General features: G+C 43.9%; 4 protein-coding genes across 9 annotated transcripts in view; 1 reads left to right on the forward strand and 3 right to left on the reverse strand.

Moving 5' to 3' along the window:
• Window positions 1-26405, reverse strand: part of shroom2a (shroom family member 2a) — a 95689-nt gene extending 69284 nt beyond the window's left edge. For 3 of the 4 annotated variants that reach the window (XM_036979029.1, XM_036979031.1, XM_036979027.1), the window contains exons 1-2: window positions 26142-26385; window positions 25031-25252 (exon numbers count right to left, since the gene is read on the reverse strand). In XM_036979029.1, coding sequence (XP_036834924.1) covers window positions 25031-25231 — 201 coding nt within the window. In that variant the 5' untranslated portion in view covers window positions 25232-25252; window positions 26142-26385. Of the gene's footprint in view, window positions 1-25030; window positions 25253-26141 lie in introns of all 4 variants that reach the window. The other variant, XM_036979028.1, reaches the window with a different exon arrangement.
• Window positions 26406-42272: 15867 nt separating this feature from the next.
• On the reverse strand, window positions 42273-110884 carry traf3ip2l (TRAF3 interacting protein 2-like). Of its 2 annotated transcripts, none has more exons than XM_036979033.1 (10): window positions 107059-110884; window positions 100018-100112; window positions 87592-88184; window positions 76367-76403; window positions 76165-76250; window positions 68188-68285; window positions 65818-65886; window positions 57285-57401; window positions 55410-55484; window positions 42273-43421 (listed from the first exon to the last, which is right to left on the reverse strand). In XM_036979033.1, the coding sequence occupies exons 2-10, from the start codon at window positions 100059-100061 to the stop codon at window positions 43275-43277; spliced, it is 1266 nt and encodes a 421-aa protein (XP_036834928.1). In that variant the 5' UTR covers window positions 100062-100112; window positions 107059-110884; the 3' UTR covers window positions 42273-43274. The 2 variants fall into 2 exon arrangements, with proteins under 2 accessions (XP_036834928.1, XP_036834927.1); XM_036979032.1 differs by having other exon boundaries at window positions 87592-88187.
• On the forward strand, window positions 110858-112031 carry LOC118964711. Its single transcript, XM_036979034.1, has 2 exons — window positions 110858-111725; window positions 111847-112031. The coding sequence occupies exons 1-2, from the start codon at window positions 110897-110899 to the stop codon at window positions 111969-111971; spliced, it is 954 nt and encodes a 317-aa protein (XP_036834929.1). The 5' UTR covers window positions 110858-110896; the 3' UTR covers window positions 111972-112031.
• Window positions 112032-116660: 4629 nt separating this feature from the next.
• The window catches only part of chd1l (chromodomain helicase DNA binding protein 1-like), a 50566-nt gene continuing 23047 nt past the window's right edge, over window positions 116661-144179 (reverse strand). The window contains exons 16-24 of one of the 2 annotated variants that reach the window (XM_036979035.1): window positions 143169-143305; window positions 139618-139769; window positions 139209-139399; window positions 138974-139072; window positions 134416-134486; window positions 131936-132050; window positions 131642-131750; window positions 124599-125094; window positions 116661-117631 (exon numbers count right to left, since the gene is read on the reverse strand). In XM_036979035.1, the coding sequence (XP_036834930.1) occupies window positions 117509-117631; window positions 124599-125094; window positions 131642-131750; window positions 131936-132050; window positions 134416-134486; window positions 138974-139072; window positions 139209-139399; window positions 139618-139769; window positions 143169-143305 (1493 nt within the window). In that variant the 3' untranslated portion in view covers window positions 116661-117508. Of the gene's footprint in view, window positions 117632-124598; window positions 125095-131641; window positions 131751-131935; window positions 132051-134415; window positions 134487-138973; window positions 139073-139208; window positions 139400-139617; window positions 139770-143168; window positions 143306-144179 lie in introns of those variants that run through there. The other variant, XM_036979036.1, reaches the window with a different exon arrangement.

Genomic DNA, 144179 nt, shown 5'->3' on the forward strand with positions numbered 1-144179 from the left:
TTTGAAGGGTGATCTTCGAAGAACACCCGAGAGGACCCTCTGGAGAGGAAGGTGGACTAGGAACACAAGTAGCCGGAGAACACTCGATTGAATGACACCTACAGTTAGTAAACAAGGAAAGACAAAGTTTTTGTAGAAGAAAAGACCAGGAATAACGCTAGCTGAGCGAGAGAGGGTTGGAGGTCGGAAATAGCGGTGAGGAGTGAGGACTAAATTGAGAAAAAGTTGAAGAAACAGCTGTACAGGAATGCGAACAATATGGGTGTCAGTTCTGATGGTATGGAGCGGGAGGATGAGGGTCAAGGACCGAAGAAGAGCGATCAGGATACAGAAAGCAGTGGAGGGTCTAGCAAAGAAAGCATAAAGGAGAGCCAAGGTAGAACGTAAGAGTAGTGATGTGTTGGAGTGGAAAGTGGTGATGGTGTTTGATGAGACCACAGGGCCTCATTTACACCCTATCCCATGAACTTTCAATGTTAGAGAATTTGGCATTTAAAACACTGCAATGCATATGGGACAAAGAATTGGATATGAATGGGATATTTGGCGGCAGGGTAGCCTAGTGGTTAGAGCGTTGGACTAGTAGCCGAAAGGTTGCAAGATCGAATCCCCGAGCTGACAAGGTACAAATCTGTGGTTCTGCTAGCTAGGTAAGTCAGTTTAAATTATACCCAATATAACAACGTGAGCAACTAGTGCTAGCAATTCAAATAAGAACTATCCCAGAATGGTAATATTTAAACAGGAATAAGTAGTAAACAAGAACAGAATCAATTTTCTCAGTACCCGTTAGTGAATTAAAGCTGACATGGACCAGAATCCTTTTACGTGGATTGCTTGGTCTGTTGCTACATCCGTGCAGACATTTGACAGGTAAGCTTTTATGCATTGCACAGAGGCTGAATCAACAAAAAAAAAATGAAACTGAAAAGCTATTTTGCTTCCTGTTTAAGAATGATAAATAACCAGAATAGTGGTGTTTCGCTGTGAAGCTAGTATTGCAATGCATTAGGATTGCTGGTGTTATGTCATCTACAAGACCCTGCTAGGTAAAGTCCCCCCTTACCTCAGCTCGCTGGTCACCATTGCATCTCCCACCTGCAGCACACGCTCCAGCAGGTATATCTCTCTAGTCACCCCCAAAACCAATTCTTTCTTTGGCCACCTCTCCTTCCAGTTCTCTGCTGCCAATGACTGGAACAAACTACAAAAATCTCTGAAACTGGAAACACATCTCCCTCACTAGCTTCAAGCACCAACTGTCAGAGCAGCTCACAGATTACTGCACCTGTACATAGTCCACCTATAATTTAGCCCAAACAACTACCTCTTTCCTTACTGTATTTTATTTATTTATTTATTTTGCTCCTTTGCACCCCATTATTTTTATTTCTACTTTGCACATTCTTCCATTGCAAATGTACCATTCCAGTGTTTTACTTGCTATATTGTATTTACTTTGCCACCATGGCCTTTTTGCCTTTACCTCCCTTATCTCACCTCATTTGCTCACATCGTATATAGACTTGTTTATACTGTATTATTGACTGTATGTTTGTTTTACTTCATGTGTAACTCTGTGTCGTTGTATGTGTCGAACTGCTTTGCTTTATCTTGGCCAGGTCGCAATTGTAAATGAGAACTTGTTCTCAACTTGCCTACCTGGTTAAATAAAGGTGAAATAAAAATAAATAAATAAATGTTTCCAATGACCAGGTTTGCATTGTGATAAATTCAGACAGCTATAACGCCCATGACTATTATTAAATGACAGTGAGGTTCCTGATAGCTTGTTTTTATATTCACCTTATGCATTGATAAATAATAAATAATTGATAGACGATATGATGCAATACTAGGTTAGAAGGCCTAGACTACTTCATCCTAATGTGAGCTAAATGCATTGGATACAAAACCAACACTAGCATATTTTAAAGAAGAATATGTCCTTTAAACATATTCTCTGCAGTCCCCAGATGATGCACGTCTCGTAAATGGCTCAGTAGAATAACATTATAGCATCCCCAAGTGAGGGGTATGAATGAAATTAACATTCAACAGCTTGTTCAGTACAAGGAAAACATTTTGGCATGACAGCCACAGGGTTTCTTTTATACACAGGTGGGCAGGAATTAAAACTTGCACAGTGCAGTACCCTGGGGCAGGAATCCCCCAGGTCTAGATTCTAGAATGAGCGTAATGTTCCAATGAGCTGAGCATTCTGCTTTTTAGAGAATAAGGTGTGGATCCACTTCCAACATAGTGATGTTGCACACTGCTGAATAAACTCCTGAAAAGGGGGATTTTCCTGGTGGACAGGAGGTTCCCAAGTTTATCGGTCTGGGTGAGGGGGTGGGATGTGCTTCACCTGGAGGAGAACACAGCAGAAACCAAGGGAGGTGAAGTTAACCTCACTGCTCTAATGCCAGTGCTGGTTCAAGCCGCTGAGAACAACTACTTTTGTTAATGTGCAATGGTTTTGTAAACAGTTTTACATATTCATAGGCTGAATCAAGTTGTCAGACTTAATTGATAATTTCATTATTCAAAACATATTCTTTATGTGCAATGGTAAAACATGAGGGGAGGGGAAGTGACAAGAAGAAAGTTAGATAACGTTAGGTAAACAGACATGTATTGACTGATCGTGTATGAACGTACACACAACTTGGCTGCCCGAACAAGCCTAGATTTAACAACACAGCTAGCTGCATTTCCTACCTTTTAAAAATCAGATCTTAAAATGTTTGCCTCCGGGGCCTCCCGGGTGGAGGCACATTAGTGCGACACATTAGTGCGACACATTAGTGCGACACATTAGTGCGGCTGGCTTCCGGGTTGGATGTGCGCTGTGTTTAGAGCAGTGCGGCTTGGTTGGGTTGTGTTTCGGAGGACGCATGGCTTTCGACCTTCGTCTCTCCCGAGCCCGTACGGGAGTTGTAGCGATGAGACAAGATAGTAAATACTAACAATTGGATACCACAAAATTGGGGAGAAAAAGGGGGTAAAATTTAAATAAATAAATAAAAATGTTTGCCTCCAAATCAGTCCAGCACGATAATTGTCCTATCAAGCCAATGCCATGGAGTGAAATGAACGCATCAGTTGCTATCTGTCCCGGAAAACAAACTATTTGCTACAGTGCCTTGCGAAAGTAATCGGCCCCCTTGAACTTTGCGACCTTTTGCCACATTTTAGGCTTCAAACATGAAGATATAAAACTGTATTTTTTTTGTGAAGAATCAACAACAAGTGGGACACAATCATGAAGTGGAACGACATTTATTGGATATTTCAAACTTTTTTAACAAATCAAAAACTGAAAAATTGGGCGTGCAAAATTATTCAGCCCCCTTAAGTTAATACTTTGTAGCGCCACCTTTTGCTGCGATTACAGCTGTAAGTCGCTTGGGGTATGTCTCTATCAGTTTTGCACATCGAGAGACTGAATTTTTTTCCCATTCCTCCTTGCAAAACAGCTCGAGCTCAGTGAGGTTGGATGGAGAGCATTTGTGAACAGCAGTTTTCAGTTCTTTCCACAGATTCTCGATTGGATTCAGGTCTGGACTTTGACTTGGCCATTCTAACACCTGGATATGTTTATTTTTGAACCATTCCATTGTAGATTTTGCTTTATGTTTTGGATCATTGTCTTGTTGGAAGACAAATCTCCGTCCCAGTCTCAGGTCTTTTGCAGACTCCATCAGGTCTCTCCATCCATTCTTCCAGAATGGTCCTGTATTTGGCTCCATCCATCTTCCCATCAATTTGAACCATCTTCCCTGTCCCTGCTGAAGAAAAGCAGGCCCAAACCATGATGCTGCCACCACCATGTTTGACAGTGGGGATGGTGTGTTCAGGGTGATGAGCTGTGTTGCTTTTACGCCAAACATAACGTCTTGCATTGTTGCCAAAAAGTTCAATTTTGGTTTCATCTGACCAGAGCACCTTCTTCCACATGTTTGGTGTGTCTCCCAGGTGGCTTGTGGCAAACTTTAAACAACACTTTTTATGGATATCTTTAAGAAATGGCTTTCTTCTTGCCACTCTTCCATAAAGGCCAGATTTGTGCAATATACGACTGATTGTTGTCCTATGGACAGAGTCTCCCACCTCAGCTGTAGATCTCTGCAGTTCATCCAGAGTGATCATGGGCCTCTTGGCTGCATCTCTGATCAGTCTTCTCCTTGTATGAGCTGAAAGTTTAGAGGGACGGCCAGATCTTGGTAGATTTGCAGTGGTCTGATACTCCTTCCATTTCAATATTATCGCTTGCACAGTGCTCCTTGGGATGTTTAAAGCTTGGGAAATATTTTTGTATCCAAATCCGGCTTTAAACTTCTTCACAACAGTATCTCGGACCTGCCTGGTGTGTTCCTTGTTCTTCATGATGCTCTCTGCGCTTTTAACGGACCTCTGAGACTATCACAGTGCAGGTGCATTTATACGGAGACTTGATTACACACAGGTGGATTGTATTTATCATCATTAGTCATTTAGGTCAACATTGGATCATTCAGAGATCCTCACTGAACTTCTGGAGAGAGTTTGCTGCACTGAAAGTAAAGGGGCTGAATAATTTTGCACACCCAATTTTTCAGTTTTTGATTTGTTAAAAAAGTTTGAAATATCCAATAAATGTCGTTCCACTTCATGATTGTGTCCCACTTGTTGTTGATTCTTCACAAAAAAATACAGTTTTATATCTTTATGTTTGAAGCCTGAAATGTGGCAGAAGGTCGCAAAGTTCAAGGGGGCCGAATACTTTCGCAAGGCACTGTACATTTGTCATTAGCTGGCAAGCAAATTCAGGATATATATTTTAAACTGTCCAGGTCTTCAGAATTGACTTTTACTATTAGTTCCTTTAGTTGTTCATCCTTAAAACAGCCGATAACCAGGAAGAGATCGCCAGCCATTGTGTTCAATGAGCTAACTTAGCTTGGCTAGCGGGCTGATACCCAGGACGAGATCGCCTGCTAGCTAGCCATCGTGTTCAATTAGCTAACTTAGCTTGGCTAGCAGGCTGATAAACAGCAGTGACTCAACATTGGAATTCAGAATTCTTATGAAACTAAATGTTAAAAATTAAAATTGTTGACTTCCGTACTCGCTATACGCTCCAGATAGAACATCAGTATGCATTTTGGAACACACCCAGTGTCTCGGTTTAGGTATGAGAATCTCTGTGTGCCTTCACTAGCAGCAGACAGTTGTAGCAAACTAACTTTACTGAACAAAAAAACAAAAACGCAACATTCAACCATTTCAAAGATTCTACAGAGTTACAGTTCATAAGGAAATCAGTCAATTTAAATAAACTCATTAGTCGCCAATTATGGACTGGGCAGGAGCGCAGCCATGGATGGGCCATGGAGGACATAGGCCCACCCACTTGTTAGCCATGCCCAGCCAATCAGAATGAGTTTTTCTCCACAAAAAGGGGTTTATGACAGACAGAAATACTCCTCAGTTTCATCAGCTGTCCGGGTGCCTGGTCTCAGACGATCCCGCAGGTGAAGAAGCCGGAAATGTGGCAGTCCTGAGCTGGCATGGTTACACCTGGTCTGCGGTTGAGGCCGGTTGGACATATTGCCAAATTCTCTAAAATGACATAGCAGGTGGCTTATGGTAGAGAAATGAACATTCAATTCTCTGGCAACAGCTCAGGTGGGCATTCCTACAGTCAGTATGCCAATTGCACGCTCCCTCAACTTGAGACAGTGGCATTGTGTTGTGTGACAAAACTGCACATTTTAGAGTGGCCTTTTATTGTCCCCAGCAGGTGGATGGATTATCTTGGCAAATGAGAAACGCTCACTTACAGGGAAGTACACAAATTTGTGCACAAAATTTGAAAGAAATGCGCTTTTTGGAACATTCCTGGGATCTTTTATTTCAGCTCATGAAACCAATGTTGCATTTATATTCTAGTTTGATAGTCAGAGTCCCATTAACATCCTCTCACCAGGCAGTTAGTCGTTGAGGTGTGACGGCCAGGTTCTCTGCTGGTCCCCTGGAGCGCTGGCTGGCTGTTCAAGAACCCTAGAGTAGGATTGGGCAATCTCCAGCTTTCCATACCTTCATTCCATTCCTCTACAATACTGGGGTATACAGTATTACCGGCAGTGCACACAAGGGGCGCCATTTCATTCCAAACAAAATATTTTTGATGCACAAAACAAATTTAGGCATCAGGGATCTTTATCCAGGAAGGGATTGATTGTCTCTTCTGTAACCAAGAAGATTGGTTTGTTAACTGGCTAGATGTCAAGATCAAATGCATAGCTGGATCCCTGCGCTGGAGATAATATAGTTGTGGCGTAGCATGCACCCCTGCAAACTTTAGGGTGCACCACACACAAATAAAAAGAGGCATTTAAAATCATGGGCATTTCAAAATACCCTGTTATACACGGTATACTGCCCAAGCATACACTAGGGCACTGCTGGCTGTTCTAGAACTCTGTGACAAAGCCACTGAACTCCTGCCAAGACAACTAGAGCCAACTTCAGTCCAGAACGCTACGCTTGGTTGGTGGCTTAAACTAATCATTCAGCAGCCGGACCCACCTGACCATAAGCTTCTCAGGAATTCTGCTGGTGTGGATCACGTCCCTAACCTTAGGGAGTGAAGAAAGGTGCTTTGAGCTACTGTGGTGTGTTGGGACTGAGCCCACTGTGCAGCACTAAGCACTGTGAGCTCTGCATGCTGAGGTGAGCTGCTGAACTTTACACCTGTTTGGGTCAACACAGAATGCTACAAAAGTAGAAGAGATTCACAGCAACCAGACTACAGGAGCTGCCTGCTGTCATACCCCCTGGAACTAACTGTCCAGTGAAGACCTTGCTGGTTAATCATTAACCTGCAGCTTGAGCTAACAAACAAGTTAGTGGGATTTTTAGAATGATTCTGTATGATTGTCTATGGCCAGATGGACTTAGTTTAAAATCGCCCTTGGTACTATGATGGCGCATCTCCCAATTAAACTAACCTTCCACACAGTTCCGTCAGGAAGTATTCACAACCCTTTACTTTTGAGACATTTTGTTTTGTTGTGTTACAGCCTGAATGTTTAATTGAGATTGTGTCACTTGTTATGGCACACCTAAATAAATTCAGGAGCAGGGCCTCCACCTGTCAAACGGGTAACAATGTCTGATTCACCAGCCACGTTGGTGCGTGGTAACACTCCGGGCTCTACAGTGTGGGCATTTAACACAAATAGTCAAGTATGGGCACAAGTGAGAGTTGTGATTTTATAGCTAAATAAATGCTGTAGTAGCGGTTTTCAAAGTATTTCTGCTATTTTGTTTCATATCTGGTAACGCATAAACGGAATCCTAACGTTATAGCTATCCCACCTCGCATAGCAACACTGCCTTTCTGGGGGGCTGTGAGCACTGAAAGATTTGTATTTAGAAGCAATGGGAACAGGGAAAAAAAGTTATTTATTCTAAAGTCTGCTAAAGTGAGACTTTGTCCTCTTTTCTTGGCTAGTTATACTTGTTCACAAGCTAGGTTTACAATGTTTGAGTTAACTCCCACTGCAAGCAAGAGACATGGGCCTTTATGTACTGTGATGACTCCAGTGGCCCTGTTACCAAGGTAACCTTAAAGGGGCAGCTAAAAATTCTGATTATTTAAAATACTAAGGTCACAGAATATTAAAATGAGCAATATACCACATTACTTCTTACTAGTCATACATTTCTTGTTTTAGAAACCAGCACGCACATCTTTTTTTGTTTGTTGCTTATTTGTGTAATTAGTGTATATTCAGAAAGTATTCAGACCCCTTGACTTTTTCCACATTTTGTTACGTTACAGCCTTCTACTAACATGTATTTCCTCAATCTTCACACAATACCCCATAATGACAAAGCAAAAACAGGCTTAGTAAAATCACTTCTAGGCAAGTCAGTTAAGAACAAATTCTTATTTACAAGATTCTCTGGTCTGATGAAACAAATATTGATCTCTTTGGCCTGAATGCCAAGTATCACATCTGGAGGATACCTGGCACAATCACTACAGTGAATCATGGTGGTGGCAGCATCATGCTGTGGGGATGTTTTTCAGTGGCAGGGACTGGGAGACTAGTTAGGATTGAGAGAAAGATGAACGGAGCAAAGTACAGAGATCCTGGATGAAAACCTGTTCCTGAGTGCCCAGGACCTCAGACTGGGGCGAAGGTTCACCTTCCAACAGGACAACGACCCTAAGGACACAGCCAAGACAACACAGGAGTGGCTTTGGGACAAGTTTCTGAATGTCCTTGAGAGGCCCGGCCAGAGCCCGGTCTTGAACCTGATCTAACATCTCTGGAGAGACTTGAAAATAGCTGTGCAGCGAAGCTCCCCATCTAACCTGACAGAGCTTGAGAGGATCTGCAGAGAAGAATGGGAGAAACTCCCTAAATACAGGTGTGCCAAGTTATCTTCATACCTAAGGAGTTTTTTTTGCATAAAAATAAACAATCCTGGTTCTGCTTTCCAACAAACACTGGGAAACAAATTCACCTTTCAGCAGGACGATAACCTAAACCACACGGCCAAATATACACTGGAGTTACTTACCAGGACAACATTGAATGTTCCCGAGTGGCTCAGGTACAGTTCACTTAAATCTACGGCAAGACTTGAAAATGTCTGTCTGGCAATGATCAACAACCAACTTTACGAGATTGAAGAAGTGGAAATATTGTACAAGCCAGGTGTGGAAAGCTTTTAGAGACTTTTAGAGACTTACCCAGAAAGACCCACAGTGGTGGGTAGCTGTAGTGGCTGATTCTAACATGTATCGACTCCGGGGTGTGGATACTTAAGTAAATTAGACCTGTATTTCATTTTAAATACATTTTCTAAAAATGTATAAGAACATGCTTTGACTTTGTCATTATGGGGTATTGTGTGTCGATGGGTGAGAAATAATCTATTTCATCAGTTTAAAAAAAATCAGACTAACAAAATGTTGAATAAGTCAAAGGGTATGAATATTTTCTGAAGGCTTTGTAGGTCGTAGCCACCGAATGTCATTTCCATACCTTAAGGGAACATTTTGACATTTGCCGTATGGTTAGTGAGAAAGTCCATATTGCAAATGTACGGTCCCTTACTAGACGTCCGAAAACGTTTCTAAAATTTGCGGACGTCGTCGGGCCGAGCGGCAGGGCCGGACCTACCGGGAAGTCATCAAACGAACTTTCTCGGACATTCGGTTTCCGTTTTATAAAATAATCACATTTTGGTCATTTTTTCGCTGTCCCGGTAAATCCCACAAGAGGGCATAAGCAATCATATTGCAAATGTACAAAACATCACGAATCACGACGGGGCCTTATCTCCAAAACGGAAAATATTTTGAAGCCGAAACTTGGTGAGCGTAGGTTTGGCATAATGGGCAGTTGGCCCCGAACAAGATGGCGTCTAGGCCTCAACGGTTTTTGAGTTATGGCCATTTTTCTGGGATTAAAGGTCCAAAATGAAAATAGAGAAATTATTTTTCCGCTTCACGTCAAAGTCAAGGAGCCTCCGGTGTCAATAAAAAAAAGAACCAGCCATTTATCTATCGTCATTTAAGAGAAATCGTACAATGACAAATTGGTGATGTTCAAAAATAGGTGTTTTTAAAAAAAAAAAAACAGTTACAGATCCAGTTGCAGGGTGTTCATACGAATCTTTTTAAAGTGTGCTGCGGAGCTCTGCGAGATTTCTGTGATTTTCTATGATTTTCTGAAATAACACACACTCACTAAACCCTCCGTAAATAACTCAGTTCTTAACTTAAAGACTTATAACTCATAATTCTGTAAAGGCATACCCCAATCAGGATATGAGTTTATTTATAGCTTCCTGTGCCAACCGGAAGTGCCTTAAATGGTGTCATAGTGGCTGTTTCCAAGGGTTAAAAAGGTCAGATATTTTCAAAACTTCATATGTGTGATTAGGCAACCCCCATGAACTGTAAGTCAGTCATTTCTCCCAACAGATGTCAAAGAAAAGCTCTCTCTCACACACACACACACACACAGCAAGGATGGAGTGACAAAGTGCGGTGCTTAAGACACACAGAGCCTGCAATGGCATTTCCATATTCTCTAGGCCGTGTCGAGTTCAACGAGATGACCCGCTTGACCGTAGCTCGCTCTGATGGACACTGACTTGCTAGTTGACTTTTGTACATTTGCAATATGTTTAAACGGAGAGGGACCATCACCAAAATGGCATTCTGAAATCAACACAAAAAATGGCATCACCATAGTCTCCAGACTGTGCCGAGTTCAACGAGACGCCCCGCTTGACCGTAGCTCGCTCTGAGTGCAGCGACCGTGAAAAAAAGTAGGCCCAAAATGAAGCCTGGCCCTAAATGTCATTTGCTTTTGGGTGACAGTGAGAGAACCGTTAGGGTGAGAAGCACAATTCGACCTCCGGTACAATCCTGAGGTCCTCCCGATCTGTGCAAGCCTAACCTTCAACCTGAAGCCTATGTGGGTTATGAATGCCTTATGAACCTGTCTTCTATGACAGTCCATCAGACCACTATGAGGTCTACCTGTGTCAATTCTAAGCTTCCTGAAGCAACCGGAAGTGGTTCAAATCACCCTAAAAGCGTTTTGAAACACATAACCTGTCATTATGAAAATCACTGCTTTCAACCTTGTGTAGATCAGTCAATTCTTAACATAAAGACTTAAAACTCAGGATTCTGTAAGAGGCTACCTCAGTCAAGACATGTGTTTACCTATAGCTTCCTGTGCCAACCGGAAGTGCCTTTAATTGGGTCACACTGTCTGTTTTGAAGGGTTAAAAAAGTCACATCTTTCCAAAACTTCATATGTGTGACTAGGTAACCCTCCTGAACTGTAAATCAGTAATTTCTCACAACAGATGTCAAAGAAAAGCTCTCACACACACACACAGCAAGGATGGAGTGACAAAGTGCGGTGCTTAACCTTTCTGATCTCCCCATCCCGGATCCGGGTTCGTGAATACAGACTCAAGCTCATTACCATAACGCAACGTTAACTATTCATGAAAATCGCAAATGAAATGAAATAAATATGCTAGCTCTCAAGCTTAGCCTTTTGTTAACAACACTGTCATCTCAGATTTTCAAAATATGCTTCTCAACCATTGCAAAACAAGCATTTGTGTAACAGTATTGATGGCTAACGTAGCATTTAGCATTAGCATTCAGCTGGCAACATTTACACAAAAAAACAGAAAAGCATTCAAAAAAATCATTTACCTTTGAAGAACTTCAGATGTTTTCAATGAGGAGACTCTCAGATAGCAAATGTTCAGTTTTTCCTGAAAGATTATTTGTTTAGGACAAATCGCTCCGTTTTCTGCGTCACGTTTAGCTTTTAGCTACGTCACGTTTACGTCACGCTTTTAGCTGCGTCACGTTTAGCTTTAGTTGAGTTCCAAGATGGCGTAGCAGTAGGACGTGTTGTCGTGTTCCTTGTATATATCGTTTGTTTTCGTTTCGTTTTCTTCACATATCTTTAAAACTTTTTGCTGAACCTCAACTTCTTCTAAATACTCTCCTGCAACCCGCCTCACCCAACGTAGCTTTTTTTCCTAAAGTATTTATATTTACTTCGGATCTGGAACCCCTCAACTGAAGCTAGCCAACTAGCAAACTAACTACCAGCTTCAGCAAAACATTGCTAGCGGTCTTCAGCTAACCGGTCAGCTAACCGGTCATCAGCTAACCTTTAGCTCGGAAAGCTCTCGCCAGTTCGAACAACGCGACTCTAACCAGAGCATAACGGACCTATCTATTATTTTATTTTTATTTTTCACCCCCGGATTCCCATCGCAAACGGAACATTTTGAGCTCCTGGGCTACAATATCCAGACCCACGACCGGTCCATTGATGTCACCGCATGAAGAGGAATAAACAGACTCCCCCCATCGCGACGTCCCCAAAGGCTAACTCTCTAGCCCTTGCTATCTCCTTGCTTGCAAATTCGGCCTGCTAACTGCTAGCTTGTTTAGCCCGGTCCGCTAACTGCTACCGTGTTTAGCACCGTCTACTAACTGTTAGCTTGTTAGCACAGGCCTGCTAACCATCTGAATCGCCGCGTCCCAAACACTCACTGAACCCATATTTACTTTCTATCCCTTTTCGATTTTTTATTTGTTTATACCTTCCGGTAACCTGCCTCACCCAATGTGATACGGAACCGCTATTATCTTTACACTTTTAGAACACACTCAAGAACCTTCAGAAGCTAACCAGCTAACTGGCTACAAGCTATTTAGTCATTGTTAGTTTTCTAACCTGGATAACACTCGCCAGTCCAGCTTCCCTGCCCCATCCACCGCTGCCCCTTGGACACTGATCACTTGGCTACATAGCTGATGCATGCTGGACTGTCCATTAATTCACGGTAATCCATTCTGCTTGTTTATGTTTTATCTGTCGGCCCCAGCCGCATTTAGGCTCTGTGTGTAGTTAATCCGACCCTCTCTGCCTAATCAATCGCCATTCTACCTGCTGTTGTTGTGCTAGCTGATTAGCTGTTGTTGTCTCACCTACTGTTTTAGCTAGCTCTCCCAATTCAACACCTGTGATTACTGTATGCCTTGCTGTATGTCTCTCTCAAATGTCAATATGCCTTGTATACTGTTGTGCAGGTTAGTTATCATTGTTTTAGTTTACAATGGAGCCCCTAGTTCCACTCTTTATACCCCTGATACCTCCTTTGTCCCACCCCCCACACATGCGGTGACCTCACCCATTACAACCAGCATGTCCAGAGATACAACCTCTCTCATCATCACCCAGTGCCTGGGCTTACCTCCGCTGTACCCGCACCCCACCATACCCCTGTCTGCGCATTATGCCCTGAATATATTCTACCATGCCCAGAAACCTGCTCCTCTTATTCTCTGTCCCCAACGCCCTAGGCGACCAGTTTTGATAGCCTTCAGCCGCACCCTCATACTACTCCTTCTCTGTTCCGCGGGTGATGTGGAGGTAAACCCAGGCCCTGCATGTCCCCAGGCACCCTCATTTGTTGACTTCTGTGATCGAAAAAGCCTTGGTTTCATGCATGTCAACATCAGAAGCCTCCTCCCTAAGTGTGTCTTACTCACTGCTCTAGCACACTCTGCTAACCCTGATGTCCTTGCCGTGTCTGAATCCTGGCTCAGGAAGGCCACCAAAAATTCTGAGATTTCCATACCCAACTATAACATCTTCCGTCAAGATAGAACTGCCAAAGGGGGAGGAGTTGCAGTCTACTGCAGAGATAGCCTGCAAAGTTCTGTCATACTCTCCAGGTCCATACCCAAACAGTTCGAACTACTAATTTTGAAAATTACTCTCTCCAGAAATAAGTCTCTCACTGTTGCCGCCTGCTACCGACCCCCCTCAGCTCCCAGCTGTGCCCTGGACACCATTTGTGAATTGATCGCCCCCCATCTAGCTTCAGAGTTTGTTCTGTTAGGTGACCTAAACTGGGATATGCTTAACACCCCGGCAGTCCTACAATCTAAGCTAGATGCCCTCAATCTCACTCAAATCATCAAGGAACCCACCAGGTACAACCCTAACTCTGTAAACAAGGGCACCCTCATTGACGTCATCCTGACCAACTGGCCCTCCAAATACACCTCCGCTGTCTACAACCAGGATCTCAGCGATCACTGCCTCATTGCCTGTATCCGCTACGGAGCCGCAGTCAAACGACCACCCCTCATCACTGTCAAACGCTCCCTAAAACACTTCTGTGAGCAGGCCTTTCTAATCGACCTGGCCCGGGTATCCTGGAAGGACATTGACCTCATCCCGTCAGTTGAGGATGCCTGGTCTTTCTTTAAAAGTAACTTCCTCACCATTTTAGATAAGCATGCTCCGTTCAAAAAATGCAGAACTAAGAACAGATATAGCCCCTGGTTCACTCCAGACCTGACTGCCCTCGACCAGCACAAAAACATCCTGTGGCGGACTGCGCTAACATCGAATAGTCCCCGCGATATGCAACTGTTCAGGGAAGTCAGGAACCAATACACACAGTCAGTCAGGAAAGCTAAAGCCAACTTCTTCAGGCAGAAGTTTGCATCCTGTAGCTCCAACTCCAAAAAGTTCTGGGACACTGTGAAGTCCATGGAGAACAAGAGCACCTCCTCCCAGCTGCCCACTGCACTGAGACTAGGTAACATGGTCACCACCGATAAATCCATGATTATCGAAAACTTCAACAAGCATTTCTCAACGGCTGGCCATGCCTTCCGCCTGGCTACTCCAACCTCGGACAACAGCTCCCCCCCCCCCGCAGCTACTCGCCCAAGCCTCTCCAGGTTCTCCTTTACCCAAATCCAGATAGCAGATGTCCTGAAAGAGCTGCAAAACCTGGACCCGTACAAATCAGCTGGGCTGGACAATCTGGACCCTCTATTCCTGAAACTATCCGCCGCCATTGTCGCAACCCCTATTACCAGCCTGTTCAACCTCTCTTTCATATCGTCTGAGATCCCCAAGGATTGGAAAGCTGCCGCAGTCATCCCCCTCTTCAAAGGGGGCGACACCCTGGACCCAAACTGTTACAGACCTATATCCATCCTGCCCTGCCTATCTAAGGTCTTCGAAAGCCAAGTCAACAAACAGGTCACTGACCATCTTGAATCCCACCGTACCTTCTCCGCTGTGCAATCTGGTTTCCGAGCCGGTCACGGGTGTACCTCAGCCACGCTCAAGGTACTAAACGATATCATAACCGCCATCGATAAAAGACAGTACTGTGCAGCCGTCTTCATAGACCTTGCCAAGGCTTTCGACTCTGTCAATCACCGTATTCTTATCGGCAGACTCAGTAGCCTCGGTTTTTCGGATGACTGCCTTGCCTGGTTCACCAATTACTTTGCAGACAGAGTTCAGTGTGTCAAATCGGAGGGCATGCTGTCCGGTCCCCTGGCAGTCTCTATGGGGGTGCCACAGGGTTCAATTCTCGGGCCGACTCTTTTCTCTGTATATATCAATGATGTTTCTCATGCTGCGGGCGATTCCCTGATCCACCTCTACGCAGACGACACCATTCTATATACTTCCGGCCCGTCCTTGGACACTGTGCTATCTAACCTCCAAACGAGCTTCAATGCCATACAGCACTCCTTCCGTGGCCTCCAACTGCTCTTAAACGCTAGTAAAACCAAATGCATGCTTTTCAACCGTTCGCTGCCTGCACCCGCACGCCTGACCAGCATCACCACCCTGGATGGTTCCGACCTTGAATATGTGGACATCTATAAGTACCTAGGTGTCTGGCTAGACTCTAAACTCTCCTTCCAGACCCATATCAAACATCTCCAATCGAAAATCAAATCAAGAGTCGGCTTTCTATTCCGCAACAAAGCCTCCTTCACTCACGCCGCCAAACTTACCCTAGTAAAACTGACTATCCTACCGATCCTCGACTTCGGCGACGTCATCTACAAAATTGCTTCCAACACTCTACTCAGCAAACTGGATGCAGTCTATCACAGTGCCATCCGTTTTGTCACTAAAGCACCTTATACCACCCACCACTGCGACTTGTATGCTCTAGTCGGCTGGCCCTCGCTACATATTCGTCGCCAGACCCACTGGCTCCAGGTCATCTACAAGTCCATGCTAGGTAAAGCTCCGCCTTATCTCAGTTCACTGGTTACGATGGCAACACCCATCCGTAGCACGCGCTCCAGCAGGTGTATCTCACTGATCATTCCTAAAGCCAACACCTCATTTGGCCGCCTTTCGTTCCAGTTCTCTGCTGCCTGTGACTGGAACGAATTGCAAAAATCGCTGAAGTTGGAGACTTTTATCTCCCTCACCAACTTCAAACATCTGCTATCTGAGCAGCTAACCGATCGCTGCAGCTGTACATAGTCTATTGGTAAATAGCCCACCCATTTTCACCTACCTCATCCCCATACTGTTTTTATTTATTTATTTTTATTTTTCTGCTCTTTTGCACACCAATATCTCTACCTGTACATAACCATCTGATCATTTATCACTCCAGTGTTAATCTGCATAATTGTAATTATTTGCCTACCTCATGCCTTTTGCACACAATGTATATATAGACTCCCCTTTTTTTCTACTGTGTTATTGACTTGTTAATTGTTTACTCCATGTGTAACTCTGTGTTGTCTGTTCACACTGCTATGCCTTATCTTGGCCAGGTCGCAGTTGCAAATGAGAACTTGTTCTCAACTAGCCTACCTGGTTAAATAAAGGTGAAATAAAATTTAAAAAAAATGAAAAAACCCCTGTATCCAGGATTGTGTAAATCTATCAGCAAGCTCATTAGCATAACACAACGTTAACTATTTATGAAAATCGCAAATGAAATGAAATAAATATGCCATCTCTCAAGCTTAGCCTTTTGTAAACAACACTGTCATCTCAGATTTTCAAAATATGCTTCTCAACCATAGGAAAACAATAATTTGTGTAAAAGTAGCTAGCTAGAGTTAGCATTTCGCGTTAGCATTTAGCGTTAGCATTAGCGTTAGCATCCAGCACGCAACATTAACAAAAACATAAAAGCCTTCAAATAAAATCATTTACCTTTGAAGAACTTCTGATGTTTTCAATGAGGATACTCTCAGTTAGATAGCAGATGCTCAGTTTTTCCAAAAAGATTCCTTGTGTATTAGAAATAGCTCCGTTTTATACATCACATTTGGCTACCAAAAAAAATCCATAAATTCAGTCCTCAAAACGCAAACTTTTTTCCAAATTAACTCCATAATATCGACTGAAAACATGGCAAACGTTGTTTAGAATCAATCATCAAGGTGTTTTTCACATATCTCTTCATTGATACATCGTTCTTGGACACATGCTTTCTCCCCTGAATCAAATGGTAAAGTAGAAGCAGCTGGCAATTGCGCACCGAATTCGACGCAGGACACCAGGCGGACACTTGGAAAATGTAGTCTCTTATGGTCAATCTTCCAATGATATGCCTACAAATACGTCACAATGCTGCTAAGACCTTGGGCGAACGACAGAAAGTGTAGGCTCATTCCTTGCGCAATCACAGCCATATAAGGAGACAATGGAAAACAGAGCTTCAGAAATTCTGCTAATTCCTGGGTGATGCATCATCTTGGTTTCGCCTGTAGAATGAGTTCTGGGGCACTTACAGACAAAATCTTTGCAGATTCTGAAACTTCAGAGTGTTTTCTTTCCAAAACTGTCAAGAATATGCATAGTCGAGCATCTTTTCGTGACAAAATATCGCGCTTAAAACGGGAACGTTTTTTATCCAAAAATGAAATAGCGCCCCTAGAGCTCTAACTGGTTAAAGACACAGAGAGCAGGCAATGGCATTACCATAATCCCTATGCCGTGCCGAGTTCAACGAGATATCCCGCTTGACTGTAGCTCGATCGGTCTAAGCACAGCGACCATTAGAAAAGTAGGCCCAAAATGAAGCCTGCCCCACAACGTCATTTGCTTTTGGGTGACAGTGAGAGAACCGTTAGGGTGAGAAGCACAATTCGACCTCAGGTACGTTCCTATGGTCCTCCCGATCCGTGCAAGCCTTGACAGTGTGGCATTAACCCTTAACAGAAAAACAGGGTTTTTTGATCTCACAGATTACATTGACTTCTCTCCCCATAGGAATACATTGCCTGCACCCCTAATTTCAACCTGAGGCCTATGTGGGTTATGAATGCCTTATGAACCTGTCTTCGATGACAGTCCATCAGGCCACTATGAGGTCTACCTGTGTCGATTCTAAGCTTCCTGGACCAACCGGAAGTGGTTAAAATCACCCTAAAAGTGTATATCCATACCCTGCCTGCAGTTTGATAGACATAGTGCATTCAACCTTGTGTAAATCAGTCAGTTCTTAACGTAAAGACTTCAAACTCAGGATTCTGTAAAAGCATACCCCAATGAGGATATGTGTTGACTTATAGCTTCCTGTGCCAACCGTCTCAGGGGCTGTTTCGAGGGGTTAAAAAAGTCAGATCTTTCCAAAACTTCATGTGTGTGATTAGGCAACCCCCATGAACTGTAAATCAGTCATTTTTCCCATAAAATTTCAAAGGAAAACTAAATCACACACACAACTTGGAAGGAGGGACACATTGGGGTGCGTAGAGACATACACTGCCTGCATTAGTTAACCTTGTTGGAAATTTTAAAGAACCGTCAGACCTAGAGTTCCGAAACTTTAGAATCCTGTTCTAGACCTCAGGTCGATAGTGCGTGGTGAGTTACGTGGCTCTAGAAGGTTCTCGGACCGAGAAACAGCCTCGTACATTTGCAATGACTTCAATTCATTTTTGCATCACGAAAATTACGACATTTAGAAATGTCCCAGAGTCGCTAGACTAGGTGCATTACGACCACCTTGGCCCATATAGACGGACCCCAACGTTTCTGTCCGATAGCTCATTCAAGGACCCCGTAGCAAGTCATGGAAAAAAGTGGATTTTCAGCACCAATTAGGGTCTTGCTCGGACACCAAATGACCTATCGAGCCGAAACTTGGGATTCAGGGACGCCTCAGCTAGGCCTACACATGACATCTGAACTGGACCCGCAGCTGGAACGTAACTACGTGTTTTACGTTTTTATTATGATTTGAACAGAAGGCGTTGTGAATTTTGGGCCAGCTCTGAAGTATGTGATAGTTGGCTACTAAACGAGTTGGAAAAAGTGGGTTTGGTGTCAGTTTGTATCAGTTTGGTGTCAGAATGATATCTAATTGACTGATGGACGGTGACTTGCTGGTGACTCTTGTCCATTTGCAATATGTTTAAACAGTGAGGTACCATCACCAAAGTGACATTCTGAAATCAACCCTAACGAGCGATTGAGAGGAACCAGAATCACTGCCCAGCCATCCCGGGCCAATCAATTTCGCATTCCTGCAGGATTTTTATAGCATGACAAATTCGTGATGGTACATGCCCATTGAACCATATTGCAAATGCACAGTGACTTTGCAAAAGTGAGAAAACATAAACAAATGGACATGATGAAATCAACACAACGAGTGATGGAAAGGAACAACTATCACTGCTCTGCAGTATTTTTGAGCATGTCAAATTTCTTATGGCATTTGGCCCCAAAAAGAGTGACTTTTGACTTCCTATGAAATCATATTGCAAATGGACAAAACATATGCCTTATGCACAAGTAAAAAAAAAAAATATGATAATAAAATATGACTAAAGTATGTTGATACAGTTCTTATACGTGTGTAATTGACACAAAAATCGAAAGAATTTCGAAAAACGGTCCAGAAAGCACTTTAAGGGGTTGTGGTTATGGAGAAAAAAAATCACTTTTTCAAAATTTTGCTTTTGGATGTTGACTTGGGTTGCATTTGCAATATGAAAAACCACGGTGGAGCGCACTCGCCACCTGTTGGATTTTCAAAGTGTTACACCTGGCATTTGCCATTTGGCATTTGCAATCAACTTTACACGAATCAACGCCGAATTGGGTGGTATTGGACACCGTGTATATGGTTTGTCCAATGCCAATGACTTCCCATTCATGTTTGTCAATTTCAGTGGGGAGTTCCCTTACATACCAGGGAGTTTGGACATTAACTTGTTAATGTGAACGAGAGACATCGTGCAAATGAACAAGGATGTAAAACATGCTTCTCTGATGGAAGAAGAGCCAGGGCCTGCTCTGCTCAGAGACGAACAGCTAGGGCCTGCTCTGCTCAGAGAAGAGGAAGTCAAGATATCTATACAGCCAACACTGCTGCTAACTCATCCAAAGCGCTTTGACTTCTCAAACATGGCAGAAAGCTAACACTATATGATGCCCCATCTCCTTATTAGTTCAGCCACTTACTGAGATAACTAGCATGTTAAACTTAATACACAGCTAGACTCATCTCCTCCCTCTTTCTCCTGTTGTGTAATTTACAAACAAACACGTGACTGGCACAACTTTCCTGATGAACTATGGTAAGCTTCAGAATGCATTATAATGTGACAGGTTAAATGAAGAAAGCAATCTGCTTTATCTCCTAACATATTCCACAAGTTGATATAAATATATAAATATATTAATATAGTCTACACCATCACAATAAATCCATGTAATATAGTCTACCTACACCATCACAACAAATCCATGTAATAGTCTACACCATCACAATAAATCCATGTAATATAGTCTACCTACACCATCACAATAAATCCATGTAATATAGTCTACCTACACCATCACAACAAATCCATGTAATAGTCTACACCATCACAATAAATGCATGTAATATAGTCTACCTACACCATCACAATAAATCCATGTAATATAGTCTACTTACACCATCACAATAAATCCATGTAATAGTCTATACCATCACAATAAATCCATATAATATAGTCTACTTACACCATCACAATAAATCCATGTAATAGTCTACACCATCACAATAAATCCATGTAATAGTCTACACCATCACAATAAATCCATGTAATATAGTCTACCTACACCATCACAATAAATCCATGTAATATAGTCTACACCATCACAATAAATCCATGTAATATAGTCTACCTACACCATCACAATAAATCCATGTAATATAGTCTACACCATCACAATAAATCCATGTAATATAGTCTACCTACACCATCACAATAAATCCATGTAATATAGTCTACACCATCACAATAAATCCATGTAATATAGTCTACCTACACCATCACAATAAATCCATGTAATATAGTCTACCTACACCATCACAATAAATCCATGTAATATAGTCTACACCATCACAATAAATCCATGTAATATAGTTTACCTACACCATCACAATAAATCCATGTAATATAGTCTACCTACACCATCACAATAAATCCATGTAATATAGTCTACCTACACCATCACAATAAATCCATGTAATATAGTCTACACCATAACAATAAATCCATGTAATATAGTCTACACCATCACAATAAATCCATGTAATATAGTCTACCTACACCATCACAATAAATCCATGTAATATAGTCTACACCATCACAATAAATCCATGTAATATAGTCTACCTACACCATCACAATAAATCCATGTAATGTGGTCTACCTACACCATCACAATAAATCCATTATTTATTTTAGACCGGTCTAAAGAAACATGAGATGAAGAAAATGTAGTTTATTTCAGAAGAACAGAATAGCATACTCTGAGTTGTCCTCATGTTAGGTCCTGATCTGGTTATGCCATATGGCTGTGGGCAACACTAGTTCATTTAGCAGACAAGATTTGATTAGAATTCAGTGGCAATATTTTATAGTATGAAGAATATAGTTGATCAAAGCTGAATAAAATAGAAATTATATTTTCTCCAAAAGATTTGAGGGAGTGCGCACATCACGGCCGGTTGTGATACAGCCTGGAATCAAACTAGGGTGTCTGTAGTGACGCCTCTAGCACTGAGATGCCTTAGACCGCTGCGCCACTCGGGAGCCCCAATAACCGTTACAGTAAAACAGCCCCGAGTTACAGTACAACAGTCCTGAGTTACAGTACCCGTTACAGTACAACAGCCCCGAGTTACAGTACCCGTTACAGTACAACAGCCGAGTTACAGTACCCGTTACAGTACAACAGCCCTGAGGTACAGTACCCGTTACAGTACAACAGCCCTGAGGTACAGTACCCGTTACAGTACAACAGCCCCGAGTTACAGTACAACAGCCCCGAGTTACAGTACCCATTACGGTACAACAGCCCCGAGTTACAGTACCCGTTACAGTACAACAGCCCCGAGTTACAGTACAACAGCCCCGAGTTACAGTACAACAGCCCCGAGTTACAGTACAACAGCCACGAGTTACAGTACCCGTAACAGTACAACAGCCCCGAGTTACAGCACAATAGCCCCGAGTTACAGCACAACAGCCCCGAGTAACAGCACAACAGCCCCGAGTAACAGCACAACAGCCCCGAGTTACAGCACAACAGCCCCGCGTTACAGCACAACAGCCCCGAGTTACAGCACAACAGCCCCGAGTTACAGCACAACAGCCCCGAGTTACAGCACAACAGCCCCGAGTTACAGCACAACAGCCCCAAGTTACAGTACAACAGCCCCGAGTTACAGTACCCGTTACAGTACAACAGCCCCGAGTTACAGTACCCGTTACAGTAAAACAGCCCCGAGTTACAGTACCCGTTACAGTAAAACAGCCCCGAGTTACAGCACGACAGCCCCGAGTTACAGCACAACAGCCCCGAGTTACAGCACAACAGCCCCGAGTTACAGCACAACAGCCCCGAATTACAGCACAACAGCCCTGAGTTACAGTACAACAGCCCCGAATTACAGTACAACAGCCCCGAGTTACAGTACCGTTACAGTACAACAGCCCCGAGTTACAGTACAACAGCCCCCAGTTACAGTACAACAGCCCCCAGTTACAGTACAACAGCCCCCAGTTACAGTACAACAGCCCCGAGTTACAGTACAACAGCCCCGAGTTAAAGCACAACAGCCCCGAGTTACAGCACAACAGCCCCGAGTTACAGCACAACAGCCCCGAGTTACAGCACAACAGCCCCGAGTTACAGCACAACAGCCCCGAGTTACAGTACAACAGCCCCGAGTTACAGTATCGTTACAGTACAACAGCCCCGAGTTACAGTACCGTTACAGTACAACAGCCCCGAGTTACAGTACAACAGCCCCGAGTTACAGCACAACAGCCCCGAGTTACAGCACAACAGCCCCGAGTTACAGCACAACAGCCCCGAGTTACAGCACAACAGCCCCGAGTTACAGCACAACAGCCCCGAGTTACAGTACCGTTACAGTACAACAGCCCCGAGTTACAGTACCGTTACAGTACAACAGCCCCGAGTTACAGTACCGTTACAGTACAACAGCCCCGAGTTACAGTACCGTTACAGTACAACAGCCCCGAGTTACAGTACCCGTTACAGTACAACAGCCCCGAGTTAAAGTACCCGTTACAGTACAACAGCCCCGAGTTACAGTACCGTTACAGTACAACAGCCCCGAGTTACAGTACAACAGCCCCGAGTTACAGTACCGTTACAGTACAACAGCCCCGAGTTACAGTACCGTTACAGTACAACAGCCCCAAGTTACAGTACAACAGCCCCGAGTTACAGTACCCGTTACAGTAAAACAGCCCCGAGTTACAGTACCCGTTACAGTAAAACAGCCCCGAGTTACAGTACCGTTACAGTACAACAGCCCCGAATTACAGTACAACAGCCCCGAGTTACAGTACAACAGCCCCGAGTTACAGTACCGTTACAGTACAACAGCCCCGAATTACACTACAACAGCCCCGAGTTACAGTACCCGTTACAGTAAAACAGCCCCGAGTTACAGTACCGTTACAGTACAACAGCCCCGAGTTACAGTACAACAGCCCCGAGTTACAGTACCCGTTACAGTAAAACAGCCCCGAGTTACAGTACCCGTTACAGTACAACAGCCCCGAGTTACAGTACCCGTTACAGTAAAACAGCCCCGAGTTACAGTACCCGTTACAGTACAACAGCCTCGAGTTACAGTACCCGTTACAGTACAACAGCCCCGAGTTACAGTACCCGTTACAGTAAAACAGCCCTGAGTTACAGTACCCGTTACAGTAAAACAGCCCTGAGTTACAGTACCGGGCCTCTCTGGTTGGAACGTGGAATGTGTAACATCTGTGAGAGGGAGGGTGGTGGGGGTGATGATTCAGGAAGGGCGAGGGGCAGGTTCCAGTGAGGGACAACTGAGGGTACGTCCCAAATAGTAAAAAAGTTGTGCACTATAAAGGGAATAAGGTACAGTATCATTTGGGACTTATCCACAGGGGGAAGGGTTCCAGTTAGAGGAACATGTGTGAGAGGTCAAGCCTCCACTAGTCTTTCTGCTGTGTGAGAGGTCAAGCCTACACTAGTCTTTCTGCTGTGTGAGAGGTCAAGCCTCCACTAGCCTTTCTGCTGTGTGAGGGGTCAAGCCTCCACTAGCCTTTCTGCTGTGTGAGAGGTCAAGCCTCCACTAGTCTTTCTGCTGTGTGAGAGGTCAAGCCTCCACTAGTCTTTCTGCTGTGTGAGAGGTCAAGCCTCCACTAGTCTTTCTGCTGTGTGAGAGGTCAAACCTCCACTAGTGTCTTTCTGCTGTGTGAGAGGTCAAACCTCCACTAGTGTCTTTCTGCTGTGTAAGAGGTCAAACCTCCACTAGTGTCTTTCTGCTGTGTGAGAGGTCAAACCTCCACTAGTCTTTCTGCTGTGAGAGGTCAAACCTCCACTAGTATCTTTGCTCCAGGAGACCTGTACTTGGTCTGTCGCAGCTGAAGGTGACATCCCGTACTCCAACAACATATTTAACAGCCCTCTGTTTGACCCTTTTCTGAGAAACCTCCCGTCACCAAAGCCAAATCTATAAACCGGAATGTCTTACCAGTCAGTACGGGCCATACAATGTGTGAAAATAAATGTTTAAATACAACTTCTCCAGAGTTTACCGAATTCTAACCATATCTTCCTAAAGGTGCTCTGCCATCTGGGATCACGCAGTAATCTCACGAGGGCGTATGGGAACTAAGTGGTGAGCTTAGAAAAATGTAGATTTAAACATGTATTTTTACCATAGTTCACACATTGTATGGCCCCTAACGACTGGTAAGACATTCCGGTTTATAGATTTGGCTTTGGTGACAGGAAGTTTCTCAGAAATGGGTCAAACAGAGGGCTGTTAAATATGTTTTTGGAGTACGGGATGTCACCTTCAGCTGCGACAGACCAAGTACAGGTCTCCTGGGGCAAAGAGGCTCGTGTACACATGACCTACTGAATATACTCCTTCAGACTGACAGGCAAATCCATCAACCCTGTTAAGACAAGCACACTTTCTTCTACAACAGGAAACATTTGTCAAAGTTATCAGGAACATAAAACAGTAAAGAGTGTACCATATTAATGTCCTCTGATATTTCACAACTCAGACTTGGAAGAGGGCCTTTCTTGCATGGTAGTAAATATGTATTTTTATTAGAGCAGACTGTCTCCTGAATTACCTTTGTGATGAGCAGTGGTTCTCGGTGCTCTCTGCCTCCTTTGAGTGTGAATCCCCATGGAGCACCCCCGGAGAGCAGGACATCTACCAGCCGCCACCCCTCCCGGCTCCTCTGATCCATGTCTTCCGGTCTCTCCATCAGCCAATGGTTGTGATCGCCATCAGAATACCGGGGCTCACTCCTACTATCCATGGTGTCCATGGAGCTTAGAAAAACACCTCACTTGATAAAAGACAGAGGTCAGTTTTCAATAAGAGAAAAAAATAAAGCTTTTTCTTGATAACTGAAAAAAACAAACATTTTTACTACATCACTATGCCTTCTCCTGATCACACTCCAGACTGTAACGCCCGATGTCCACCAGATACATCTGCGATTTATTTGGCCATATGTCTAGCTCACATTTTTGTAGTTGATGCACCTGCGTCGCTTTTAAACTTGTTGGAGTATGTGTGTGTACTTCCGTTTGTACCACCGTTCTATAAAGCAAAGCAGGAGTGGAAAATATTTGACTCATGCGGCACGCAGAATGCACCGAAACCTAATGCGGCATCCCCAGCGTAGCGTTTCGGACTGATCCATTGACAACGAAGGACTTCCGCCGGAACGCAAACAGTTTGATGAATCTGGTGGGCATGAGGCGTAATGCTCTTAGTTGAGACTTAAAACATGTTGTCAGCATACAGGGTTGAACTAACATTAGCTAAATAACTCATCCAAATAGAGTAGGACCCCTGCTTTGTGAGTCACTCTAATAAGTTATCACATGAACAGGCAAAGTTGTATCTAGTTAGTTATCTAAAAATACGTTAATGTAATATTTAACTAGTCAGCTAAGATCATATTGTTCACAAACAACAAACTCGTGAAGTCTCACGCACGTCAAGCTAGTTAATGTTTGCTAGGCTAGCTCCAAACTAGCAGTCGATTAGATATTTTTCCAAACACATGGAAATTACCTGGGACTTTCTGGAAACCGGTATATAAATTCAATAAAGCATTACACTTGACTTAAATAAATTAAACATTCAGGCATGAACTGTTTGCTAGAGTAATTAATCGCAGAGGTTTAAACTCGATAGTGTTAAATTTAGTTTCCAACGTTAGCTACCTGGGAATTCAATGTGTTGAAAATGACCCGATCTTGCCTGGTTTGCTTTTGTCGATGAGCACAGCTTTCAAAGTTATGCATTCTTCATAATATTCGTCACTTGTCTTCTGCCAATTAATGGACATACGTGTAATTATCTAGTTAACAAATCGTTTTCAAGCGACCCACCTTTTCCAAGAGACTAGCTAGCATGCTAGTTTATTAACCTGTGGATGCAATGGATTACACAGCAACCTGGGATTTGGACAGCTGCAGCCTGCTGTCATAGACTAGACATAACATCGTAAACGTAAATCCAAGGCACGTCAATGAGTATGATACGTTGAAGGCATACTTCAGGATTTTGGCAATGAGGCCTTTATCTACGTCCCCAGGAAAGATGCATTTATGGATACCATTTTAAGTCTCTGTCCAGTATGAAGGAAGTTAGAGATAGTATTGGCTCGCAAAACTAACTAGCATTAGCGCAATAGCTGGAAGTCTATGGATATCTGCTAGCATGCTTGCAAATATAATTTAAATTGTAATTCGCAACATATCATACGAAATGTCTGATGGACAACCACAAATTAATACATACAATACGAAACGTAACTTAGTAAATAATTTGGGAAAATGTACTTTTACTAAGTTACGTCTACCAGTGACTCTAGGTTGATCTTCCAAATTGCCAACGAGCCTCTGACATATACTACAACAGCACCACCTGGTGTTGTAGACATGTAACTTTACCTCGAAAAGGATGACAGTAGTTTATGCACATAGAGTTTACGTGCTATCGAGTAGATACTATAGACTTTAGTCTATAGAGCTCGCCAGCTTGAAGTGGGCAGGGCAAACCCGTTTTGGTGATTTTTGGTATATCATCAAAATCAATCACATCACGTTTTTGGACTCATTTAGACTTTACAGTGAAATGCTACTAGCCCTTTCCCAACATTGGAGACTTAAAAAGTAAGGAAATAGAAACACAATAGATAATAATGAGGGTATAATCAAGGAGTAGCGGTACCGAGTCAATGTGCTGGGGTACCACGTCGTAATATGTACGTGTAGGTAGGGGTAATAGTCACAAGGTTATCAGGACAGATAATCAATATAGCAGTAGCAGCAGCGTATGTGTGTGTGTGTTGGAGTGTCAGTGTAAGTATATGTGAGTGTGTAGGTAGAGTCTAGTGAGTGTGCATAGACCAGTGGCGACCCATCATTCAGGGCGACACGTCATTTGAGCCCCACCTGTTTAGCATGTTATTTTGCCATTAATATGTGCATCAAAGCTGGGACCGAGAGACTGAAAAACAGCTTCTATCTCAAGGCCATCAGACTGTTAAACAGCCATCACTAATATTGAGTGGCTGCTGCCAACATACTGACTCATCTCTAGCCACTTTAATAATGAAAAATAAATGAATGTATCACTAGCCACTTTAAACAATGCCACTTTATATAATGTTTACATACCCTACATTTCTCATCTCATATGTATATACTGGACTCTATACCATCTACTGCATCTTGCCTATGCCGTTCTGTACCATCACTCATTCAGATATCTTTATGTACATATTCTTATTCATTCCTTTACACTTGTGTGTATAGGGTAGTTGTTGTGAAATTGTTGGGTTAGATTACTTGTTGGTTATTACTGCATGGTCAGAACTAGAAGCACAAGCATTTCGCTACACTCGCATTAACATCTGCTAACCATGTGTATGTGACAAATAACATTTCATTTGTGATTTCATTTGTGTCACATATCAGTTTTCAAACAATGTAAAAACATATATATACAAACATGGTCTCTTTGCTTTCTTGAGTAAGGCAGCTCCAAAATGCAGGTGTTTCAGCCTAGCTCAGTGCTTTCTCTGGTGGTGGGGCAGCCAGAGGAAAATACAGAGCGTAGGGGCTGGTAATGTTCCCTAGTTGCGCCGTGATTGGCTCAGTGTTCTGCCACTCATGAGGACACATGAGTGTTCTGCCACTCATGAGATTTAGAAGTGCCCATCCAAGAAGGCCCAAGGTCATTGGCCACATATAAAATGTTATCACGTTATATCTACTGTAGCTTTGATGGGACTGATCATGTCAACATCATACATTCAAAATCTTAGTTAGCAAGCTAGACAATCAGTCATCATCATGAATCACATCTACAATCTACTGGCAAATCCTTTTCAATCCTTGTCATATGAAGAGAAATTATAGATAAAACGTATCGGTGCTCATCGGCCATTGGATATAAATATTACACAACAAGTTGGAAATCGCAAATTCAACAATTTGTGGTTTGGAAGGACTCAGTGGCTAACTGCAAGTGTTGCAAAGCAATCACTAGCCTGCTATCAAATCCAACTGTATTTGTCACGTGCCGAATACGACAAGTGTACGCCTTTACCGTGAAATGCTTACTTACAAGCCCTTAACCGACAGTGCAGTTCAAGAAGAGTTAAGAGTTAAGTTATTTACCAAATAAACTTAAGTATAAAATAATAAAAAGTAACACAATAACATAACAATAACGAGGCTACATACAGGGGGTACTGGTACCGAGTGGGGGGGTACAGGTTAGTCGAGGTAATTTGTGCATGTAGGGGTGAAGTGACTATACATAGATAATAAACAGTGAGTAGCAGCAGTATACAAAACAAATGTAGGGGGGGGGGGGGGGGCGTCTGTGTAAATAGTCCGGAGGCCATTTGATTAATTGTTTAGCAGTCTTATGGCTTGGGGGTAGAAGCTGTTAAGGAGCCTTTTGGTCCTAGACTTGGCTCATCGGTACCGCTTGCCGTGCGTATCAGAGAAAACAGTCTATGACCAGGGTGACAGGAGTATCTGACAATTTTTGTGGCTTTCCTCTGACACGCCTATTATAAAGGTACTGGATGGCAGGATGCTTGGCTCCAGTGATGCACTGGGCCATACGCACTACCCTCTGTAGCGCCTCACGGTCAGATGCCGAGCAGCTGCCATATCAGGCGATGATGCAACCGGTCAGGATCCTCTCGATGGTGCAGCTGTAGGATCTGATGATTTTGAGGATCTGGGGACCCATGCCAAATCTTTTCAGTCTTCTGAGGGGAAAAGGTGTTGTGGTGCCCTCTTCACAACTGTCTTGTTGTGTTTGGACCATGATAGTTTGTTGGTGATGTGGACACCAAGGAACTTGAAACTCTCGACCCGGTCCATTACAGCCCCGTCGAAGTTAATGGGGGCCTGTTCGGCCCGCCTTTTCCTGTAGTCCACGATCAGCTCCTTTGTCTTGAAAGCTTAAAAGGATGAATATTCACATGCCATGGGCCAGAAAAGGTTGAATACATTGGCCATGCTGTCAATCCAGCATGACTTCTGCCACATTCAAAACAACTGGAAAATCTCAGACTTCAGTGAGTTCAAGAAAAATGGGAACTCTGAAAATAACTAGCTCCGACTGGGAAAATACGTTTAGAAAAGCCATCCAACTCGGCATTCCAAGTCGGGAACACAGGCCTCTTTCTAGAACTCCGACCTGAAGATCACTGACGCCATGATTCAACCTTGTTTTTTTTCAAAGTTCCCAGTTGTCTTGAAAGCACCATAAATCCAGAGAATGCCAGACTTTGATGACAAAGTTTTATGACAAAATTTGCCCACAAGAAGGATCACAGCGCCACCTTCCTGTTCAAGTGAGCACAGCACAATAAGGTGAGTCCAAAAATGTCTTGTATGCTGCTACATAAATTACGTAATATGCCAGGGAGATATGCATACTGTAGCTAAGTAACTCTAAGTGTATGTTGTGTAGTAAGCTGTTAGTAGCCCTTGTGCCTCACAGTAATAATTTGCTCGCTATCCCCCTCATAACTTAGCCTACTGTTCTGACTTGGTGGTGCACATATAGCCTATAGCCTGTTTTAGAGAAATGTAATCATTGAATAGTGTAAGAGCTTTCATTGTCTGCTTATATGCCCCCTTTATTTATCCTACGGTTCTGACTTGGTGTACAGGCAGAATACCGTAAGAAAGGCCCATGTTCTGAATTCTGTCACTGTACATTTCAAAAGTGCTGAACAAATAATCATATTGACTACGTCCGTCCTAGCTTGCTTATTAATGTCTTAATCGAAATTACAGATTTTTTATTTTTACCCCCTTTTTCTCCCCAATTTCGTGATTACGATCTTGTTTCATCACTGCAACAGGCTCGGGAGAGGCAAAGGTCAAGTCATGCATCCTCCGAAACATGACCCGCTAAACCGCGCTTCTTAACACCCACTCGCTTAACCCGGAAGCCAGATGCACCAATGTGTCAGAGGAAACACTATTCAACTGACGACCGAAGTCAGCCTGCATGCGCCAGGACCGCCACAAGGAGTCGCTAGAGCGCGATGAGTCAAGTTAAGGCCCTCCGGCCAAACCCTCCCATAACCCTCCCTAACCCGGACGACACTTGGCCAATTGTGCGCTGCCCTATGGGACTCCCGGTCATGGCCGGTAATGACACAGCCTGGGATCAAAAGCCCAGGCTATAGATGCTGTGCCTTAGACCACTGCACCACTTCGGAGGCCACGGATTGCCTCTTATAAGCTCGTCGTTCCCTTATGCCATAGTTTGTACATCTCACTTGTCAGTAGAAACCACATTTGTTTAAGCAAGTCAACCATATCAGCTATGTTTTTTTTAAAGAGGCAGTAAATGAGGCTGAATTAGCTGTTTTGCAGCCAGACAAGGCTCCGCTGATAACCAGGTGTAGCAGTGGTAAGGATTCACTCCATGGTGCTGAAAAGAAAGTTCTGCTGTTGGGACAGCTTTATGCCTCTAACCCTATTACGGGGGCTGAGTCACTGGCTTACTGGTGCTCTTCCATGCTGTCCCTAGGAGGGGTGCGTCACTGAGTGGGTTGAGTCACTGACGTGATCTTCCTGTCCGGGTTGGCGCCCCCCTCGGGTTCGTGCAGTGGGGTAGATCTTCGTGGGCTATACTCGGGCTGTGCTTTGGCAAAGTGGGTGGGGTTATATCCTGCCTGGTTGGCCCTGTCTGGGGCATCATCGGATGGGGCCACAGTGTCTCCTGACCCCTCCTGTTTCAGCCTCCAGTATTTATGCTGCAGTAGTTTATGTGTCGGGGGGCCAGGGTCAGTTTGTTATATCTGGAGTACTTCTCCTGCCTTATCCGGTGTCCTGTGTGAATTTGAGTATGCTCTCTCTAATTCTCTCTCTCTTTCTCTCTCTCGGAGGACCTGAGCCCTAGGACCATGCCTCAAGATTACCTGGCATGATGACTCCTTGCTGTCCCCAGTCCACCTGGTCGTGCTGCTGCTCCAGTTTCAACCGTTCTGCCTACGGCTATGGAACACTGACCTGTTCACCGGACGTGTTACCTGTCCCAAACCTGCTGTTTTCAACTCTCTAAAGACAGAAGGAGTGGTAGAGATACTCTCAATGATCGGCTATGAAAAGCTAACTGACATTTACTCCTGAGGTGCTGACTTGTTGCACCCTCTTCAACCATTGCAATTATTATTATTTGACCCTGCTGGTCATCTATGAACATCTTGGCCATGTTCTGTTATACTCTCCACCCGGCACAGCCAGAAGAGGACCGGCCACCCCTCAGAGCGTGGTTCCTCTCTAGGTTTCTTCCTGGGTTCCTGCCTTTCTAGGGAGTTTTTCCTAGCCACCGTGCTTCTACATCTGCATTGCTTGCTGTTTGGGGTTTTAGGCTGGGTTTCTGTATAGCTCTGTGACATCTACTGATGTAAGAAATGCTTTATAAATACATTTGATTGATTGATGTTATTATTCAACAACACATACCTCAGTGACTTTCTCCACAGAACAAAGTAACCGGGGGTAATTTATAACCCCCACACTAGCCTGTGGTTGACCAATTAGAAGTCCTTGCAGTTAAATTGGGCCAATGGCCAAATAACAAGTATCCTATTTCAGGCTCAATGTACAGATGATTCAGACCAATGACAATGTGGCACACGTAGCCATGAGTCCAGGACTGACATTCCTACACATATTCTAAACAGATGTTGAACTGAAAACCAACTATTTCCATTGATCGTTAATTCCCTATTGACCGTTAGTACTCTGCGTTGTGTATTATCTTAAAATATTCTTACACAAGGAATAAGTTAGTCATTCACTAAACCCTAAACCTCCACTAAATATTGTAATAAATAACGTGGAAATTGAGCAAGTTGATGTGACTAACCTGCGTGGAGTAACCCTGGATTGTAAACTGTCATGGTCAAAACATATTGATACAACAGTAGCTAAGATGGGGAGAAGTCTGTCCATAATAAAGCACTGCTCTGCCTTAACTCTATCAACAAGGCAGGTCCTACAGCCTCTAGTTTGGTCACAACTGGACTGCTGTCGTGGCAACTGACCAGTCGTGTGGTCAGGTGCCACAAAAAGGGACAAAAAAGGGCTCAGAACTGGGCAGCACGGCTGGCCCTTGGATGTACACAGAGAGCTAACATTAATAATATGTAAATCTCTCCTGGCTCAAAGAGGAGGAGAGATTTACTTCATCACTACTTTTATTTATGAGAGGTATGGACATGTTGAACGCACCAAGCTGTCTGTTTGAACTACTGGCGCACAGCCCATGCATACCCCACAAGACATGCCACAAGAGGTCTCTTCACAGTCCCCAAGTCCGAAACAGACTATGGGAGGCACACAGTACTACATAGAGCCATGACTACATGGAAATCTATTCCACATCAAGTAACTGATGCAAACAGTAAAATTAGATTTTAAAAAACATAAAAATTCACCTTATGGAACAGCGGGGACTGTGAAGAGAGACAAACATAGGCACAGACATGCATACACATGATATCATACGCACTATACACACACATACACATGGATTTAGTACTGTAGATACTGCCCCTGAACAGGCAGTTAACCCACTGTTCCTAGGCCGTCATTGAAAATAAGAATTTGTTCTTAACTGACTTGCCTGGTTAAATAAAGGTAAAATAAAAAAATAAAATATGTGGTATTGGTGGAGTAGGGGCCTGAGGGCAGACAGTGTGTTGTGAAATCTGTGAATGTATTGTAATGTTTTTAAAATTGTATAAAATGCCTTAATTATGTTGGACCCCAAGAACATTAGCTGCTGCCTTGACAGGAACTAATGGGGATCCATAATAAACCCCAGGAAGAGTAGCTGCTGCCTTGACAGAACTAATGGGGATCCATAATAAACCCCAGGAAGAGTAGCTGCTGCCTTGTCAGGAACTAATGGGGATCCATAATAAACCCCAGGAAGAGTAGCTGCTGACTTGACAGGAACTAATGGGGATCCATAATAAACCCCAGGAAGAGTAGCTGCTGACTTGACAGGAACTAATGGGGATCCATAATAAACCCCAGGAAGAGTAGCTGCTGACTTGACAGGAACTAATGGGGATCCATAATAAACCCCAGGAAGAGTAGCTGCTGCCTTGACAGGAACTAATGGGGATCCATAATAAACCCAAGGAAGAGTAGCTGCTGACTTGACAGGAACTAATGGGGATCCATAATAAACCCCAGGAAGAGTAGCTGCTGCCTTGACAGGAACTAATGGGGATCCATAATAAACCCAAGGAAGAGTAGCTGCTGACTTGACAGGAACTAATGGGGATCCATAATAAACCCCAGGAAGAATAGCTGCTGCCTTGACAGGAACTAATGGGGATCCATAATAAACCCAAGGAAGAGTAGCTGCTGCCTTGACAGGAACTAATGGGTATCCATAATAAACCCTAGGAAGAGTAGCTGCTGCCTTGACAGGAACTAATGGGGATCCATAATAAACCCCAGGAAGAGTAGCTGCTGCCTTGACAGGAACTAATGGGGATCCATAATAAACCCCAGGAAGAGTAGCTGCTGCCTTGACAGGAACTAATAAATATATAATAATACATAATACATAATAAATACAAATACCTCAACCCATTCGAAAACTTTGGGATGAATTGGATCGCCAACTGCGAGCCAGCCCTAATCACCCAGCATCAATGCCCGACCTCACTAATGCTCTTGTGGCTGAATGGAAGCAAGTCCCCACAGCAATGTTCCAACATCTAGTGGAAAGCCTTCCCCAGAAGAATGGAGGCTGTTATAGCAGCAAAATGGGGGACCAACTCCATATTAATGCCCATGATTTTGGAATAAGATTTTGATGAGCAGGTGTCCACATACATTCTTTGGCAACAGCTCTGGAGGACATTTCTGCAGTCAGCATGCCAATTGTACACTCCCTCAACTTGAGACATCTGTGGCATTGTGTTGTGAGACAAAACTGCACATTTTAGAGTGGCTGTTTATTGTCCCCAGCACAAGGTGCACCTGTGTAATGATCATGCTGTTAAATCATCTTATTGATATGCCACACCTGTCAGGTGGATGGATTATCTTGGCAAAGGAGAAATGTTCACTAACAGGGATGTCAACAAATTTTACAGAGAAATACGCTTTTTGTGCGTATGGAACATTTCTGTAATTTTTAATTTCTGAGTCTGTAATACCAACATGTTTTAAGCAGACCACCATAGTGCCTGTGCCCAAGAACACTAAGGTAACCTGCCTAAATGACTACCGACCCATAGCACTCACGTCTGTAGCCATGACGTGCTTTGAAAGGCTGGTCATGGCTCACATCAACACCATCATCCCAGAAACCCTAGACCCACTCAAATTTGCATACCGCCCCAACAGATGCACAGATGCAAAATCTATTGTACTCCACACTGCCTGTTCCCACCTGGACAAAAGGAACACCTATGTGAGAATGCTATTCATTGACAACAGCTCAGCGTTCAACACCATAGTGCCCTCAAAGCTCATCAAAAAGCTAAGAACCCTGGGACTAATTACCTCCCTCTGAAACTGGATCTTGGACTTCTGACGGGCCGCCCCCAGGTGGTGAGGGTAGGTAGCAACACATCCGCCACGCTGATCCTCAACACAGGGGCCCCTCAGGGGTGCGTGCTCAGTCCCCTCCTGTACTCCCTGTTCACTCATGACTGCCACGGCCAGGCACGACTCCAACACCATCACTAAATTAGCCGATGACACAACAGTGGTAGGCCTAATCACCGACAACGATTAGACAGCCTATAGGGAGGAGGTCAGAGACCTGGCCGTGTGGTGCCAGGATAACAACCTCTCCCTCAATGTGATCAAGAAAAAGGAGATGATTGTGGACTATTAGGAAAAAGAGGACCGAGCACGCCCCCATTCTCATCGACGGGCTGCAGTGGAGCAGCCTGAGAGCTTCAAGTTCCTTGGTGTCCACATCACAAACAAACTAAGACCGAGACAGTCGTGAAGAGGGCACGACATAACCTATTCCCCCTCAGGAGACTGAAAAGATTTGGCATGGGTCCTCAGATCCTCAAAAGGTTTTAACAGCTTCTACCCCCAAGCCATGAGACTCCTGAACATCTAGTCAAATGTCTACCCAGACTATTTGCATTGCCCCCCCCCCTTTTTTTACACTGCTGCTACTCTCTGTTGTCATCTATGCATAGTCACTTTAATAACTCTACCTACACGTGCATACTACCTCAACTAACCGGTGCCCCCGCAAATTGACTCTGTTTTGGTAACCCCCTGTATATTGCCTCACTATTGTTATTTTACTGCTGCTCTTTAATTACTTGTTACTGTTATCTCTTATTCTTATCTGTATTTTTTTTAAACTGCATTGTTCATTAGGGCTCATAAATAAGCATTTCAATGTAAGGTACACCTGTTGTATTCGGCACATGTGACGAATAAAATGTAGTTTGATTTTGATTTGAAACACACGGGAAGCACTGTCTTGTTTGAGAGCCGAGTCGCAGCCTTGCAGCGTCACCGGAAGCATCACATACATGGATGTCTATGAGGACTTGTGTCTGTATTCTGCAGGTAAATGTTGGCGCAGAGTGGAACAAATCAGCTCACATTCCTGCTGAGTACAGAGAGAGCAGGACTCCGCGTCTGTCTGAACTCACTGGTACAGATCAATAGACTGTCTGACGGAACTCACTACTACAGATCAATAGACTGTCTGAACTCACTACTACAGATCAATAGACTGTCTGACTGAACTCACTGCTACAGATCAATAGACTGTCTGACTAAACTCACTACTACAGATCAATAGTGTCTGAACTCACTGCTACAGATCAATAAACTGTCTGACGGAACTCACTACTACAGATCAATAGACTGTCTGAACTCACTACTACAGATCAATAGACTGTCTGAACTCACTACTACAGATCAATAGACTGTCTGACTGAACTCACTGCTACAGATCAATAGACTGTCTGACTGAACTCACTACTACAGATCAATAGAGTGTCTGAACTCACTGCTACAGATCAATAAACTGTCTGACGGAACTCACTACTACAGATCAATAGACTGTCTGAACTCACTGCTACAGATCAATAGACTGTCTGACTGAACTCACTACTACAGATCAATAGACTGCCAGTCCTCTCTACTACAGATCAATAGACTGTCTGACTGAACTCACTGCTACAGATCAATAGACTGCCAGTCCTCTCTACTACAGATCAATAGACTGTCTGACTGAACTCACTGCTACAGATCAATAGACTGTCTGAACTCACTACGATAGATCAATAGACTGAGTGAACTCACTGCTACACAGACTATAGACTGTCCGTCTGACTGAACTCAATGCTACAGATCAACACTGTCTCTCTGACTGAACTTAATGCTACAGATCAATAGACTGTCTGAACTCACTGCTACAGATCAATACTGTCTGACTAAACTCACTACTACAGATCAAGACTGTCTGAACTCACTACTACAGATCAATAGACTGTCTGACTGAACTCACTGCTACAGATTAATAGATTGTCTGAACTCTCTACTACAGATCAATAGACTGTCTGAACTCACTGCTACAGATCAATAGACTGTCTGAACTCACTACTACAGATCAATAGACTGTCTGAACTCACTGCTACAGATCAATAGACTGTCTGACTGAACTCACTGCTACAGATCAATAGACTGTCTGAACTCAATGCTACAGATCAATAGACTGTCTGACTGAACTCACTGCTACAGATCAATAGACTGTCTGACTGAACTCAATGCTACAGATCAATAGACTGTCTGAACTCACTGCTACAGATCAATAGACTGTCTGACTGAACTCACTGCTACAGATCAATAGACTGTCTGAACTCACTGCTACAGATCAATAAACTGTCTGACGGAACTCACTACTACAGATCAATAGACTGTCTGAACTCACTACGATAGATCAATAGACTGAGTGAACTCACTGCTAAACAGACTATAGACTGTCCGTCTGACTGAACTCAATGCTACAGATCAATACTGTCTCTCTGACTTAACTCAATGCTACAGATCAATAGACTGTCTGACTGAACTCACTGCTACAGATCAATAGACTGTCTGACTGAACTCAATGCTACAGATCAATACTGTCTCTCTGACTTAACTCAATGCTACAGATCAATAGACTGTCTGACTGAACTCACTGCTACAGATCAATAGACTGTCTGACTGAACTCAATGCTACAGATCAATAGACTGCCAGTCCTCTCTACTACAGATCAATAGACTGTCTGACTGAACTCACTGCTACAGATCAATAGACTGTCTGAACTCACTACGATAGATCAATAGACTGAGTGAACTCACTGCTAAACAGACTATAGACTGTCCGTCTGACTGAACTCAATGCTACAGATCAATACTGTCTCTCTGACTTAACTCAATGCTACAGATCAATAGACTGTCTGACTGAACTCACTGCTACAGATCAATAGACTGTCTGACTGAACTCAATGCTACAGATCAATACTGTCTCTCTGACTTAACTCAATGCTACAGATCAATAGACTGTCTGACTGAACTCACTGCTACAGATCAATAGACTGTCTGACTGAACTCAATGCTACAGATCAATAGACTGTCTGAACTCAATGCTACAGATCAATAGACTAGTTGAGTCTATTGAAACAGGGCCAGTCTGTTTGTTCAATCTTGCCAACTCATTGTCATGCAAAATTGTTTGGCTTGACAATAAGCAATGTAATCTACATGGAAATGATTATTGAAGTAAGAACATTGTAGGAAGTATAATTTTATTAAAGCTTATGCTGACAGTTCTGACCACTAAGTAGCTGATATTACAAACATTCTGTTTACTGTCGGTCATCATCGTATGTTATTGTATTTTATTTTGATGACAGTCACATGAATGAATGATGACACTGACATACAGTACAATCTATCATAAACATTTTCCAAACTCCCCAATGCAACTGCATCGTTGACATATTCACAATTATTAATTACAAGGAAAGAGAGTGGGCAAACATAAAATGTAAATGTAACATTAACACAATTAAAATGTGTGTTTGTTTTGTTTCTATTTCTATGGTTGGATCACACACGTGCAGCGCAGTCCTGAAAGACAACATGGGGAAAGGCATTAAGGTTGCTACAATTTGTACCTACAGTACAGTTAAGAGGCGCTTCCTTTGAAACTGGAACACTTCATTGAAGGGAAGGTAACTTTGGAGTGTCAGTCATGTGAGGTTGGATGTTCTGGTTCAGTCTGTCATCACACAGTTCAATATACACCTCAACTTGTTTAACACACAGTACAGGTGAGTACAGTATAACGCGGGCTACGTCCCAAATGGCACCCTAATCTGTTTATAGTGCACTACAGTAGGACCCAAATAAAATGACCCGCGGGGCGCTAGTTGGGGAACCTTGCTTTAGAATCATGGAGGGAAGAAGCCTCTGGCATATGTCCTCTCATCATGATAAACAATAACAATATGCATCCCAAATGGCACCCTATTCACCATATAGTGCACTACTGTTGACCAGGGCCCATAGGGAACATAGGGATCAGGGCCCATAGGGAACATAGGGATCAGGGCCCATAGGGAATATAGGGAACAGGGCCCATAGGGAATATAGGGAACAGGGCCCATATGGAATATAGGGAACAGGGCCCATAGGGAATATAGGGAACAGGGCACATAAGGAACATAGGGATCAGGGCCCATAGGGAATATAGGAATCAGGGCCCATAGGGAAAATAGGGATCAGGGCCCATATGGAATATAGGGATCAGGGCCCATAGGGAACAGGGCCCATAGGGAATATAGGGAACAGGGCCCATAGGGAATACAGGGAACAGGGCCCATAGGGAATATAGGGATCAAAGCCCATAGGGAACATAGGGATCAGGGCCCATAGGGAATATAGGGATCAGGGCCAATAGGGAATATAGGGATCAAAGCCCAAAGGGAATAAAGCGATCAGGGTCCATAGGGAATATAGGGATCAGGGCCCATAGGGAACAGGGCCCATAGGGAATATAGGGAACAGGGCCCATGGGGAATATAGGGATCATGGCCCATAGGGAATATAGGGATCATGGCCCATAGGGAATATAGGGATCAGGGCCCATATGAAACAGGGCCCATAGGGAATATAGGGATCAGGGCCCATAGAGAATATAGGGATCAGGGCCCATAGGGAACATAGGGATCAGAGCCCATAGGGAACATAGGGATCATGGCCCATAGGGATCAGGGCCCATAGGGAACATAGGGACCAGGGGGCGTAGGGATCAGGGCCCATAGGGGACGTAGGGATCAGGGCCCATAGGGAACATAGGAATCAGAGCCAATAGGGAACAGGGCCCATAGGGAACAGGGCCCATAGGGAATATAGGGAACAGGGCCCATAGGGAATATAGGGATCAGGGCCCATAGGGAATATAGGGAACAGGGCCCATAGGGAATATAGGGAACAGGGCCCATAGGGAATATAGGGATCAAAGCCCATAGGGAACATAGGGATCAGAGCCCATAGGGAAAATAGGGATCAGGGCCCATAGGGAACATCGGGATCAGGGCCCATAGGGAATATAGGGATCAGGGCCCATAGGGAACAGGGCCCATAGGGAATATAGGGAACAGGGCCCATAGGGAATATAGGGATCATGGCCCATAGGGAATATAGGGATCAGGGCCCATAGGGAGCAGGGCCCATAGTGAACATAGGGATCAGGGCCCATAGGGAACAGAGGGATCAGGGCCCATAGGGAACAGGGCCCATAGGGAATATAGGGATCAAAGCCCATAGTGAACATAGGGATCAGGGCCCATAGGGAACATAGGGATCAGGGCCCATAGGGAATATAGGGATCAGGGCCCATAGGGAAAATAGGGATCAGAGCCCATAGGGAACATAGGGATCATGGCCCATAGGGATCAGGGCCCATAGGGAACATAGGGACCAGGGGGCGTAGGGATCAGGGCCCATAGGGGACGTAGGGATCAGGGCCCATAGGGAACATAGGAATCAGAGCCAATAGGGAACAGGGCCCATAGGGAATATAGGGATCAGGGCCCATAGGGAACAGGGCCCATAGGGAATATAGGGATCAGGGCCCATAGGGAACAGGGCCCATAGAGAACATAGGAATCAGAGCCCATAGGAAACATAGGGATCAGGGCCCATAGGGAACATAGGGACCAGGGCCCATAGGGAATATATGGATCAGAGCCCATAGGGAACATAGGGATCAGGGCCCATAGGGAATATAGGGATCAGAGCCCATAGGGAATAAAGGGATCAGAGCCCATAGGGAACAGGGCCCATAGGGGACGTAGGGATCAGGGCCCATAGGGAATGTAGGGATCAGGGCCCCACTATATAGGGAATAGGGTGCCATAGGGTGCCATCAGGCAATACTTATACAGAGGTATAAACATGTCACAAGGCTCTTTGTTTGTGTTCAGTGCTGCTAGGGACAGACATTTAGGTTGACTGACAGTTGAAGTCGGAAGTTTACATACACTTAGGTTGACTGTGCCTTTAAACATCTTGGAAAATTCAAGAAAATGATTTAATGGCTTTAGAAGCTTCTGATAGGCTAATTGACATCATTTGAGTCAATTGGAGGTGTATCTGTGGATGTATTTCAAGGCCTACCTTCAAACTCAGTGACTCTATGCTTGACATCATGTGAAAATCAAAAGACCTCAGAATTTTGTTTTTGTAGACCTCCATAAGTCTGGTTCATCCTTGGGAGCAATTTCCAAACGCCTGAAGGTACCACGTTCATCTGTACAAGCGATAGTACGCAAGTATAAACACCATGGGACCATGCAGGCGTCATCGTTCTGTCTCCTAGAGATGAACGTACTTTGGTGCAAAAAGTGCAAATCAATCCCAGAACAACAGCAAAGGACCTTGTGAAGATGCTGGAGGAAACAGGTACAAAAGTATCTATATCCACAGTAAAACAAGTTCTATATCGACATAACCTGAAAGGCCGCTCAGCAAGGAAGAAGCTATTGCTCTAAAACCGCCATAAAAAAGCCAGACTACGGTTTGCAACTGCACATAGGGACAAAGATCATACTTTTTGGAGAAATGTCCTCTGGTCTGATGAAACAAAAATAGAACTTTTAGGCCATAATGACCATTGTTATGTTTGGAGGAAAAGGGGGGAGGCTTGCAAGCCGAAGAACACCATCCCATCCGTGAAGCACGGGGGCGGCAGCATTATGTTGTGGGGGTGCTTTGCTGCAGGAGGGACTGGTGCACTTCACAAAATGGATGGCATCATGAGGCAGGAAAATTATGTGGATATATTGAAGCAACATCTCAAGACATCAGTCAGGAAATAAAAGCTTGGTCGCAAATGGGTCTCCCAAATGGACAATGACCCCAAGCATACATCCAAAGCTGTGGCAAAATGGCTTAAGGACAACAGAGTCATGGTATTGGAGTGGCCATCACAAAGCCCTGACCTCAATCCTATAGAAAATCTGTGGGCAGAACTGAAAAAGCGTGTGCGAGTAAGGAGGCCTACAAACCTGATTCAGTTACACCAGCTCTGTCAGGAGGAATGGACCAAAATTCACCCAAAATTCACCCAACAAAACATTTGACCCAAGTTAAAAAATGTAAAGGCATAGCTACCAGATACTAATTGAGTGTATGTAAACTTCTGACCCACTGGGAATGTGATGAAATAAATAAAAGCTGAAATAAATCCTTCTCTTTACTATTATTCTGACATTTTACATTCTTAAAATAAAGTGGTGATCCTAACTGACCTAAGACAGGGAATATTTATGAGGATTTAATGTCAGGAATTGTGAAAAACGGAGTATAAATGTATTTGGCTATAATGTATGGAAACGTCCGACTTCAACTGTAAGTTATCACACAGTGTTCCAGGACAACAGTCAGTTCACAGAACAGTTAAAACACATCCAGCTGAAAAGGCAGAGACAGTCACAAGCTGCCGTGACTGAAGCAGAGACGATTGAGGTCTGTGCCTCATATGTTCAGTCCTTCTGTGTATTCTAGGACTGTAGATCAACACAGCAAATAAAACAGTAGGACTGTAGATCAACACAGCAGATAAAACAGTAGGACTGTAGATCAACACAGCAGATAAAACAGTAGGACTGTAGATCAACACAGCAGATAAAACAGTAGGACTGTAGATCAACACAGCAGATAAAACAGTAGGACTGTAGATCAACACAGCAGATAAAACAGTAGGACTGTAGATCAACACAGCAGATAAAACAGTAGGACTGTAGATCAACACAGCAAATAAAACAGCAGATAAAACAGTTGTTAACAGATCATAGCAGAAAAAACAGTTGTTAACAGATCATAGCAGATAAAACAGTTGTTTACAACAAATCATAGAAGATCTGTCTCCGGTTGAATCCTATAAAGATCCAGGTAAAGTATTTCACTGGTCCCAGATCAGCAACAGGTTATAATCTGGAGGGTGAGGATTTCTTCAGAGCAGAGGTCCATTCTGAATGTTAGGTCACTGCCAAACAGAGATTTTGTGTCTGAAAATTACAGATTGACTGAAGGACCACAGAGATGGTCTCAAAGAACATCTACAACTTGTCTGTCTTTTTATGGATGCAACTTGTCCGAAAATAGTTGACTTGAGTTTAATTTACGACAAGACAAAAACAGACACTATGATTTAATCCATATTTATGGGTCTTTGTGTGGCTGAAGCCTTATGGTTTAAATCGGCTGTCGGTCCTCCAGTCCAGCGGGGGCGCTGTGCTGTTAGATGGGGATAGAGACGATGGTCGGTAACTTCCCAATAGGAGGAGGGTTGTATTTCTCTATTCTCATTAGGCGACGTAGGACGTCATCTCTGTCCCTAGGCCAGCTGTAGACATGAGTGTTCTGGAGCCATGTAGGGACGTGACACTGAGGGAGAGAGAGAGGAGTGAGCTTCACAAGAAACACTACTACAGATGAATGAGACAGATATTTCACCGGATGTATAAATGTGAGACATCCGGTTGGCGTTTCCTCTCACTACCAAATATGGTGATGAGAGGAAGCCCGTTTGCCGGCAGTGGGAGAAGGTTGAGATGGATTTTGGCCGAAATTCTGCTAATTTCCTCATCAATGAAACATTTGATCTCCATACAGTTTTCTGTTTCCAAAACTAGAATCTATAAGACACAGAGTGCACTACGTTTGGTAGATTTGACTTACCTAAGTGTGTATAGAGATGACATTGTTTAGGACGAGTGCACTAAATAGTGGCCGTTTTCCTAATGAACGTCATGCATATTTATAAGGCACAAATGGTCTTCATCTTACAGGTGGTAGCTAGCTAGCTAGTTTGTCCCAAGTAGATAGTAACAAATAGTTACTTAAAGTTAGCTACATCAACTCAAGTGTCGAAGTCCCTCTTCTCCAACAATCCAATCCAACGTCTGCATCTCATTTTGAACTAAATTTGAATATGATGGACATGTATTTTATTGACGTCACTAAGTCATCTGATTGACATCTGATAGACCAATAAACGCGGCTTTGAAAAACCCATCTCAACACTTGATCCAATCTACTCGGCACACTCCCACCTACTCGGCACACTCCCATTGGAAACGACAAGATGTGGTCTATCTTAGTAGAACATCTTTGACACAACTGTAGACCAAGTATGGGTAGCTGCAGGCCAGTATGGTGACTGGAGTATGGGTAGCTGCAGCCCAATATGGTGACTGGAGTATGGGTAGATGCAGGACAATATGGTGACTGGAGTATGGGTAGCTGCAGCCCAATATGGTGACTGGAGTATGGGTAGCTGCAGGACAATATGGTGACTGGAGTATGGGTAGCTGCAGCCCGACATGGTGACTGGAGTATGGGTAGCTGCAGGACAATATGGTGACTGGAGTATGGGTAGCTGCAGGACAATATGGTGACTTGAGCATGGGTAGCTGCAGGACAATACGGTGACTTGAGTATGGGTAGCTAAAGGACAATATGGTGACTTGAGTATGGGTAGCTGCAGCCCTGTATGGTGATTGGAGTATGGGTAGCTGTCCCCCAGTATGGTGACTGGAGTATGGGTAGATGCAGCCCAAAATGGTGACTGGAGTATGGGTAGCTGCGGGACAATATGGTGACAGGATTATTTGTAGCTGCAGGACAATATGGTGACTGGAGTATGGGTAGCTGCAGCCCAATATGGTGACTGGAGTATGGGTAGCTGCAGGACAATATGGTGACTGGAGTATGGGTAGCTGCAGCCCGATATGGTGACTGGAGTATGGGTAGCTGCAGCCCAATATGGTGACTGGAGTATGGGTAGCTGTCCCCCAGTATTGTGACTGGAGTAAGGGTAGCTGGCCCCCATTATGGTGACTGGAGTAGGGGTAGCTGCAGGACAATATGACGACTTGAGTATGGGTAGCTGCAGGACAACATGACGACTTGAGTATGGGTAGCTGCAGGACAATATGGTGACTTGAGTATGGGTAGCTGCAGCCCAATATGGTGACTGGAGTATGGGTAGCTGCAGCCCAGTATGGTGACTGGAGTATGGGTAGCTGTCCCCCAGTATGGTGACTGGAGTATGGGTAGATGCAGCCCAATATGGTGACTGGAGTATGTGTAGCTGTCCCCCAGTATGGTGACAGGAGTATGGGTAGCTGTCCCGCAGTATGGTGACTGGAGTATGGGTAGCTGCAGGACAATATGGTGACTTGAGTATGGGTAGCTGCAGGACAATATGGTGACTTGAGCATGGGTAGCTGCAGGACAATATGGTGACTTGAGTATGGGTAGCTGTCCCCCAGTATTGTGACTGGAGTATGTGTAGCTCCAGCCCAGTATGGTGACTGGAGTATGGGTAGCTGTCCCCCAGGATGGTGACTGGAGTATGGGTAGCTGCAGCCCAGTATGGTGACTGGAGTATGGGTAGCTGTCCCCCAGTATGATGAGTGGAGTATGGGTAGCTGTCCCGCAGTATGGTGACTGGAGTATGGGTAGCTGCAGGACAATATGGTGACTGGAGTATGGGTAGCTGCAGGACAATATGGTGACTTGAGTATGGGTAGCTGCAGGACAATATGGTGACTTGAGTATGGGTAGCTGTCCCCCAGTATGGTGACTGGAGTATGGGTAGCTGTCCCCCAGTATGGTGACTGGAGTATGGGTAGCTGTCCCCCAGTATGGTGACTGGAGTATGGGTAGCTGCAGGACAATATGGTGACTTGAGTATGGGTAGCTGCAGGACAATAATGGTGACTTGAGTATGGGTAGCTGTCCCCCAGTATGGTGACTGGAGTATGGGTAGCTGTCCCCCAGTATGGTGACTGGAGTATGGGTAGCTGTCCCCCAGTATGGTGACTGGAGTATGGGTAGCTGCAGGACAATATGGTGACTTGAGTATGGGTAGCTGCAGGACAATAATGGTGACTGGAGTATGTGTAGCTGCAGGACAATATGATGACTTGAGTATGGGTAGCTGTCCCCCAGTATGGTGACTGGAGTATGGGTAGCTGCAGCCCAGTATGGTGACTGGAGTATGGGTAGCTGTCCCCCAGTATGGTGACTGGAGTATGGGTAGCTGCAGGACAATATGGTGACTTGAGTATGGGTAGCTGCAGGACAATAATGGTGACTTGAGTATGGGTAGCTGTCCCCCAGTATGGTGACTGGAGTATGGGTAGCTGTCCCCCAGTATGGTGACTGGAGTATGGGTAGCTGTCCCCCAGTATGGTGACTGGAGTATGGGTAGCTGCAGGACAATATGGTGACTTGAGTATGGGTAGCTGCAGGACAATAATGGTGACTTGAGTATGGGTAGCTGTCCCCCAGTATGGTGACTGGAGTATGGGTAGCTGTCCCCCAGTATGGTGACTGGAGTATGGGTAGCTGTCCCCCAGTATGGTGACTGGAGTATGGGTAGCTGCAGGACAATATGGTGACTTGAGTATGGGTAGCTGCAGGACAATAATGGTGACTGGAGTATGTGTAGCTGCAGGACAATATGATGACTTGAGTATGGGTAGCTGTCCCCCAGTATGGTGACTGGAGTATGGGTAGCTGCAGCCCAGTATGGTGACTGGAGTATGGGTAGCTGTCCCCCAGGATGGTGACTGGAGTATGGGTAGCTGTCCCGCAGTATGGTGACTGGAGGATGGGTAGCTGCAGGACAATATGGTGACTTGAATATGGGTAGCTGCAGGACAATATGATCACTTGAGTATGGGTAGCTGCAGGACAATATGGTGATTTGATTATGGGTAGCTGTCCCCCAGTATGGTGACTGGAGTATGGGTAGCTGTACCCCAGTATAGTGACTGGAGTATTGGTAGCTGTCTCCCAGTATGGTGACTGGAGTATGGGTAGCTGTCCCCAAGTATAGTGACTGGAGTATGGGTAGCTGTCCCTCAGTATGGTGACTGGAGTATGGGTAGCTGGAGGACAATATGGTGACTTGAGTATGGGTAGCTGCAGGACAATATGGTGACTTGAGTATGGGTAGCTGTCCCCCAATATGGTGACTGGAGTATGGGTAGCTGCAGGACAATATGACGACTTGAGTATGGGTAAGTGCAGGACAATATGGTGACTGGAGTATGGGTAGCTGCAGGACAATATGACGACTTGAGTATGGGTAGCTGCAGGACAATATGACGACTCTAGTATGGGTAGCTGCAGTCCAACATGGTGACTTGATTATGGGTAGCTGCAGGACAATATGGTGACTTGAGTATGGGTAGCTGCAGCCCAATATGGTGACTGGAGTATGGGTAGCTGCAGGACAATATGGTGACTGGAGTATGGGTAGCTGCAGCCCAGTATGGTGACTGAAGTATGGGTAGCTGTCCCCAAGTATAGTGACTGGAGTATGGGTAGCTGTCCCTCAGTATGGTGACTGGAGTATGGGTAGCTGGAGGACAATATGGTGACTTGAGTATGGGTAGCTGCAGGACAATATGATGACTTGAGTATGGGTAGCTGTCCCCCAATATGGTGACTGGAGTATGGGTAGCTGCAGGACAATATGACGACTTGAGTATGGGTAAGTGCAGGACAATATGGTGACTGGAGTATGGGTAGCTGCAGGACAATATGACGACTTGAGTATGGGTAGCTGCAGGACAATATGACGACTCTAGTATGGGTAGCTGCAGTCCAATATGGTGACTTGATTATGGGTAGCTGCAGGACAATATGGTGACTTGAGTATGGGTAGCTGCAGCCCAATATGGTGACTGGAGTATGGGTAGCTGCAGGACAATATGGTGACTGGAGTATGGGTAGCTGCAGGCCAATATGGTGACTGAAGTATGGGTAGCTGCAGGCCAATATGGTGACTGGAGTATGGTTAGCTGCAGAACAATATGGTTACTTGAGTATGCGTAGCTGCAGCCCAATACGGTGACTGGAGTATGGGTAGCTGCAGGACAATATGGTGACTGGAGTATGGGTAGCTGCAGCCCAATATGGTGACTGGAGTATGGGTAGCTGTCCCCCAATATGGTGACTGGACTATGGTTAGCTGCAGAACAATATGGTTACTTGAGTATGGGTAGCTGCAGGACAATATGACGACTGGAGTATGGGTAGCTGCAGGACAATATGGTGACTGGAATATGGGTAGATGCAGGACAATATGGTGACTGGAGTATGGGTAGCTGCAGGACAATGTGGTGACTGGAGTATGGGTAGCTGCAGGACAATATGGTGACTTGAGTATGGGTAGCTGCAGCCCAATATGGTGACTGGAGTATGGGTAGCTGCAGGACAATATGGTGACTGGAGTATGGGTAGCTGCAGCCCAATATGGTGACTGGAGTATGGGTAGCTGCAGGACATTATGGTGACTGGAGTATGGGAAGCTGCAGGACAAAATGGTGACTGGATTATGGGTAGCTGTCCCCCAGTATGGTGACTGGAGTATTGGTAGATGCAGGACAATATGGTGACTGGAGTATGGGTAGCTGCAGGACAATATGGTGACTGGAGAATGGGTAGCTGCAGGATAATATGGTGACTGGAGTATGGGTAGATGCAGGACAATATGGTGACTGGAGTATGGGTAGCTGCAGCCCAATATGGTGACTGGAGTATGGGTAGCTGCAGAACATTATGGTGACTGGAGTATGGGTAGCTGCAGGACAAAATGGTGACTGGATTATGGGTAGCTGTCCCCCAGTATGGTGACTGGAGTATGGGTAGCTGCAGGACAATATGGTGACTGGAGTATGGGTAGCTGCAGGACAATATGGTGACTGGAGAATGGGTAGCTGCAGGATAATATGGTGACTGGAGTATGGGTAGCTGCAGGACAATATGGTGACTGGAGTATGGGTAGCTGCAGGACAATATGGTGACTAGATATGGGTAGCTGCAGGACAATATGGTGACTGGAGTATGGGTAGCTGCAGGACAATATGGTGACTGGAGTATGGGTAGCTGCAGGACAATATGGTGACTTCAGTATGGGTAGCTGCAGGACAATATGGTGACTGGAGTATGGGTAGCTGCATGACAATATGGTGACTGGGGTATGGGTAGCTGCAGGACAATATGGTGACTTGAGTATGGGTAGCTGCAGGACAATATGGTGACTGGAGTATGGGTAGCTGCAGGACAATATGGTGACTGGAGTATGGGTAGCTGCAGGACAATATGGTGACTTGAGTATGGGTAGCTGCAGGACAATATGACAACTTGAGTATGGGTAGCTGCAGGACAATATGGTGACTGGAGTATGGGAAGCTGCAGGACAATATGGTGACTGGAGTATGGGTAGCTGCAGCCCAGTATGGTGACTGGAGTATGGGTAGCTGTCCCCCAGTATGGTGACTGGAGTATGGGTAGCTGCAGCCCAGTATGGTGACTGGAGTATGGGTAGCTGTCCCCCAGGATGGTGACTGGAGTATGGGTAGCTGTCCCGCAGTATGGTGACTGGAGGATGGGTAGCTGCAGGACAATATGGTGACTTGAATATGGGTAGCTGCAGGACAATATGATCACTTGAGTATGGGTAGCTGCAGGACAATATGGTGATTTGATTATGGGTAGCTGTCCCCCAGTATGGTGACTGGAGTATGGGTAGCTGTACCCCAGTATAGTGACTGGAGTATGGGTAGCTGTCTCCCAGTATGGTGACTGGAGTATGGGTAGCTGTCCCCAAGTATAGTGACTGGAGTATGGGTAGCTGTCCCTCAGTATGGTGACTGGAGTATGGGTAGCTGGAGGACAATATGGTGACTTGAGTATGGGTAGCTGCAGGACAATATGGTGACTTGAGTATGGGTAGCTGTCCCCCAATATGGTGACTGGAGTATGGGTAGCTGCAGGACAATATGACGACTTGAGTATGGGTAAGTGCAGGACAATATGGTGACTGGAGTATGGGTAGCTGCAGGACAATATGACGACTTGAGTATGGGTAGCTGCAGGACAATATGACGACTCTAGTATGGGTAGCTGCAGTCCAACATGGTGACTTGATTATGGGTAGCTGCAGGACAATATGGTGACTTGAGTATGGGTAGCTGCAGCCCAATATGGTGACTGGAGTATGGGTAGCTGCAGGACAATATGGTGACTGGAGTATGGGTAGCTGCAGCCCAGTATGGTGACTGAAGTATGGGTAGCTGTCCCCAAGTATAGTGACTGGAGTATGGGTAGCTGTCCCTCAGTATGGTGACTGGAGTATGGGTAGCTGGAGGACAATATGGTGACTTGAGTATGGGTAGCTGCAGGACAATATGATGACTTGAGTATGGGTAGCTGTCCCCCAATATGGTGACTGGAGTATGGGTAGCTGCAGGACAATATGACGACTTGAGTATGGGTAAGTGCAGGACAATATGGTGACTGGAGTATGGGTAGCTGCAGGACAATATGACGACTTGAGTATGGGTAGCTGCAGGACAATATGACGACTCTAGTATGGGTAGCTGCAGTCCAATATGGTGACTTGATTATGGGTAGCTGCAGGACAATATGGTGACTTGAGTATGGGTAGCTGCAGCCCAATATGGTGACTGGAGTATGGGTAGCTGCAGGACAATATGGTGACTGGAGTATGGGTAGCTGCAGCCCAGTATGGTGACTGAAGTATGGGTAGCTGCAGGCCAATATGGTGACTGGAGTATGGTTAGCTGCAGAACAATATGGTTACTTGAGTATGCGTAGCTGCAGCCCAATACGGTGACTGGAGTATGGGTAGCTGCAGGACAATATGGTGACTGGAGTATGGGTAGCTGCAGCCCAATATGGTGACTGGAGTATGGGTAGCTGTCCCCCAATATGGTGACTGGAGTATGGTTAGCTGCAGAACAATATGGTTACTTGAGTATGGGTAGCTGCAGGACAATATGACGACTGGAGTATGGGTAGCTGCAGGACAATATGGTGACTGGAATATGGGTAGATGCAGGACAATATGGTGACTGGAGTATGGGTAGCTGCAGGACAATGTGGTGACTGGAGTATGGGTAGCTGTCCCCCAGTATGGTGACTGGAGTATTGGTAGATGCAGGACAATATGGTGACTGGAGTATGGGTAGCTGCAGGACAATATGGTGACTGGAGAATGGGTAGCTGCAGGATAATATGGTGACTGGAGTATGGGTAGATGCAGGACAATATGGTGACTGGAGTATGGGTAGCTGCAGCCCAATATGGTGACTGGAGTATGGGTAGCTGCAGAACATTATGGTGACTGGAGTATGGGTAGCTGCAGGACAAAATGGTGACTGGATTATGGGTAGCTGTCCCCCAGTATGGTGACTGGAGTATGGGTAGCTGCAGGACAATATGGTGACTGGAGAATGGGTAGCTGCAGGATAATATGGTGACTGGAGTATGGGTAGCTGCAGGACAATATGGTGACTGGAGTATGGGTAGCTGCAGGACAATATGGTGACTAGATATGGGTAGCTGCAGGACAATATGGTGACTGGAGTATGGGTAGCTGCAGGACAATATGGTGACTGGAGTATGGGTAGCTGCAGGACAATATGGTGACTTCAGTATGGGTAGCTGCAGGACAATATGGTGACTGGAGTATGGGTAGCTGCATGACAATATGGTGACTGGGGTATGGGTAGCTGCAGGACAATATGGTGACTGGAGTATGGGTAGCTGCAGGACAATATGGTGACTTGAGTATGGGTAGCTGCAGGACAATATGGTGACTGGAGTATGGGTAGCTGCAGGACAATATGGTGACTGGAGTATGGGTAGCTGCAGGACAATATGGTGACTTGAGTATGGGTAGCTGCAGGACAATATGACAACTTGAGTATGGGTAGCTGCAGGACAATATGGTGACTGGAGTATGGGTAGCTGCAGGACAATATGGTGACTGGAGTATGGGTAGCTGCAGCCCAGTATGGTGACTGGAGTATGGGTAGCTGTCCCCCAGTATGGTGACTGGAGTATGGGTAGATGCAGCCCAATATGGTGACTGGAGTAAGTGTAGCTGTCCCCCAGTATGGTGACAGGAGTATGGGTAGCTGTCCCGCAGTATGGTGACTGGAGTATGGGTAGCTGCAGGACAATATGGTGACTTGAGTATGGGTAGCTGCAGCCCAATATGGTGACTGGAGTATGGGTAGCTGCAGGACAATATGGTGACTGGAGTATGCGTAGCTGCAGCCCAGTATGGTGACTGAAGTATGGGTAGCTGCAGGCCAATATGGTGACTGGAGTATGGTTAGCTGCAGAACAATATGGTTACTTGAGTATGCGTAGCTGCAGCCCAATACGGTGACTGGAGTATGGGTAGCTGCAGGACAATATGGTGACTGGAGTATGGGTAGCTGCAGCCCAGTATGGTGACTGAAGTATGGGTAGCTGCAGGCCAATATGGTGACTGGAGTATGGTTAGCTACAGAACAATATGGTTACTTGAGTATGCGTAGCTGCAGCCCAATACGGTGACTGGAGTATGGGTAGCTGCAGGACAATATGGTGACTGGAGTATGGGTAGCTGCAGCCCAATATGGTGACTGGAGTATGGGTAGCTGCAGGACATTATGGTGACTGGAGTATGGGAAGCTGCAGGACAAAATGGTGACTGGATTATGGGTAGCTGTCCCCCAGTATGGTGACTGGAGTATGGGTAGATGCAGGACAATATGGTGACTGGAGTATGGGTAGCTGCAGGACAATATGGTGACTGGAGAATGGGTAGCTGCAGGATAATATGGTGACTGGAGTATGGGTAGATGCAGGACAATATGGTGACTGGAGTATGGGTAGCTGCAGCCCAATATGGTGACTTGAGTATGGGTAAGTGCAGGACAATATGGTGACTGGAGTATGGGTAGCTGCAGGACAATATGACGACTTGAGTATGGGTAGCTGCAGGACAATATGACGACTCTAGTATGGGTAGCTGCAGTCCAATATGGTGACTTGATTATGGGTAGCTGCAGGACAATATGGTGACTTGAGTATGGGTAGCTGCAGCCCAATATGGTGACTGGAGTATGGGTAGCTGCAGGACAATGTGGTGACTGGAGTATGGGTAGCTGCAGCCCAGTATGGTGACTGAAGTATGGGTAGCTGCAGGCCAATATGGTGACTGGAGTATGGTTAGCTGCAGAACAATATGGTTACTTGAGTATGCGTAGCTGCAGCCCAATACGGTGACTGGAGTATGGGTAGCTGCAGGACAATATGGTGACTGGAGTATGGGTAGCTGCAGCCCAGTTTGGTGACTGAAGTATGGGTAGCTGCAGGCCAATATGGTGACTGGAGTATGGTTAGCTGCAGAACAATATGGTTACTTGAGTATGCATAGCTGCAGCCCAATACGGTGACTGGAGTATGGGTAGCTGCAGGACAATATGGTGACTGGAGTATGGGTAGCTGCAGCCCAATATGGTGACTGGAGTATGGGTAGCTGTCCCCCAATATGGTGACTGGAGTATGGTTAGCTGCAGAACAATATGGTTACTTGAGTATGGGTAGCTGCAGGACAATATGACGACTGGAGTATGGGTAGCTGCAGGACAATATGGTGACTTGAGTTTGGGTAGCTGCAGGACAATATGGTGACTGGAATATGGGTAGATGCAGGACAATATGGTGACTGGAGTATGGGTAGCTGCAGGACAATGTGGTGACTGGAGTATGGGTAGCTGCAGGACAATATGGTGACTGGAGTATGGGTAGCTGCAGGACGATATGGTGACTGGAGTATGGGTAGCTGCAGGACAATATGAGAACTTGAGTATGGGTAGATGCAGGACAATATGGTGACTGGAGTATGGGTAGCTGCAGGACAATATGATGACTGGAGTATGGGTAGCTGCAGGACAATATGAGAACTTGAGTATGGGTAGCTGCAGGACAATGTGGTGACTGGAATATGGGTAGCTGCAGGACAATATGGTGACTGGAGTATGGGTAGATGCAGGACAATATGGTGACTGGAGTATGGGTAGCTGCAGCCCAATATGGTGACTGGAGTATGGTTAGCTGCAGGACATTATGGTGACTGGAGTATGGGTAGGACAAAATGTTGACTGGAGTATGGGTAGCTGTCCCCCAGTATGGTGACTGAGTATGGGTAGCTGCAGGACAATATGGTGACTGGAGTATGGGTAGCTGCAGGACAATATGGTGACTGGAGAATGGGTAGCTGCAGGATAATATGGTGACTGGAGTATGGGTAGCTGAAGGACAATGTGGTGACTGGAGTATGGGTAGCTGCAGGACAATGTGGTGACTGGAGTATGGGTAGCTGCAAGACAATATGGTGACTGGAGTATGGGTAGCTGCAGGACAATATGGTGACTTCAGTATGGGTAGCTGCAGGACAATATGGTGACTGGAGTATGGGTAGCTGCAGGACAATATGGTGACTGGGGTATGGGTAGCTGCAGGACAATATGGTGACTGGAGTATGGGTAGCTGCAGGACAATATGGTGACTGGAGTATGGTAGCTGCAGGACAATATGGTGACTGGAGTATGGGTAGCTGCAGGACAATATGGTGACTGGAGTATGGGTAGCTGCAGGACAATATGGTGACTTGAGTATGGGTAGCTGCAGGACAATATGACAACTTGAGTATGGGTAGCTGCAGGACAATATGGTGACTGGAGTATGGGTAGCTGCAGGACAATATGGTGACTGGAGTATGGGTAGCTGCAGGACAATATGGTGACTGGAGTATGGGTAGCTGCAGGACAATATGGTGACTGGAGTATGGGTAGCTGCAGGACAATATGGTGACTGGAGTATGGGTAGCTGCAGGACAATATGGTGACTGGAGTATGGGTAGCTGCAGGACAATATGGTGACTGGAGTATGGGTAGCTGCAGGACAATATGGTGACCGGAGTATGGATAGCTGCAGGACAATATGGTGACCGGAGTATGGGTAGCTGCAGGACAATATGAGAACTTGAGTATGGGTAAATGAGTGTGTTGAAAGGAATGGGTGCATGGAAAGCGAATCAGCTAATTTGTTGTCACAAGACCGTTTTACGTGGCTGTTTGGGATTCACAATGAGTCGATAAGCCGGCGACCATTGCACCATCAACATACTCCCTACTGGGCACCTGTATGACGGGCATGTGGCCATCAACATGCTCCCTACTGGGCACCTGTATGACGGGCATGTGGCCATCAACATTCTCCCTACTGGGCACCTGTATCAAGGGCATGTGGCCATCAACATGCTCCCTACTGGGCACCTGTATGACGGGCATGTGGCCATCAACATGCTCCCTACTGGGCACCTGTATCAAGGGCATGTGGCCATCAACATGCTCCCTACTGGGCACCTGTATCACGGGCATGTCACCGGCGCTAGCTAACTTATCATAATTAAAAAAATTGACAGCAGTGTAATGTTGTGTTGACTATAAAGCAGCTACAGCAGCAGAGAGACAGATGTATATATTTTACCTTTCTAGCCCCAGGGAACAGGATAGGGATGAACCGGAAGTTCTTACTGCCGTTCTGAATGAACTCATTCTGCAGCTGCAGCACAAACACACAGAACATGTGACCCAGCGTTATGACACGGTCAGAGCCACATCATGATGACATAACATGTCATAAGCTGTTTTAATGACACTGTCATGGCATATTCAGACCTGTTGTGACACCTGTTGTGACCGTTATTCTATGGCTGGTTATGACACCTACATGAGAATGTCAAAAGCCACCAAACCTACCACACAAGGCAAAACATTTAATTACACCATAATCTACATGTCAACAGTGTGTTTGTTATAGAAAAAAGAAAATTGATATGGTCAATTAAATTATCATTGTAATTGCGCACACATTGATGACAGACAGCTGTTATGACATGGTTATAACCGTGTCATAATGTGTTATGACACCTGGTGTCAAGTGTTACCAAAATGTTTGATTTCACCTCATTTTAACATCGGTCATAAAAAAACGAGTTTTCCCATCTCAAGGTAAAAAAAAAAGAAAAGACTACTGTAAGTGTCAATTAAGTGCCAAATAAAGTAACAGGGTTGATTGTAATAGGGTTGACCGTAACAGGGTTGACTGTAATAGGGTTGACCGTAACAGGGTTGACCGTAACAGGGTTGACTGTAACAGGATGGACAATTTCATCTTAAATCACCCATAAATCCCCTTGTGACAGGGGACAGAGACATTGTAGCCAAAATACAACAGACTCAGTTTAAAGGTTGCATGAAGGCCTGGGGTGTTTTCACTAAGGACCAAACAGAACCAAACAGGGAGGGACCTACCTGAATTTGTCCAATAAAAACTTGTTTTCGTTGCAAAGCTTTTTCTGTTTGGAGTAAACTGTTTTTGCTGCAATATTTTGCAACAGTGACCGACTAAAGAATATACCTCTGACCTGTTTGTGTATGTAGACAGTGTTGAGGTCTGACAGTGTTGAGGTCTGACAGTGTTGAGGTCTGACTGTGTTGAGGTCTGACAGTGTTGAGGTCTGACTGTGTTGAGGTCTGACAGTGTTGAGGACTGACAGTGTTGAGGTCTGACTGTGTTGAGGTCTGACTGTGTTGAGGCACCTGTTTGTGTATGTAGACAGTGTTGAGGTCTGACAGTGTTGAGGTCTGACTGTGTTGAGGTCTGACTGTGTTGAGGTCTGACTGTGTTGAGGTACCTGTTTGTGTATGTAGACTGTGTTGAGGTCTGACAGTGTTGAGGTCTGACAGTGTTGAGGTCTGACTGTGTTGAGGTCTGACAGTGTTGAGGTCTGACAGTGTTGAGGTCTGACAGTGTTGAGGTACCTGTTTGTGTATGTAGACAGTGTTGAGGTCTGATAGTGTTGAGGTCTGACTGTGTTGAGGTCTGACAGTGTTGAGGTACCTGTTTGTGTATGTAGACAGTGTTGAGGTCTGACAGTGTTGAGGTCTGACAGTGTAGAGGTCTGACAGTGTTGAGGCACCTGTTTGTGTATGTAGACAGTGTTGAGGTCTGACAGTGTTGAGGTCTGACTGTGTTGAGGTACCTGTTTGTGTATGTAGACAGTGTTGAGATCTGACTGTGTTGAGGTCTGACAGTGTTGAGGTCTGACTGTGTTGAGGTACCTGTTTGTGTATGTAGACAGTGTTGAGGTCTGACTGTGTTGAGGTCTGACAGTGTTGAGGTCTGACAGTGTTGAAGTCTGACTGTGTTGAGGTCTGACTGTGTTGAGGTCTGACAGTGTTGAGGTCTGACAGTGTTGAGGTACCTGTTTGTGTATGTAGACAGTGTTGAGGTCTGACTGTGTTGAGGTCTGACTGTGTTGAGGTATGACTGTGTTGAGGTCTGACTGTGTTGAGGTACCTGTTTGTGTATGTAGACTGTGTTGAGGATCCTCTCGTCGTTCTCTAAGCTGACCGGTGATGAGGTCACAGTCTCATGGTACTTTGGACTGATGATGATGATAATGAGGTATTCCTTCTGTAAGGGTGAGGCACGGAGGAGTTAGACACCTGTCTGTCTGTCCCTTACACTGGCCTGTTACTAACCTGTCTGTCTGACTGTCCCTTACACTGGCCTGTTACTAACCTGTCTGACTGTCCCTTACTGACCTGTTACTAATCTGTCTGACTGTCCCTTACACTGGCCTGTTACTAACCTGTCTGACTGTCCCTTACACTGGCCTGTTACTAACCTGTCTGACTGTCTGTCCCTTACACTGGCCTGTTAAAAACCTGTCTGTCTGTCTGTCCCTTACACTGGCCTGTTACTAACCTGACTGTCTGACTGTCCCTTACTGGCCTGTTACTAACCTGTCTGACTGTTCCTTACACTGGCCTGTTACTAACCTATCTGTCCCTTACACTGGCCTGCTACTAACCTGTCTGTCTGACTGTCTCTTACACTGGCCTGTGACTAACCTGTCTGACTGTCCCTTACACTGGCCTGTTACTAACCTGTCTGTCCCTTACACTGGCCTGTTACTAACCTGTCTGTCCCTTACACTGGCCTGTTAAAAACCTGTCTGTCTGTCTGTCCCTTACACTGGCATGTTACTAACCTGACTGTCTGACTGTCTCTTACACTGGCCTGTTACTAACCTGTCTGACTGTCCCTGACACAGGCCTGTTACTAACCTGTCTGTCTGTCCCTTACACTGGCCTGTTACTAACCTGTCTGTCTGACTGTCCCTTACACTGGCCTGTTACTAACCTGTCTGACTGTTTGTCCCTTACACTGGCCTGTTACTAACCTGTCTGACTGTCTGTCCCTTACACTGGCCTGTTACTAACCTGTCTGTCTGTCTGACTGTCCCTTACACTGGCCTGTTACTAACCTGACTGTCTGACTGTCCCTTACTGAACTGTTACTAATCTGTCTGACTGTCCCTTACACTGGCCTGTTACTAACCTGTCTGACTGTCCCTTACACTGGCCTGTTACTAACCTGACTGTCTGACTGTCCCTTACTGGCCTGTTACTAACCTGTCTGACTGTCCCTTACACTGGCCTGCTACTAACCTGTCTGTCTGACTGTCTCTTACACTGGCCTGTGACTAACCTGTCTGACTGTCCCTTACACTGGCCTGTTACTAACCTGTCTGTCCCTTACACTGGCCTGTTACTAACCTGTCTGTCTGTCCCTTACACTGGCCTGTTACTAACCTGTCTCACTGTCCCTTACACTGGCCTGTTAAAAACCTGTCTGTCTGTCTGTCCCTTACACTGGCATGTTACTAACCTGTCTGTCTGACTGTCTCTTACACTGGCATGTTACTAACCTGTCTGACTGTCCCTTACACTGGATTGTTACTAACCTGTCTGACTGACTGTCTTTTACACTGGCCTGTTACTAACCTGTCTCACTGTCCCTTACACTGGCCTGTTAAAAACCTGTCTGTCTGTCTGTCCCTTACACTGGCCTGTCACTAACCTGTCTCACTGTCCCTTACACTGGCCTGTTAAAAACCTGTCTGTCTGTCTGTCCCTTACACTGGCATGTTACTAACCTGTCTGTCTGACTGTCTCTTACACTGGCCTGTTACTAACCTGTCTGTCTGTCTGCCTGTTACTAACCTGTCTGTCTGACTGTCCCTTACACTGGCATGTTACTACCCTGTCTGACTGTCCCTTAAACAGACCTGTTACTAACCTGTCTGACTGTCCCTTACACTGGACTGTTACTAACCTGTCTGTCTGACTGTCCCTTACTGGCCTGTTACTAACCTGTCTGACTGTGCCTAACTGTCCTGTTACTAACCTGTCTGTCTGACTGTCCCTTACTGGCCTGTTACTAACCTGTCTGTCTGTCCCTTACTGGCCTGTTACTAACCTGTCTGACTGTCCCTTACACTGGCCTGTTACTAACCTATCTGTCCCTTACACTGGCCTGTTAAAAACCTGTCTGTCTATCTGTCCTTTACACTGGCATGTTACTAACCTGTCTGTCTGACTGTCTCTTACACTGGCCTGTTAAAAACCTGCCTGTCTGTCTGCCTGTTACTAACCTGTCTGTCTGACTGTCCCTTACACTGGCCTGTTACTAACCTGTCTGTCTGTCCCTTACACTGGCCTGTCACTAACCTGTCTCACTGTCCCTTACACTGGCCTGTTAAAAACCTGTCTGTCTGTTGTCTGTCCCTTAAACTGGCATGTTACTAACCTGTCTGTCTGACTGTCTCTTACACTGGCCTGTTACTAACCTGTCTGTCTGTCTGCCTGTTACTAACCTGTCTGTCTAACTGTCCCTTACACTGGCATGTTACTAACCTGTCTGACTGTCCCTTAAACAGGCCTGTTACTAACCTGTCTGACTGTCCCTTACACTGGCCTGTTATTAACCTGTCTGTCTGTCTGTCCCTTACACTGGCCTGTTACTAACCTGTCTGTCTGACTGTCCCTTACTGGCCTGTTACTAACCTGTCTGACTGTCCCTTACCGGCCTGTTACTAACCTAGCTGACTGTCCCTTACTGGCCTGTTACTAATCTGTCTGTCTGTCCCTTACACTGGCCTGTTAAAAACCTGTCTGACTGTCTGTCCCTTACACTGGCCTGTTAAAAACCTGTCTGTCTGTCTGTCCCTTACACTGGCCTGTAACTAACCTGTCTGTCTGACTGTCCCTTACTGGCCTGTTACTAACCTGTCTGACTGTCCCTTACTGGCCTGTTACTAACCTAGCTGACTGTCCCTTACTGGCCTGTTACTAATCTGTCTGTCTGTCCCTTACACTGGCCTGTTACTAACCTGACTGTCTGACTGTCCCTGACACAGGCCTGTTACTAACCTGTCTGTCTGTCCCTTACACTGGCCTGTTACTAACCTGTCTGTCTGACTGTCCCTTACACTGGCCTGTTACTAACCTGTCTGACTGTCTGTCCCTTACACTGGCCTGTTACTAACCTGTCTGACTGTCTGTCCCTTACACTGGCCTGTTACTAACCTGTCTGTCTGTCAGACTGTCCCTTACACTGGCCTGTTACTAACCTGACTGTCTGACTGTCCCTTACTGAACTGTTACTAATCTGTCTGACTGTCCCTTACACTGGCCTGTTACTAACCTGTCTGACTGTCCCTTACACTGGCCTGTTACTAACCTGACTGTCTGACTGTCCCTTACTGGCCTGTTACTAACCTGTCTGACTGTCCCTTACACTGGCCTGCTACTAACCTGTCTGTCTGACTGTCTCTTACACTGGCCTGTGACTAACCTGTCTGACTGTCCCTTACACTGGCCTGTTACTAACCTGTCTGTCCCTTACACTGGCCTGTTACTAACCTGTCTGTCTGTCCCTTACACTGGCCTGTTACTAACCTGTCTCACTGTCCCTTACACTGGCCTGTTAAAAACCTGTCTGTCTGTCTGTCCCTTACACTGGCATGTTACTAACCTGTCTGTCTGACTGTCTCTTACACTGGCATGTTACTAACCTGTCTGACTGTCCCTTACACTGGCTTGTTACTAACCTGTCTGACTGACTGTCCCTTACTGGCCTGTTACTAACCTGTCTGACTGTCCCTTACCGGCCTGTTACTAACCTAGCTGACTGTCCCTTACTGGCCTGTTACTAATCTGTCTGTCTGTCCCTTACACTGGCCTGTTAAAAACCTGTCTGACTGTCTGTCCCTTACACTGGCCTGTTAAAAACCTGTCTGTCTGTCTGTCCCTTACACTGGCCTGTAACTAACCTGACTGTCTGACTGTCCCATACTGGCCTGTTACTAACCTGTCTGTCTGTCCCTTACACTGGCCTGTTACTAACCTGTCTCACTGTCCCTTACACTGGCATGTTAAAAACCTGTCTGTCTGTCTGTCTGTCCTTTACACTGGCATGTTACTAACCTGTCTGTCTGACTGTCTCTTACACTGGCCTGTTACTAACCTGTCTGTCTGTCTGCCTGTTACTAACCTGTCTGTCTGACTGTCCCTTACACTGGCCTGATACTAACCTGTCAGACTGTCCCTTACACTGGCCTGTTACTAACCTGTCTGACTGTCTGTCCCTTACACTGGCCTGTTACTAACCTGTCTGTCTGTCTGTCCCTTACACTGGCCTGTTACTAACCTGTCTGACTGTCCCTTACACTGGCCTGTTACTAACCTGTCTGACTGTGCCTTACTGGCCTGTTACTAACCTGTCTGTCTGACTGTCCCTTACTGGCCTGTTACTAACCTGTCTGTCTGTCCCTTACTGGCCTGTTACTAATCTGTCTGTCTGTCCCTTACACTGGCCTGTTAAAAACCTGTCTGACTGTCTGTCCCTTACACTGGCCTGTTAAAAACCTGTCTGTCTGTCTGTCTGTCCCTTACACTGGCCTGTTACTAACCTGACTGTCTGACTGTCCCTTACTGGCCTGTTACTAACCTGTCTGAATGTCCCTTACACTGGCCTGTTACTAACCTATCTGTCCCTTACACTGGCCTGTTACTAACCTGTCTGTCTGACTGTCTCTTACACTGGCCTGTTACTAACCTGTCTGACTGTCCCTTACACTGGCCTGTTACTAACCTGTCTGACTGTCCCTTACACAGGCCTGTTACTAACCTGTCTGTCTGTCCCTTACACTGGTCTGTTACTAACCAGTCTGTCTGTCCCTTACACTGGCCTGTTAATAACCTGTCTCACTGTCCCTTACACTGGCCTGTTAAACACCTGTCTGTCTGTCCCTTACACTGGCCTGTTACTAACCTGTCTGTCTGTCCCTTACACCGGCCTGTTACTAACCTGTCTGTCTGTCCCTTACACTGGCCTGTCACTAACCTGTCTCACTGTCCCTTACACTGGCCTGTTAAAAACCTGTCTGTCTGTCTGTCCCTTACACTGGCCTGTCACTAACCTGTCTCAATGTCCCTTACACTGGCCTGTTAAATTCCTATCTGTCTGTCTGTCCCTTACACTGGCCTGTTACTAACCTGTCTGTCTGTCTGCCTGTTACTAACCTGTCTGTCTGACTGTCCCTTACACTGGCCTGTTACTAACCTGTCTGTCTGTCCCTTACACTGGCCTGTCACTAACCTGTCTCACTGTCCCTTACACTGGCCTGTTAAAAACCTGTCTGTCTGTCTGTCCTTTACACTGGCCTGTCACTAACCTGTCTCACTGTCCCTTACACTGGCCTGTTAAAAACCTGTCTGTCTGTTGTCTGTCCCTTACACTGGCATGTTACTAACCTGTCTGTCTGACTGTCTCTTACACTGGCCTGTTACTAACCTGTCTGTCTGTCTGCCTGTTACTAACCTGTCTGTCTAACTGTCCCTTACACTGGCATGTTACTAACCTGTCTGACTGTCCCTTAAACAGGCCTGTTACTAACCTGTCTGACTGTCCCTTACACTGGCCTGTTACTAACCTGTCTGTCTGTCTGTCCCTTACACTGGCCTGTTACTAACCTGTCTGTCTGACTGTCCCTTACTGGCCTGTTACTAACCTGTCTGACTGTCCCTTACCGGCCTGTTACTAACCTAGCTGACTGTCCCTTACTGGCCTGTTACTAATCTGTCTGTCTGTCCCTTACACTGGCCTATTAAAAACCTGTCTGACTGTCTGTCCCTTACACTGGCCTGTTAAAAACCTGTCTGTCTGTCTGTCTGTCCCTTACACTGGCCTGTAACTAACCTGTCTGTCTGACTGTCCCTTACTGGCCTGTTACTAACCTGTCTGACTGTCCCTTACTGGCCTGTTACTAACCTAGCTGACTGTCCCTTACTGGCCTGTTACTAATCTGTCTGTCTGTCCCTTACACTGGCCTGTTACTAACCTGACTGTCTGACTGTCCCATACTGGCCTGTTACTAACCTGTCTGTCTGTCCCTTACACTGGCCTGTTACTAACCTGTCTCACTGTCCCTTACACTGGCCTGTTAAAAACCTGTCTGTCTGTCTGTCCTTTACACTGGCCTGTCACTAACCTGTCTCACTGTCCCTTACAATTGCCTGTTAAAAACCTGTCTGTCTGTTGTCTGTCCCTTACACTGGCATGTTACTAACCTGTCTGTCTGTCTGCCTGTTACTAACCTGTCTGTCTAACTGTCCCTTACACTGGCATGTTACTAACCTGTCTGACTGTCCCTTAAACAGGCCTGTTACTAACCTGTCTGTCTGTCTGTCTGTCCCTTACACTGGCCTGTTACTAACCTGACTGTCTGACTGTCCCTTACTGGCCTGTTACTAACCTGTCTGAATGTCCCTTACACTGGCCTGTTACTAACCTATCTGTCCCTTACACTGGCCTGTTACTAACCTGTCTGTCTGACTGTCTCTTACACTGGCCTGTTACTAACCTGTCTGACTGTCCCTTACACAGGCCTGTTACTAACCTGTCTGTCCCTTACACTGGTCTGTTACTAACCAGTCTGTCTGTCCCTTACACTGGCCTGTTAATAACCTGTCTCACTGTCCCTTACACTGGCCTGTTAAAAACCTGTCTGTCTGTCCCTTACACTGGCCTGTTACTAACCTGTCTGTCTGTCCCTTACACCGGCCTGTTACTAACCTGTCTGTCTGTCCCTTACACTGGCCTGTCACTAACCTGTCTCAATGTCCCTTACACTGGCCTGTTAAATTCCTATCTGTCTGTCTGTCCCTTACACTGGCATGTTACTAACCTGTCTGTCTGACTGTCTCTTACACTGGCCTGTTACTAACCTGTCTGTCTGTCTGCCTGTTACTAACCTGTCTGTCTGACTGTCCCTTACACTGGCATGTTACTAACCTGTCTGGCTGTCCCTTAAACAGGCCTGTTAGTAACCTGTCAGACTGTCCCTTACACTGGCCTGTTACTAACCTGTCTGTCTGTCTGTCCCTTACACTGGCCTGTTACTAACCTGTCTGTCTGACTGTCCCTTACTGGCCTGTTACTAATCTGTCTGACTGTCCTTTACACTGGCCTGTTACTAACCTAACTGTTTGACTGTCCCTTACTGACCTGTTACTAACCTGTCTGACTGTCCTTTACACTGGCCTGTTACTAACCTGACTGTCTGACTGTCCCTTACTGGCCTGTTACTAACCTGTCTGTCTGTCCCTTACACTGGCCTGTTAAAACCTGTCTGTCCCTTACACTGGCCTGTTACTAACGTGTCTGTCCCTTACACTGGCCTGTTACTAACCTGTCTGTCCCTTAAACTGGCCTGTTACTAACCTGTCTGTCTGTCTGCCTGTTACTAACCTGTCTGACTGTCCCTTACTGGCCTGTTACTAACCTGTCTGACTGTCCCTTACACTGGCCTGTTACTAACCTATCTGTCCCTTACACTGGCATGTTACTAACCTATCTGTCTGACTGTCTCTTACACTGGCCTGTTACTAACCTGTCTGACTATCCCTTACACTGGCCTGTTACTAACCTGTCTGTCCCTTACACTGGCCTGTTACTAACCTGTCTGTCTGTCCTTTACACTGGCCTGTTACTAACCTGTCTCACTGTCCCTTACACTGGCCTGTTAAAAACCTGTCTGTCTGTCTGTCCCTTACACTGGCATGTTACTAACCTGTCTGTCTGTCTGCCTGTTACTAACCTGTCTGTCTGACTGTCCCTTACACTGGCATGTTACTAACCTGTCTGACTGTCCCTTAAACAGGCCTGTTAGTAACCTGTCAGACTGTCCCTTACACTGGCCTGTTACTAACCTGTCTGTCTGACTGTCCCTTACTGGCCTGTTACTAACCTGTCTGACTGTGCCTTACTGGCCTGTTACTAACCTGTCTGTCTGACTGTCCCTTACTGGCCTGTTACTAACCTGTCTGTCTGTCCCTTACTGGCCTGTTACTAATCTGTCTGACTGTCCCTTACTGGCCTGTTACTAACCTGTCTGTCTCTTACACTTCCCTGTTACTAACCTGTCTGTCTGTCTATTACACTTCCCTGTTACTAACCTGTCTGTCTCTTACACTTCCCTGTTACTAACCTGTCTGTCTCTCTTACACTTCCCTGTTACTAACCTGTCTGTCTCTTATACTTCCCTGTTACTAACTTCACTATTGACATTCATGGATTTTGGTCATAGCATAAACATATCCCAAAACTAGGCAAGTCAGTAAATAACTCATTCTTATTTACAATGATGGCCTACCCCGGCCAAACCCTAACCCGGACGACACTGGGCCAATTGGGCGCCGCCCTATGGGACTCCCAATCACGGCCGGTTGTGATACAGCCTGGAATCAAACCAGGGTCTGTAGTGATGCTTCTAGCACTGAGATGCAGTGCCTTAGATCGCTGCGCCACTCAGGAGCCGTATGGGCCCAGGGCACCCTATTCCCAACATAGAGCACCCTATTCCCTAACCCTATTCCCTAACCCTATTCCCTAACCCTGAACAGGAATGTCGAGCCGAACTATCATTAAGTTGACAAGAAGAGCTGGTGAGCTGGAATGACAGGTGAGGGACGTCCTTTACCTCGCTGAGGTACCGCTCCATGAAGTCGATCTTACTGATGCTCCGGAACTGCTGCTCAAACATATCGATCTGAAACACCAGAATGTAGAGCAGACTAGTGGGGTGCAGTACTTCAGAGGAAATGGTTTGAATCACAGAGCTAACTAGGATTTTTTTTTAATCTGTCCATGTACCCTTGAGCAAGGCACTCAAACCTAATTGCTCCTTTAAGTGGCTTTGGATAAAAGCGTCTGCTGAATGACTAAAATGTAAATGTACTGCGTTAGCTAACTTTGACAAACACCCAAATTAACAGCCACATATAACTAGATTTTAAGGTTTATTAAGGAAGCTAAATGTGTATGTTGTTGTCGCCTTAATTTTGCTGGACCCCAGGAAGAGTAGCTGCTGCCAAGGCAGATCCATAATAAACACAAATTGTACCCTGTCATTAAGTTTCTCATTGATCTAGTTCTCTGGAACAGCCCCAAGTTAACTGTATGCTAAATACAGTGTTCAAGAATTCAAAAGCTCTCAAGGAAGGTGCAACTGGGTCGTTACATTTGATTTCAATCACTTTTTGAACGCACCCCTTCTGATTTGAACAAAGCTTTCTAAACATATTTGCCCATGGTAGAAGTGGTCATGAACATTTTGTGGTAGAAGTGGTCATGAACATTTTGTGGTAGAAGTGGTCATGAACATTTTGTGGTAGAAGTGGTCATAAATGAACATTTTGTGGTAGAAGTGGTCATGAACATTTTGTGGTAGAAGTGGTCATAAATGAACATTTTGTGGTAGAAGTGGTCATAAATGAACATTTTGTGGTAGAAGTGGTCATGAACATTTTGTGGTAGAAGTGGTCATGAACAATTTGTGGTAGAAGTGGTCATAAATGAACATTTTGTGGTAGAAGTGGTCATGAACATTTTGTGGTAGAAGTGGTCAATGAACATTTTGTGGTAGAAGTGGTCATGAACATTTTGTGGTAGAAGTGGTCATAAATGAACATTTTGTGGTAGAAGTGGTCATGAACATTTTGTGGTAGAAGTGGTCATGAACATTTTGTGGTAGAAGTGGTCATGAACATTTTGTGGTAGAAGTGGTCATAAATGAACATTTTGTGGTAGAAGTGGTCATGAACATTTTGTGGTAGAAGTGGTCATGAACATTTTGTGGTAGAAGTGGTCATAAATGAACATTTTGTGGTAGAAGTGGTCATGAACATTTTGTGGTAGAAGTGGTCATGAACATTTTGTGGTAGAAGTGGTCATGAACATTTTGTGGTAGAAGTGGTCATAAATGAACATTTTGTGGTAGAAGTGGTCATGAACATTTTGTGGTAGAAGTGGTCATGAACATTTTGTGGTAGAAGTGGTCATAAATGAACATTTTGTGGTAGAAGTGGTCATGAACATTTTGTGGTAGAAGTGGTCATAAATGAACATTTTGTGGTAGAAGTGGTCAGAAATGAACATTTTGTGGTAGAAGTGGTCAGAAATTAACAGGTGTTTTGCATACCCCACCCTACCATGAGGCATCCATGTCGTCATCACCGGAAATATACCGTTGAGTTTGATATAATTTAAAAGTTTACAAACAGGGTTGTCAAATTATTTTATGATTTAAAGTTAAAAAAAACTTTTTTTTCAGACTTCATTTTAGGAAAATCTTAGGTGTTTCTTGTGCAAAGATGTCATCAAGGCAAAGGCTACTTTGAAGAATCTCAAATATATTCCTAGATATTTTTTATTTATTTATAAAAAATAATAAAAAACTCCCCAATTTTGTGGTATCCAATTGGTAGTTACAGTCTTGTCCCATCGCTGCAACTCCTGTACGGACTCGGGAGAGGCAAAGGTCAAGAGCTGAAACCCAACCCAGCCAAGAATCACTGCTTCTTGACACAACGCCCGCTTAACCCGGAAGCCAGCCGCACCAATGTGTCGGAGGAAACACAGCCGGCTGCGGCAGAGCCTGGATTCGAACCAGGATCTCTAGTGGCACAGCTAGCACTGCATGCCTTAGACCACTGTGCAAGTCTGGAGGCTATTTTGATTTGTTTAACACTTTTTTGGTTACTACATGATTCCATAGCTGTTATTTCATAGTTTTGATGTCTTCACTATTATTCTACTATGAAAATAGTCTATGTAGAAAATAGTAAAAATAAAGAAAAACCCTAGAATGAGTAGGTGTGTCCAAACGTTTGACTAGTACTGTATCTATAAAAGGGGTTCGGTCAGTTATAATTCCTAAAAGTAAAAGGTCTTCATTGGTCTTCCACTGTCTCTACTAGGAGAATCCAGCCTTACGTGTGTCTGTGTGTGTACTTATGTGTGTGTGTGTGCTTACGTGTGTGTGTGTGTGTGTGTGTGCGTGTGCTCTTACGTGTGTATCGAAGCCATTGTGTCTCAGCAACGCCACAAAGTTGATGATCTGTTTGACGTGTTTATCGCTGTCGGCTTCGTACGTCACAAACACCCTTCCTACGGGGATGAAGGGTTTAAATAGAGGTTAGAGGTCACAATCACACTTCCTACGGGGATGAAGGGTTTAAATAGAGGTTAGAGGTCACAAACACCCTTCCTACGGGGATGAAGGGTTTAAATAGAGGTTAGAGGTCACAAACACTTCTCCTACGGGGATGAAGGGTTTAAATAGAGGTTAGAGGTCACAAACACTTATCCTACGGGGATGAAGGGTTTAAATAGAGGTTAGAGGTCACAAACACTTCTCCTACGGGGATGAAGGGTTTAAATAGAGGTTAGAGGTCACAAACACTTCTCCTACGGGGATGAAGGGTTTAAATAGAGGTTAGAGGTCACAAACACTTATCCTAGGGGGATGAAGGGTTTAAATAGAGGTTAGAGGTCACAAACACTTCTCCTACGGGGATGAAGGGTTTAAATAGAGGTTAGAGATCACAAACACTTCTCCTACGGGGATGAAGGGTTTAAATAGAGGTTAGAGGTCACAAGCACTTCTCCTACGGGGATGAAGGGTTTAAATATAGGTTAGAGGTCACAAACACCCTTCCTACGGGGATGAAGGGTTTAAATAGAGGTTAGAGGTCACAAACACCCTTCCTACGGGGATGAAGGGTTTAAATAGAGGTTAGAGGTCACAAACACCCTTACTACGGTGATGAAGGGTTTAAATAGAGGTTAGAGGTCACAAACACCCTCTCTACGGGGATGAAGGGTTTAAATAGAGGTTAGAGGTCACAAACACTTCTCCTACGGTGATGAAGGGTTTAAATAGAGGTTAGAGGTCACAAACACTTCTCCTACGGTGATGAAGGGTTTAAATAGAGGTTAGAGGTCACAAACACCCTTCCTACGGTGATGAAAGGTTTAAATAGAGGTTAGAGTTCACAAACACTTATCCTACGGGGATGAAGGGTTTAAATAGAGGTTAGAGGTCACAAACACTTCTCCTACGGGGATGAAGGGTTTAAATAGAGGTTAGAGGTCACAAACACTTCTCCTACGGGGATGAAGGGTTTAAATAGAGGTTAGAGGTCACAAACACTTCTCCTACAGGGATGAAGAGTTTAAATATAGGTTAGAGGTCATAAACACCCTTCCTACGGGGATGAATGGGTTTAAATAGAGGTTAGAGCTCACAAACACCCTTCCTACGGGGATGAAGGGTTTAAATAGAGGTTAGAGGTCACAAACACTTCTCCTACGGGGATGAAGGGTTTAAATAGAGGTTAGAGGTCACAAACACTTCTCCTACGGGGATGAAGGGTTTAAATAGAGGTTAGAGGTCACAAACACTTCTCCTACGGGGATGAAGGGTTTAAATAGAGGTTAGAGGTCACAAACACTTCTCCTACGGGGATGAAGGGTTTAAATAGAGGTTAGAGGTCACAAACACTTCTCCTACGGGGATGAAGGGTTTAAATAGAGGTTAGAGGTCACAAGCACTTATCCTACAGCGATGAATGGGTTTAAATAGAGGTTAGAGCTCACAAACACCCTTCCTACGGGGATGAAGGGTTTAAATAGAGGTTAGAGGTCACAAACACTTCTCCTACGGGGATGAAGGGTTTAAATAGAGGTTAGAGGTCACAAACACTTATCCTACGGGGATGAAGGGTTTAAATAGAGGTTAGAGGTCACAAACACTTCTCCTACGGGGATGAAGGGTTTAAATAGAGGTTAGAGGTCACAAACACTTCTCCTACGGGGATGAAGGGTTTAAATAGAGGTTAGAGGTCACAAACACTTATCCTAGGGGGATGAAGGGTTTAAATAGAGGTTAGAGGTCACAAACACTTCTCCTACGGGGATGAAGGGTTTAAATAGAGGTTAGAGATCACAAACACTTCTCCTACGGGGATGAAGGGTTTAAATAGAGGTTAGAGGTCACAAGCACTTCTCCTACGGGGATGAAGGGTTTAAATATAGGTTAGAGGTCACAAACACCCTTCCTACGGGGATGAAGGGTTTAAATAGAGGTTAGAGGTCACAAACACCCTTCCTACGGGGATGAAGGGTTTAAATAGAGGTTAGAGGTCACAAACACCCTTACTACGGTGATGAAGGGTTTAAATAGAGGTTAGAGGTCACAAACACCCTCTCTACGGGGATGAAGGGTTTAAATAGAGGTTAGAGGTCACAAACACTTCTCCTACGGTGATGAAGGGTTTAAATAGAGGTTAGAGGTCACAAACACTTCTCCTACGGTGATGAAGGGTTTAAATAGAGGTCAGAGGTCACAAACACCCTTCCTACGGTGATGAAAGGTTTAAATAGAGGTTAGAGTTCACAAACACTTATCCTACGGGGATGAAGGGTTTAAATAGAGGTTAGAGGTCACAAACACTTCTCCTACGGGGATGAAGGGTTTAAATAGAGGTTAGAGGTCACAAACACTTCTCCTACGGGGATGAAGGGTTTAAATAGAGGTTAGAGGTCACAAACACTTCTCCTACAGGGATGAAGAGTTTAAATATAGGTTAGAGGTCATAAACACCCTTCCTACGGGGATGAAGGGTTTAAATAGAGGTTAGAGGTCACAAACACTTTTCCTACGGGGATGAAGGGTTTAAATAGAGGTTAGAGGTCACAAACACCCTTCCTACGGGGATGAAGGGTTTAAATAGAGGTTAGAGGTCACAAACACCCTTCCTATGGGGATGAAGGGTTTAAATAGAGATTAGAGGTCACAAACACCCTTCCTACGGGGATGAAGGGTTTAAATAGAGGTTAGAGGTCACAAACACCCTTCCTACGGGGATGAAGGGTTTAAATAGAGGTTAGAGGTCACAAACACTTCTCCTACGGTGATGAAGGGTTTAAATAGAGGTTAGAGGTCACAAACACTTCTCCTACGGGGATGAAGGGTTTAAATAGAGGTTAGAGGTCACAAACACCCTTCCTACGGTGATGAAGGGTTTAAATAGAGGTTAGAGGTCACAAACACTTCTCCTACGGGGATGAAGGGTTTAAATAGAGGTTAGAGGTCACAAACACTTCTCCTACGGGGATCAAGGGTTTAAATAGAGGTTAGAGGTCACAAACACTTCTCCTACGGGGATGAAGGGTTTAAATAGAGGTTAGAGGTCATAAACACCCTTCCTACGGTGATGAAGGGTTTAAATAGAGGTTAGAGGTCACAAACACTTCTCCTACGGTGATGAAGGGTTTAAATAGAGGTTAGAGGTCACAAACACCATTCCTACTGGGATGAAGGGTTTAAATAGAGGTTAGAGGTCACAAACACTTCTCCTACGGTGATGAAGGGTTTAAATAGAGGTTAGAGGTCACAAACACTTCTCCTACGGTGATGAAGGGTTTAAATAGAGGTTAGAGGTCACAAACACTTCTCCTATGGGGATGAAGGGTTTAAATAGAGGTTAGAGGTCACAAACACCCTTCCTACGGGGATGAAGGGTTTAAATAGAGGTTAGAGGTCACAAACACCCTTACTACGGTGATGAAGGGTTTAAATAGAGGTTAGAGGTCACAAACACCCTCTCTACGGGGATGAAGGGTTTAAATAGAGGTTAGAGGTCACAAACACTTCTCCTACGGTGATGAAGGGATTAAATAGAGGTTAGAGGTCACAAACACTTCTCCTACGGTGATGAAGGGTTTAAATAGAGGTTAGAGGTCACAAACACCCTTCCTACGGTGATGAAGGGTTTAAATAGAGGTTAGAGTTCACAAACACTTATCCTACGGGGATGAAGGGTTTAAATAGAGGTTAGAGGTCACAAACACTTCTCCTACGGGGATGAAGGGTTTAAATAGAGGTTAGAGGTCACAAACACTTCTCCTACGGGGATGAAGGGTTTAAATAGAGGTTAGAGGTCACAAACACTTCTCCTACGGGGATGAAGGGTTTAAATAGAGGTTAGAGGTCACAAACACTTCTCCTACAGGGATGAAGAGTTTAAATATAGGTTAGAGGTCATAAACACCCTTCCTACGGGGATGAAGGGTTTAAATAGAGGTTAGAGGTCACAAACACTTTTCCTACGGGGATGAAGGGTTTAAATAGAGGTTAGAGGTCACAAACACCCTTCCTACGGGGATGAAGGGTTTAAATAGAGGTTAGAGGTCACAAACACCCTTCCTATGGGGATGAAGGGTTTAAATAGAGGTTAGAGGTCACAAACACCCTTCCTACGGGGATGAAGGGTTTAAATAGAGGTTAGAGGTCACAAACACCCTTCCTACGGGGATGAAGGGTTTAAATAGAGGTTAGAGGTCACAAACACTTCTCCTACGGTGATGAAGGGTTTAAATAGAGGTTAGAGGTCACAAACACTTCTCCTACGGTGATGAAGGGTTTAAATAGAGGTTAGAGGTCACAAACACCCTTCCTACGGTGATGAAGGGTTTAAATAGAGGTTAGAGGTCACAAACACTTCTCCTACGGGGATGAAGGGTTTAAATAGAGGTTAGAGGTCACAAACACTTCTCCTACGGGGATCAAGGGTTTAAATAGAGGTTAGAGGTCACAAACACTTCTCCTACGGGGATGAAGGGTTTAAATAGAGGTTAGAGGTCATAAACACCCTTCCTACGGTGATGAAGGGTTTAAATAGAGGTTAGAGGTCACAAAAACTTCTCCTACGGTGATGAAGGGTTTAAATAGAGGTTAGAGGTCACAAACACCCTTCCTACTGGGATGAAGGGTTTAAATAGAGGTTAGAGGTCACAAACACTTCTCCTACGGTGATGAAGGGTTTAAATAGAGGTTAGAGGTCACAAACACTTCTCCTACGGTGATGAAGGGTTTAAATAGAGGTTAGAGGTCACAAACACTTCTCCTACGGGGATGAAGGGTTTAAATAGAGGTTAGAGGTCACAAACACCCTTCCTACGGGGATGAAGGGTTTAAATAGAGGTTAGAGGTCACAAACACCCTTACTACGGTGATGAAGGGTTTAAATAGAGGTTAGAGGTCACAAACACCCTCTCTACGGGGATGAAGGGTTTAAATAGAGGTTAGAGGTCACAAACACTTCTCCTACGGTGATGAAGGGTTTAAATAGAGGTTAGAGGTCACAAACACTTCTCCTACGGTGATGAAGGGTTTAAATAGAGGTTAGAGGTCACAAACACCCTTCCTACGGTGATGAAGGGTTTAAATAGAGGTTAGAGGTCACAAACACTTCTCCTACGGGGATGAAGGGTTTAAATAGAGGTTAGAGGTCACAAACACTTCTCCTACGGGGATGAAGGGTTTAAATAGAGGTTAGAGGTCACAAACACTTCTCCTACGGGGATGAAGGGTTTAAATAGAGGTTAGAGGTCACAAACACTTCTCCTACAGGGATGAAGAGTTTAAATATAGGTTAGAGGTCATAAACACCCTTCCTACGGGGATGAAGGGTTTAAATAGAGGTTAGAGGTCACAAACACTTTTCCTACGGGGATGAAGGGTTTAAATAGAGGTTAGAGGTCACAAACACCCTTCCTACGGGGATGAAGGGTTTAAATAGAGGTTAGAGGTCACAAACACCCTTCCTATGGGGATGAAGGGTTTAAATAGAGGTTAGAGGTCACAAACACCCTTCCTACGGGGATGAAGGGTTTAAATAGAGGTTAGAGGTCACAAACACCCTTCCTACGGTGATGAAGGGTTTAAATAGAGGTTAGAGGTCACAAACACCCTCTCTACGGGGATGAAGGGTTTAAATAGAGGTTAGAGGTCACAAACACTTCTCCTACGGTGATGAAGGGTTTAAATAGAGGTTAGAGGTCACAAACACTTCTCCTACGGTGATGAAGGGTTTAAATAGAGGTTAGAGGTCACAAACACCCTTCCTACGGTGATGAAGGGTTTAAATAGAGGTTAGAGGTCACAAACACTTCTCCTACGGGGATGAAGGGTTTAAATAGAGGTTAGAGGTCACAAACACTTCTCCTACGGGGATCAAGGGTTTAAATAGAGGTTAGAGGTCACAAACACTTCTCCTACGGGGATGAAGGGTTTAAATAGAGGTTAGAGGTCATAAACACCCTTCCTACGGTGATGAAGGGTTTAAATAGAGGTTAGAGGTCACAAACACTTCTCCTACGGTGATGAAGGGTTTAAATAGAGGTTAGAGGTCATAAACACCCTTCCTACGGTGATGAAGGGTTTAAATAGAGGTTAGAGGTCACAAACACTTCTCCTACGGTGATGAAGGGTTTAAATAGAGGTTAGAGGTCACAAACACCCTTCCTACTGGGATGAAGGGTTTAAATAGAGGTTAGAGGTCACAAACACTTCTCCTACGGTGATGAAGGGTTTAAATAGAGGTTAGAGGTCACAAACACCCTTCCTACGGTGATGAAGGGTTTAAATAGAGGTTAGAGTTCACAAACACTTATCCTACGGGGATGAAGGGTTTAAATAGACCACTACCACTACACTACCACACTACTACTACCACACTACCACTACCACCACACTAATACACTACCACTACTACCACACTAATACACTACCACCACACTAATACACTACCACTACTACTACTACCGCACTACCACCACTACTACTACCGCATTACCACCACTACTACCACTACTACCACCACACTAATACACTACCACTACTACCACACTAATACATTAATACACTACCACTACTACCACACGACCACTACCACCAAACTACCACCACACTACCACACTACCACTACTACCACACTACCACCACTACTACCACACTACCACTACCACTACTATCACACTACTACCACCACCACTACACTAATACACAACCACTACTACCACACTAATACACAACCACTACCACACTAATACACAACCACTACCACACTACCACTACTACCACTTCTACTAATACACTACACTAACACACTACCACCACCCCTACTACACTACCCTTACTACACTACCACTACTACTACTACTACTACTACAACACCACAACTACTACTACTACAACCACTACTACACAATCACTACTACACTACACCAACACACTACTACTACACTAATACATTACCACCTCTACTACACCAACACTACCACACTACTACTACACTAACACACTACCACTACTACACTACCACTACTACCACTACTACCTCTACCTCTCCTACACTAATACACTACCACTACCACACTACCTCTACTACCTCTACTACACCACCACACTATCACTACTACACCACTACCACCATCACTACTGCACCAGCACACTGATTACCAACAATGACGAGACAGCCTACAGGGTGGAGGTGAGGGCCCTGGCAGTGTGGTGTCAGGAAAATAACCTCTCACTCAACGTCAACAAAACAAAGGAGCTGATCGTGGACTTCAGGAAACAGCAGAGGGAGCACCGCCCCTATCCACATCGACAGGACCACAGTGGAAAAGGTAGAAAGCTTCAAGTTTCTATGCGTACACATCACTGACCATGTGACCAATAAAATATCTAATATTTATATATATTTATATATTTACTTTTAGATGTGTGTATTGTTGTGAATAATTTTTAGATAAATACTACTACACTGCTAGGAACACAAGCATTTCGCTACAACCGTAATATCTGCTAAATATGTGTATGTGACCAATAAAATGTGATTTTACTATTGCCCTACACTACTTCTCTACTACACTACACTATACTACTTCTCTACTACTGCCCTACACTACTGCCCTACAAGACTTGTTAGAGGCTTATCACATTCCCCACATTCCCCATATCACCCCTAATTGGTGTGTAAAACACCACTGGGACACTATGGACGACTGTAATGTTGAAGTCATACTTACTTTGTTCCACAGAGAGGGGGCACTGCAGGGTGTAGGATGGGGACTCATGTACTTTGTTCCACAGTGAGGGGGGCACTGCAGGGTGTAGGATGGGGACTCATGTACTTACTTTGTTCCACAGAGAGCGGGGCACTGCAGGGTTGTTCCACAGAGAGTGAGGCACTGCAGGGGTTAGGATGGGGACTCATGTGGCCACTAGAAAGAAGATCCAACATGAGTTACCATTTCAGAAACAAAGTACATCTCTTTGCAAAAAGGGATTTCTGAGACCGTTGCTCTTGGTAATGAAGATCATATGCTCGCAAGCTTACCTTTGCACGTCGCCTGCACCTGGCAGTCTGTAGTTATCTGAGAGAGAGAGAGAGAGAGAGACCTGATAAATCTGTCAATAAGTACTACACAGTTTCCAGAGGGGTGGATAAAGGCACTGGTAACACCCATTTTTAAAATGGGGTGAAGTTGACCAGGCATGTAACTACAGGCCGATTAGCATTTTCCCAGTTCTATCAAAAGTAATGGAGACAGCTTTAACAGAGCAACTAATGGCCTACTTGTACAATCAATTCCTGCATTCACAGCAATTCGGCTTTAGACGTAAACAATACATGTTTAATTTAACCTGGCAAGCCAGTTAAGAACAAATTCTTATTTACAATGACGGCCTACACCGGCCAAACCCAGACGACGCTGGGCCAATTGTGCACCGCCCTATGGGACTCCCAATCACAGCCAGATGTTATGCAGCCTGGATTCAAACCAGGGACTGCAGTGACGCCTCCTGCACTGAGATGCAGACTCTGCGCCACTCGGGAGACTCAACAGACAAAGAAAACAGTTTTCTGACAGATGGTTTTGAACGTTGGACAAAGGCAATGTGGTTGGAGCTATTTTTCTCAATTTAAGCAAAGCTTTTGACACCGCATCCTGGTCTCAACACTCCAGGTTCAAATTTCCTAAAAAAAGCACTTAGATGGTTTGAATCATATCTCAAGAACAGGGAACAAAGTGTAGTGATCAATAACACGTATACAGCTCAGAAAAACAGAATGGGTGTCCCACAAGGATCGGTTCTAGTTCCACTTCTTTTTAGTTCATACATAAATTATCTTCCTGAGGTAAGTGCAGGGGCTAGTGTTCAGCTGTATGCTGACCAAACTGTAGTTTATGCGGCAGGAAAAACATGCCTTGCCGTTACTGATGTGTTGACACAACATATGGTTTCAATTGTAGAATAGCTTAATAACTCATGCTTGACAGTGCATATCAAGAAGACCTCTGTGATTTGTTTTTCCTCCAGAAAATTGCTAATGTTATGATCAAAGAGGAGTGAATCAAGCAGACTCCTGATGTTAAATAGCTTGGAATCATTTTAGTGCCTGATGTTAAATGTGTGAAATGTTTGTTTTTTAAATTGTGAAATGCTTGATAATGTATGTGGTATCAACAGAGGTACATTTTCTGGGTGATTTAAATATTGACACGCTTTCATCAAGCTGTCCATTCAAGAAAAAGCTTAAAACTGTAACCAGTGCCTGCAACCTGGCTCAGGTTATCAGTCAACCTACCAGGGTAGATACAAACAGCACAGGAATGAAATCATCTATATGTATTGATCACATCTTTACTGATGCTGCAGAAATGTGCTTTAAAACAGTATCCAAATCCATCGGATGTAGTGATCGCAATATAGTAGCCATATCTAGGAAAACCAAAGTTCCAAAGGCTGGGCCTAATATAGTGTATAAGAGGTCATACAATAAGTTTGTAGTGATTCCTATGTTGTTGATATATAGAATATTTGTTGGTCCGTGGTGTGTAATGAGGAGCAAATAGACTTTGCACTTGACATAAGCACACACCCATTACGAAAATGACTAAAAACTGTTAAATCCCAGTGGATTTGAAAAATGGTTTGGTTGAGAGGGATGAGGCAGAAGGAATGGAAAATAAGTCTGGCTGCACAACTGATTGGCAAACGTCCTGCAAATTGAGAAATCATGTGACGATACTGAATAAAAAGAAGAAACTACACTATGAAACAAAGATAAATTACAAAGAATGATTGCAAACTCAGCTCCATCAAAACAGACTGATATTGCCAACTACTTTAATGATTTTTTAAATTGGTAAATTTAAATTTAATTTACCAATTTAAAAAATCATTAAAGTAGTTGGCAATATCAGTCTGTTTTGATGGAGCTGAGTTTGCAATCATTCTTTGTAATTTATCTTTGGCATAGGCATGACATAGGCATCTTTTATCTATAGGCATGACATTCCAGCAACAAACGCTGGCCAAATTATGAAAGACAAGAACTGTAATTTTGAAATCCGTAAAGTGAGATTTTTTTTATTGTTGTCTATCAACACCAGGGTCTGACAACATGGATGGAAAGTTACTGAGGATAATAGCGTAAGATATTGCCACTCCTATTTGCCAGATCTTCAATTTAAGCCTACTAGAAAGTGTGAGCCCTCAGGCCTGGAGGGTTCAAAAGTCATTGCGCTACCCAAGAATAGTAAAGCCCCCTTTACTGGCTCAAATAAGCCTGTTACCAACCCTTAGTAAAGTTTTTGAAAAAAATGTGTTCGACAAGATACAATGCTATTTTATAGTGAACAAATTGACAGACTTTCAGGGAAGGACATTCAACAAGCATCGCACTTACACAAATTACTGATGATTGGCTGAGAGAAATTAAGGCATTTGTGAAAATTCTATAGCAATATAGAGGGAAAGCGGCTGTGCGTTTGGACAATTAATGCTGCAGTAAATAAAACCCAATAAAAACATCTGTCTTATCCAGGACCGGAGTCTACGCAGACCGGGGCGCTATAGCCAATCAGAGCTACAGTAGGCCTTCATTCAAACAAGCCATTTGCCAAACAGGCCTGCCATCATTCACTTTGAATTGGACTGTGTGTTTTCAGTCAGTAGGGCCTGCCATCATTCTGTCATGACGTTGCCCTCTTTGGGTACAGCGAGCACCCCTCCCTCTGCACCAGCCCTTTTCTATGCACCATCCCCCTACCTCCCTGTCTCCTACACCCAGGCTGCTGTGGTCATAGAGAGGTCGTACATTTCTGGAAGAGATTATCTCCTCATGGCCACAGTATAGAGAGAGAGTGAATTTTCATAGAGAACAAAGGAATTTCTTCCACCTCATGGAACTGGAGAACCGAACGACATTTATGTTCTGGAGAAGGTAAAAAAGATCGGTGTGGTTGGATGTGGTTAAACTCTTAGACTATCGATACCAACAGAATAAGAACAAGTCTTTGATATTAATTACTAGTCTGCAGCTAGGAATTCAGTATCATTGAACGCGAAGACTGACAACCGCCGAAACAGCTATTCTATAACTGTCACGTTCTGATCATCGTTCTTGTGTGTTTTCCTTGTTTTAGTGTTGGTCAGGACATGAGCTGGGTGGGCATTCTATGTTGTGTGTCTGGTTTGTCTATTTCTATGTTTGGCCTGATATGGTTCTCAATCAGAGGTAGGTGTTAGTCATTGTCTCTGATTGGGAGCCATATTTAGGTAGCCTGTTTTGTGTTGGGATTTGTGGGTGGTTGTTTCTGTGTCTGTTTCACCACACAGGACTGGTTCGGTTTTCACATGTATTGTTTTTTGTTTTGTATATTTGTAGTGGTTTTCCCGGTATTCGGCTTGATTAAAGATGTTTAACCCTAACCACGCTGCGTTTTGGTCCGCCTCTCTTTCACCAGAAGAAAACCGTTACAATAACGACATGAATGAATGTCACTCTGAACTATCCATTCTTACCACGACAGAGAGAGCGAGAGGACGGACAGACTCTCCAACAGAAACAAACTTTTCAATAGAGATCCCAATGACACACTGAGCGTAAATATATATAGCGTAAATATATATATTGATTGCAATTATTCCCGAATGAGTAAGCGTTAATGTGCAAAGGATTAACATTTCAATTGTTATAATTATCAACTGTATGTTGTCTTATCTCAGTCGACCCCCACTTCCCTTTTGTACAACAAGCCGCCATGCCGGTTTATCCCACTAGGGAAACTCCGTTATCATTTCCTTGTAACTATCTACTGTTTGTTTTATACATTTCTGTGACTTACTTAGTTTGTAAATAAATTAAGACAATTGATGCATGGATGACTCATAGTGAAGACTGGGTTCGCGCAGATAACCAACAATTTACGACGTTTGGAAATAGACTAACGTGAGGTAAAATAAAGAATAAGTCATTAATCAGAAGACTAATTGACCAGATATTAAAATATCTGAAATTATATTAGGAAAATTATAACTTTAATCTGAATATTTTCCTTGGTGCCCCGACTTCCTAGTTAATTACATTTGCCTGATTAGTAAATCACGAAATGCTAATTACAGAGAACCTTTGAAAACTATAAGTCTTCAGTTAATGATAGTAAAGACACGACAATTCACTTTGAACTGGACTGTGTTTACAGGAAGTAGCAACAGCGCAAATTTAGATCATTAGAACACATCCGCTAAAAGACACCATGCACCTGAATGGATTTCTGCTAATATGTAAACACAGGAGTCGTCTTACATTTGGGAACTTTACAGTCCTATTGATCAAACAACCATGAAAAGGTAGCCTCTCTCTCAGTTATACACATCAACAACCATGAAAAGGTAGCCTCTCTCTCAGTTATACACATCAACAACCATGAAAAGGTAGCCTCTCCCTCAGTTATACACATCAACAACCATGAAAAGGTAGCCTCTCTCTCAGTTATACACATCAACAACCATGAAAAGGTAGCCTCTCTCTCTGTTATACACATCAACAACCATGAAAAGGTAGCCTCTCTCTCAGTTATACACATCAACAACCATGAAAAGGTAGCCTCTCTCTCTGTTATACACATCAACAACCATGAAAAGGTAGCCTCTCTCTCTCAGTTATACACATCAACAACCATGAAAAGGTAGCTTCTCTCTCAGTTATACACATCAACAACCATGAAAAGGTAGCCTCTCTCTCTGTTATACACATCAACAACCATGAAAAGGTAGCTTCTCTCTCTGTTATACACATCAACAACCATGAAAAGGTAGCCTCTCTCTGTTATACACATCAACAACCATGAAAAGGTAGCTTCTCTCTCTGTTATACACATCAACAACCATGAAAAGGTAGCTTCTCTCTCTGTTATACACATCAACAACCATGAAAAGGTAGCCTCTCTCCTTCAGTTCTACACATCAACAAAAACAAGATCAACAGCTAATGCTAGCCAGATCAAGATGAGCCAAAATCTAACGAAGGAACATTTAGATAAACCCTCAACTTTTTCAGCTAGTTGGCCGTCAAAATTGCACTGATAAACAATGGGGAATTGTAAGAATGTCTGGATTCTGAATACTAAGGTGGCGTACTGAACACACTGGTGTAAATTGCCTCAAGATAAATACGTAATATAAGTTAGACTAAATATTAGTACTTCATATACTCGTGGGTAATAACATTCAATCTGGATATTAACACAAAACAAGTCATAAGGATAGAGAAATGTATCGACAAATATTATGAAAACAAGTAACACTCAAACATGACGGAGAGTAAACGTGGAGAATAAATCTCAAAGAACGCAACTCCTCGATTTAGGCTTTTCACCACTGGGACTGTTAAGTGTGGAAAGCTATCTGTTAAAGTCGATAAATGACAAACTGGGCATACTTGAATTAGTCAGTAAAGATATAAAGGAGTTGAAGGCGAGGCTTGAAATGAGTGACGAAAGAGCTGCGATAATGGAGACATTAACAAACAAGCTAAAAGGGACCCTTAATTTAATAGAAACGGATGTTAGTGAACTTAAGGAGAACATGTTTCTGAGAGGAGCCTTACTTGACATACCGACTAGATCTATAAGAGAGAATCTAGTACTTACGGGTATCCAAGAAAGAAGGAGAAGTTCCCGAAAAAGTAGTGAAGGAATTCTTTCTTACAACGCTTCAAATCCCACTCGAAGCTGTCGATAAGATCCAACTCAAACGTGTAAACCGTTTCGGACAGAAGTATGAGCGTCCAATCGTTGCCAAATCTGCTTCCTTTAAGGATAAAGTAATGTTTAAAAGCCTGGGTAAACTACTCACTGGTCCAGCCTCCCGAGTGGCGCAGTAGTAGTAGAGATCCTGGTTCAAGTCCAGGCTAATAATATTTTTTTAAAGACTCATTGGCATGAAAATAGGCATGAATGATCAGTTTCCGAGGGAGATTGCAGAACGGCGCAAAGTTCTGTATTCAATCTTCAAGGAGAATAGATTAAAAGGGAAGTGTGTAGCCCTCGTAGTCGATAGACTGGATATTGACAACCAATGTTCTAAATATTACAAAGTTTCCATAGAGGAGTCGAACACCCAATTCTAGCCATGGTAGGGATTGTAATAATGGAACACCCAATACTAGCCATGGTAGGGATTGTAATAATGGAACACCCAATACTAGCCATGGTAGGGATTGTAGTAATGGAACACCCAATACTAGCCATGGTAGGGATTGTAATAATGGAACACCCAATACTAGCCATGGTAGGGATTGTAATAATGGAACACCCAATTCTAGCCATGGTAGGGATTGTAATAATGGAACACCCAATACTAGCCATGGTAGGGATTGTAATAATGGAACACCCAATACTAGCCATGGTAGGGATTGTAATAATGGAACACCCAATACTAGCCATGGTAGGGATTGTAATAATGGAACACCCAATACTAGCCATGGTAGGGATTGTAATAATGGAACACCCAATACTAGCCATGGTAGGGATTGTAATAATGGAACACCCAATACTAGCCATGGTAGGGATTGTAATAATGGAACACCCAATACTAGCCATGGTAGGGATTGTAATAATGGAACACCCAATACTAGCCATGGTAGGGATTGTAATAATGGAACACCCAATACTAGCCATGGTAGGGATTGTAGTAATGGAACACCCAATACTAGCCATGGTAGGGATTGTAATAATGGAACACCCAATACTAGCCATGGTAGGGATTGTAATAATGGAACACCCAATACTAGCCATGGTAGGGATTGTAATAATGGAACACCCAATACTAGCCATGGTAGGGATTGTAGTAATGGAACACCCAATACTAGCCATGGTAGGGATTGTAATAATGGAACACCCAATACTAGCCATGGTAGGGATTGTAATAATGGAACACCCAATACTAGCCATGGTAGGGATGTAGTAATGGAACACCCAATACTAGCCATGGTAGGGATTGTAATAATGGAACACCCAATACTAGCCATGGTAGGGATTGTAATAATGGAACACCCAATACTAGCCATGGTAGGGATTGTAATAATGGAACACCCAATACTAGCCATGGTAGGGATTGTAATAATGGAACACCCAATACTAGCCATGGTAGGGATTGTAATAATGGAACACCCAATACTAGCCATGGTAGGGATTGTAGTAATGGAACACCCAATACTAGCCATGGTAGGGATTGTAATAATGGAACACCCAATACTAGCCATGGTAGGGATTGTAATAATGGAACACCCAATACTAGCCATGGTAGGGATTGTAATAATGGAACACCCAATACTAGCCATGGTAGGGATTGTAGTAATGGAACACCCAATACTAGCCATGGTAGGGATTGTAATAATGGAACACCCAATACTAGCCATGGTAGGGATTGTAATAATGGAACACCCAATACTAGCCATGGTAGGGATGTAGTAATGGAACACCCAATACTAGCCATGGTAGGGATTGTAATAATGGAACACCCAATACTAGCCATGGTAGGGATTGTAATAATGGAACACCCAATACTAGCCATGGTAGGGATTGTAATAATGGAACACCCAATACAAGCCATGGTAGGGATTGTAGTAATGGAACACCCAATACTAGCCATGGTAGGGATTGTAATAATGGAACACCCAATACTAGCCATGGTAGGGATTGTAATAATGGAACACCCAATACTAGCCATGGTAGGGATTGTAATAATGGAACACCCAATACTAGCCATGGTAGGGATTGTAATAATGGAACACCCAATACTAGCCATGGTAGGGATTGTAGTAATGGAACACCCAATACTAGCCATGGTAGGGATTGTAATAATGGAACACCCAATACTAGCCATGGTAGGGATTGTAATAATGGAACACCCAATACTAGCCATGGTAGGGATTGTAGTAATGGAACACCCAATACTAGCCATGGTAGGGATTGTAGTAATGGAACACCCAATACTAGCCATGGTAGGGATTGTAGTAATGGAACACCCAATACTAGCCATGGTAGGGATTGTAGTAATGGAACACCCAATACTAGCCATGGTAGGGATTGTAATAATGGAACACCCAATACTAGCCATGGTAGGGATTGTAGTAATGGAACGGGTGTTCCATTACTAGCCATGGTAGGGATTGTAATAATGGAACACCCAATTCTAGCCATGGTAGGGATTGTAATAATGGAACACCCAATACTAGCCATGGTAGGGATTGTAATAATGGAACACCCAATACTAGCCATGGTAGGGATTGTAATAATGGAACACCCAATACTAGCCATGGTAGGGATTGTAATAATGGAACACCCAATACTAGCCATGGTAGGGATTGTAATAATGGAACACCCAATACTAGCCATGGTAGGGATTGTAGTAATGGAACACCCAATACTAGCCATGGTAGGGATTGTAGTAATGGAACACCCAATACTAGCCATGGTAGGGATTGTAGTAATGGAACACCCAATACTAGCCATGGTAGGGATTGTAATAATGGAACACCCAATACTAGCCATGGTAGGGATTGTAATAATGGAACACCCAATACTAGCCATGGTAGGGATTGTAGTAATACAAAAAAAACAATTGTTAAATGAAGTACAACTACACCATCCATTTCAAGATAGGGAATGTTGTAAAATAATTAGTATTCAATTTTCCATTTAGTATTTTATAAATTGATAAGACAACATTACAAGAACGGATAACTAGCAAAATAGCACATCTTCAAATATAACTAATTGTAACACAAAAGAACTCAACGAAAATGGTAGAGATAAAACACAGCAAACAGAAGACAAAGAAGGCGTGTGAATGTATTGTGATGGAAGGTGTGTGTGTTTTTGGTGTTTGGAATAGGGTGGTGTTAAGTGAGTGAGAAAGGAAATGGCTGCATATCCCAGAACCAATGTGTCTGTGAGCAGGTGTTGTGAGAGAGAGCTTTCAATTTTGTGCCGATGAGGGACATGCATTTTAAAATAAATGAAACATGTAATTTATTTATTGTCCTATCATGATGGAACGGTCCCCAACCCCATACCCTAGACACCCACCTGAACGACCCAGACACTAAAGAGAAGTCCCTATCTGTTTTATGGGCCTGCTGCCTAGATGCAGCCAAAACAGAAAGATCAATGCGGTCAGAGACCTAGATCAGCACCGCCCCCTCAAGATTCTGAGCCTGCTTGGCAGGGTTGGTCCTACAAAGCCAGAGCCCAAACCCTTTCCCAGCTTCTTCTCATTAGACAAAAGTGAGGTCAGGTCCCAAACCCTTTCCCAGCTTCTTCTCATTAGACAACAGTGAGGTCAGGTCCCAAACCTTTTCCCAGCTTCGTCTCATTAGACAACAGTGAGGTCAGGTCCCAAACCCTTTCCCAGCTTCTTCTCATTAGACAACAGTGAGGTCAGGTCCCAAACCCTTTCCCAGCTTCTTCTCATTAGACAACAGTGAGGTCAGGTCCCAAACCCTTTCCCAGCTTCTTCTCATTAGACAACAGTGAGGTCCGCGTCGCAAATGGAACCCTATTCACTTGATGGTGCACGACTTTGCTCTGGTCAAAAGTAATGCACTATGAAGGGAATATGGTGCCATTTGGGACTAGTAACGGTGACTAACCCCATTCCGTACAAATTTGGACAACCGTTGCATTCAAACGAGTCTGGGGACAAATGGGACTGTAGCGACTGTGTTGGCATCAACACCCGGGGTGTGAACTACGTTTCTAGTCAAGCTTTGATTGACATGGTAATGGCCCCTCTGACGATGTACATTAAATGGGGCCCTCTGACGATATACATTAAATGGGCCCCTCTGACGATGTACATTAAATGGGCCCCTCTGACGATGTACATTAAATGGGGCCCTCTGACGATATACATTAAATGGGGCCCTCTGACGATATACATTAAATGGGGCCCTCTGACGATATACATTAAATGGGCCCCTCTGACGATATACATTAAATGGGGCCCTCTGACGATATACATTAAATGGGCCCCTCTGACGATGTACATTAAATGGGGCCCTCTGACGATATACATTAAATGGGGCCCTCTGACGATATACATTAAATGGGGCCCTCTGACGATATACATTAAATGGGGCCCTCTGACGATATACATTAAATGGGGCCCTCTGACGATATACATTAAATGGGGCCCTCTGACGATATACATTAAATGGGGCCCTCTGACGATGTACATTAAATGGGCCCCTCTGACGATGTACATTAAATGGGGCCCTCTGACGATGTACATTAAATGGGCCCCTCTGACGATATACATTAAATTGTGACGTGTCATGACGTAACGTACAGCACACAAAGCGAGAGTGTAGATTAAAAACAAGGGACAGGGTAAGGGGACAGGGACAGGGGACAGGGACAGGGTAAGGGGACATGGACAGGGGAGGTGGAAAGGGTAAGGGGACAGGGACATGGACAGGGTAAGGGGACGTGGACAGGGGACATGGACAGGGTAAGGGGACATGGACAGGGTAAGGGGACATGGACAGGGTAAGGGGACAGGGACAGGGTAAGGGGACAGGGACAGGGTAAGGGGACGTGGACAGGGGACGTGGACAGGGGACATGGACAGGGGACAGGGTAAGGGGACATGGACAGGGTAAGGGGACATGGACAGGGGAGGTGGAAAGGGTAAGGGGACAGGGTAAGGGGACAGGGACAGGGTAAGGGGACATGGACAGGGTAAGGGGACATGGACAGGGTAAGAAGACAGGGACAGGGGATACCTAGTCAATTATATAACTGAATGCATTAATTTTTTGCGTCAACATTCTAAGCCATTGTGACTCTCAAAAGCCACGACAGCCGCTGTTAACATTAGCACCACACTAAAAAACAGATTCACACTTTCAAATAGGTATGTAATGACACATTATATAAACTCTTTATAGTGTTTTATTTACATTTTAGAGGTGATAAGTTGGACAGATCGGGTGAAAAAAGCACTTTCTCTGTCACGCAATAGGTTTCACTTCCCCACCCGCCATTTTCAAAAGACCCAACGGAGCTCATTGCCTTCTTCAATCATGCAGAGATGGGCAGCCTGAAGGTCTCGCCATTGATTTTGTTGGAAAGGGGAGAAATTGTGCTTTACAATAGTATTCATATTACAGTTGACCTGGAACTATTACCTTTTTTGGACACTAAAATAAGGTCAATCGTACGGAACAGTGCGATGTACAAAAGTTTGTTAGCTGGCGTTACTCACACATGGGCCTGGAGGGTAGGCGGTAACCAGCGATGGGCCGAGGGCTGTGGTAGGGGCCCATGTTGAAGCCCTCCACAGGGCACTGGGCACAGCAGGTGTATGGAGTCAGAGAGTGGTGGTAGGAGCCTGCTGAGAGGGGGATGGAGTGAAGGGAGTGTGGCTGCTCCAGGCTGGTCATACTAGGGCTGTCACGGCCCGGCAGGGGGGTGAGGGACCGGGACCTTCCCCGGGAGTAGCAGCTCTCCCCTGGGTAGCTGGGGTAGTTCGGAGGGGTGAGGCAGGAGGGCAGGCTGCTGGGGTAAGCAGGTCCAGGACCAGACCAGGCACTGGTGTAGCTGGGTTGAAGCCAGGAGCCATCAGCCTGGCTGGGGAACGGGGTAGGCTGGCTGTACCCGACTGGGAGGCCTACAGGAGGCTGATATGGCGTGTAGCTGGGCCCCGCCCTCCGACTGCTGAGGGCGGAGCCAGCCATGGAGCTGGGGTCGTCGGGGTGGAGGTCGGGGCGGAGGTCAGAGCAGGGGGTAGAGGTTTCGTCGTCCTCCTCTGGAGTGTTCTGGAACTCTCTATGGCAGCAGATCAGCTGGGGGACACGCCTACTGGGACAGAGGTCAGTTAGGGGTCAGAGGTTAGGGTTAGGCCTGGGACAGAGGACAGGCTTCAGTTACAACATGTACTTCAGACAGTATTCACACCCTTTGATTTATTCCACTTTTTGTTGTGTTACAAAGTGGGATTAAAATAGATTGTAATTTTTTTTAATCAACGATCTACACAAAGTACTCTGTCAAAGAGTACCTTTGGCAGCGAATACAGCTGTGAATCTTTCTGGGAAAGTCTCTAAGAGCTTTCCACACCTGGATTGTGAAACATTTGCCCATTATTAATTTCTAAATTCTTCAAAGTCTGTCTAATTGGTTGCTGATCATTGCTAGACAGCCATTTTCAGGTCTTGCCATAGATTTAAGCAGATTTAAGTCAACTGTAACTTGAAAATTTACTGTCTTCTCAATAAGCAACTTCAGTGGAGATTTTGCCTGTGTGTAGCTCCATTCCGTTTCTATCCTGAAACTCCACAGTCCTTAACCATTACAAACATACCCATAACATGATGCAGCCACCACTGTGCTTGAAAATATGGAGAGTGGTACTTAGTAATGTGTTGTATTGGATTTGCCCCAAAACTAACACTTTGTATTCAGGAAAAAAAGTGACATGCTTCACCACATTTTAGCAGTATTACTTTAGTGGCTTGTTGCAAACAGGGTACATGTTTTGGAATATTTTTATTCTGTACAGGCTTTGTTCTTTTCACTCTCAATTAGTTTAGTATTGTAGAGTAACTACAATGTTGTTGATCCATCCTCAGTTTTCTCCTATCACTGCCATTTTTGTTTTGTTTTTTTGTTTACCTTTATTTAACTAGGCAAGTCAGTTAAGAACAAATTCTTATTTTCAATGACGGCCTAGGAACAGTGGGTTAACTGTCTGTTCAGGGGCAGAACGACAGCCTTGTCAGCTCGGGGATATGAACTTGCAACCTTTCGGTCTAACCACTCTAACCACTAGGCTACCCTGCCGCCCCCATTAAACTCTAACTGTTTTAAAGTCACCATTGGCCTCATGGTGAAATCTCTGAGCGGTTTCCTTCCTCAACAGCAATTGAGTTAGGAAGGACACCTGTATTTTTGTAGTGACTGGGTGTATTGATACGCCATCCAAAGTGTAACTAATAACTTCACCATGATCAAAGGGATATTCAATGTCTGCTTTTTTTGTTGTTTTACCCATCTGCCCTTCTTTGTGAGGAGTTGGAAAACATCCCTGGTCTTTGTTGTTGAATCTGTGTATGAAATTCACTGCTCAACTGAGGGACCTTACAGATAAGTGTATGTGGGGGGTACAGAGATGAGGTAGTCATTCAAAAATCATGTTAAACACTATTATTGCACACAGAGTGAGTCCATGCAACTTATTATGTGACTTGTTGAGCATATTTTTACTCCTGAACTTATTTAGGCTTGCCATAACAAAAGTGGTTGAATAGTTATTGACAAGACAGTTCAGCGTTTAATTTTTCATTTGTAAAAATAAACATAATTCCACTTTGACATGATGGGATATGGTGTGTTGGCCAATGAAAAAAAAATCTATATTTTTGAATCCATTTTAATGGATCAAATCTTTTTTTTCATACGTCAGTGACAGAACTGAGAAAACCAAACAACTCATCCGGTCTCATCCTCCATGTATGGAGACCGTCTGCAACCACAAATACTCCCTAAAGAGACATTCAACTTTGTCTTCATCAATAATCCAGAATAGTTCATGTTGTTTTCTTTGCAACATTTTATCAAACAGTACAGCTCTCAAATCATCATATAAAGTTAATTCTGGACCTCTCCTAAATCCCAGATAGTACATAGCCCCTCTTCTTCATCTATGGCATTGAACCTACCTACTTACATTACCAGGGGCAGTATCCTGTTTCTCAACTGGCCACACAAGGACCTTTAGTTTCTTCTTAGGTGAGAAGTGACAAGGTTCTGGATTGTAGCTGTTTTTGGTCTGGTTGAAAGTTTAGAGTTTTGGTTTTAGCCATATGTCAGTTGGCCAGTTTTGTCGGTTGTATTTTAGGGTTAACTTGTTTGAGCTCATATTGACATTGCATCGTAACTTGTTTCTAAATATGTGTTGTAGATCAGCTTCTTTAAAATATGGCATTGTGTTCCTTTTTCCAGGGGTAGCTGTGTGTTTAATCCCAGTTGAATGTTTTGTTGTTATTCTGTCTTCTGATATATTGATGAGACAGTTCCATAACCTAATCATTTCCCTCCTCTGTCTTATTTCACAGGGCTCCAGTCCATGTCTCCTTGAATAGTAAGGCTTGGGGCAAACATGCACTCCCAAAAAACATGGTATGCCATATTCTGAAGAGTTTGCTGTTTTAGATTCTTTACAAACCCAGATTCCATTTGCATTGTTCAGTATAGGACACACACATAAATGATAGAGCTGTGATTATGTACAATAGCCATGGTCTTCACAGATGTTCAGTTTACTACCAACAGACCAACGCTCTACCTGCAGAATCTGAGAGACTTCAAAGGTCATATTCATTAGACAGGAAACTAAGGTATTTATATGAGCTGGTGTAGTTTAGGGGTGTGGCTTCAAAAGATAAGTACTGAATACTTCTTACTGTACCTTTTCAGGGTTTATCTGGGATTATCTGGGTTGATCTGGGATTATCATCCATCTCCATTTTGTACACCACAGAATGACCATGTCCAACATTGCAAATCAAACTCACTCTCTGCAAGGAGGACAATATAATCTGTGTTAAATATTATCCCTAAAGTGATGTCATCTAATTTATCTCCTAGGTTAGCGTGCTTGATTTGCTGGGACAAGTCATTTACAAAAAGGGCAAAAATAGTTAGGGAAAGAATGTGGCCTTGTTCGACTCCAAACTGAGTGGGAAACCATCCAGTTCATTAACCTGTCCACAGGAGACAGTCCACAGGAGACTGAAGCTGTATATAGGAAACCACCCAGTCTTCTCTTCACGACTCCGACCGAAGGTGGCTCCCCTTCCCGTTCGGGTGGTGGTCGTCGTCGGCCTACTAGCTGCCACTGATTCTTTCCTCCCCCTCCTTATGTGTTTATTGGTTACACCTGTCCTGAGTTTGTGGTAATTAGTTGGGCTTCATTAGTCAGCCGGCCCGCCAGTTTCTTTGTGCGGGATTAATTGTTGTAACCTTTGTATGTAGTAGATGAACGTGTTTGTTCAAGGTCGTGGATTTTACTGGACTGTTTTCGTCCCCTGTGTTTGGGGCACCCAGTGTTTCGTGGGGTGGCCGTGGTTCACCATGTGTGCATTAAATAGCACTACATTGAACTCTGTTTCCTGCGCCTGATTTCACACCCACGACACCCAGAGCGTTACACTTCTGTTGATTAACCTGTCCACAGGAGACTGTCCACAGGAGACTGGAGCTGTATACAGGAGACCATCCAGTCTTCTGTTGATTAACCTGTCCACAGGAGACTAGAGTTGTATATAGAGATTTAACTTCATCCCCTGCATTTATGTTGGAAATCGAAATGTAGATAATAATAGATATTACTATTAAGTATTGAGTGAATGAGAGCTGTCAGGGGACTGGCTCCGGTGTGAAAGAGGTGCGTGTCTGAATAATAATACCCCAACCAGTTCTGTGTGAGCTGAGCTTTTTGATACAAGGTTATCTAGGGGTTCAGTCCACCACCGATCATCGTAGTCTGGGACTACTAGCACAAAGTATTATTGAGCACGGGGTGTTTTATATGTATAGGAAGTAGCGGTAAGAAATGTTGAAGATACATATGGTGCATAGGATGTAACAATAGAAAAGTCTACGTGGTCTGATTAATAGCACAAGATGTTATTGTAGGTATTTAGGAATTGTTGAAGATGCACATGGACTGCTGTGGATGTGAATGCCTAAGCACCACTGACAATTGTCTGTAAGCATGTATGTTGATTTATAATATTATATAGGGATTCTGAATGTGAGATATGAAAGAATATTTCTGAATATGCTGTAAAATAGAACACTAGTGTAAATATTTAAACCCCTGTATGAACAGAACACAAGTGTAAAGGAGGAATTTGTGTATAATGGGTTACAAGAGCTCTGATAAAGTAACAATGGGATAATAATAATAATATACAACTTGCACACCCACACGTAGACGTACCTAAGTAGTGAAAAAGTATTAAAAGAAATGAATAGTACAATGGGTTACTAGATTTGATAAAGTAACAATGTATGAATGTATAATGGCTTACTAGATTTGAACTTGCTAGGTAGACTTATTATGGACAGAGCACGCCATCTACAGGGGGCTGATAGACAGTGACAGCCCAGTTTTAATACACCTTGATCCCAGAAAGGTGATACCTTCCATTCTGAATTTTTGGTTTCTATACAAGGTCACATGACAAACAGAGGGAGCTCAATCTTGGCACATTATATTAGTTTGCCATCTGGTGTTTGGGTTAGAGATAAGCTTCCTGAGGACAAATAGATAGGCCACCAGTACTCACTGAACTCAGACAGGCTGTAAGGGACACAGTGGTACAGGGGTATGTATGAATAATTGAATAAGAGATTTATTTATTTTTACCCCCTTCTTTTCTCCCCAATTACGTAGTATCCAATTGTTAGTAGTTACTGTCTTGTCTCATCGCTTCAACTCCCGTACGGGACCGGGAGAGACGAAGGTCGAGAGTCATGCGTCCTCTGAAACACAACCCAAACAAGCTGCACTGCTTCTTAACACAGCGTGCATCCAACTCGGAAGCCAGCTGCACCAATGTGTCGGAGGAAACACAGTGCACCTAGCGACCTGGTCAGTGCGCACTGCGCCAGGAGTCGCTAGTGCGCGAGTAGCCTACCAAACTTGCTAACTGCCCGGTACTCAGCACTTTATTGTCCCTCTAATCACTTTGACATCAATGCAAATATATTCGAAAATCTAATCAAACACTTCATAAGAGCCCATGAGCCCATGTTGCGCAACATTTCTATAGGCTATGCAATTGCGTGAGAAAATAGAGTGATGGCCTCTATTACAGAAGAGAAGAATCCTACCAGGTTTCTATAGGCCAGGCCAACTGTATTTACAACTAAACTTTCCTAATATTAAGCACATTGCTTGTCTTTACAACAGGAGTATAGCCTACCTGGCTAAAATGAACCACAGAAAAAGCACCCTCCATTTGCTATTTAAGTGCGGATTAATGAGCTTAGTTTTAAAAGTTATTTGGCCACTTCCGTTGCAATATAAACCTTATCAAAACATTAAACGGGTGCATGATAATGGTCCATCCTAAATCAAAACAAATTTCACTAAATATCATTTAGTATATGTAAAGACAACTGATGGGTGACAATATTAGCCAATCACTTGTGAATGATGCCCAGCTTGTGTGCAGTAAGCCTCCCCCCAGAGTTTTTCAAATCATAGTTGCACACCTCATATAGCCCATAGGACTATATGTTTTGATAAGGTTTATATTGCAACGAAAGTGGCCAAATAACTTTTAAAACTAAGCACATTAATCCGCTTTACAAGGGGTGTAGAGCCTAACTACATACATAAGCAGCGTGTGAGTTTCCAGTTTGGGGAAGGTCATTTTCACCATAAAAATTCACCTTTGTAATAAAAGCATTACCTGCATAATCTCATTTTTGGTCACTTTTGATCATGATGTTTTCCCCGCTAATGGAACATTAGATTGACATAGGCTAGTGCTTTTGCTGTTCGTTAGGCCTACTCATCTTGTTGGCTGACGAAAAGTAAAGTTCTTCCAATATCTTCAATATGCACCTCGGAATTGGATATGGACTCACGCAGTTGCTTCCCCGATGTGTCTGTCTTCACTTGTAGCCTGTGAGAAAGACCCGATCATATGAGCCATGTGAGTGAGAGGTGCTTCGGAGCAGGCAGCAATCAGGGAGTGCTGTTTAATCTCCACCCGGCACAGCCAGAAGAGGACTGGCCACCCCTCATAGCCTGGTTCCTCTCTAGGTTTCTTCCTAGGTTTTGGCCTTTCTAGGGAGTTTTTCCTAGCCACTGTGCCACTGTCTACACCTGCATTGCTTGCTGTTTGGGGTTTTAGGCTGGGTTTCTGTACAGCACTTTGAGTTATCAGCTGATGTACGAAGGGCTATATAAATACATTTAATTTGAAGGACACAATGCAGCACTCTGGGCCAAGAGCACAACGGCCACTGGCGGTAAAAGGCATGGATTGTTTTAGGGTGCATTATGGCCACACAAAGGGGATGCCGCTGGGAAATTCGAGGCATTAACAAGTGCTTGTCAAATTGTGAATGAGAGACTGATGAAGTGTGCACACAGCCTGTGCAAAAAAACAAAGTAGAGCTCATGCCTTTCATGCAACTTTTTTCAAATCATTAGTCTCATCATGCTGCCTTACATATAGCCCAACGTTTGTAGAACAACTAAAGTTACATTAATAACTCTACATGAAGCTTATAGGAGGACCTGTTCCTTTGTTAACCACTCAACACAGAGTGGCCACAGCTGCACACTCCCTCAAATATTTTGGAGAAAATATCCTTTCTATTTTATTCAGCTTTGTTCAGTTGTGTTCTTCATACTATAAAATAATATCAAATAATGCCAATGAATTCTAAGCAAATCTTGTGTGCTAAACAAACTAGTGTTGCCCACAGCCATTTGGCATATGTGTGGAAGCAAGGAGATACTAAATGTTTATGTTAATTATGGTCAATTACTGTCACGACTTCCGCCGAAGTCGGCTCCTCTCCTTGTTCGTTCGGCAATCGACGTCACCGGCTTTCTAGCCATCGCCGCTCCATTTGTCTTGTCTTCATACACACCTGGTTTTCATTTCCCCAATCAATCTACTTGTATTTAACCCTCTGTTTCCCACCATGTTTTGTGTGTCATTGTTTTCATGTCAAGTGATGTTCGTTAAGCGCTTTACTTTATTGTTCCGTTTTTTGAGCGTGTTTGTTTTGTTGTGCTCCCGGTTTGGGACTATAATAAAGTTGTTTTGTTGTGCTCCCGGTTTGGAACTTTAATAAAGTTGTTTTGTTGTGCTCCCGGTTTGGAACTTTAATAAAGTTGTTTTGTTGTGCTCCCGGTTTGGAACTTTAATAAAGTTGTTTTGTTGTGCTCCCGGTTTGGAACTTTAATAAAGTTGTTTTGTTGTGCTCCCGGTTTGGAACTTTAATAAAGTTGTTTTGTTGTGCTCCCGGTTTGGAACTTTAATAAAGTTGTTTTGTTGTGCTCCCGGTTTGGAACTATAATAAAGTTGTTTTGTTGTGCTCCCGGTTTGGAACTTTAATAAAGTTGTTTTGTTGTGCTCCCGGTTTGGAACTTTAATAAAGTTGTTTTGTTGTGCTCCCGGTTTGGAACTTTAATAAAGTGTGCTTTATTTATCATACTCTGCTCTCCTGCACCTGACTTCGCCTTCATACACATCCTGACATAATTACACACTGATTGAATGGAGTCAGCAGGATCAGGTACCCCGGTTAGAGGAGTCGAGGAGCCTGACAATTACTGTGAGACGGACAGTTATTTGCTTGACAATCACTGGCTGACGACATGTTGTGACCGCCACAGCCCTAGCTGCAGCATGGGTTTTTTTTCTTAGTTTGTGTTAACATGCTGTGTGTGTATTTTTGATCAATTCACTCCCGTTAATAGAAGTATAACCTTTATTATAAGATAGCATTATCATACTAATAAGAATTGTATAACCCAGAATGAAGGGTTTGTAAGTGTTTATCGCATACATTTTTTACCATTATTATCGTAGAAGTGATAAAAGTAGGAAATGTGGAGGGAAAATGTATCGCCTTGAACATCTAGTCTCATACTATCATTGGTTCCTGTAGGTGCTGGGTAGAGAGATATGAGGGGGAGACGGTCATGACCCCCTCCTCAGACCTTTTGGCAGAACGTCCAGAACATGTTATATAAGTTAAGAAAGGAGACGTGCCAGTCACATGTAAGAACCAATCCTAGGAAACGTGCCAATCACATGCAAGAACCAATCCTAGGAAACGTGCCAATCACATGCAAGAACCAGTCCTAGGAAACGTGCCAATCACATGTAAGAACCAATCCTATGAACCATCCTACGTAAGCAGTATATAAGATAAGTAAGTTTGACTGTGACCTCTCCAGCTTGCTGTTAATAAAGAATGATTCATTTAATATTGACTGAGCATGGTTATTTCCACGACACCAGCCCTGAGTTTACAAAACCCGTTCTGCTCGTCTACAAGGAAACCTGACATTTCCAAATACTGAGTCAACCTGTTGTTTAAGATACCAGAGGACAACTTGTAGACTGTGCTAATAAGACTGAAGCCAGAGTATAACCGCAGACTGCTAATAAGACTGATGCCAGAGTATAACCGCAGACTGCTAATAAGACTGATGCCAGAGTATAACTGCAGACTGCTAATAAGACTGAAGCCAGAGTATAACCGCAGACTGCTAATAAGACTGAAGCAAGAGTATGACCGCAGACTGCTAATAAGACTGAAGCCAGAGTATAACCGCAGACTGCTAATAAGACTGATGCCTCTGTAACTGAATGGGAGCCTGGATCATTCTTTGATGACTTTGGGATTGGGTTAATGATGACTCTGTACCAAGTTGACAGGATGAAAAAGACTAGAGTCTGCAGTAACCTGGGATACTTTATGACCTCATCTGGAAGCTCCTGTATTCCTGATGCTTCTCTTGTTTCTGCTTTCTCAACAGCCTCTAACTTCCTCCATGGTACATTTTGCATTCAGGTGTATCCAGCCCTATTCATCTTAATTCCCATCCAATTCGTTAAGTTACAAGTATCATTTAAGAAGTCATCAAACACAGATGCTATATTGTTCCCTGAAAACAGGTTAGCAAAATCATTCTCCCACTTATCTAATACACAATTCTTTGTATGTTCAAATTCAGCATTTTCCAGTATGATTTCCATGGGAATTATCACAAGACTTTTCCGTCCCAGTTTATTGATTTCATTCCAAAATTGATGAGGGTTGTTTGAAGTGTAAGGTCAAAGTGTAATTCATGGAATGGGGATGTGGTATATCTCTGTTCAATATCAATTACCCTTTCATTTCTTGACCAGTTGTATGGGACAAAGATGTTGTTTCCAGCCCATCAAACTGGTCCGTGAGATTCTTGATATGTTTATCAAGCTCAGACTCCATGTTATCAGACCTTGTGTTCATCTGCTACTCTCTACTCATTTCTACCGTTAGATTTTCACAGATGTGGGTGGGGCGAGGTCCTCATAAGGGTGCAAATTTGAAGAAATTCACAAAAGCTCCGACGAATATGTAGTACGATACGTAAGCTCATTAAATATCAGTGATACTATCAAGAGCAGTGTGCGGTTTCCTTTTTCCTTCCTCTTGTTTTGTCGAATGTACCTCTTCAGTGTCATTGTCAAAAACATATATCCCTTGCTGCTGCTCATATAGACTTCTTCTCTTCTCTCACTTCCTGTTGTTTGAAGAAACTCAAGGGGTGCTAGACCCCTGCTTGTTTTACATTTGTATACATGATGAGGTCTGCTCTGGAACAATAAAAACGCACCATCTTGAGTTAATTTGCATGACACGTTACAAAAATACTATGTAATCATCATTTGAATGGAGTATGGTGGCCATTGGTTCCACTAACCCCAAGGAAAGAAGGTTGACTATATTAACCCACACAGCTACAAGGATGCACTTTCATGCCATGTTTAGGACCTGATATTGAAGCTTATAGAGACCCTAACTGATGTATAGAACAATCTTAAAACCATCTACACTGAACACAAATATAAACTCATATATATTTGTAAAGTGCTTCATGAGCTGAAATAAAAGATACCTAAAAGATACCTGAATTTTCCATACACACAAAAAGTACATTTCTCTCAAATGTTATACACAAATTTGAGAACCTTTCTCCTTTGCCTAGATCCATCCACCTGACAGGTGTGACATATCAATAAACTGATTAAAAAGCATGATCATTACGCAGGTGCACCTTGTGCTGGGGACTATAACAAGGCCAAAAAAACTTGCAGTTGTGTCACATAACACAATGCCACAGATGTCTCAAGTTGAGGGAGCGTGCAATTGGCATCCTGACTGCAGGAATGTCCACCAGAGTGGTTGCCAGATAAGTTCATGCTAATTTATCTACCATAAGCCACCTCCAACGCCGTTTTAGAGAATTTGGCAGAGCGTCCAACCGGCCTCACAACTGCAGAACAGGTGTATAACATTGTGTGGGCAAGCGGTTTTCTGATGATAACGTCGTGAACGGAGTGACTCGTGGTGGAGGTGGGGTTATGGTATGGGCAGGCATAAGCTATGGACAACGAACAGCAACTGCATTTTATCAATGGCAATTTGAATGCACAGAGATGCCGTGACGAGATCCTGGGGCCCATTGTTGTTCTACTCATTTGCCGCCATCACCTCACGTTTCAGCATGATAATGCACGGCCCCATGTCGCAAGAATCTATAGACAATTCCTGGAAGTTGAAAATGTCCCAGTTCTTCCATGGCCTGCATACTCACCAGACATGTCACCCATTGAGCATGTTGGACAACATTCCACAGGCCACAATGAACAGCCTGATCAACTCTATGTGAAGGAGATGTGTCACGCTACATGAGGCAAATGGTGGTCACACTAGATACGGACTGGTTTTCTGATCCACACCCCTATCTTTTTATTAAAGGTATCTGTGACCAACAGATGCATATCTGTATTCCCAGTCATGTGAAATCCATAGATTAGGGCCTAATGAATTCATTTGCAATCAAACGGCAGAATATTCTCCATTTCCTTAGCTATCACACTCTAATTCCACTGATTTCAAAACTCAGTCCTCCAGAAAGTGGAGAGCAACACTTATGCAGTTCTACTAAGTGATATCTTTCAAAAAAAGCTGCGTAAAATTGATTTGACTTTGTAAAAGTCTGTGTTTTTGGACCGACTTGCTTAACACTTTTTCCATTTGGTGTCTTCCTTCACAGACTCCATGAAATGGTGACATGGTTTCCTAGAAACAAGTGGTGAATTAACTAACCCTTTGGCTAAACTTACCCCACTCTCCCCTACAAATGTTTCAGTAATTCCGTTACCAATTTAGTGACAGCACTGATATAAAACTTGATATCAGTAAAACTAATATAACTAATTGGTAGGTCTACCTTGTTATTTCTGTAAACTTTCATTATCCTTCCTCTTCATGAAGGAGAGAAATTAGAAAATATCTTCAAGAAACAGTATGTGGCATTTCTGTCCCCGACAGTATTATCGTTGGAATGTGATACAAAACAAGGCAACAGTTTTGCTTTAGGACCATGTGGACGCCTCTGAGCGGTCAGGCTGTTTGGAGTGTTTATCCGACTGGATAAAAAAAAGAAATAATAATTATGTCCCCACCATTTCTAAAACCAAAGTTGCGGCGCTGGTTTTTGGTAATAGTATGACAAGGCAATGTTTCTCAAACTTACAGAAGGCAAGTCATTTCTCCAAACTAAATGTTGATATTAGTTGTCAGGGTGCTTTACCTCAACATTGTGTATTGATGTATTCTAATATCATTTTAAGACTTTTTCTGCTAAACGTTTTCTAAGACCACTTTTCAATCTGTTCGACCAGAAATTAAACACTTTTGCTAAATTATAACGATGGAAAATGGTTGAAAAATGTATATATGCCTTAATTTCGCAAAAAAAAAAAAGACTTATCTTTCATTTGACAAGCTCCTATGAATTTCACATGTTGGTGCTCATGTCTCCTTTTACATGGAAATACCCCATAGTAGGACATACTGTAGCATGTAGGCCTACCTGTTAGTAGCTGTGGTTGAGTAACAGGGAGTGGGCAGCATCATTCTGTCTGCCACTGGAGGATCAGCTCCTTTCAAGTCCCAGCAACACACAGCCTGCCAAAATAAACATCACAGGTAACTTATGGCAACACACAGCCTGCCAAAATCAACATCACAGGTAACTTATGGCAACACACAGCCGGCCAAAATTAACATCACATGTAACTTATGGCAACACACAACATCCTGCTAGCAAAGAATGATGGCAATTCTACAGTAACAGAATGACAGGTTTTTTCACTTTAAAAGTATGCCGAGCTAAAACCAATGATTTCAAAGTTCAACAAACCATACAACTCCATGCACAAGGACTACTTTGAACAATTTACAATGAACATTTTACAAAAACACATTTTCTCCAACAGTGCAGATGTAACAGAATGATGGTAAAATTCCCCTATGTGGGCACGTTTTCCCAATACTCCTAAATATCTTCTCTGAGTTAAGATTCAAAGATGTCTATATGTATAAACAATGGGGTGGCACCAAAATCTATGTTGGCTATTGAACTGCAGTAAGTGGATTTCCACCCGGTAACAGAATTACATCATGGTCCCTGATCTGTAGTACACAGAAATGCATAATTATGGATATGAATGTTTTATTTATTTAACTAGGTAAGTCAGTTAAGAACAAATTATTATTTACAATGACGGCCTACCAAGAGGCAAAAGGCCTCCTGCGTGGACGGGGGCTGAGATTAAAAATGTTGGACAAACACATCATGACCAGAAAACAATTCTCTTCATAGTGATGTATCCTGAATTGGTACACAAAGGTAGAAAAATCATAGACGTTTCACTTCAGACAGGACACATATCCCGGGACATACTTCAGACAGGACACATATCCCGGGACATACTTCAGACAGGACACATATCCCAGAACATACTTCAGACAGGACACATTTCCCAGGACATACTTCAGACAGGAACATATCCCAGGACATACTTCAGACAGGACACATATCCCAGGACATACTTCAGACAGGACGCATATCCCAGAACATACCTCAGACAGGACACATACCTCAGACAGGCTATGGTTATTGTGAGTAACCTTATTTATGTTCCTTTAACTCCGCCAGTTTTTTCAAACTGTTATTTTTCAAACTGTTCAAACTCCTACCATTCTGATAGATTGGAGATGGTCAGAAAATGTGGCCATCCCAATTTTGTGGTATCCAATTGGTAGTTACAGTCTTGTCTCATCGCTGCAATTCCCATACGGACTCGGGAGAGGCAAAGGCAGAGAGCCATGCGTTCTCCGAAACACAACCCAACCAAGCCGCACTGCTTCTTGACACAATGCCCACTTAACCCAGAAGCTAGCTGCACCAAAGTGTTGGAGGAAACACTGTACACCTGCCGACCATGTCTGCGTGCACCGCGCCCGGACCGGCACAGGAGTAGCTAGTGCACGATAGGACAAGGACATCCCTGCCGGCCAAACCCTCCCCTAACCTGGATGGTGCTGGGCCAATTGTGCGCCGGTCGCGGCCGGCTGACAGAGCCTGGACTCGAACCCAGAATCTCTAGTGGCACAGCTAGCGCTGCGATGCAGTGTCTTAGACCGCTGGGCCACTCAGGAGTAAGACCTTTCTTATGAATGACCTCATTACTGAGTGCAAAGTTGATTACATGTTTCTCACTGAAACATGGCTGTCTTCAGACTGTAGTGCCTCTCTTATTGAAGCCACCCCCCAGACTACAGCTTTTCATACTCCATCAGAAAAGGAAAAAGGGAAAGCCTATATTTTTACTAATGCTATCAGCTGTAAGGACATTTCATTTGGCGACTTTGAGTCTTTTGAGCATCATGCTATACTGTTTAAATGTCAGCCACCAGAACAGAGCATCATGTTATACTGTTTAAATGTCAGCCACCAGTGCTGGCCATAACGCTGTATAGGCAACCAAAGTACTGCCCCACTTTCTTTACTGATTTCTCTGAACTATTGTCTATTGTCCTTGAGAATTTGGATAAAATCATTGTGTTGGGCGATTTTAATATTCATGTTGACAAAAATATTGATAAATTCAATGGCCTTGGAGTCAATCCAGAGCTCTATATTTATCCATCATGTTACTGGGCCCACCCATAACCACAGGCAAACTCTGGACCTGGTTGTTACCAGGGGGCTTTCTACTGGGCCCTCCTCATAACCACAGCCATACTCTGGACCTGGTTATTACCAAGGGACTTTCTACTGGGCCCACCCATAACCACAGCCATACTCTGGACCTGGTCATTACCAAGGGGCTTTCTACTGGGCCCACCCATAACCACAGCCATACTCTGAACCTGGTTATTACCAAGGGGCTTTCTACTGGGCCCTCCCCATAACCACAGCCATACTCTGGACCTGGTTATTACCAAGGGGCTTTCTACTGGGCCCACCCATAACTACAGCCATACTCTGGACCTGGTCATTACCAAGGGGCTTTCTACTGGGCCCACCCATAACCACAGCCATACTCTGAACCTGGTTATTACCAAGGGGCTTTCTATTGACATATCCTCTATTGTTGATGTTGCTTTATACTACCTTGTTGCCCACAGCACAGGGTAATACTGAACGCATTATTAAGAAACGCTATCTTACCTCTGAAGTTGCTACCGATTTTATTTAGTGAACAATACTCCACCACCTATTCTGCCTTCCTCCTGTGATGATTTAGTTGATAACTTTAATAGTACATTTTTTTAACCTTAACCTATTTAACTAGGCAAGTCAGTTAAGAACAAATTCCTATTTTCAATGACGGCTTAGGAACAGTGGGTTAACTGCCTGTTCAGGGGCAGAACGACAGATGTTTATATTGTCAGCTCGGGGATTTGATCTTGCAACCTTTCGGTTACTAGTCCAATGCTCTAACCACTAGACTAACATTGATGCCATAGCTCAATTAAGGTTGAAAAAGGACACATCCAAATGGAGAGCCGCTTATATGAGCGAGGAAACTAATCAATTAAAGAGACATTGCAGAAAGACAGAGCAGAAGTGGAGAAAGTCAAAGTTGCAGGTCCACTATGATATTCTGAGAGCAACTAGAAATGCCAAATGGGGTCATTTTATAACGATCACTAATGAGAATAATTTGAGTGCTCTCCTTGACCATTGATGGCCTGATAAATCCTACCCCAGCAAAGTTATGTGAGCTCTCCTCCACATCTAAATGTGGTGAGTTTGCACAGACGATACACAACTTTACATGTCTGTGTCACAAGAGGATTTCATCTCCACGGATAAATTATTAGACAGTATTAGTGACTGAAATACTCACAACTTCCTCCAGCTAAATCAAGACAAGACCGAGGTGCTTATTGTTGGAGCCAAAGCACAGAGAGAGAAGCTGGCCGCACATTTTAATTCACAGGAAATAAAGGTAAAACACCAGGTAAAAAAAACAGAGTTATTTTAGATTCTTTACAAAATTTCAAATCCCACATTAGGAATGTGACCAAATTAGCTTTTTTACCACCTGAGGAACATCTCCAAGGTGCAGCCGTTTCTCTCTCAGGATGATACAGAGACTCATCCATGCTTTCATTACAAGCAGGCTTGACTACTGTAATGCTCTCCTGTCTGGTCTACCCAAGAAAGCCATTGGTCAACTGCAAAACATACAGAATGCTACAGCGTGGGTACTGACCAAAACCAGATGGAGAGGACACATTACACCAGAATTAATTTGAAGATTCTTCTATTGGTTTTCAACTCAATCCATGATTATGCACCCCAATACATGTCAGACGTGCTTTAAGTTATGTACCCAATAGGTCCCTCAGGTCCTCTGGCCTTTTAACTTTCCCATTGCCAAGGACCAAGAGGCATGGAGAGGCAGCCTTTTAACTATCCTAAAGCCTAGGACCAAGAGGCATGGAGAGGCAGCCTTTAGTTACTATGCCCCCTGCCTCTGGAATAGCCTGCCAGAGAACCTGAGGGGGACCAAGAGGCATGGAGAGGCAGCCTCTAGTTACTATGCCCCCTGCCTCTGGAATAGCCTGCCAGAGAACCTGAGGGGGACCAAGAGGCATGGAGAGGCAGCCTCTAGTTACTATGCCCCCAGCCTTTAGTTACTATGCCCCCAGCCTTTAGTTACTATGCCCCCAGCCTCTGGTTACTATGCCCCCAGCCTCTGGTTACTATGCACGCAGCCTTTAGTTACTATGCCCCCAGCCTCTGGAATAGCCTGTCAGAGAACCTGAGGGAGGCTGAAACTGTGGACATATTTAAAAGGGATTTTAAAACACCTTTTTAGCTTTGCTTTTCCTTAGCGTGCTTTTTAGTTGTTCAGTTTGTGTCATTCTTTTGTTTATCTTATGTTTGTTGTGTAGTAACTATTTCAGCTTTTATTTCCATTGTGTTTTGTTAGTTTTGCATTCCATGTCTGCTGCATTAATAAAGCTTGATTTGATATAGTCATTTTGGCAAATTAATTTAAAATGTAAAGGCTATTGAGTCAATGTGCCGTGCCACCTACAGCTACTCTGCTCATAGGGACTTTTCTGAACCTGTAGCAGTAATTTACCAGCAGTATAGTCTGTTATCTAGTAGCACTAGTGGGGAGGAGGAGGATGTGATGCGAGTTCAGTGGAAATACAAACTCGACTCTCACTGATGGGAAACCAAACCATCAACATTTCCTCATTTATTGTTAATATATGTCTTGATTGTAGGCATACATGTCCTCAAATGGCTCTCTATTCCCTATTTAGTGCAAAAGAAGGGCACTATATAGGGTGAATGGTGTCATTTGGGACACATCACGCAGGCACACAGTCCAGGTTTATAAATTCTAGGTTAGAAACCATACAGTCAGTCCAGAGTTATAAAAGTTCAAGTTTATGATATGTGAGAAAGCTGGCTGGCCTCAGGTAGTCTAGGGGCAACTACAATATTCAGGTACACAACATTCCAGCTCTTTTACAAAGTTCTGTGTTTTTACATAGACGGATAACCAACAATCAGAAGCCATAAGGATATTTACATGGTTACATTGGTGTAATGAAACCTGAGTAATTTAATAAAATATTTAAGGTTTGAAGAAACAGGTTTGGGTTTTTGACAGCTTGATTGAATCGGAGTATTTATAATTTACTAGAGGTATCTGAGGAAAGAGGTATCTGTTCCGTCTCCAGGTGTGATGCACAAAGCCTAGAGCAGGGGTATGTAACTAGATTCAGCTGTCAGAGCAAATGGTCAGGGGATGGAAAATAATTAACACGCTGCAAATTGACCATAAATAAAGGCATAGAGAGAATGTAAAAATAAAATCACTTGCGGGCCGGTTTTGGCCCGCAGGCCGCCTGTTGCAGACCCCTGGCCTAGAGGCTATACATCTCAGAACGTTTCGCTGATGAAGTCATTGTAGTCAGTCACGTTTTCCACTGAAACAGCGGTGGCAGTAGCGTTGACCCTGATTCAGAACAGAAGCTGAACTCATATTTTCCAACAGTTCACATTCTGCTTGACATGGTCACACCCTGCGTGAGCAGCAGTGCATGCAAAGGTGCACAGAAACTGCCCCCGAGACATCTATCCTATCGACCGCAAAAATCTGCGTTGAGTGCAATTTCGTTTGGTGCCTCTTCCTGTCGCTTTCCTGTGTTCAGATCTACGGTCTGTCAGTTATCAAAATGAACTTTCAGAAGCTTTTATTGTGACACTGAATTTAAAATGTCAGGAGTTGACTTTCTGATTCTTGACATGGAAAATACTACATGCACGTGCATTACACCCTGGCTAGAAGACGCGCCTGGACCAGAGCTAGACGCGCCTGGACCAGAGCTAGACGCGCCTGGACCAGAGCTAGACGCGCCTGGACCAGAGCTAGACGCGCCTGGACCAGAGCTAGACGCGCCTGGACCAGAGCTAGACGCGCCTGGACCAGAGCTAGACGCGCCTGGACCAGAGCTAGACGCGCCTGGACCAGAGCTAGACGCGCCTGGACCAGAGCTAGACGCGCCTGGACCAGAGCTAGACGCGCCTTGCAATTGTACCTTCAGAACAAAATATTCAGGAAATTATTAGTTTTTTTATTGCAACAAATCTTTACCATTAACATACAAACGTTGGGAAAGAAACATTACCAGATCCCGTACTGCGGTGGATACATAAAGGCATTGGAGAGTAGTTAACTACATGCAGCTTGGTGGTAGTTGAACAAATTCAAATCTAGGTAGTGTTTTCAGTAGTTGATTACTTTTTTGCCATCTAGGGGTGAAGGTAACTACTGGAAATACACAATACTTTGACATAGGTTGACATAGGCAATCATTTCCTTTTTCACCGTCACAAGTGCCTAATTCTCACTTTTAAAACGTTTTTAAATAGGCTAAATTACACTGTGGTAACATATGACCCAATAGTGATCTGTTCTTGCAATTTGTATTCAATGACATTCCAGATTTGCATAAGACAATTTTTAACTAAGTATTTGGATGTAGCAAACTCATTTTTAAAAGTAACTTCAGTTAAGTAAACTATATTTTTCTTAAAGCTTTTTGGGGGACCACACCAAATTCACATATAAATGTGAGTCATAGATCTTTCATTCTCTTTGAAAGCAAATCTAAGAAGCAGTAGAGCTGTTCTATGTGTGCTATTTCTATGCTTCCCGTTCTTAAGATGAGTTTGTCTTTTACTTTCAGTTTTGTAAACCCGCTTCAAACAGCTGAAAATACAATATTTAGTTATGGAAATATAAATTTCACAAGGGTGTAGATGGTACAATGATTATCTACATAATGACTGTTTGTTCTGTTACATACACTGAAATTAGGTTAACTACGATAATTTTAGCAACCTGGAGCAATTTCTGCACAGTGCATATTTAAAGGTAGCTTTAGTGCTGTTTAACTTCTTCCATTGTGAGGTAATTGATAGATTGGTAAACTATATTTTCAGAGTAGCTTCCTGGTGTAAGTGAAAAAGATGAGATCCACATCTCATATTAACCAGGGCACAGTGCTCTAGAAAGGCTATTTCACCTACCTCATGATCAAAATAAGGATTTTAATCCAGATCTGACGGCTTGTTCAAAAAGTTGAAAATCGAAGAGCCGGTATGGTATGTATGTCTCGATACTCGCTCAAGTGACACTGCCAAGAGAGAAAAGTTCACCAAGCCCAGCCTCCTCTCTTCGGTCAATAACGGACGTTGTTTGCATATATCTGTATACGTCATGACAAACTCAACACGTTGATGGCAGCATGAGAGGTAACATTTATAGCTGAGGAACAATAGCGGTTCTCACATTAATCATTTTAGGCTGCAGTTGCAACAAACAAAATTATATACCTATACAATGTAGCTATTTTGAATAATTTTGTCATTAATCAAGCCATCGCTAACACCTGCATTGCTAGCAGTATGGATTAAGATCACAACCAAACTGTAAAGGGAGATATTGGATGTTGAGACTTCCAAGGAGGAAATAGCTTTTGCTGAAACTCATTCATATGCTTGCAGTCATACCCGAATAGCCCAACCTGGGAGCAACTTCCAAAGAGGCTGAGAAGCGAACCATCACTGAGCCAGCTACAGGACAACATCATCCGTATCCTCGCTGCTAAAATCAGAGAGCGCAGATGACAACAAGGACTTGGTGAAAGAACACTGTCAGCATCATTAACCTGAAGAAAGCGATTGATTTTAATTCTGAGGAAGTAAAAAATCTGAAGCAGCAGAACGCAACATTGAAAACTCAGGTTACAAAGCAAGAGAAGAAACTCACTGAAAATGAGTAAATGGTTAACGAGACTGACCGGTAGGGTCGGAGATGGAATCGTCGAATTTACGGAATCGCAGAAAGAGCTGAGGAGAACATCAAAGCAAAAGTGAAGGACATTTGCAGGACAATAGTCAGGGGAATGAGCAAAATGTTGTTGCAGGTTCTCTGGATGTGGTGCACCGCCTGTGTCACGTTGGCATGAATGATTCGGGAGATAGAAGCAGGAATGCGTAATCTGTTTTTTTATTTAGCCCAAATTACACCGTGCGGTGTAAAAGCACGGGGACAAAGACCAAACAAACACGTAACAAAAACACAGGGTTGAAACCCAAACAAAAGAGCGAGGAGTACCTTGAATTAATACACACACGCACAACGATTGTCACACGGGACGAGACCCGTAACCATCTGGCAATCCACAATGGCACGAAAGCCCAAAACACACAGCACAGGTACTCACACGCACCAACGGACATTGTAAGAATAATCAACCCCAACATGTTGAATAAAGGGCACACTTATACAAATACAATCAGTGGGAATAGGGGGCACACTTATACAAATACAATCAGTGGGAATAGGGGGTACACTTATGGTGGTTCGCAATGAAAGTTCCAGAGGGATCCGTGACAGCCGGGGTAGGCTGAGAGATGGGGAGATCCACCGCGTCCAGTGATTATGAGATTCATCTCCAGGACAGTGAGGGATCGGACATGGAAAAATGACTATGTAAAGAACAACAATCTGAGGTTCAATAAGGTCCAGGGACGGAACCAGAGGGGTGTCCCAAAAATGTCATTCGCTACTGGCAGTTTAATGCTGATTGACATCTCATTTCACCTCTTGTTGAAAAAAGCATTTATTTTGACTTTCGGCGGCACATTTTTCAAATCGAGGAAGATGTTGGTTGCTAGATACAGAAGAAGAAGAACATATAGAAGAATGTTCCGTTCCCCAGATTCTGTGTTGTAGTTTGTGTATTTGAGTGTGTGTTTTAGGAGATGGCTTCCTGAAATCTCCCAAGCAGCTGATTGGTCGACTCCACGGCTAATTGGCGCTGACCCCGCCCCCTTGTCAAGTTACAGCTGAATCCAACTAGACTCCTTCTCCAGTTATAAAAGTCAGTGTTCTGTTGTTCAGGAGAGAGATTATTATTTTTTTGCTGAGAGCGAGGAGGCTGATGCTTATATCATGTTGGGTTGTTGCTAAGAGATTTGGTATGTCCTGTGTTAGTTTGTTTCTCAGAGAGCTTCTTTAATGTCCTGAGTTAGTTTTTTTCCAGTTTTGTTGTGAAGTGGTTTGTAATATTCTTTCATTTGTTCCCAGGGGGGAAGGGGAAGGCACCTAGGGAGTGCTTAGGCCCGCGGGCATACATATACCTGTAATATATTGTAATGACCTGACTAGATCATAAAGGAACAATTGTCCAGACACAGGGTTGAGTTTAAGAATTGACAGTTAATTAACCCAACTTTACACAGGCTACTGTTTGGCCGTAGCCCACGCCAAATAAATTAAAGATACCCCACAAGCCAACCGTGCCCTTCTTGTGAAGCCCAGACGTAAGAGAGAGAACAAAGGCTAAACCTGGTCTTAACTTCCAATGCTCCATCCCCCTGCCCAACCCCCCTCCACGCCACTCCGCCAGGATGCCCGGCATCAGAACATTCCAGGCATTCCTGTGATTGGCATGTCGGACTCCGCGAACACTAGGTACTGGTAAGTACAACACAACCACCTACTAGCCTAACACAACACACAGCTGTCTGTGTGGGTCGCTACAATATTCACTATCTAGGCACACTAGGTAAGACCTGGGCGGACCATCCCCTGTATTTTGGTTAGTGCACCAGGTGGTGCTAAGTTAGGTAAGTAGTGGGTAAGCAGGTTAGATCGGAGAGGGGGCTTTGATATTTACTTTCTTTGCTTTGGTTCCGTCCAGCCTTTTCCCCATATTACCGTGTGAAGGAATAAATTCCTAGTAAACGGTCAATTGTCTTGTCATCCTTACTCACATCTACAGTCCATACCTCTGTCACTTCACATTGAGTTGTAGTAGGGTGTTGCGTTCCCTCTTCATAGGGGCGAGCGTAACAAAGATAATATTTCCACAGCTCCACAAGCTCCTTTCGCGATTGGCGAAAGCATATTTGAAGTAAGTTAAGATTTCGCATTTAGGTTTCCTTAACAACTTTTACGAAAGTTGAGTCACTAAATTAACTGTCTGGAGCCAAAGGCCTAAAGTTAAACGAGTTAATCAGATAAGAGATCGGTTCCCAATTTAGCCTAACATAGTTTACATCTGTGCTAGTAATACACGCATATACAGTGCAGTGTCGTAAATGACAGTATATGAATGTTGCGCTAATGTGGGGTAACTAGTAGGCTACAGCTGTCAGTGTTCAGCAAGTTAACGTTCAGCAATTTGAAATCCATTAACTCAGATTTTCGTACTTGAACTCAAAACAAACAATTGTTACTATCAATCTGTTAATGTTACTCAAACGATTACCACAGTTTGTAGATAGCCCGTTTGCTATCATCAAGGTGTAAGAAATTATAGCTAGCTAAGTTACTTACTGCAGAGTAGGGCTAGTCATTATCTAATAGTAACTTAGGCTAATAGTTGATTTTAAGGTACAGTCATGACAATGGGGATTTGTAATTAAGGTTGAGATTGGACTAAAATGTGGGTCATTGGATGCTTAGATGTAACCAGAGACCGTCTTATTTTTGCATAGGGTCAATTAATCATGAAAAGAAAGGGAGAGATATCAGACTTCTTTTTAAAGAAGCACAAACAGACCCCAGCCCTTGCATCACCACCGGACCCCAGAGCGGCTCCCTACCTGAGGCTAGTCAGTGTGGTCAGACTTCACAAGGTCCCAGTCTACCACCACCAGGTCAGAGCAGCTACCAGGCAGTCAGTCACATGACCAGTTCAGAATTTAAGTTGAGCTTCAGTTTGTAATATAATATTTTGTCAGATTAAGCCTCACTTTAAAATGTTGGTTGTTGATTCATGTGTGTTCTTGTTTTGATGGCTGTGACATTTTTGTTGTGATTCTACACTAATGGTTCTTGTGTTATTTTAATGTAATGGATGTATCAAGGGATGACACAGAGACCTCTGGCTCTGAGCAAGACAGTGAGCCAGAGCTGCCAGGAGATGTCATCAAGCCCCTCCCTACTGTATCAAGGGATGACACAGAGACCTCTGGCTCTGAGCAAGACAGTGAGCCAGAGCTGCCAGGAGATGTCATCAAGCCCCTCCCTACTGTATCAAGGGATGATTCAGAGACCTCTGGCTCTGAGCAAGACAGTGAGCCAGAGCTGCCAGGAGATGTCATCAAGCCCCTCCCTACTGTATCAAGGGATGACACAGAGACCTCTGGCTCTGAGCAAGACAGTGAGCCAGAGCTGCCAGGAGATGTCATCAAGCCCCTCCCTACTGTATCAAGGGATGATTCAGAGACCTCTGGCTCTGAGCAAGACAGTGAGCCAGAGCTGCCAGGAGATGTCATCAAGCCCCTCCCTACTGTATCAAGGGATGACACAGAGACCTCTGGCTCTGAGCAAGACAGTGAGCCAGAGCTGCCAGGAGATGTCATCAAGCCCCTCCCTACTGTATCAAGGGATGACACAGAGACCTCTGGCTCTGAGCAAGACAGTGAGCCAGAGCTGCCAGGAGATGTCATCAAGCCCCTCCCTACTGTATCAAGGGATGACACAGAGACCTCTGGCTCTGAGCAAGACAGTGAGCCAGAGCTGCCAGGAGATGTCATCAAGCCCCTCCCTACTGTATCAAGGGATGATTCAGAGACCTCTGGCTCTGAGCAAGACAGTGAGCCAGAGCTGCCAGGAGATGTCATCAAGCCCCTCCCTACTGTATCAAGCACCAGATGTGCTGTTCCAGAAGAACCCAACGGTAGGCCAGGCCTTTACTTAAACTACACATTTCAGTTAGCAGCTGTTATATTCTAATCTTGTGGATCCCTTAATTATGCATTTCCATGGAGATATGACACATTATTTAACATGTATTTCAGACATTTCAAGATCCAGAGAAGAGGGTCCTGTACAGCCGTGTTTGAAAACATTTCCCAGAGCTCAGCATGGTTCTAGGAAAAGGGCTTTCTCCAGCTCCTGGTATAAAGGACAATGCATGGCTTGAATGTTCTGTAAATCAAGATTCGACTTATTGTTTCGCCTGTCGGCATTTTTCTCTGCCCAATACACCTGAATCTACCTTCACATCAGTCAGGTTTTTGTACCTGGGAAAAGGCGCTGTTTAATCTCCATTCGAATGCATAGCATCATATCAATGCTATGTATGCTTGGAATCAGCATCAAAGGGCTATTGACAGCAACTCAATGTTAGATGTCATGAATGAGGACCGGAAAAAGAAAGTGGAGGAAAACGGTACTGACATTAAAACAATTACAGATGTGCTCCTCTTAACTGCCACTCAAAATATAGCGCCGAGAGGTCAGCGAGAGTTCTTGAGGGCTGAGCTGAGAAAGCAATGCTGAGATGGTAGAAAGTGACGTTTTTAGTGTAATTTCAGATGAAACCGAAGATTTAAAGAAAGAAGAACATCATGTCTTTAGTTGTGAGGTACTATTACAACGAGGCCATCCACGAAAGATTTTTACACTTTCAGTCAGCTGAAAGCTTAGATTCTGCAGGTCTCACATTGATTGCCTTGAAAAACACAATCTGGACTACAGAAATAATCTGGTGGGGCAAGGCTGTGACGGTGCATCCATCATGAGCGGAAAGCATTCTGGTGTGTCTGCACGGATTAAAAACAGTGCAAGATTTACATTTTATGTGCACTGTAATGCACATTGTTTGAATTTGGTTCTTGTCGATGCTGTAAAAATCAGTGCCTCCTGCAGAAGCTTTCTAACTTTGTGTCTGGCTCGTACGCTCATCTCCAGTGGCTTGCTGTTCAGAAAGAGCTGTATCCACAGCAGCAGCCCAGGGAACTACAGAGACTTACAGATGTAAGGTGGGCCTGCAGATACATGGCATGCTGTAATCTGAGGGACAGGCTTCCTGCAGTTCTGAGAGTGCTACAGGATATCACACTTGAAAATAGTGGTGATAGATGAGTGCAGGCAAGGGGCCGTCTTTCTCAGGGGCCTTCTTTCTTTTGGAAAGTGCTTGGTGATGCCAAACGTCTTTTGGCATGCTCCAACCAAGCTCTCTTGAGGTCTGTAGATCTAGTAGGTGCTGTGGGTCTAGTAGGTGCCCTTACAGACCCATTACAGGACTACAGAAGTGAGGGTTACTATGGAGAACTATGGAAAGAGATTACAGAGCATGGCAAAATAAGTGTACAAACAGTGTGTAAAAGTCTAAAACAAGCTTATGATTCCACAAATCATTGATGAGCACTGTAGGACAGAAAAATAGTGACCAACGTGATGGTGAGAGCTTCCAAAGAGCTGTCTTTAATCAGGTGCTTGACAGTCTCACAGCTGAGCTGCAGAGGCGTTTTTCAAAGAAGGATTGTGAGATAATGCAAAGGGCCCAGTCTCTCAACCCAAAGAGGACAACATTCTTGAATGAGGAGCCTCTGTTTGCCTTTGCTCAGACCTTTGAGTCAGATTTAGAGGACCTTAAACATGAGGTTCATCAAACCAAGCGGCTTCTTGATAGGAGAGAAGTGGAAGGGACAGACCATCTACTCTCCTTGACTTGGTTGTGTTTCTAGAGCCTTATAAAGAGGTCTTCCATGAGCTATTTTGAATTTGTAAGATTTCTGTTACACCAGTCAGCAGTGCTTCCTGCAAGAGAAGCTTCTCAGCTTTAAAACTGATTAAAACCACCTTAGGACAACTGGTCAATGACAGGTTAAGTCAGCTCAGAATTCTCAGTGTTGAGTCAAGGAGGGCACGCTCCCTCAACATGGATGAGTTTGTGAAACATTTTGCCAGTTCTCACCAGAGCCACAGAATTATGCTGTTTTAAATCTACCAGGGATAATTTGGCACTTAGCACTTGGCACTCTGCTCATGATTAAAACCTGCAATGTGTACTAGCTAGTACATTGACATTCTAAAATGATCCATCCAAAGGGGATCATGTCACACAGATTTAAAATGGTCTTGATTAGGCCAATTCCAAAACTTTTCTTTGCTATTAGTTAACATAACATATGAGCATAAATATGATACTGTAAGTTTATAATATTGATGGGCACAAATCAAGTCCATTTCTGCTTGATACAGTGCCTTGCGAAATAATTCGGCCCCCTTGAACTTTGCGACCTTTTGCCACATTTCAGGCTTCAAACATAAAGATATAAAACTATTTTTTTGTGAAGAATCAACAACAAGTGGGACACAATCATGAAGTGGAACGACATTTATTGGATATTTCAAACTTTTTTTAACAAATCAAAAACTGAAAAATTGGGTGTGCAAAATGATTCAGCCCCCTTTAGTTAATACTTTGTAGCGCCACCTTTTGCTGCGATTACAGCTGTAAGTCACTTGGGGTATGTCTCTATCAGTTTTGCACATCGACAGACTGAAATTTTTTCCCATTCCTCCTAGCAAAACAGCTCGAGCTCAGTGAGGTTGGATGGAGAGCATTTGTGAACAGCAGTTTTCAGTTCTTTCCACAGATTATCGATTGGATTCAGGTCTGGACTTTGACTTGGCCATTCTAACACCTGGATATGTTTATTTTTGAACCATTCCATTGTAGATTTTGCTTTATGTTTTGGATCATTGTCTTGTTGGAAGAGAAATCTCCGTCCCAGTCTCAGGACCTTTGCAGACTCCATCAGGTTTTCTTCCAGAATGGTCCTGTATTTGGCTCCATCCATCTTCCCATCAATTTTAACCATCTTCCCTGTCCCTGCTGAAGAAAAGCAGGCCCAAACCATGATGCTGCCACCACCATGTTTGACAGTGGGGATGGTGTGTTCAGCTGTGTTGCTTTTACGCCAAACATAACGTTTTGCATTGTTGCCAAAAAGTTCAATTTTGGTTTCATCTGACCAGAGCACCTTCTTCCACATGTTTGGTGTGTCTCCCAGGTGGCTTTTGGCAAACTTTAAACAACACCTTTTATGGATATCTTTAAGAAATGGCTTTCTTCTTGCCACTCTTCCATAAAGGCCAGATTTGTGCAATATACGACTGATTGTTGTCCTATGGACAGAGTCTCCCACCTCAGCTGTAGATCTCTGCAGTTCATCCAGAGTGATAATGGGCCTCTTGGCTGCATCTCTGATCAGTCTTCTTGTATGAGCTGAACGTTTAGAGGGACGGCCAGGTCTTGGTAGATTTGCAGTGGTCTGATACTCCTTACATTTCAATAATATCGCTTGCACAGTGCTCCTTGGGATGTTTAAAGCTTGGGAAATCTTTTTGTATCCAAATCCGGCTTTAAACTTCTTCACAACAGTATCTCGGACCTGCCTGGTGTGTTCCTTGTTCTTCATGATGCTCTCTGCGCTTTTAATGGACCTCTGAGACTATCACAGTGCAGGTGCATTTATACGGAGACTTGATTACACACAGGTGGATTGTATTTATCATCATTAGTCATTTAGGTCAACATTGGATCATTCAGAGATCCTCACTGAACTTCTGGAGAGAGTTTGCTGCACTGAAAGTAAAGGGGCTGAATAATTTTGCACGCCCAATTTTTCAGTTTTTGATTTGTTAAAAAAGTTTGAAATATCCAATAAATGTCGTTCCACTTCATGATTGTGTCCCACTTGTTGTTGATTCTTTATGTTTGAAGCCTGAAATGTGGCAAAAGGTCGCAAAGTTCAAGGGGACCGAATACTTTCGCAAGGCACTGTACCTGGTATGTCAAATTGCAGTGTTTTTTTGTACATTTACTTATTTGTAAATAAACGATGCAATTTATGTAACACGCAAATGCTGTCTTTTCTCCTTGGTGCTTGAGCTTTATTTTCTGAAAATATTTTAATGTTAAACACTTAGTTGAAGTTGGAAGTTACACTTTGTAGAGCTATTAGAACTCGTTTTTCAACCACTCCACAAATTTCTTGTTAACAAACTAGTGTTGCCAAGTCTGTTAGGACATCTACTTTGTGCATGACAAGTAATTTTTCCAACAATTGTTTACAGACAGATTAATTCACTGTATCACAATTCCAGTGGGTCAGAAGTTTACATACATTAAGTTGACTGTGCCTTTAAACAGCTGGGCAAATTCCAGAAAATTGTCGTGGCTTTAGAAGCTTATGATAGGCTAATTGACATCATGAGTCAATTGGAGGTGTACCTGTGGATGTATTTCAAGGCCTACCTTCAATCTCTGTGCCTCTTTGCTTGACATAATGGGAAAATCTAAAGAAATCGGCCAAGATGTCAGAATTATATTTTTTGACCTCCACAAGTCTGGTTCATCCTTGGGAGTAATTTCCAAACGCCTGAAGGTACCATGTTCATCTGCACAAACAATAGTACGCAAGTATAAACACCATGAGTCCGCTCAGGAAGGAGACGCGTTCTGTCTCCTAGAGATGAATGTACTTTGGTGCATGTAAACTTCAACAACATAGTATGGCAGCAGCACAACAGGGTACAAACAACAATACATTACACATATATACACAATGTGACCAACAGGCACAACCACAGCGGACCTTTCTATGCTATCTGGGATCCTTGGGCTGTCCCAAATAACATTACCCCAGTAATCTGAAATGTAAAAGAGTTAGGTTGTGGACATCCCAAGGACTGCTGTGGTTGTGCCTGTTGGTTACATTGCGTTTTTGCTGCTGCCATGAAGTGTTGCTACCAAGCCGAGCAGAGCACAACAGGACAATCCCCATAGAAGTCCAATTTAAAAAATGTCTAATAATTGTTTCCCATCACTGACAGCTGAACATTTAATAATCATTCAATGTCTGCAATGCTTCTGGGTGACGTCATTGCTGCTAACGCCAGTGCACACAGCGCTAGTGATCAGGCGTTACCGGCTCTGTCAAGCAGATTACATTAAAAACAACAGATGTCCATCTTGGAAGCAGTTCCCAGTTCTTTTATACCTCATTGACCTCTACAGCTGGAGCATCATGCCACGCCCCTTTTCTATAAGCCCCACCTCTCTGTTCCATAACATATCACTTTAGAGTGGTACCTGGTCAGATATACAGCATTGGTTCCCAGCCATGGGGGTACCTCAGGGACACTTCGGGCAGAGCAACATTTAGTTGGGAACCACTGATATAGAGAACACCTAATGATAAGGAAAGGGAGATACCTAGTCAGTTGTTCAACTGAAATGTGTCTTCCACATTTAACCCAACCCCTCTGAATCAGAGAGGTGCGGGGGGAGGCTTCCTTAATCGACACCCATGTCTTCGGCGCTCGGGGAACAGTGGGTTAACTGGCTTGCTAAGGGGCAGAATGACAGATGTTTACCTTGTCAGCTCGGTGATACGATCCAGCAACCTTTCAGTTACTGACCCAACGTTGTAACTACTAGGCTGCCTGCAACTACCAAAATACATTTCAAATTAAAATCATTGATTAACATGTATACAAATAAAAAGCAGAGTGAAGGAATGTTCTCTACTTCAGTGTAATCAGTTGAGTATGTTAAGTATTAAAGTAGTAAAGTAGCAGGAGAAAGTGAGTGCTGCAAAAGGAATTGATCCGTGGCTCCTGCAGGCTCACGTCACCCGCGTGTTATAGTACTGAAGAGATACATCATTTAAAGCAGTGCAGGAACTTGGTGGTGTTGACTTGTCTCTGTCTAGAGAAGCAGGCCTCCAGCCAGGTCTTCTGAACAGGAAGTGCATGAGGGTGCTGACCAATCAGCTCCTGGAGCTCCTGGTGACACAGAAAATCATAGCAACATCAGAAGACTAGCATCATCAGACCATAGCAACATCAGACTATAGCAACATCACAAGACTAGCATCATCAGACCATAGCAACATCACAAGACTAGCATCATCAGACCATAGCAACATCACAAGACTAGCATCATCAGACCATAGCATCATCAGACCATAGCAACATCAGACCATAGAAACATAACAAGACTAGCATCACCAGACCATAGCAACATCACAAGACTAGCATCATCAGACCATAGCAACATCAGAAGACTAGCATCATCAGACCATAGCAACATCACAAGACTAGCATCATCAGACCATAGCAACAGACTATAGCAACATCACAAGACTAGCATCATCAGACCATAGCAACATCACAAGACTAGCATCATCAGACCATAGCAACATCAGAAGACTAGCATCATCAGACCATAGCAACATCACAAGACTAGCATCATCAGACCATAGCAACATCAGAAGACTAGCATCATCAGACCATAGCAACATCAGAAGACTAGCATCATCAGACCATAGCAACATCACAAGACTAGCATCATCAGACCATAGCAACATCAGACTATAGCAACATCACAAGACTAGCATCATCAGACCATAGCAACATCACAAGACTAGCATCATCAGACCATAGCAACATCAGAAGACTAGCATCATCAGACCATAGCAACATCAGAAGACTAGCATCATCAGACCATAGCAACATCAGACTATAGCAACATCACAAGACTAGCATCATCAGACCATAGCAACATCACAAGACTAGCATCATCAGACCATAGCAACATCACAAGACTAGACTCATCAGACCATAGCAACATCAGAAGACTAGCATCATCAGACCATAGCAACATCAGACTATAGCAACATCACAAGACTAGCATCATCAGACCATAGCAACATCACAAGACTAGCATCATCAGACCATAGCAACATTGGAAAAGACTAGCATCATCAGACCATAGCAATATCAGAAGACTAGCATCATCAGACCATAGCAACATCAGACTATAGCAACATAACAAGACTAGAATCATCAGACCATAGCAACATCACAAGACTAGCATCATCAGACCATAGCAACATCAGAAGACTAGCATCATCAGACCATAGCAACATCAGACTATAGCAACATCAGAAGACTAGCATCATCAGACCATAGCAACATCACAAGACTAGCATCATCAGACCATAGCAACATCACAAGACTAGCATCATCAGACCATAGCAACATCAGACCATAGCAACATCACAAGACTAGCATCATCAGACCATAGCAACATCAGACTATAGCAACATCACAAGACCAGCATCATCAGACCATAGCAACATCACAAGACTAGCATCATCAGACCATAGCAACATCAGAAGACTAGCATCATCAGACCATAGCAACATCACAAGACTAGCAACATCAGAAGACTAGCATCATCAGACCATAGCAACATCAGAAGACTAGCATCATCAGACCATAGCAACATCACAAGACTAGCATCATCAGACCATAGCAACATCAGACTATAGCAACATCACAAGACTAGCATCATCAGACCATAGCAACATCACAAGACTAGCATCATCAGACCATAGCAACATCAGAAGACTAGCATCATCAGACCATAGCAACATCAGACTATAGCAACATCAGAAGACTAGCATCATCATACCATAGCAACATCAAAAGACTAGCATCATCACACCATAGCAACATCACAAGACTAGCATCATCAGACCATAGCAATATAAGAAGACTAGCATCATCAGACCATAGCAACATCACAAGACTAGCATCATCAGACCATAGCAACATCAGAAGACTAGCTTCATCAGACCATAGCAATATCAGACTATAGCAACATCACAAGACTAGCATCATCAGACCATAGCAACATCACAAGACTAGCATCATCAGACCATAGCATCATCAGACCATAGCAACATCAGACCATAGAAACATCACAAGACTAGCTTCACCAGACCATAGCAACATCACAAGACTAGCATCATCAGACCATAGCAACATCAGAAGACTAGCATCATCAGACCATAGCAACATCAGAAGACTAGCATCATCAGACCATAGCGACATCACAAGACTAGCATCATCAGACCATAGCAACATCAGACTATAGCAACATCACAAGACTAGCATCATCAGACCATAGCAACATCACAAGACTAGCATCATCAGACCATAGCAACATCACAAGACTAGCATCATCAGACCATAGAAACATCACAAGACTAGCATCACCAGACCATAGCAACATCACAAGACTAGCATCATCAGACCATAGCAACATCAGAAGACTAGCAACATCAGAAGACTAGCATCATCAGACCATAGCAACATCACAAGACTAGCATCATCAGACCATAGCAACATCAGACTATAGCAACATCAGAAGACTAGCATCATCAGACCATAGCAACATCACAAGACTAGCATCATCAGACCATAGCAACATCAGAAGACTAGCATCATCAGACCATAGCAACATCAGAAGACTAGCATCATCAGACCATAGCAACATCACAAGACTAGCATCATCAGACCATAGCAACATCAGACTATAGCAACATCACAAGACTAGCATCATCAGACCATAGCAACATCACAAGACTAGCATCATCAGACCATAGCAACATCAGAAGACTAGCATCATCAGACCATAGCAACATCAGACTATAGCAACATCACAAGACTAGCATCATCAGACCATAGCAACATCACAAGACTAGCATCATCAGACCATAGCAACATCACAAGACTAGCATCATCAGACCATAGCAATATCAGAAGACTAGCATCATCAGACCATAGCAACATCACAAGACTAGCATCATCAGACCATAGCAACATCAGAAGACTAGCTTCATCAGACCATAGCAATATCAGACTATAGCAACATCACAAGACTAGCATCATCAGACCATAGCAACATCACAAGACTAGCATCATCAGACCATAGCATCATCAGACCATAGCAACATCAGACCATAGAAACATCACAAGACTAGCTTCACCAGACCATAGCAACATCACAAGACTAGCATCATCAGACCATAGCAACATCAGAAGACTAGCATCATCAGACCATAGCAACATCAGAAGACTAGCATCATCAGACCATAGCGACATCACAAGACTAGCATCATCAGACCATAGCAACATCAGACTATAGCAACATCACAAGACTAGCATCATCAGACCATAGCAACATCACAAGACTAGCATCATCAGACCATAGCAACATTGGAAAAGACTAGCATCATCAGACCATAGCAATATCAGAAGACTAGCATCATCAGACCATAGCAACATCAGACTATAGCAACATAACAAGACTAGAATCATCAGACCATAGCAACATCACAAGACTAGCATCATCAGACCATAGCAACATCAGAAGACTAGCATCATCAGACCATAGCAACATCAGACTATAGCAACATCAGAAGACTAGCATCATCAGACCATAGCAACATCACAAGACTAGCATCATCAGACCATAGCAACATCACAAGACTAGCATCATCAGACCATAGCAACATCAGACCATAGCAACATCACAAGACTAGCATCATCAGACCATAGCAACATCAGACTATAGCAACATCACAAGACCAGCATCATCAGACCATAGCAACATCACAAGACTAGCATCATCAGACCATAGCAACATCAGAAGACTAGCATCATCAGACCATAGCAACATCACAAGACTAGCATCATCAGACCATAGCAACATCAGAAGACTAGCATCATCAGACCATAGCAACATCAGAAGACTAGCATCATCAGACCATAGCAACATCACAAGACTAGCATCATCAGACCATAGCAACATCAGACTATAGCAACATCACAAGACTAGCATCATCAGACCATAGCAACATCACAAGACTAGCATCATCAGACCATAGCAACATCAGAAGACTAGCATCATCAGACCATAGCAACATCAGACTATAGCAACATCAGAAGACTAGCATCATCAGACCATAGCAACATCACAAGACTAGCATCATCAGACCATAGCAACATCACAAGACTAGCATCATCAGACCATAGCAATATCAGAAGACTAGCATCATCAGACCATAGCAACATCACAAGACTAGCATCATCAGACCATAGCAACATCAGAAGACTAGCTTCATCAGACCATAGCAATATCAGACTATAGCAACATCACAAGACTAGCATCATCAGACCATAGCAACATCACAAGACTAGCATCATCAGACCATAGCATCATCAGACCATAGCAACATCAGACCATAGAAACATCACAAGACTAGCTTCACCAGACCATAGCAACATCACAAGACTAGCATCATCAGACCATAGCAACATCAGAAGACTAGCATCATCAGACCATAGCAACATCAGAAGACTAGCATCATCAGACCATAGCGACATCACAAGACTAGCATCATCAGACCATAGCAACATCAGACTATAGCAACATCACAAGACTAGCATCATCAGACCATAGCAACATCACAAGACTAGCATCATCAGACCATAGCAACATCACAAGACTAGCATCATCAGACCATAGAAACATCACAAGACTAGCATCACCAGACCATAGCAACATCACAAGACTAGCATCATCAGACCATAGCAACATCAGAAGACTAGCAACATCAGAAGACTAGCATCATCAGACCATAGCAACATCACAAGACTAGCATCATCAGACCATAGCAACATCAGACTATAGCAACATCAGAAGACTAGCATCATCAGACCATAGCAACATCACAAGACTAGCATCATCAGACCATAGCAACATCAGAAGACTAGCATCATCAGACCATAGCAACATCAGAAGACTAGCATCATCAGACCATAGCAACATCACAAGACTAGCATCATCAGACCATAGCAACGTCAGACTATAGCAACATCACAAGACTAGCATCATCAGACCATAGCAACATCACAAGACTAGCATCATCAGACCATAGCAACATCAGAAGACTAGCATCATCAGACCATAGCAACATCAGACTATAGCAACATCACAAGACTAGCATCATCAGACCATAGCAACATCACAAGACTAGCATCATCAGACCATAGCAACATCACAAGACTAGCATCATCAGACCATAGCAATATCAGAAGACTAGCATCATCAGACCATAGCAACATCACAAGACTAGCATCATCAGACCATAGCAACATCAGAAGACTAGCTTCATCAGACCATAGCAATATCAGACTATAGCAACATCACAAGACTAGCATCATCAGACCATAGCAACATCACAAGACTAGCATCATCAGACCATAGCATCATCAGACCATAGCAACATCAGACCATAGAAACATCACAAGACTAGCTTCACCAGACCATAGCAACATCACAAGACTAGCATCATCAGACCATAGCAACATCAGAAGACTAGCATCATCAGACCATAGCAACATCAGAAGACTAGCATCATCAGACCATAGCGACATCACAAGACTAGCATCATCAGACCATAGCAACATCAGACTATAGCAACATCACAAGACTAGCATCATCAGACCATAGCAACATCACAAGACTAGCATCATCAGACCATAGCAACATCACAAGACTAGCATCATCAGACCATAGCATCATCAGACCATAGAAACATCACAAGACTAGCATCACCAGACCATAGCAACATCACAAGACTAGCATCATCAGACCATAGCAACATCAGAAGACTAGCATCATCAGACCATAGCAACATCACAAGACTAGCATCATCAGACCATAGCAACATCACAAGACTAGCATCATCAGACCATAGCAACATCAGACTATAGCAACATCACAAGACTAGCATCATCAGACCATAGCAACATCACAAGACTAGCATCATCAGACCATAGCAACATCAGAAGACTAGCATCATCAGACCATAGCAACATCAGACTATAGCAACATCACAAGACTAGCATCATCAGACCATAGCAACATCACAAGACTAGCATCATCAGACCATAGCAACATCAGAAGACTAGCATCATCAGACCATAGCAACATCAGACTATAGCAACATCACAAGACTAGCATCATCAGACCATAGCTACATCACAAGACTAGCATCATCAGACCATAGCAACATCAGAAGACTAGCATCATCAGACCATAGCAACATCAGACTATAGCAACATCACAAGACTAGCATCATCAGACCATAGCAACATCACAAGACTAGCATCATCAGACCATAGCAACATCACAAGACTAGCATCATCAGACCATAGCAACATCAGACTATAGCAACATCACAAGACTAGCATCATCAGACCATAGCAACATCACAAGACTAGCATCATCAGACCATAGCAACATCACAAGACTAGCATCATCAGACCATAGCATCATCAGACCATAGCAACATCAGACCATAGAAACATCACAAGACTAGCATCACCAGACCATAGCATCATCAGACCATAGCAACATCACAAGACTAGCATCATCAGACCATAGCAACATCACAAGACTAGCATCATCAGACCATAGCAACATCAGACTATAGCAACATCACAAGACTAGCATCATCAGACCATAGCAACATCACAAGACTAGCATCATCAGACCATAGCAACATCAGAAGACTAGCATCATCAGACCATAGCAACATCAGACTATAGCAACATCACAAGACTAGCATCATCAGACCATAGCAACATCACAAGACTAGCATCATCAGACCATAGCAACATCAGACTATAGCAACATCACAAGACTAGCATCACCAGACCATAGCTACATCACAAGACTAGCATCATCAGACCATAGCAACATCACAAGACTAGCATCATCAGACCATAGCAACATCAGAAATATATGTGTCACTGTACATCAATGGTTTTCATGTTATAACCATGTTATAACCATCTTTGAAATTGTAAATGTAAGACTGACTGTTGAGGTCACCTGTGATTGGACAGGACTCTCCAGCTCTGTTACAATGTGTGTGACCTCTGAACTCATGATCTCCTCCTCATCTCCTTCATATGTGATGAGGTAGCGGGCCAGTCTCTTCCTGTCTGAGGCTGTCAGGTTGTAGAAGAACACATGAACTCCTCTCATGAAGTCAGGCAGAGCAGGTCCAGAGGGGCTGGGGGTCCTGCTGCTCTGATTGGCTGTCTCTCTTTCCTCAATCCCTCTGTCTGAGCTCTGATTGGCTGTCTCTCCTTCCTCACTCTCCCTGTCTGAGTCAGGGCCAGGATACTGTGGCACTGGGGGGGAGTGTGGAGGAGAGGGGGAGACTGAGACGGTGGTTGGGGAGGGGGAGACGGAGGATGGGGAGGGGGATGCTGCTGAGGTCTTGGAGCTAGAGGCTGAGGCCTTGGAGGTTGAGGCTGATGCTGTGGAGGGTGTTGTGGACGTACCTAAAGCAGAGGTAGAGACAGACCTGCTGTAGTAGTATCTGACAGACAGGCCAGTTAAGGACTAAACATCCTGGACAAAACAAAGCCATCACAGTTAAGACAAACACATTTAGCACTCGATCCCTTCAACAAATGCAATGCAGAGTAAAGGCCATTTGCCTGCTTCCCAACCGGAACCCTATTATTTTAGAGCGCCCAGTTTATCAAAGGTGTTGTAAAAACATGCCAATAACCAACTGACTGGCTTTATTGATGTCTATAGTATTCTCTCTGGTATCAAATCAAGCTTTATTTACCACATGCACTGAATACAACAAGTGTAGACTTTACCGTGAAATGCTGACTGACAAGCCCTTAACCAACAGTGCAGTTCAAGAAGAAGAAAGTATTTACCAAGTAAACTAAAATAAAAAGTAACACATTAAGAATAACATAACGAGGCTTTATACAGGGGGTACTGGTACAGAGTCAATGTGGAGGCTATATACAGGGGGTACCGGTACAGAGTCAATGTGGAGGCTATATACAGGGGGTACCAGTACAGAGTCAATGTGGAGGCTATATACAGGGTATTTTTTATTTATTTATTTATTTTACCTTTATTTAACCAGGTAGGCAAGTTGAGAACAAGTTCTCATTTACAATTGCGACCTGGCCAAGATAAAGCAAAGCAGTTCGACAGATACAACAACACAGAGTTACACATGGAGTAAAACAAACATACAGTCAATAATAAAGTATAAACAAGTCTATATACAATGTGAGCAAATGAGGTGAGAAGGGAGGTAAAGGCAAAAAAAGGCCTTGGTGGCAAGGTAAATACAATATAGCAAGTAAAACACTGGAATGGTAGTTTTGCAATGGAAGAATGTGCAAAGTAGAAATAAAAATAATGGGGTGCAAAGGAGCAAAATAAATAAATAAATTAAATACAGTTGGGAAAGAGGTAGTTGATAGGGCTAAATTATATGTGGGCTATGTACAGGTGCAGTAATCTGTGAGCTGCTCTGACAGTTGGTGCTTAAAGCTAGTGAGGGAGATAAGTGTTTCCAGTTTCAGAGATTTTTGTAGTTCGTTCCAGTCATTGGCAGCAGAGAACTGGAAAGAGAGGCGGCCAAAGAAACGAATTGGTTTTGGGGGTGACTAGAGAGATATACCTGCTGGAGCGTGTGCTACAGGTGGGAGATGCTATGGTGACCAGCGAGCTGAGATAAGGGGGGACTTTACCTAGCAGGGTCTTGTAGATGACATGGAGCCAGTGGGTTTGGCGACGAGTATGAAGCGAGGGCCAGCCAACGAGAGCGTACAGGTCGCAATGGTGGGTAGTGTATGGGGCTTTGGTGACAAAACGGATTGCACTGTGATAGACTGCATCCAGTTTGTTGAGTAGGGTATTGGAGGCTATTTTGTAAATTACATCGCCAAAGTCGAGGATTGGTAGGATGGTCAGTTTTACAAGGGTATGTTTGGCAGCATGAGTGAAGGATGCTTTGTTGCGAAATAGGAAGCCAATTCTAGATTTAACTTTGGATTGGAGATGTTTGATATGGGTCTGGAAGGAGAGTTTACAGTCTAACCAGACACCTAAGTATTTGTAGTTGTCCACGTATTCTAAGTCAGAGCCGTCCAGAGTAGTGATGTTGGACAGGCGGGTAGGTGCAGGTAGTGATCGGTTGAAGAGCATGCATTTAGTTTTACTTGTATTTAAGAGCAGTTGGAGGCCACGGAAGGAGAGTTGTATGGCATTGAAGCTTGCCTGGAGGGTTGTTAACACAGTGTCCAAAGAAGGGCCGGAAGTATACAGAATGGTGTCGTCTGCGTAGAGGTGGATCAGAGACTCACCAGCAGCAAGAGCGACCTCATTGATGTATACAGAGAAGAGAGTCGGTCCAAGAATTGAACCCTGTGGCACCCCCATAGAGACTGCCAGAGGTCCGGACAACAGACCCTCAGATTTGACACACTGAACTCTATCAGAGAAGTAGTTGGTGAACCAGGCGAGGCAATCATTTGAGAAACCAAGGCTGTTGAGTCTGCCGATGAGGATGTGGTGATTGACAGAGTCGAAAGCCTTGGCCAGATCAATGAATACGGCTGCACAGTAATGTTTCTTATCGATGGCGGTTAAGATATCGTTTAGGACCTTGAGCGTGGCTGAGGTGCACCCATGACCAGCTCTGAAACCAGATTGCATAGCAGAGAAGGTATGGTGAGATTCAAAATGGTCGGTAATCTGTTTGTTGACTTGGCTTTCGAAGACCTTAGAAAGGCATGGTAGGATAGATATAGGTCTGTAGCAGTTTGGGTCAAGAGTGTCCCCCCCTTTGAAGAGGGGGATGACCGCAGCTGCTTTCCAATCTTTGGGAATCTCAGACGACACGAAAGAGAGGTTGAACAGGCTAGTAATAGGGGTGGCAACAATTTCGGCAGATCATTTTAGAAAGAAAGGGTCCAGATTGTCTAGCCCGGCTGATTTGTAGGGGTCCAGATTTTGCAGCTCTTTCAGAACATCAGCTGAATGGATTTGGGAGAAGGAGAAATGGGGAAGGCTTGGGCGAGTTGCTGTTGGGGGTGCAGTGCTGTTGACAGGGGTAGGAGTAGCCAGGTGGAAAGCATGGCCAGCAGTAGAAAAATGCTTATTGAAATTTTACGGTATTACGGTACAGAGTCAATGTGGAGGCTATATACAGGGGGTACCGGTACAGAGTCAATGTGGAGGCTATATACAGGGTATTACGGTACAGAGTCAATGTGGAGGCTATATACAGGGGGTACCGGTACAGAGTCAATGTGGAGGCTATATACAGGGGGTACTGGTACAGAGTCAATGTGGAGGCTATATACAGGGTATTACGGTACAGAGTCAATGTGGAGGCTATATACAGGGGGTACCGGTACAGAGTCAATGTGGAGGCTATATACAGGGGGTACCGGTACAGAGTCAATGTGGAGGCTATATACAGGGGGTACCGGTACAGAGTCAATGTGGAGGCTATATACAGGGGGTACCGGTACAGAGTCAATGTGGAGGCTATATACAGGGGGTACCGGTACAGAGTCAATGTGGAGACTATATACAGGGGATACTGGTACAGAGTCAATGTGGAGGCTATATACAGGGGATACTGGTACAGAGTCAATGTGGAGGCTATATACAGGGGGTACCGGTACAGAGTCAATGTGGAGGCTATATACAGGGGGTACCGGTACAGAGTCAATGTGGAGACTATATACAGGGGATACTGGTACAGAGTCAATGTGGAGGCTATATACAGGGTATTACGGTACAGAGTCAATGTGGAGGCTATATACAGGGGGTACCGGTACAGAGTCAATGTGGAGGCTATATACAGGGGGTACCGGTACAGAGTCAATGTGGAGGCTATATACAGGGGGCACCGGTACAGAGTCAATGTGGAGGCTATATACAGGGGGTACCGGTACAGAGTCAATGTGGAGGCTATATACAGGGTGTTACAGAGTCAATGTAGAGGCTATAGACAGGGGGCACCGGTACCGAGTCAGTGTGGAGGCTATATACATGGTGCACCGGTACAGAGTCAGTGTGGAGGCTATATACAGGGGGCACCGGTACTGAGTCAATGTGCGGGGGTACAGGCTAGTTGAGGTAATCTGTACATGTAGGTGGGGGCGAAGTGACTATGCATAGGTAACAAACAAACAGCGAGTAGCAAGAGTGGGGGTCAATGTAAATTGTCCGGTGTTGATTTTGATGAATTGTTCAGCAGTCTAATCACTTGGGGGTAGAAGCTGTTGAGGAGCCTTATGGTCCTAGACTTGGCGCTCCGGTACCGCTTGTCATGCAGTAGCAGAGAAAACAGTCTATAATTTGGGTGACTTGAGTCTTTGACAATTTTATGGGCTTTCCTCTGACACCGCCTGGTATAGAGGTCCTGGATGGCAGGAAGCTTGGTCCCAGTGATACTGGGCTGTATGCACTACCCGCTGTAGCGCCTTACGGTCAGATGCCGAGCAGTTGCCATACCAGGCGGTGATGCAACCGGTCAGCGAATAGCAATTATCCTAACGGTGTCCTCGGTCTGATCCTTTGACGGCGGCTTAACTTTGTACACCGAGAGTTTGTTATGGTCATGTCCAAGATTCGTGTTCATGTAGATCTGTAGAACCTTTTGAGGATCTGGGGATCCATGCCAAATCTTTTCAGTCTCTTGGGGGGGGAAAAGGTTTTGTCGTGCATTTTTCACAACTGTCTTGGTATGTTTGGACCATGATAGTTCATTGGTGATGTGGACACCAAGGAACTTGAAACTCTCAACCCGCTCCACTACAACCCCGTCGATGTTAATGTGGGCCTGTTCGGCCCTCCTTTTCCCTGTAGTCCACGATCAGCTCCTTTGTCTTGCTCACGTTGAGGGAGAGGTTGTTGTCCTGGCACCACACTGCCAGATCTCTGACCTCCTCCCTATATGCTGTCTCATCATTGTCGGTGAGCAGGCCTACCACTGTTGTGTCGTCAGCAAACTTAATGATGATGTTGGAGTCATGTTTGGCCACGCAGTCATGGGTGAATACAGGAGGGGACTAAGTACACACCCTTGAGGGGCACCAGTGTTAAGGATCAGCGTGGCAGATGTGTTGTTACCTACCCTTACCACATGGGGGCGGCCTGTCAGGAAGTCCAGGATCCAGTTGCAGAGGGAGGTGTTTAGTCCTAGAGTCCTTAGCTTAGTGATGAGATTTGTGGGCACTATGGTGTTGAACGCTGAGCTGTATTCAATGAACAGCATTCTCACATAGGTGTTCCATTTGTCCAGGTGAGAAAGGGCGGTGTGGAGTGTGATTGAGATTGTGTCATCTGTGGATCTGTTGGGGCGGTATGCGAATTGGAGTGGGTCTAGGGTGTCCGGGAGGATGCTGTTGATGTGAGCCATGACCAGCCTTTCAAAGCACTTCATGGCTACCGACGTGAATGCCACGGGGCGGGAATCATGTAGGCAGGTTGCCTTCACTTCATCGGGCACAGGGACTATGGTGGTCTGCTTGAAACATGTAGGTATTATAGACTCGGTCAGGGAGAGGTTGAAAATGTCAGTGAAGACACTTGACAGTTGGTCCGCGCATGCTCTGAGTACACGTCCTGATAATCCGTCTGGCCCAGCGGCTTTGTGAATGTTGACCTATTTAAAGGTTTTGTTCATATCGGCTACCGAGAGCGTTATCACACAGTCATCCAGAACAGCTGGTGCTCTCGTGCATGCTTGTTGCTTGCCTCGAAGCGAGCATAAAAGTATGCAATCTGGTTTCCGCTCAGGCTATGGATGTGTCACTGCAACCTTAAAGGTCCTCAATGATGTCACCATTGCCCTTGATTCGAAGCAATGTTGTGCTGCTATTTTTATTGACTTGGCCAAAGCTTTTTTACGGTAGACCATTCCATTCTTGTGGGCCGGCTAAGGAGTATTGGTGTCTCTAAGTGGTCTTTGGCCTGGTTTGCAAACTACCTCTTTCAAAGAGTGCAGTGTATAAAGTCAGAAAATCTGCTGTCTCAGCCACTGCCTGTCATCAAGGGAGTTTCCCAAATGGCTCAATCCTAGGCCCCACATTGTAGGATTTTTAATGAATTTATTTGCAAATTATGGTGGAAAATAAGTATTTGGTCAATAACAAAAGTTTATCTCAATACTTTGTTATATACCCTTTGTTGGCAATGACAGAGGTCAAACGTTTTCTGTAAGCCTTCACAAGGTTTTCACACACTGTTGCTGGTATTTTGGCCCATTCATCCATGCAGATCTCCTCTAGAGCAGTGATGTTTTGGGGCTGTTGCTGGGCAACACAGACTTTCAACTCCCTTCAAAGATTTTCTATGGGGTTGAGATCTGGAGACTGGCTAGGCCACTCCAGGACCTTGAAATGCTTACGAAGCCACTCCTTCGTTGCCCGGGCGGTGTGTTTGGGATCATTGTCATGCTGAAAGACCCAGCCACGTTTCATCTTCAATGCCCTTGCTGATGAAAGGAGGTTTTCACTCAAAATCTCACGATACATGGCCCCATTCATTCTTTCCTTTACACGGATCAGTCGTCCTGGTCCCTTTGCAGAAAAACAGCCCCAAAGCATGATGTTTCCACCCCCATGCTTCACAGTAGGTATGGTGTTCTTTGGATGCAACTCAGCATTCTTTGTCCTCCAAACACGACGAGTTGAGTTTTTATCAAAAAGTTATATTTTGGTTTCATCTGACCATATGACATTCTCCCAATCTTCTTCTGGATCATCCAAATGCTCTCTAGCTAACTTCAGACAGGCCTGGACATGTACTGGCTTAAGCAGGGGGACACGTCTGGCACTGCAGGATTTGAGTCCCAGGCGGCGTAGTGTGCTACTGATGGTAGGCTTTGTTACTTTGGTCCCAGCTCTCTGCAGGTCATTCACTAGGTCCCCCCGTGTGGTTCTGGGATTTTTGCTCACCGTTCTTGTGGTCATTTTGACCCCACGGGGTGAGATCTTGCGTGGAGCCCCAGATCGAGGGAGATTATCAGTGGGGTACATGGACAAGGATACATGGGGTTGTTAGGGTTAGTAAAGGAGTAGAAAGGATACATGGAGGTGTGTACCCCTCTGGAGGCCAGATGTTTTCTGATGAGTCTCTCTGTTCCATACCAGTTAAACCCTCTGGTGGAGTGGCCGATACGGGGGAGGTGGACGCTAGCTAGGGGAGAGGAGAGAGGTGTATGAGAGGGAAATAAGGAGACAAATCTTTCGTGACTCAAATCAGTATCTTTAGTGACGTGTACAGCAGAGTAAATGGTCTCTTACTCCAACTACACACAGACAGACATAGACACACACAGACAGACAGACATAGACAGACATAGACAGAGACAGACAGACTACCCTTGTTAGTCTTGGCGACCCTGTAGATTTTCTGGAGTCCTTCTTCCAGAGCAGAGAGATGGATCCCTGACAGGCTGTTGTCTCTGGCTCTCTGCTGGGCCACTATCAGGGCCACCTGAGGACAGACAGACACATCAGAACAACTTGGGGACGGACGGACAGACACATCAGAACAACCTGGGGACGGACGGACGGACAGAACACATTACATCACATCAGGGTAATCTGAGAACAGGAGGGAGGGAACAAATCACTCATTATACAAATCAGGTACATCATCATCATAATTACACAGGTATTTTAATTATGTCAGAGCAGAGTGTCAGGACTTTCAGACGAATGTGATTACTTTTGGGCACACACAGGAACATACAGCGCCTACAGAAAGCATTCATACCCCTTGACTTATTCCACATCTTGTTGTGTTACCGCCTGAATTAAAATTGATTAAACAGATTTTTTTTCTACACAATACCCCATAATGACCAAGTCATTCTTTTGCCAATCATTGAAAATTAAATACAGAAATATCTCATTTAGAGATGTATCCACACCCCTGACTCAATACTTTGTAGAAGCACCTTTGGCAGCGATTACAGCTGTGAGTCTTTCTGGGTAAGTTTCTAGAACTTTCCACACCTGGATTGTGCAACATTTGTACATTATTATTTTCTATCTCAAATTGGTTGTTGATCATTGTTATCTTCAGGTCTTGTCATAGATTTTCAACCAGATTTAAGTCAAAACTGTAACTGCCACTGATGAATATTCACTGTCTTCTTGGTAAGCAATTCCAGTGTAGATTTGGCCTAGGTGTTTTAGGTTCTTGTCCTGATGAAAGGTGAAGCCATCTCCCAGTGTCTGGTGGAAAGCAGACTGAACCAGGTTTTCCTTTTTGCCTGTGCTTAGCTCCATTCCATTTCTTTTCTATCCTGAAAAACTCACTAGCCCTTAATGATAACAAGCATACCCATAACACTGTGCTTGAAAATATGGAGAGTGGTACTCAGTAATGTGTTGTATTGGATTTGCCCGAAACATAACACTTTGTATTCAGGACAAAAAGTGAATTGCGTTGCCATATTTTTACAGTATTACTTTAGTTCCTTGTTGCAAACAGGGTACATGTTTTGGAATATTTGTATTCTGTACAGGCTTCGTTCTTTTCACTCTCAATTAGTTTAGTATTGTGGAGTAACTACAATGTTGTTGATCCCTCCTCAGTTTTCTCCTGTCACAGCCATTAAACTCTGTAACTGTTTTAAAGTCACCATTGGCCTCATGGTGAGCAGTTTCCTTCTTCTCCGGCAACTGAGTTAGGAAGGACGCCTGTATCTTTGTAGTGACTGGGCTTATTGATACACCATCCAAAGTGTAACTAATAACTTCACCATGATCAAAGGGATATTCAATGTCTGCTTTTTTTTTTAACCATCTACCAATAGGTGCTTTTCTTTGCAAGGCATTGTAAAACCGCCCTGGTATTTGTGGTTGAATCTGTGTTTGAAATTCCCTGCTGGACTGAGGGACCTTAGAGATAATTGTATCTGTGGGGTACAGAGATGAGGGACCTAACAGATAATTGTATCTGTGGGGTACAGAGATGAGGGACCTAACAGATAATTGTATCTGTGGGGTACAGAGATGAGGGACCTTACAGATAATTGTATCTGTGGGGTACAGAGATGAGGGACCTTACAGATAATTGTATCTGTGGGGTACAGAGATGAGGGACCTAACAGATAATTGTATCTGTGGGGTACAGAGATGAGGGACCTAACAGATAATTGTATCTGTGGGGTACAGAGATGAGGGACCTTACAGATAATTGTATCTGTGGGGTACAGAGATGAGGGACCTTACAGATAATTGTATCTGTGGGGTACAGAGATGAGGGACCTTACAGATAATTGTATCTGTGGGGTACAGAGATGAGGGACCTAACAGATAATTGTATCTGTGGGGTACAGAGATGGGGTAGTCATTCAAAAATGTTGTTAAACCCCATTATTGCACACAGAGTGAGTCCATGACACATATTACGTTAAGCACATTTTTACTCCTGAAAATGTTTAGGCTTGCCATAACAAAGGGGTTGAATACTACTTATTGACTCAAAACAATTCAGCTACACATTTTTATTAATTAGTAAAAATGTGAAAAAACACAATTCCACTTTTACATTATGGGGTATTGTGTTTAGGCCAGTGACAAAATCTGAGTTTATCCCATTTTAAATGCAAGCTGTAACACAACAAAATGTGGAAAAAGTCACGTGGTGTGAATACTTTCGGGAAGGCTCTATAGCTTTAACACTCTGAGAAGATGTTAGGGCAGACACGTACTGCGTGAGAGGGGGTGTGTGTGTGCTTATGTAACAGGTGGGATCTGAACCCACCTCAACATCAACCATTAGACCTAGAGGACATTTCCTCATGAGGGTGACACAGACAGGTCTACGTCATCTCTGCTACACTTACCTGGTCTTGGCCATCCAGTCTGGACTGTTTATCATCAACAGGAAACAGCAACACTGATCCCAGCTCCAAGTCTGAAACAGAAAGAACTCTGATTTACTGGTGTGTGATGGCAGGACAGCACAGGTAGTACAGTTACAACTAGGTCTAAAGGCACTGGAGGCCATTAGATTAGACATTAGAACCAGGGCTGATGTAGAGCCAGTAGACAGAGACATCGAGAACATTTTTCCTGAGCGTTATTGAGGGAATTAAGAAGCAAAATGTGGTTTTCCATCAAAATGAGAATTACTGTGAGCTAATAAAGGAGATTGCATATGTTGCAAGATAACATAGAATTTTCCATTGATGGATGTCGATTTAACCCGTTTGACTGCTATCGATTGGCATGTACAGTACATAGCTATAGATATATCCTGATTGGCATGTACAGTACATAGCTATAGATATATCCTGATTGGCATGTACAGTACATAGCTATAGATATATCCTGATTGGCATGTACAGTACATAGCTATAGATATATCCTGATTGGCATGTACAGTACATAGCTATAGATATATCCTGATTGGCATGTACAGTACATAGCTATAGATAAATCCTGATTGGCATGTACAGTACATAGCTATAGATATATCCTGATTGGCATGTACAGTACATAGCTATAGATAAATCCTGATTGGCATGTACAGTACATAGCTATAGATATATCCTGATTGGCATGTACAGTACATAGCTATAGATAAATCCTGATTGGCATGTACAGTACATAGCTATAGATATATCCTGATTGGCATGTACAGTACATAGCTATAGATATATCCTGATTGGCATGTACAGTACATAGCTATAGATATATCCTGATTGGCATGTACAGTACATAGCTATAGATAAATCCTGATTGGCATGTACAGTACATAGCTATAGATAAATCCTGATTGGCATGTACAGTACATAGCTATAGATATATCCTGATTGGCATGTACAGTACATAGCTATAGATATATCCTGATTGGCATGTACAGTACATAGCTATAGATATATCCTGATTGGCATGTACAGTACATAGCTATAGATATATCCTGATTGGCATGTACAGTACATAGCTATAGATAAATCCTGATTGGCATGTACAGTACATAGCTATAGATATATCCTGATTGGCATGTACAGTACATAGCTATAGATATATCCTGATTGGCATGTACAGTACATAGCTATAGATAAATCCTGATTGGCATGTACAGTACATAGCTATAGATAAATCCTGATTGGCATGTACAGTACATAGCTATAGATATATCCTGATTGGCATGTACAGTACATAGCTATAGATAAATCCTGATTGGCATGTACAGTACATAGCTATAGATATATCCTGATTGGCATGTACAGTACATAGCTATAGATATATCCTGATTGGCATGTACAGTACATAGCTATAGATATATCCTGATTGGCATGTACAGTACATAACTATAGATATATCCTGATTGGCATGTACAGTACATAGCTATAGATATATCCCGATTGGCATGTACAGTACATAGCTATAGATATCCTGATTGGCATGTACAGTACATAGCTATAGATATATCCTGATTGGCATGTACAGTACATAGCTATAGATATATCCTGATTGGCATGTACAGTACATAGCTATAGATATATCCTGATTGGCATGTACAGTACATAGCTATAGATATATCCTGATTGGCATGTACAGTACATAGCTATAGATATATCCTGATTGGCATGTACAGTACATAGCTATAGATAAATCCTGATTGGCATGTACAGTACATATATCCTGATTGGCATGTACAGTACATAGCTATAGATAAATCCTGATTGGCATGTACAGTACATAGCTATAGATATATCCTGATTGGCATGTACAGTACATAACTATAGATATATCCTGATTGGCATGTACAGTACATAGCTATAGATAAATCCTGATTGGCATGTACAGTACATAGCTATAGATAAATCCTGATTGGCATGTACAGTACATAGCTATAGATAAATCCTGATTGGCATGTACAGTACATAGCTATAGATATATCCTGATTGGCATGTACAGTACATAGCTATAGATATATCCTGATTGGCATGTACAGTACATAGCTATAGATATATCCTGATTGGCATGTACAGTACATAGCTATAGATATATCCTGATTGGCATGTACAGTACATAGCTATAGATATATCCTGATTGGCATGTACAGTACATAGCTATAGATATATCCTGATTGGCATGTACAGTACATAGCTATAGATAAATCCTGATTGGCATGTACAGTACATAGCTATAGATAAATCCTGATTGGCATGTACAGTACATAGCTATAGATATATCCTGATTGGCATGTACAGTACATAGCTATAGATATATCCTGATTGGCATGTACAGTACATAGCTATAGATAAATCCTGATTGGCATGTACAGTACATAGCTATAGATATATCCTGATTGGCATGTACAGTACATAGCTATAGATAAATCCTGATTGGCATGTACAGTACATAGCTATAGATATATCCTGATTGGCATGTACAGTACATAGCTATAGATATATCCTGATTGGCATGTACAGTACATAGCTATAGATATATCCTGATTGGCATGTACAGTACATAGCTATAGATAAATCCTGATTGGCATGTACAGTACATAGCTATAGATATATCCTGATTGGCATGTACAGTACATAGCTATAGATATATCCTGATTGGCATGTACAGTACATAGCTATAGATAAATCCTGATTGGCATGTACAGTACATAGCTATAGATAAATCCTGATTGGCATGTACAGTACATAGCTATAGATATCCTGATTGGCATGTACAGTACATATATCCTGATTGGCATGTACCGTCGTGGCCAAAAGTTTTGAGAATGACACAAATATTAATTTCCACAAAGTTTGCTGCTTCAGTGCCTTTAGATATTTTTGTCAGATGTTACTATGGATACTGAAGTATAATTTCATAAGTGTCAAAGGATTTTATTGACAATTACATGAAGTTGATGCAGAGTGTCAATATTTGCAGTGTTGACCCTTCTTTTTCAAGACCTCTGCAATCCGCCCTGGCATGCTGTCAATTAACTTCTGGGCCACTGATGGCCGCCCATTCTTGCATAATCAATGCTTGGAGTTTGTCAGAATTTATGGGTTTTTGTTTGTCCACCCGCCTCTTGAGGATTGACCACAAGTTCTCATTGGGATTAAGGTCTGGGGAGTTTCCTGGCCATGGACCCAAAATATCGATGTTTTGTTCTCCGAGCCACTTAGTTATCACTTTTGCCCTATGGCAAGGTGCTCCATCATGCTGGAAAAGGCATTGTTCGTCACCAAACTGTTCCTGAATGGTTGGGAGAAGTTGCTCTCGGAGGATGTGTTGGTACCATTCTATATTCATGGCATTCTCAAAACTTTTGGCCACGACTGTGCTGAATCATAAGTAAGGCTCAGGTTTTTGCAGACGCAAGGAGGTTACGGCTGTTCAGAATGATATGATACAAGGTTATGATTAATAAGTTGACTGTTTATAGATGTGAAAAGGTAAAGGCCGTATAGAGTTTAATTCAGGAGATGGTAACTCTTTAAAGAACCTCTCTCGTGGTGCCCCAGATCCTAATGAGTTAATTGTTACATGATGAATTTAACAATTAAACATATTTAGTTAATTAGATAAATAACAGTCCTCAGATTAATGTTAAAGTCAAGTCACGACGTTAATGGGGCGGCAGGGTAGCCTAGTGGTTAGAGCATTGGACTAGTAACCGAAAGGTTGCAAGATCGAATCCCCGAGCTGACATGGTACATATCTGTCGTTCTGCCCTGGAACAAAACATTTAACCCACTGTTCCTAGGCCGTCATTGAAAATAAGAATTTGTTCTTAACTGACTTGCCTAGTTAAATAAACGTACACATTTGATAAATAACTGTCCTCACGACAACATATTTATTGTATCAAATGGGGGCTACATTAGCCCACAAAAGCATAGACAATTATATTTGATGGCCAACCGATGTAAATGTATCATTCTCCACATTAATGTTAGTTCCATTGTGGACCTTTCCCCGATAACAGAAGTATACGAGGGAGATCCAAAGCAGCACTCGACACAACAACTGAGCCGTGACTTGATACTGTTTTCCAGAAGCAAAGTCCGTATTAGAATGGAGTTAAAACCACCTCTTCTGAGCAAATGTATCTAACGGGCTCTCGTGTGCCTCGTCCATTTAAATGCTTTCCCAGTGCGTTTGCCCGCCGCATCAGTTCACGTTAATATTATTTTCTTTATTTTTTGTTGTTGTTGAATTTTACTCTCCTTTTTCTCCCCAATTTCGTGGTATCCAATTGTTAGTAGCTACTATCTTGTCTCATCGCTACGACCCCTGTACGGGCTCGGGAGAGACGAAGGTTGAACCCAGAGCCTCTGGTGGCACAGCCCTTAACCACTGCGCCACCCGGGAGGCCCACGTTTCTTTACATATTCTTTAAGGAAAAAGGGTTTGTGACCCTGGACGATGTGAGCTCACCTTTCATCTTTCCAGCCAGCTCATATTGTTTACACGGTGCATCTGACCTGTTCTCCAATGCTGTGAAGAGACCACCTCTACCCCACCGGCCAGAGTCATCTACAAGATGCCAGGGCATAAACACAGACATTGACGTTTTCAATACAATGTTTTCATGTTTGTATGCGCTCTCTTTCTTTGCTGTAAGCAATGTAATACCCAAAATGAATGTTTTAATATCAGAATGATTCCATACCAACACAGTGCACTATGATGGCATCTTCCTGGTTGGCGTAGGGGTGTGTGACATCGCCCAACACGTAACTAATAGCAGAGTGTTCTGAATCTGTAGAGGTCACACTGAGGTCATCAGCCTCCTCCTCCTCCTCGCTCTCCACAGAGGGTAAACACAGGGACCTGTACCCACTGGACTCCCACCATACCATCCTGCAACACAGACGCCTCATTATACCAGAACTAGGGTCTATGTTGCAGGTGTCTATCCCACGATCAGGGTCATATTCATTAATGCACACCGTTGCAAACCATAGCAAAATATTTTGTAACAGAAACAAGTTTTCTTATTTGAAAATGTTATTTAGTCCTTCCCTGTTTCAGTCAGTTTTCTGCTGTTTGGTTTCTTGTGAAAATGACTTTGTTCTTACTTCTTCCTGTGTTTGTTCTCCTGTAGTCTCCTCCTCTTGTCCTCCTGTACTCTGGCCCTCTTAGCTGCAGCCTCCTCCCTCTCTTTCAGGTCAGTCTCAGTCAAGGCCTTCCTCTTCCTCATGGGGGCCAACATGGGCCCGGACAGACACACCTGAGGGGCCACTGATCATCAGCCAAGAGACATAAGTTGTCCCCCAAATTACACGCTATTCCCTATATAGTACACTACTTTAGACCAGAGTCCTATGGAACCCTATTCCCTATATAGTACACTACTTTAGACCAGAGTCCTATGGAACCCTATTCCCTATATAGTACACTACTTTAGACCAGAGTCCTATGGAACCCTATTCCCTATATAGTACACTACTTTAGACCAGAGCCCTATTCCCTATATAGTACACTACTTTAGACCAGAGTCCTATGGAACCCTATTCCCTATATAGTACACTACTTTAGACCAGAGTCCTATGGAACCCTATTCCCTATATAGTACACTACTTTAGACCAGAGTCCTATGGAACCCTATTCCCTATATAGTACACTACTTTAGACCAGAGCCCTATTCCCTATATAGTACACTACTTTAGACCAGAGTCCTATGGAACCCTATTCCCTATATAGTACACTACTTTAGACCAGAGTCCTATGGAACCCTATTCCCTATATAGTACACTACTTTAGACCAGGGCCCATAGGACTCTGTTGAAAAGTAGTGCACTATATAGGGAATACTGTGCCCTGGGCCCATAGGATGGTCTAAAGTGGTGCACTTTATAGGGAGTAAGGTGCCATTTGGAAGACATACTATAACTTCAGCCAACAGACAGACAGTATACAGTACATGGCTTAGCCAATCACAGACAATTGACAATGCATAGTCTGCCCAATTTCAACAACATACCCTGTCTGTCTGTCTGTCTGTCTGTCATTACACTCCAACAACATACCCTGTCTGTCTGTCTAACATTACACTCCAACAACATACCCTGTCTGTCTGTCTGTCATTACACTCCAACAACATACCCTGTCTGTCTGTCTAACATTACACTCCAACAACATACCCTGTCTGCCTGACATTACACTCCAACAACATACCCTGTCTGTCTGACTGTCTGTCGGTCTGTCTGTCTGACATTACACTCCAACAACATACCCTGTCTGTCTGTCTGACATCACACTCCAACAACATCCAATGTCTGTCTAACATTACACTCCAACAACATACCCTGTCTGTCTAACATTACACTCCAACAACATACTCTGTCTGTCTGACTGTCTGTCGGTCTGTCTGTCTGTCATTACACTCCAACAACATACCCTGTCTGTCTGTCTAACATTACACTCCAACAACATACCCTGTCTGTCTGACATTACACTCCAACAACATACCCTGTCTGTCTGACATTACACTCCAACAACATACCCTGTCTGCCTGACATTACACTCCAACAACATACCCTGTCTGTCTAACAGTACACTCCAACAACATACCCTGTCTGTCTGACATTACACTCCAACAACATACCCTGTCTGTCTGTCTGTCTAACATTACACTCCAACAACATACCCTGTCTGTCTGTCTAACATTACACTCCAACAACATACCCTGTCTGTCTAACATTACACTCCAACAACATACCCTGTCTGTCTAACATTACACTCCAACAACATACTCGGTCTGTCTGTCTGTCTGTCTGTCGGTCTGTCTGTCTGACATTACACTCCAACAACATACCCTGTCTGTCTGTCTGACATCACACTCCAACAACATCCAATGTCTGTCTAACATTACACTCCAACAACATACCCTGTCTGTCTGTCTAACATTACACTCCAACAACATACCCTGTCTGTCTGTCTGTCTAACATTACACTCCAACAACATACCCTGTCTGTCTGACATTACACTCCAACAACATCCCATGTCTGTCTAACATTACACTCCAACAACATACCCTGTCTGTCTGACATTACACTCCAACAACATACCCTGTCTGTCTGACATTACACTCCAACAACATACCCTGTCTGTCTAACATTACACTCCAACAACATACCCTGTGTGTCTGTCTGACATTACACTCCAACAACATACCATGTCTGTCTGTCTGTCTGACATTAAACTCCAACAACATACCCTGTCTGTCTGACATTACACTCCAACAACATACCCTGTCTGTCTGTCTGTCTGACATTAAACTCCAACAACATACCCTGTCTGTCTGTCTGACATTACACTTCAACAACATACCCTGTCTGTCTGTCTGTCTAACGTTACACTCCAACAACATACCCTGTCTGTCTGTCTGACATTACGCTCCAACAACATACCGTCTGCCTGACATTACACTCCAACAACATACCCTGTCTGTCTGTCTAACATTACACTCCAACAACATACCCTGTCTGTCTGACATTACACTCCAACAGCATACCCTGTCTGTCTGTCTGACATTACACTCCAACAACATACCCTGTCTGTCTGTCTGACATTACACTCCAACAACATCCCATGTCTGTGTGTCTAACATTACACTCCAACAACATCCCATGTCTGTGTGTCTAACATTACACTCCAACAACATACCCTGTCTGTCTGACATTACACTCCAACAACATACCCTGTCTGTCTGTCTGTCTAACATTACACTCCAACAACATACCCTGTCTGTCTGTCTGACATTACACTCCAACAACATACCCTGTCTGTCTGTCTAACATTACACTCCAACAACATACCCTGTCTGTCTGACATTACACTCCAACAACATACCCTGTCTGTCTAACATTACACTCCAACAGCATACCCTGTCTGTCTCACATTACACTCCAACAACATACCCTGTCTGTCTGTCTGACATTACACTCCAACAACATACCCAGTCTGTCTGTCTGACATTACACTCCAACAACATACCCTGTCTGTCTGTCTGACATTACACTCCAACAGCATACCCTGTCTGTCTGACATTACACTCCAACAACATACCCTGTCTGTCTGTCTGACATTACACTCCAACAGCATACCCTGTCTGTCTGTCTAACATTACACTCCAACAACATACCCAGTCTGTCTAACATTACACTCCAACAACATACCCTGTCTGTCTAACATTACACTCCAACAACATACCCTGTCTGTCTGTCTGTCTGACATTACACTCCAACAACATACCCTGTCTGTCTATCTGACATGACACTCCAACAACATGCCCTGTCTGTCTGTCTAACATTACACTCCAACAACATACCCTGTCTGTCTGACATTACACTCCAACAACATACCCTGTCTGCCTGACATTACACTCCAACAACATACCCTGTCTGTCTGTCTAACAGTACACTCCAACAACATACCCTGTCTGTCTGTCTGTCTGTCTAACATTACACTCCAACAGCATACCCTGTCTGTCTAACAGTGCTACTAGTGAAAGGTGTAGAATAAAGATGTCCTATTTCTATGTTTGTGAGTAATGATGTTAGTCATTAGCCCACCATCACACTGGTCTAGTAGAGTAGAGGTGAGGAGACGGTAACAAAGTCTTACTTCATCGTTGTGTCGTGTCGCTCGTCTCTCTCCTCCTCCTCCTCCTGCCTCTTCCTCCAGGAGACGACTGAAGGTCCTCTGGTCCTCAGAGCTCACCTCCCGGGAGTAATCCCTCCCTTCAAAGTAGTACATGTGGTCTGGACAGGGAGAGAGACAGGGACAGAGAGAGGGACAGGGAGAGAGACAGGGACAGGGAGAGAGAGAGGGACAGAGAGAGGGACAGGGAGAGAGAGACAGGGAGGGAGAGAGGGACAGGGACAAAAAGAGGGACAGGGAGAGAGAGAGAGGGAGGCAGAGGGACAGGGACAAAAATAGGGACAGGGAGAGAGACAGGGACAGGGAGAGAGAGAGAGGGACAGAGAGAGGGACAGGGAGAGAGAGACGGGGAGGGAGAGAGGGACAGGGACAAAAAGAGAGACAGGGAGAGAGAGACAGGGAGAGAGACAGGGACAGGGAGAGAGAGAGGGACAGAGAGAGGGACAGGGAGAGAGAAGCAGGGAGGGAGAGAGGGACAGGGACAAAAAGGGGGACAGGGAGAGAGACAGGGAGAGAGAGGGAGACAGGGAGAGAGAGAGGGACAGGGACAAAAAGAGACAGGGAGAGAGAGGGACAGGGAGAGAGAGACAGGGAGAGAGAGACAGGGAGGGAGAGAGGGACAGGGACAAAAAGAGGGACAGGGAGAGAGAGGGAGAGAGAGAGGGACAGGGACAGAGAGACAGGGAGAGAGAGACAGGGAGGGAGAGAGGGACAGGGACAAAAAGAGGGACAGGGAGAGAGAGACAGAGAGGGACAGGGACAGGGAGAGAGACAGGGAGAGAGAGGGACAGGGACAAAAAGAGGGACAGGGAGAGAGACAGGGAGAGAGAGGGACAGGGAGAGAGACAGGGAGAGAGAGAGAGACAGGGAGGGAGAGAGGGACAGGGACAAAAAGAGGGACAGGGAGAGAGAGAGAGAGAGAGAGGGAGAGGGAGAGAGAGGGACAGGGACAGAGAGACAGGGAGAGAGAGACAG

This window comes from Oncorhynchus mykiss, chromosome 5, assembly GCF_013265735.2.
Source record: "Oncorhynchus mykiss isolate Arlee chromosome 5, USDA_OmykA_1.1, whole genome shotgun sequence".
Taxonomy (NCBI): domain Eukaryota; kingdom Metazoa; phylum Chordata; class Actinopteri; order Salmoniformes; family Salmonidae; genus Oncorhynchus; species Oncorhynchus mykiss.

Coding starts and splice junctions, on each gene's coding strand:
- traf3ip2l (XM_036979032.1), bottom strand. CDS start 100,061: ATGATGCTGCCCACTCCCTGTTACTCAACCACAGCTACTAACAG. Junction 76,251..76,366: donor GGTGCAGGCGACGTGCAAAG/GTAAGCTTGCGA, acceptor TCTTCTTTCTAG/TGGCCACATGAGTCCCCATC. Junction 65,887..68,187: donor ACAATGGCTTCGATACACAC/GTAAGAGCACAC, acceptor CTGGTGTTTCAG/ATCGATATGTTTGAGCAGCA.
- LOC118964711 (XM_036979034.1), top strand. CDS start 110,897: ATGGATGTATCAAGGGATGACACAGAGACCTCTGGCTCTGAGCAAGAC. Junction 111,726..111,846: donor TGTTCCAGAAGAACCCAACG/GTAGGCCAGGCC, acceptor CATGTATTTCAG/ACATTTCAAGATCCAGAGAA.